The sequence below is a fragment of the Rhinoraja longicauda genome, chromosome 5 (assembly GCF_053455715.1).
Source record: "Rhinoraja longicauda isolate Sanriku21f chromosome 5, sRhiLon1.1, whole genome shotgun sequence".
NCBI classification, from domain to species: Eukaryota; Metazoa; Chordata; class Chondrichthyes; order Rajiformes; family Arhynchobatidae; genus Rhinoraja; species Rhinoraja longicauda.
In genome coordinates, this window is record NC_135957.1 from 13,661,016 (window position 1) to 13,771,599 (window position 110,584).

General features: G+C 41.9%; 1 protein-coding gene across 1 annotated transcript; it reads right to left on the reverse strand.

The window, feature by feature from the left end:
• Positions 1 to 15,844: 15,844 nt before the first annotated feature.
• Positions 15,845 to 72,008, reverse strand: gclc (glutamate-cysteine ligase, catalytic subunit). Its single transcript, XM_078398919.1, has 17 exons — positions 71,850 to 72,008; positions 71,000 to 71,158; positions 51,864 to 51,976; positions 49,845 to 50,027; positions 45,636 to 45,749; positions 44,740 to 44,798; positions 40,706 to 40,842; positions 40,547 to 40,621; positions 39,068 to 39,184; positions 38,842 to 38,980; positions 36,899 to 37,011; positions 33,555 to 33,647; positions 29,023 to 29,127; positions 25,707 to 25,788; positions 22,036 to 22,139; positions 18,765 to 18,885; positions 15,845 to 16,410 (listed from the first exon to the last, which is right to left on the reverse strand). Exons 2-17 carry the CDS (start codon positions 71,147 to 71,149, stop codon positions 16,202 to 16,204), a joined length of 1,914 nt encoding a protein of 637 aa, XP_078255045.1. The 5' UTR covers positions 71,150 to 71,158; positions 71,850 to 72,008; the 3' UTR covers positions 15,845 to 16,201.
• Positions 72,009 to 110,584: the final 38,576 nt, after the last annotated feature.

The window sequence follows — 110,584 nt, forward strand, 5'->3', positions numbered from 1 at the left end:
GGGGAAAGATATAATAGGAACCTAAGGGGTAACATTTTCACTCAAAAGGTTGTGGGTGAATGGAATGAGGTGCGGAGGAGGTAGTTGAGGCAGGTACTATCGCAACGTTTAAGAAACATTTGGACAGGTACATGGATAAGACAGGTTTAGAGAGATATGGGCCAAACGCAGGCAGGTGGGACTGGTGTAGATGTGACATGTTGGCCAGTGTGGGCAAGTTGGGCTGTGCGGCAGCAAGCAGTAGATAGGACTGTTCGGTGAACTTTTGTAACTTTGACAGTGCCAAAACATGGCGACACTTATGCACTGCCTAGGTGAGGTCTGCTATATGATTTTATTGGGTTGTATGCAAAACAAAGCAGTTCACTGTGCCTAGGTACATGTGACAATAAAGAATCATTGAATCGTTGAATCTGGGCAAAACATTCAATTATTTCAATAGTGCTGTATTGTCATGTGTGCATTGCACAATGAAATTCTTTTTGCATAACTCACACATGCACAAGTTGCCATATTTTGCATTTGAGTTTAGTTTACTGTACCGAGGTGCAGTGAAAAGCTTTTCTTCCGTGCAAGTCAGCAGAAAGACAATACATGATTACAATTGAGCCGTCCACAGTCCAGATACATGGTTAAGGGAGTAACGTGAATAATGTTTAGTACAAGATAAAGTCCAGTAAAGTCCGATGAAAGATAGTCCAAGGGTCTCAAATGAGGTAGATAGTAGTTCAGGACTGCTCTCTCGTCGTTGGTAGGATGGTTCAGTTGCCATCTGGAAGCTGGGACAAAGCTTGGCAAGTGATAGGTGGATACAGGTAAGGGGGGGGGGGGGGGGGGTTAGTTGGCAGATGGGTGAACTAAGACCAAAGATGACAAGAAAACAAAAGGGTGACAAAAGAAGACAAAAAGGGGAGAAAAAGATAAAAGGGTGTTTGATTAAGGAGAGAAGATAGGTGAAATGTGAAGTCAGAAGGAGGGATTTCGGTGGAAGGAGAGGGTGGAGGGGAAAGTGGGGCGGATGGTGGGGAAAGTGGGCATACACTGGGATGGAGGTGAGGGCAGGGGCACCAGAAAGAGAGGGGCAAAAAAGTAGGGTTGTTATCTAAATTTGGAGAATTCAATGTTCACACTGAAGATAGACACAAAATACTGGAGTAACTCAGCGGGTCAGGCAACATCTATGGAGAAAACGAACAGGTGACGTTTTAGGTCGAGACCCTTCTTCAGACTGTGAGGGGAGAGGGACATATAGAGATATGAAAAGGTTCAGAACAAATTACGGACCGGCACTGATGAGCTAAGAAAGGTGGAGCCCACAATGGTCCATTGCTGGCTGTGGATAATGAAGGGATATGAAGAGTGAAACTAGCAGGATGACTACAGTGGGGGAGGGACAGAGAGAGAGGGAATGCAAGGGTTACTTGAAATTAGAGAAATCAATATTCATGCCGCTGGGTTGTAAGCTGCCCAAGCGAAATATGACGTGCCCTTCCTCCAGTTTGGTGCGGTTCACTCTGGCAATGGAGGAGGCACACCTCAGTCAGAAAGGCCTGGATAGAGTAGATGTGGAGAGGATGTTTCCACAAGTGTGAGAGTCTAGGACCAGAGGGCACAGCCTCAGAATAAAAGGATGCAACTTTAGAGAGATGAGAAGGAATTTCTTTATTCAGAGGGTGGTGAATCTGTGGAATTAATTTGCACAAAATGGCCAAGTCAATGGATATTTTTAAGGCAGAGATAGACAGATTCTTGATTAGCACGGGTGTCAGAGGTTATGGGGAAAAGGCAGGAGAATGGGGTTGAGAGGGAAAGATAGATCAGCCATGATTGACAATAGACAATAGACAATAGGTGCAGGAGGAAGCCATTCGGCCCTTCGAGCCAGCACCGCCATTCAATGTGATCATGGCTGATCATTCTCAATCAGTACCCCATTCCTGCCTTCTCCCCATACCCCCTGACTCCGCTATCCTTAAGAGCTCTATCCAGCTCTCTCTTGAATGCATTCAGAGAATTGGCCTCCACTGCCTTCTGAGGCAGAGAATTCCACAGATTCACAACTCTCTGACTGAAAAAGTTTTTCCTCATCTCAGTTCTAAATGGCCTACCCCTTATTCTTAAACTGTGGCCCCTTGTTCTGGAATGGCAGAGTAGACTCAATGGGCCAAATGGCCTAATTCTGCTTCTAGAATTTATGAACATATATTTTTACTACCAGTATCGTTCTCCTGCAGAGCCAGACAGATTGCATGTGGTGTCTTGCAAGGGGTGCTGGCTGACGGTGCGGGTTTAAGATGTGCCTACTGCCCCTCAGCTCAGTGCCCAACCAGTGAATGTCACAGCTCCCGCTGCGCGGACATGCACGCTCATCATCAGTGGGCAGCTCCAGTGTTACGTGCCATGTGCCCACACAACCTGGGGCACCGTCATTGTGCAGCCAGGCTGCAGCTATTGACAGACAGGTATTGGATGCAAATCAAAAGCCGGTTTTACATCAACCAGCCACAGGTATACAGCAAGCAACTGCCACAGCCTGGGACAATTCCCTGTGGGAAGCAGTGGGCCTTCCGACAACAGTGAGCAACGTGCAGCCAGTTTCCTCCAGCCTTTTAACGAACATGCCAGGTGAATTGTTAGCAACTGGTGCGTACGTGAGGTGACACAAAGTACACATGGAGTGTGTGAGGTTGCAGCCTCTGTTCCAATATCTAAAGGGGCTACTCCTTGCCTTCTGTCTGCACTTCACTCCCACCATCCTCATCTTTGGGCACCCTGTGCGTAAGGGAGAGGGTAGAGTAGAGGATGTCCTGGTTGGGTTGCTCCTGGGCCTGACCAAGCTGTCCATTTGTGGGTCTCTGTGCCAGGCGGAAGAGGGCTCAGCCTGAGCCGGCTGCCTGCCCCTTTCCGGGTGTCATTAAAGAACACGCGGTGTCCACGGGCACCATGGGGGATTTCTGGGACCGCTGGGCACCGCGGGCGGGGTTGACTGTATTCTGGATCGGGATTGTAACATAGTCATTTGATATTTAGTAATAAGAATATTTGTTGATATTTGTATTCTGGGGGTGGGTATGTGGTTATTGTTTGTTTTGTAAATATTGTAATTAATTGAATGAATTTAGTATTGGTTTAAGAAAACATGAGACGTTGAGCACAAGGGACGGGAATGCTGTGCATTCTGTTCCTGCTGAGATTACTGGATAGCTTTGTCTGCTCTAATGTGTTAACCTTGCTCCAGAGGTGATGACAATGAATGTTGTGGTTTTGAGTAATAGCAGTGCAATTCACACGTCGCATTCAGTAAAAGATCAGGATTGGTACAATATTGTGTTACCCGGCTGGTGCATGGTGACGTGGGCTCGGGGACACGCGTAAGGGGACCCGTGATCACAGTCGAGTACGATCGGGACACGCATAATCCTCCAACATTTCCGCCACCTCCAACAGGATCCCATCACTAGCCACATCTTCCCATCTCCACCCCTTTCCGCTTTCTGCAGAGACCGTTCCCTCCGCAACCCCCTGGTTAATTGGTCCCTTCCCACCCAAACCACCTCCTCCCCTGGTACTTTCCCCTGCAACCGTAGGAGATGCAACACCTGTCATTGTACCTCCTCCCTCGACTCCATCCAGGGACCCCGGCAGTCTTTTCGGGTGAGGCAGAGGTTCACCTGCACCTCCCCCGACTTCATCTGCTGTTTCCGCTGTTCCAGGTGTGAACTCCTGTATATCGGCGAGACCAAGCGCAGACTTGGAGATCGTTTTGCTGAACACCTTCGCTCAGTCCGCATAAACTTACTTGATCTTCCAGTTGCTAAACACTCTAAGTCCCCCTCCCATTCCCGCACTGACTTTTCTGTTATGGGCCTAACATTGAGTTACTCCAGCATTTGGGGCCTAGCCTCACCATATCTGAGGATATCTGAAGACGGGTCTCAACCTGAAACAGCACCTATTAATTTTCTCCAGAGATGCTGCCTGACCCACTGAGTTATTGCAGTATTTGTGTCTATCTTGGGTACTGTGTATACGATATGAATGGGATGGCAGCGCTGATGGTCAGGACACCGAGGGCCACAGCACAGACTTTCCTGCAGCAACAATGGTGCAGAGATATCAGTTCTAAAAACAGGTCAGGCAGTAAATGGGCAAGGTGGCTTAGCGGTGGAGTTGCTGCCTCAAAGCTCCAGAGACCTGGGTTCGATCCTGACTGTACGGAGTTTGTACGTTCTCACAGTGACTCTGTGCATTTCTTCCGAGTGCTCTGGTTTCCTCCCACACTCCAAAGCCGTGCAGGTTTGTAGTCTGTAAATTGTCCCCAGTGTGTAGGATAGTGTTAGTGTAAGGGGTGATCGCTGGTCGGCGTGGACTCGGTGGGCCAACGGGCTGTATCTCTAAAGATCGCTGTGTTAAATTAAAGTTCGGCATATTACTAACTTGCTTGTAACAACAGAATCAAGTTTAAGGCAGCTGATTCTAATTTACTTGCAGTTGGAACTCCATCTAATGCACAAATGTATTGTGAACTAATACTAATTTTCAATTTAGTTTGCAATTCCAAAGACATTTTTTTTACATGATGATCAAAATTCCCGACAGCTTTATGGCTGTTACCGTTTATTTTGGATACTTTGCAAATACAAAGCAAGACATTATATGGGAGGTGAGAAAACAAGAAAACTAAAACCGTAATCATTATCACAAGAAAATTCACAAAGGGAACCTTCAGAAGGCATTGAAGTTGTGTTCATAGATTCATAGTCATAGAGTGATACAGCTTGAAACAGGCCCTTTGGCACAACTTTCCCACACCGGCCAACATGTCCCAGCTACACTAGTCCCATCTGCCTGTGTTTGGCCCATATCCCTCCAAATCTGTCCTATCTATGTATCTGTCTAAATGTTTCTTAAAGATTGCGATAGTCCCTGCCTCAACTACCTCCTTGTTCCATACACCGACCACCCTTTGTGTGAAAAAGCTACCCCTCAGATTCGTATTATATCTTTTCCCCTTCACCTTTAGTGATCTTTATCTTATCTCGGCTGCCTCTTCACTTTATTCCAAACTTTCCCCAAAGGCATATTTCAGCCGAACCACTGCCATAAGGACTGCTGGGAACAACATACGTTAAAGATGCATCAAATGGGCTAAATTCAACTCCCCTGGGTTTTAAATCACAAGGGAAAGTGTGGGAGCCAAGGTTCAGATTCAGATGGGAATATTTGAGTCAGGTTACTATGAACAATAGAATAGAAGAGGATAGAATAGCCTTTATTGTCATCCCAAAACATGTTTTTGGACGAAGTTACGTTACCCACAGTCAACAATGAGAAGCAATAAAAAGAAAGCAATAAAACACACAATCACAAAACCAACATAAAACAAAAAACATCCAACATTGAACGACTTCCAAAACATTCAAACCCACCGTTGCTCTATTTCTTTTTCATTCGATCCCAACAGAGGTCTTTGAGTTAGGCTGGTGGATAGAGCTGTCCAGCCCTTTGAGCCACCTTGTTCACACTGAATGTATGCCCATCTATGCTAATCACATTTGCCTGCATTAGTTCCATTTACCGACACTACTTTCCTATCCAAGTCCTTGTCCATGCCTTTTACGTATTGTAGCTGCCTCCGCTAGTTCACTTCCTTAGAAGGCTTAGGAAGTCTGACATGTCCCCACAAACTTCTACAGATGCAGCATATAAAGCATTTTATTGGGCCATATCACAGCGTGATTTGGGAACAGCTCCATCCAAGAGCTGCGGACGCAGCCCAGACCATCACACAAACCACCCTCCCTTCCATTGACTCAATTTACACTTCATACTGCCTCAGCCAGGCCACTAGCAAAATCAAGGATGAGTCTTACCCGGTCACTCCCTCTTCTCCCCTCTCCCATCAGGTAAAAGTTACAGAAGTGTGAAAATACACACCTCCCGATTCGGACACTAAAGCGGTCCTGAGCTACTATCTATCATTGGAGACCCACGCATTATCATTAACCGGACTTCACTGAACTTTATCTTGCACTGGACGTTATTCCCTTTATCATGTATCTGTACACTGTGGACGGCTCGATTGTAATCATGTATTGTCTTTCCTCTGACTGGTTAGCATGCAACAAACGTTTTTCACTGCACCTCGGTACACTTGTCAATATGGTGAGGCCATGCGAGGCATTAGCTGGTGAACCAAATGCCAAACTACCGGGATGTCTAAATGATCGGATACCGGATATTGAATATGCTATCTCAACGTCTCCTTCAGACAATGTAGTCAGGGGTCCTGTAGTGTGGCTTCAGGAAAACTTTGGCACAATGGCGCAGCAGTAGAGTTACTGCCTTTAGTGGACTAGCGAACCATGCAAAGGCATAGGTGCATAAACCTATTACCTTGTAGTTGACTGAGAGTACACCAACACCTCTCACTCTCTCAACACCTCTGGCTGGGGTTGATATCATTGATTGCCCTGACATCTGATCTACATCCTGAAGTTAATTTTTTATTTCTTTATTTTTTTAAGGTGAAGGTATGATTTAGTACGCAAAGCTTTTCACATGGATGGAATTAAAGCTCACCAAGGCACAATGCATGGCGGCATGGTGGCGCAGCGGTAGAGCCACAGCCTCACAGCGCCAGAGACCCGGGTTCGATCCTGACCTCAGGTGCTGTCTGCATGGAGTTTGTACATTCTCCCTGTGACCATGTGGGTTTTCTCCTGGTGCTCTGGTTCCTCCCACATTCCAAAGACATGCAGGTTTACAGGTTCATTGGCTTTGGTAAAAAATGTAAATTGTACCTCATGTGTCGGACAGCGCTAGTATGCAGGGATCGCTGGTCGGCGCGGACTCGGTGGGCCGAAGGGCCTGTTTCCACACTATATCCCTAAACTAAATGTTAGCTCTGCTTCTCTTCCCACAGATGCAGGCTGGCCAGCATTTTCTGAAGAAGGGTCTCAACCCGAAACGTCACCCATTTCTTCGCTCCAGAGATGCTGCCTGTCCCGCTGAGTTACTCCAGCATATTGTGTCTACCAGCATTTTCCGTTTCCGTTTTCGATTTCCAGCATCTGCAGCTTCCTTGATTTTAAATAGATCACATTTTAATGAGCACTGGTAAACAATAAGAACTTCATAAAAATATGCAGAAAATATTGAGTTTAAAAGTATGGCAATGACTCACAGCTTCATATTATTACTATATTCATAATAGTGGAAGCTATTACGGCATCATTACTTTTACAGCATTTTCTGGGTAGGAGGCTACTACGAAGGGAAAAGTTAGTGATACAGGCGAAGGATCTTTGTGCTATCTCATTTGCCACAGGAGCTGCCTAACCTGCGACTGTTTCCAGCATCTTCATCCACTAAGAGGTGATTGGGTCCTGTGGAGGACACACAGTGCTGGAGTAACTCAGAGGGTCAGGTAGCATCACTGGAGAACATGGATAGGCGACGCTCCGGGTCAACACCCTTCCATCTTAACATGCCCCACACCCAATGGTCAACAGTTACATTCACCCTTTTCATAGCAAAACATTCTCAAGGATTAAAAAAGTAAATCAGATTTATACTGAATATTTAGATTTAGAGATACAGCGCAGAAACAGGCCCTTCGGCCCACCGGGTCCACGCCGCCCAGCGATCCCCGCACACTAACACAATCCTACACCCACTAGGGACAATTTTTACATTTTTGCCCAGCCAATTAACCTACATACCTGTACGTCTTTGGAGTGTGGGGGAAACCGAAGATCTCGGAGAAAGTCCACACAGGTCACGGGGAGAACGTACAAACTCCGTACAGACGGCGCCCGTAGTCAGGATCGAACCTGAGTCTCCGGCGCTGCATTCGCTGTAAGGCAGCAACTCTACCGCTGCGCCACCGTATCTAGCTTCCTTAATAACAAGATTATTGTGGATTATTTCATAGTTCATATGTTTTAGGAGCAAAATTAGGTCATTTGGCCCATCGAGACAACACCGCCATTCAATCATGGCTAATCTATCCTTCCCGCTCAACCCCATTCTCCTGCCTTCCCCGCATAACCCCTGACACCCGCACTAATCAACAATCTGTCAATCTCCGCTTTAAAAATATCCATTGACTTGGCCTCCACAGCCGTCAGCGGCAATGAATTCCACAAATTCACCACCCTCTGAGTAAATAAATTCCTCCTCATCTTTCTAAGGATACGCCCTTTTACTCTGAGGCTGTGGCCTCTGGCCCTAGACTCTCCCACGAGTGGAAACATCCTCTCAACATTCACTCTATCCAGGCCTTTCACTATTCAGTAAGTTTCAATGAGGTTCCCCCGTCATTCTTCTAAACATCCAGTGAGTACAGGCCCAGTGCCATCAAATGCTTATCATATGTTAACCCAATCATTCTTGTAAACCTCCACTGGACCATCCCCAATGCCAGATATGGGGCCCAAAACTACTCACAATACTAATGTGGTCTGATTTAGCCTCAGCATTAGAGAAATGCTGTTTCTACAAGCAAGCTGCATTCCTGTATATCCAACTTCTTGTAAATATATTTCTTCTTTCCTTGTTTTACGAGAATAGATATGAAACATCATACCAAGGGCAGCCTGCAATATAAGCAATTGATATAAACTCTATTGTTAAACAATATTGATTATATTTTCCACAAGAGTACTGAGAATTCACAAGGACAACAAGTTGCCATATGAAAGCACCCAGAAAACCGTGATAGTATAATTTAAATAGTAGCTTTTATACAAAAAGCATCAGATTATGTATTATAAATAAACCTGGGCACCTCTTTATCACTCTTGTACTCTGTATAATAAAAAGCTGCAATGTAAAATTCAGTCAGAAATCTAAGAACAATGAGACAGCAATATTATGCAGATGGTACACATGGAGGTATATATTTGAAAAATTGTCATGGGGTTTTATGCCGCAGTGCGATGTAATAAACTTCCACTCTGCATCTGAAGCAACAGCATCTACTTTTAAATTTGTTATCTACCTTGTACATGTCAATGCTTTCTGATCCAAAGAACCAAGTTAAAAGTTTAAAAAAGGAACTTCAAATGCTAAAGAAGGGTCCCAACCTGAAATGTCACCTATCCATGTTCTCCAGAGATGCTGTCTGACCCGCTAAGTTACTCCAGCACTTTATGTCTTTTTGAACTAAATTAGAAGTCATGTTCATAAGTTCTAGGAGCAGAATTAGGCCATTGGGCCCATCAAGTCTACTCCGCCATTCAATCATGGCTGATCTATCTTTCCCGCTCAATCCCATTCTACTGTCATCTCCCCATAACCCCTGACATACTTACTCATAAAGAATCTGTACCTTAAAAATACCCAATGACTTGGCCTCTGCAGCCGTTTGTGGCAATAAATTCCACAGATTCACCACCCTCCGACTAAATAAATTCCTCCTCATTTCCTTTCTAAAGGTATGATCTTTTATTCTGAGGCAATGGCCTCTGGTCCTCAACTCTCCAACTAGTGCAAACATCCTCTCCAGTTCAGTTTAGTTTATTGTTACGTGTAAATTTTTCACATGTTAAAGAAAGTACAAAAACACTTTCGGGGGTGCCTTGCTTTCCCTATTTCCATCTCTCCCCCTTCCCAGTTCTGGTTGTAGTAGGGTGATTCAGTTGCCCGATAACAGCTGGGAAGAAACTATCCCTGAATCTGGATGTGTGCGTTGTCACACTTCTATACCTTTTGCCTGATGGGAGGGGAGAAGAGGGAATGGCTAGGATGCGACTCATCCTTGATTATGCTGCTGGCCTTGCCGATACAGCGTGAGGTATAATTGGAGTGAACAGAAGGGAGATTGGTTGTGTTCTGGGCTGCATCCACATCTTGCTGTAATTTCTTGTGGTCTTGGGTGGAGCTGTTCCCAAACCAAGCTGTGATGCATCCTGATAAACCAGATCCACATCCAGTCCATCCAGGCTTTTCACAATTCATTGAAAGGAAATATTCTTCTCTCGCAGCAGAATAAAAACTCAAAGTTGTGGGCAAGAAATTAAAGATTAGAAGCATGTTAACCAAAACATTGTTCAGAGAATACTCTGATGTCTTAAATGTCGTAAAAATACAAAATAAAGTACCTGATAAGGTATTGAATGTAGAACGAGTGAGAATCGGCATACATCTAGTATCTGCAACTGTTAAATGTGGATGAGCAAGAGGCAGAATTCTAAAGGGTTTTGTGAACATGACCCATAAGCAATGGAGTTGCATTATTGATGATGAAGCATCCATGGAAAGGATAACTACATTGAAATGCTGAAAAGTTATTGACTTTAAAGTTATTGATGTTGAGAAAAAACCCCACAAGAACCTTGAGAAACTCAGCAAGTCAGGCAGCATCTGTGGAGGGAATGGATTGATGATCGTTTGGGTCAGGACCCTTCTTCAGACTGGAGTAGGGGAAGAAAGCAGGAGGGAAATGAGGTGAAGGTGAATACAGGTGAGGGGGAGGGGGTGGAAAGGATTGGCAGATGGGTGGAGTAAGTGGCAAAGCTGGAGTTGAAAAGGAGATAAAAGGTTGCCAGATAAGTAAAGGAGGAATGAAATATAAAGCCGAATGGAGGGATATGGGTGGAAGGTTAGATTGAGCCTTGAAGGTTGAAGGTTTGAGCCTTTTATTAGAACTGAAACATTAGGAAAGTCTACATGATTGGAGTTTAAACCGTGAAACACCAATTGCATTACATAATGTTTCATGGTTCAGCAGGTCAGGAAGTTTGCAGCAAATGTTATGGGCTATTAACCTTCACGATAAAGATTAATAGTATTTGGGCAGGCAAGTCACCTTAGTGTTCTAGTTTGGTACATTCTGCAGTTCTTAAAATGAGTTGATGGATATTTGTGGATGAGTGTGCAAACTTTGATTTAAATTAAATCCTTAAAGTAATTTCAAAGACAAAACCAGCTCATGGCCTGGAAAGGAACTGCAAACAGCCAACATCTCAAGAGAGAACATGGATAGTTGACATTTTGACTTTAGGCTTTAGAGATACAATGTGAAAACAGAGCCTAGCGAGTTCACACCGACCAGCAATTACCCTCATACTAACACTATCCTACACCATTAAGGATAATTTATAATTTTACTAAAGCCAATTAACCTAGTCTGATTCAGATTAACCAACAGTCTTCATCATACTGATTGTAGGGGGTGGGGAGGCAGAGGGGAAGAAAGATGGAGGGGCAGGACAAAGCCTGACAGGTCTTTGGTGAACACAGGTGAGGGGGGTGGAGGAGGGGGGTTGGGGGGATGATATGCAGATGGTTAGACAGAGGCCAGAGATGAACAAACTGAAAGTGCGAGACAAAAAGATTGAAGAGTAGTGAATTACGAAGCCTGAGAAAGGAATGTAGGTGGAAGGAGAGAGATAAGTGAATGTCCAGGAGGGGCAAAGGGAAGGGTGAAGGGGGTAGTGAAGTAAAAAACAGGGGTGTTGGGGGAGGAAGAGGTGTGGTTTGTTGGAGATGACCTAAACTTAAATTAATTCAGTGTTCACTTTGGACTCACATAAACATAAAAACTCTGTGGCCTCAGCAAGATGGATTTGCAACTGTCAAAGAGTGGAAAACACCATCGATGGAAATAAATTGAGGGAGAAATGAAATGACTTGTTAACTCAGTAACAACCATTTTATTCCATAGCGCACGATCAAACTGATCCAAGGAGCTAAAACAACAGCTTTGACAGAAATGGAACATTAACTTGTAAAGGAGACTGGACTAATCATCAAATTTCAATCCCACCAGTACTGCTGGGGAATTCAACTAAATAAATCTGAAAATTAACACCAGCATTATTCTAACAACAATGAAACTAATAAATCATTGTAAAAAAAGTTCAGTGAATTCATTAAAGACCTTCAGGGAAGGAAATCTGGCGTCCTTTGTAATTTGATGTATCAGTAACTAACATTGCAAGTGACTAACTCATAACTGCCCTCTCATGGCCTGGCAGAGTTGTTGTTTAGTTTAGAGATAAAGCACGGAAACAGGTCCTTTGTCCTACCGAGTCTGCGCCGACCAGCAATTCCCCATACACTAGCACTATCCTACACACTAGGATCAATTTATAATTTTACTGAAGCCAATTAACCTACAATCCTGTACGTCTTTGGAGTGTGAGAGGAAACCGGAGCACCCGGAGAAAACCCACGCAGTCTCAGGAACGTACAAACTCCGTACAGACAGTACCTGTAGTCAGGATGGAACCCGGGTCTCTGGCGCTGTAAGGCAGCAACTCTACCACTGCACCACCATGCCTCCAAGCTGCCAGATTGCATCTAATTGTGTAAAACAAACAACTAGATGAGGGGGATCAGATATTGACCTAATTATCAGACACCTGGGAAACAAGAGAACGGTCAACCTTGCTACCTTTTCCTCAGTTGGGAACTTCTGGGGCGGCACAGTGGTGCAGCGGTAGAGTTGCTACCTCACAGCGCCAGAGACCCGGGTTCGATCCTGACTACGGGGGATGTCTATATAGAGTTTTACGTTCTCCGTGACTGAATGGATTTTCTCTGGGTGCTCCGGTTTCCTCCCACACTCCAAACATGTACAAATTTGTAGGTTATTTGGCTTTGGTAAAAATGTTCCTACTGTGTAGGATAGTTTTAGTATATGGGGTGATCGCTGGTCAGTGCAAACTCAATGGGCCGGAGGGCATGTTTCCATGCTGTTTCTCCCAAAGTCTAAAGACAAAATAACGACATATCATGCTTTGGTCAGGCCTCAGAGTCACATCTTGAGGCCACCAATTCAAACTTTGTCAGCAACTATGGGTACATCCCAGACAGCAATCAACATTACCGAAGATAAAGGCAAAGTGCTGGGGTAACTCAGCAGGTCAGGCAGCATCTCTGGAGAAAAAGAATAAGTGACATTTCTGGTCAAGACCTTTCTTCAGTCAGAGTAAGGGGAGAGGGAAACCAGATACGAAAAGGTACAGAACAGATAAGAGCCGGCTCCTATGACCAAAGCACCCACAATAGTCTATTGACGGCTGTGGAGGAGCCGATGTTAGCTTTTAATTTCAGATATAATTAATATTTTTTCACTTCCCCATCTACTGAGATGGAATTTGAATTTTTCTGTTCTCATTACTAATTCTGTCATAACTTTGACAAGTTAATAGCTTCACAATTATGACGCAATGTGATCTTACGACTTTAAATACCATTGAATTACTTTTGCACGTGTAAGTAAACTTCCTGTTGATAACCTCTTTCCACCCTTTTCAAGCTGGAAGATTGTTACTTCTCCATGTTGTACGTCTCATGGAAGATGCTTTAGGGATAGCAATGGCACAGAGGAAAGTGGATGAGTGAACTTTGACTTTGCGTAATCACTGACCAAATCGAACGGATAGTGCAAGGAGGAACTGCAGATGCTATTTTACACCGAAGATAGACACAAAATGCTGGAGTAACTCAGCGGGACAGGCAGCATCTCTGGAATAGTCGAGACCCTTCTTAAGTCTCCTGCCTTCTCCACGTAACCCTTGACACCCGCACTAATCAAGAAACTGTCAATCTCCGTCTAAAAATATCAATTGTCTTGGTCTCCACAGCCGTCGGTGATAACGAATTCCGCAGATTCACCACCCTGACTAAAGAAATTCCTCCTCATCTCCTTTCTAAAGGTACGTGCTTTTATTCTGAGGCTATGGCCTCGCGTCCTAGACTCTCCCACTAATGGAAACATCCTCTCCACATCCACTCTATCCAAGTCTCTCGTGCTTCAAGAGCACATCAGGTATCCTGCAGCCAATGAATCAACTCCCTAAAGCCTTTCTGACATCAAAGTCCAAACGCCAGATTTTTAGTGAAATCATCGAGCGAAAGAGCTGCACAAAATAGAAATAGGCACTTTGGCCCACCAAGTCCACATGAACTATCCAAGCTAGACACAAAATGCTGGAGTAACTCAGCGGGTCAGGCAGCATCTCAGGAGAGAAGGAACGGGTGACTTTTCGGGTCGAGACCCTTCTTCAGACTGATGTCAGGGGAGGGGGCGGGATAGGATGTAGTAGGAGACAGGAAGATAGTGGGAGAACTGGGAAGGGGGAAGAGAGGGACAGGAACTATCTGAAGTTATCCAGTATCCATTCTGAATCCTATCCAAACCCATTTATTTTTCCCACATTCCCATTAACTTTAATCCCCCTCCCTCTCCTAGATTCTGACACTCGCCTTCACATTTGAGGCAACTTACAGCGGACCAACATGCTCGTCTGTGGGATACAGGAAGAAATTGGAGATCCCGGAGAAAACCTATGTTGTTTGTCATCAGAGTTTGCATTGGTAGCATGTGCAAAGTACAACAGCACCAGAGGTCAGGGGTCAAACCCAGGTCCCTGGAGTTGTAAGGCTGCAGCTTGATCAGCCGCCCTTGGCCTGAATTAATGTAGCTCCCAAAGCTTGCTTCATAAAACTAAGCGGCACACTTGATTGGCATTTTCTATACCAACCTAAACCTTCCCTCATTTCACTTATGGTGTTCTGGGGCTGCGTTGTGCGCCATGTACAAGATGCTCTGCAGCAACATGATCTTTGATAGTTCCTTGCAATCTCTTAAACCAGGCTACAACCATGTGTATTAGTACCAGCGATCAAGGGGATGAGCAAGTTGGATACAGCGTTGTACAAGCAAAGCAAAAGCATGGGAACTGCATCAACTGCTTCAAAATCACATGATGCCAAATTGTAAGTTCACTTGATGGAAAATCACTTCTACAAGTAGCACTGTAAACACAATAAGAGCATAGTGTGTTAAACGAGCACCGGCTGCTGGTGATACATTACCCCGAGCACCATGCCCAGTTTAACAGCAATTTTTATGCATGTATTTCATGTTTTAATATTGGGGGCCATTGTAGGACCTAGTCGCATCATTGAGCATGCGTGGTCTGCCATTTTTGTGGCCGTGTGTTTTCAGAAAAGCAGCAATGTGCTCTTCTGCTGTGTTGTCCATTTAATCTCAAAGCAACAATGTATCTCGATGTGCAGGTACTTGTGTTTATTGTCTACAATACTCTGCTTTTGTGCTTGCTAGTACATAGCTCCTCAGGAAAAATTCAATCGAGCATGTATTTTTTAAAACATGATCAGACCAGGAAAATGGACACCAAATCCACTCAGGAATTGGATGCTCAATTGTGGATAACATGTAACTAGTCGTAGTTTGATCGTACTTTGGTCTCAAAAGGTGTTAAGGTGATACAGGGTTGAGAAAATTGGGGTGCGGGGGATTTAATGTAACTCAAAAACCATTCCAAGTAGTATCCTGTGGAGGAAGGAACAGCACTTGCTGGTTTAAACTGAAGATAGACACAAAATGCTGGAGTAACTCATAGGAACAGGCAGCATCTCTGGAGAAGGAATGGGTGATGTTTCGGGTTGAGACCCTTCTTCCTCCAGGAGAGCAAAATATGGAAGTGTAGGTTATATCCATGGAAAAAACACTGAGGAACATTGGCATGACTTGTTCTAAGGAAATCTAATGTATGTAGGTACAGCAGTTATTCCAACTTCCATTCCCACAGTAAATTTATTAAGAATAAACTTACAATTTCATCTCCTTGATTGGCTTTTTCTCTCTTCAGCAAATATTTACTGCAAGTCTGCCCTTAAAGCAATGCGATCAAACACAATTTATTTAAACTATCCTTTGTCAAAGCCCATCCATTAAACTACTGTGTAAACCACTGTGTACTTTCAGTGAATATTTCACACAATATGGACACGTGAACATCAAGTTAGTAGATTTCTTTTAGTCAAAACAAAACATTCAATATAAACATCTTACAAGGTTCATTATTTGTTCATACATGATCAAAACTGCTTAATTCAGTATATTTACAATCAAACAAAAAGCAATGGAATTTGTGATAAGAAAATTATATACAAAGTACATTTCTCAATTTGTATCTACAGCAGAATCTGTGCATCAACCCATGTTAGAGTGTTATTAAAATACACTGTTAGTCTAAAAAAAACTATTTACACATTGCTTCTATATTACCCACCAAATGTAATGCAGAAACCTGCATTGATTTAAACATCAATCAAGATTTAATTTACATGGTTGGCCCGGCTCATTAGTTTACACACATTCTTGGTCTCTGCACCCTGCAAAATTTGTACGATTAACAAAGTATACAAAGCCATGATATTACACAGTGCTGCGCTTGCCATCTGAGTGTTTTGGTTTACTGACTACTTCTCCAATTAGTTTCGGACAGTCATGCAAACCCTTTGCAATTTGGTCACATTTCATAATTAGGTCATAGTTGATTTTGTCAGTTACAACACAGTCTTGCTTGTATTCGGGATGGTGGGAAACAAAGTTCCGCAGCCAACACGCAGCGGTCATCAGCTCTCCTGCAACACATTGAGAAACAATTACATACACAAACAAAATGGTTCAGCTTTTAAACCCACATAAAAGTATTTAGTTTACTCCAATTAACTCATATGCTGCAAAATGACCTGTGGCAAATTTATATAAACACTGTTAAAAAGCAGAGAAGCAATTAGGTTATATTCCAGCAACACTTGCGCTCAGTCCACTTGCGATCAGACTACTGGATCTCCCAGTTGCTAACCATTTTAACTCCCCTTCCTATTTCCTTAAATACTTTTCTGTCCTGGCCTCTTCCATTGCCAGAGCAAGGCCACATGCAAACTGGAGAAACAGGACCTCGTATTCCGCTTGGGCAGCTGACAACCCAGCGGTACGAACATGGAATTCTCCAATTTTAGGAAACCTCTAAGCCCCCTCCCGCCCCATGCCCCACCTGGGCTCCCACCTATTTCTCCCCTTCACCCCCTTCCCGAGCTACTTTCCTCCCTCCTGCTTCACAATCTGCAACTCTTCAATCCTGTCTCACATCTGCTTTCATCTCTGGCCTTTGTTCCAACCATCTGCCTATCAACCCCCCCTCACCTGTGTTGATCTATTACCTGCCACCTGCCCTTCCCCTTTCCAGCCTTCTTCTCCCCCCCCCCCCCCCCACAATCAGTCTGAAGAAGGGTCCCAACCCAAAACGTCACCTGTTCATGTTCTCCAGAGACGCTGCTTGACCGGTTGAGTTATTCCAGCACTCTGTACCACTGTGTCTTAACCAGCATCTGTAGCTCCTCCTTTCTATTTTGGTGCGTGGTCCTTCTGATTTATACACTTCACCCATTTCTTTCTCCCTTTGCTCTCAATACCTTGGAACATTCTGCCACACAAGCTTGGTGACACACAACGTGCAGTAAGATCTGAAACTGCACAGCCAAACAATTTTGTCGTACTGCCAGGGATCATAAAAGAGCCCTTCAGCCAAGCTGATAAATGGCTTTTATGGAAACCAGTGCAATTCTGGATGCACCTTTACTGCAATGAACTTGTGAAAAACAGATGAATCACCTTTAGGTGTAGGGAACCCAGCAGCCTCTGTAATTCATACTAAACTGTCTGATATGCCTCCGTATGCTGGAGTAACTTAGCAGAACAGGCAGCATCTCTGGAGAAAAGGAATAGGTGTCGTTGCAGGTCAAGACCCTTCATCAGACTGAGAGTCAGGTGAGAGGGAGACCCAGTCTGAAGAAGGGTCTCGACCCAAAACGTCACCCATTTCTTCTCTCCTGAGATGCTGCCTGACCTGCTGAGTTACTCCAGCATTTTGTGAATAAATACCTTCGATTTGTACCAGCATCTGCAGTTATTTTCTTACACTAGAGATATGGAAGGGTAAGGTGTGAAAACGAGAGATCAAAGGGGACGAATATTAAAGAAAAATGTAGAATGGATCATTGTTAGCTGAGGGGAAGGTGACAACGAAAGCATATAATCAATAACATTTAATCAGGAGGATGGTAAAATTAGTAGGAGAACTAGGATGGGGGTGGGATGGAGAGGGAGGGAAAGTAAGGGTTACTTGGAGTTAGAGAAGTCAATATTCATACCGCTGGGTTGTAAGCTTCCCAAGCAAAATATGAGGTGCTGTTCCTCCAATTTGCATTGGGCCTCACCCTGACAGTGGAGGAGGCTCAGGATCCAGCATTTTATGTCTATCTTCAGTGTAAACCAGCACCTGCAGTTCCTTTCTACACAAAGGGCGGCACGGTAGCGCAGCGGTAGAGTTGCTGCTTTACAGCGAATGCAGCGCCGGAGACTCAGGTTCGATCCTGACTACGGGTGCTGCACTGTAAGGAGTTTGTACGTTCTCCCCGTGACCTGCGTGGGTTTTCTCCGAGATCTTCGGTTTCCTCCCACACTCCAAAGACGTACAGGTATGTAGGTTAATTGGCTGGGTATATGTAAAAATTGTCCCTATTGGGTGTAGGATAGTGTTAATTTGCGGGGATCGCTGGGCGGCGCGGACTTGGTGGGCCGAAAAGGCCTGTTTCCGGCTGTATATATATGATATGATATGATATGATATTGTGGTCTGCCTTCAGCTGTACCTATCCAAGGTTGCTTTAACATTTGCAAAATTATGATGGTAATTAATGCAGTTATAACTTTTTATTCACACACCTTATGGCATCAAGTCTAATTATAGAACTTCCAAAGAAGAAAAAGTTGTCAATTTTATTATCAGGCAAGCAAAAACCTCCAGGTTAAAGTAAGGGCCGAATGGCCTACTCCTGCACCTATTGTCTATTGTCTAAATGGACCTTTTGGTAGATGCCTCAATTCCAAGTTGATACATCAATTCAAAAGAAATGTGAAGTTGGAACTTTACCTGAAGCTCTCTTTCTGATCAGCTTGAGGTAGTTTAAAATGCTGCATCGCGTATCAACATCTACTTCCATGTTTTCAAGGTAACTGTTTATGATTGGGATTAAACCCGGAAAAACTCCCTCCTGCAACATAATATATAACAAAATCAACAGATCACGACAAGAGACTGTATAATTCTGGAGTAGTTTATAATCTTCATTTACATATGGCCCATCTTTACTTGACAGGCAATTAATTTTTTTACACTGCAATACTGTGGAGATTTTCCATAATGTTGTTCACTACACCAGCCTATTCTGAATGCATCTGTATAGCACAACGAACATTGGACCAATGTTCATACCAACAGAATCAGTTATTTTTTTCAAAGACTGGAATTACCTATTTAAATTCAAACTCTTCTGCACAAAACAATGCTCCAATAGTCCTACAGCACAGAAATAGACCCTTTGGCTCATCCACCCCGACCAGCATGCACCATCTACACCAGTCCCTCTTCCCACGTTTGACCCGTCGCCCTCTAAAGCTTACCATTCCATGTACCTGCCAATTGTCTTTTAAATCCTGTCATAATACCCTCTTCCACTACCTCCTCTGGCAGCTTGTTCCATATACCCATTATCCTCTGTGTGAAAAAGTTGCCCCTCTTACCTGAAACACATGTCCATGGTTCTTGATTCCCCAACCCTGGTAAAAGACTGCATTCACCCTACCGATTCCCCTCATGATTTTAAACACTTCTATAAGATCACCCCTCAGCCTCCTGCACTCCAATGAATAAAATTCTCGTCTGCCCAACCTTTCCCTATAGCTGAGGTCCTCAATTCCTGGCAATATCCTCAAATTTCTCTGCATCCTTTCCAGCTTAATGACATCCTCCTATAACAGGGTGACCAAAACTGAACACAGTACTTCAAATGTGGCCTCAACACCTTGTATAACTGTAACGTAACATCTTAACTTCTATACCCAATACTCTTGAATGATGATGGGCAATGTAATAAACGCCTTCTTGACTACCTTCTGTTTGGCAATACCCAGGGGCCCTATCATTCACTGTGAAGATCCAGTTCTGGCTGACTTCCCAAAATGCAACACCGCTCACTTATCTGCATTAAGCTCAAACTATCTTCACTGTCTATAATACTACCTACTTTAGTGTCATCTGCAAACTTACTAATAATGCTTTGAACATTCTCATCCAAATCGTTGATATAAACCCAGCAGAAACTATCCAAAAGATAGACAAAAAGTGCTGGAGTAACTCAGCGGGTCAGGCAGCATCTCTGGAGAACATGGATAGGTGACGTTTCGGGTCAGGACTAAAGAATAGTCTAAATGCATAATAAAAACAGCGACCACATCATACTCCGAGAATCACTGCTGCAAAGTATTTTGAGAATACTTAGCTGGTGAGCTTCCTGAAACTATGAAACAGCTGTAACAGCAATCCAATTTAGTCAATTGGTTCCAGAAAAATGTCTCAATTTCAAACCGACCTGAAACATCACCTATTCATGTTCTCCAGAGATGTTGCCTGACCCACTGAGTTACTCCAGAATTTTGTGGCTCTATGGTATAAACCAAAATCTGCAGTTCCTTGTTAAAATAGAAATGATCCTGTTAGCTGTAACAGGCCACGATGAGCTAGGAAACAAGAATATTCATTTAGTCACTTACACTTTCCAGCCTGCTCCAACTATCAATCAAATCATGGCTCTTCTACAAATCTCCATTTTCTGCCTTTATAAAAATTCCTATCAAATGGTCTAAAAAGCTTAAATTTTCTACCATTGAGTCTTCTGCTGACGGATTATATTTCCATTACTATTGTGAAAGCACACCACTTCACTGATAATCTAGCTCTAATGTGCATACGATATTTCTTCTCAATCTTTCTACCAGGATCCATCCAAAGGTACACTGCCAAGAATTGAATGTTTTAGTCTGGATGGCATCTGAACAATACTCTATATCACCAATGCCTCCGCTTGTACTCCAAGCCCTTTTGTGATAAGCGTCAACATTCCAGCAGCTGATCGTATGTATTAGGATTCCCAAATTACTTCACCCGTATAACTCTTCCGTGCATTTAAGAAACACACTCAACATATATTTTGTCAAAGTATATTACATTTCACCAAAATGAACTCCATTGTCCATGGCATATCCCACTCCCAACTTGTTGCTCCAATTTGCAATACTTATTGTTTTGTCATTTCCAAATTTATTAATTCAACTATCCCAAGTGTAGTGAAAAATTATGATTGATAAATCTCAGGATACTTGCTGTACTGATACTTGCTATACTCCTATACTGAGAAAACCTAGCTGCTATCCAGTATCAGAACAACAAACCATTATTCTTTAGTTTTTTTAGCTTAGAGATACAGCGCGGAAACAGGCCCTTCGGCCCACCGAGTGAGTCCGCGCCGATCAGCGATCCGCACACATTAACACTACCCTACACACACCAGGGACAATTTACATTTATATCAAGTCAATAACCCACAAACCTGTACGTCTTTCGAGTGTGCGAGGAAACCCGAAGAGCTTGGAGAAAACCCACGCAGGTCACGGGGAGAACGTACAAACTCCGTACAGACAGTACCCGTAGTCTGGATCGAACCTGGGTCTCCGGTGCTGCAAGCGATGCAAGGCAGAAACTCTACTACTGCGCCACCGTACCTCTCATTCAATTCTAAACTCAGAGCTTGGGCTGAGCAGTTTTTTTTCTCATATCAGATTTATAAAATTTCAAACAAGATCCTTCATTCCCTGAAGGACAGGACCGTACAAAATGGGATATTATAAATAGAAACATTATGATCAAGAATTTTATTTGGCTGCACAATAAAAGAAAATTATTGTAATGGTTAAAAAAAATCTTAAAGTCAACAATTTCAAGCAATAGGCTGATTAACAAGGGAAACTTTGAACAAGGGTAACAAGTCCACTTTGAACAAGGGAAACAAGGTCAATTTGCCATTTGATACATCCTGTTTCAGTATGTTTGATAAATGTGATTCAACCTCCACATACTAAGAGCAAAAATCAGTCTTGGCTGAATTCATTTCTTACCTGAAAACTAAAGATTATTGTGCACATGGGAAGAGGGAGCTCGGGCAATTACCAAATTGAGGCAGGTTACCAGAACAAAACTAAACTTGTATAGTTTTGATCAGGTATTTAAAGTTGTATCTATATTACCTTCTGGATGAGAGCACGGCTGCAAATCATGGACAAGTAATCCAACCAGTGTTTTCCCATACCTTGCCGTTAATGATGGTGTCTACGCTCATTAATGCAAACTCCTCAGAATCCGTATCAATGCCATTTTGTGCACAAGCACAGCCATCGACAACTGGGTTTCCAGCTGGAAGAGAGAAACCGGAACTTAAAATTAGGTTTTACCAATTTTACATAGGCTAATACATAGTATTCAAACCCAACTGTGTTGTGGATGAAATTTTGAAGTAAGCACGCAAACACTGCAAGTAAAGAGTATTCCACCACTCAATTGACTCGCAGCTTGTCGATGACAGAAAGGCTCTGAGTGCTAGGAAGTGAGTTACTTGCACGATACCCAGCCTCTGACCAGTTCTTGTAGCTGCCATCCACACAAGTTCCTGGAGGATGGTAACACGATGATGTGATTGCAATGCCACTGAATGTCAAGCAAAGCTTTGACTCTGGTCAATGATGATCAACAGCCCATGCCCGAACACTGACAACTTTAACACATGCAGGAATGGTGAGTAATGGTATTAGACTTGCTGAGAAATAAGGAACGAATTGAATATTAATAGATAATCAGTGATCATCCTACTTCTAAGCATATGATGGAAAGATCATTGACGAAGCAGCTAAAGATGGTTGTTTCTGCATGACGTGACAAACTCCTTCAATGATATTCTGTGATAGTATGATTTGTCAATGACCACAACCATTTTCCTTTATGCAAGATACAACAGTGTTTTACCCCAGCTAATTATTCTTATCAGGCAACCGAATCATCCTATCAACAAGTAGAGAGCAGTACTGACCTACCATCTATTTCATTGGAGACCCTCAGACGATCTTCAATCAGACTTTACCTTGCACTAAATGTTATTCCCTTTATCCTGTATCTATACACTGTGGACGGCTTGATTGTAATCATGTATAGTCTTTTCACTGACTGAATAGTCTTTTCACTGACTGGATAGCATGCAACAAAAAAGCTTTACACACTGCCTTGGCACACGTGACAATAATAACTAAACTTTAGTTTTACCAAAGGTCTGATGTCAGATGTGGTGAAATGCTACCTTGATATCAAAAGCAGCCACTCACCACGTCTGGAATTCAGCTTGAGTCCATGTATGGATCACGGCTTGAAGTCTGAATTCAAGTTGCCCAGATAACATCCAACCCGGGAATCAGTAAGTAGTGATTAAGTGCTGCTTGATAACATTGTTGCAACACTTTCCATTACCTCACAGATGACCAAAGATAATTAGTTAAAAAGCTTTGCCTTGTAAACAGGAAACACCCAGGCAATTTTCAATTTCTGGGAAGATACCAGTGTTGTAACTAATCAGAAACTGTATTGCTAGAGACAAAAACAATGTCCCCATGTCTCTGTAGTTCAGAGCTTATATGGAGGTTGTAGTGTTTAATAGCCTGATGGTTGCAGGGAAGAAGCTGCAAATATTTCAGCCCGAAGGCTTTAGCATGAAGACTTAGCTTGCCAATCCTCGCAGAAAGATTCTTTCAAGAATCACTAGAGTCAGGGGTTCCAGATTATTGGAAAATTGCTAATATTACTGTTGTTCAAGAAGGAAACGAGACAGAAGAGTGGAAACTATAGGCCGATTAGCTTCACATCAGTGATTGGTAAGATTTTAAAGCCCATTACAAAAGGTGAGGTTTCTGAGTATTTAGAAGCACACGATAAATTAGGCCGTAGTCAACATGGTTTTTTGAAAGAGAGATCTTGCACGACAAATCTGTTGGAATTCTTTTGAGGGAGTAAATAGCAGGATAGACAAAGGGGAGTCAGTGGATGTTGTTTACTTGGATTTACAGAAGGCCTTTGGTAAGGTGCCACAGGTGAGGCTACTAAAAAAGATGAGCCTATGATATCATAGGGAAGATACTCACATGTATAGCAGGTTAGCTGGATGGCAGAAGGCAGAGTGGCAATAAAGGAGGCTTTTTCTGGTTAGCTGCCAGTGATTAGTGGAGTTCCGCAGGGGTCAGTGCTGGGACCACTACTCTTCAGTATAGAAATGATTTGGATGAGGGAATTGAAGGCTTTGTGGCCAGGTTTGCAGATGATACGAAGATAGGTGGCGGGGCAGGTGGTGTAGAGAAAGCAGGGATTCCGCAGAAGGACTTGGACAGGTTGGGAGAGTGGGCTGAGAAGTGGCAGATGGAATACAATATAGCAAAGTGTGGAGTCATGCATTTTGGTAGTAGGAATAAAGGCATATACTATTTTCTAAATGGGATGAGAATTCAGAAATTGAAGGTCCAAAGGGACTTGAGAGTGCTGGTGCAAGATTCCCAAAAGGTTAATTTGTACGTTGAATTGGTAGTAAGGAAGGCAAATGCAATGCTTCGAGCATTTATTTAGAGAGGGCTACAATACAAAAACAGGGATGAAATGCTGAGGCTTTTCAGGCACTGGTCAGACCGCACTTGGAGTATTGGGCCCCAAATCTGAGGAAGGATGTGTTAGCATTGGTGAGGGGCCAGAGGAGGTTCATGAGAATGATCCCAGGAATGATCGGGTAAACATACAGTGAGTGTTTGAAAGCACTGGGCCTGGACTCACTGGAGGATGAGGGGGGACCTCATTGAAACTTACAGAATAGTGAAAGGCCTTGATAGAGCGGATGTGGAGAGGATAGTGGAAGAGTCTTCGACCAGAGTCCATAGCCTCAGAATTAAAGGACATTCCTTTCGGAAGATGAGAAGGAATTTCTTTAGTCAGAGGGTGGCGAATCTGTGGAATTTATTGGCAGATGGCTGTGAAGGCCATGTCAATGGATATATTTAAGGCGGAGATTGACATATTTTTGATTAGTAAGGGTTTCAGGGGATGTGGTTTAGGGCGGGAGAATGGAGTGGAGAAGGAAAGACAGATTCATGATTAAATGGGGTTGAGAAGGAAAGAGAGATTGGCCATGATTGAATGGCGGAGTAGACTTGATGGGCTGAATGGCCTTATTCTGCTCCGAGAACTTATGAACACGAAAGCTGATGGTTGTTCAACGAGCAGGAGTACAGTTCTCTGCTGAGACGTTGATAGGTGGTAATTCATTGATTGATCCCTTGCTCACATTTGAAGCAATGTCATGAGGTTTTATGGGTCAGGAGTCAATTAAGGCTTTCAGGGACTGTCCTGCCATTGGGACATGATGCACCTGTGGGCTGTGATGGAGGAGAACAACATGTTGCTTGTAAGATATGATTCTGCAAGTATGACTCCATCAGGGTGTAAATTCTGCGAGCCAGTTTAATGCCCATGTTTGCAAACTCTAGTAATATCATGATCACCTCCACAAAGGAATAGCTATGCAGAAGAATCGGATTATTGAGTTAAACATATTTAAATTCAACAAATGGAGGGATTTGAAGATGACTCTTGGGTAGTTTCTCTCGATTACTAGTCTGCAAACTTAACTGCTGTTCAACACAAGTATGTTTTGCTGTTATGGTATTAAAAGTGCTATGTTATCTAATCATACGAATGGAACAAAAAAAAAAGACAAATCCGTTTTTTAGTTAATTTCTTGTGTCCCCCCACCCCCAAAAGCTGCGTAAAACATAAACTAACCTGACTATTGCAGTGCAAGAAAAACATTTTTAGATATTTATTAAAATCTTGGTACTTAGTGATTTCTAGAGGAAAAACTATCTTGAAATGACAGTTGGAAGTAGCTTAAATTTTTACCTTTGTAGATGTCTTTCTTGAAGTAGAACATTCCTTGACGAACAGCGTCACGCTTTTGAGCTACAATCAAGTTCTCATCCACCTAATCAAGTAAAAGCACGCCCATTAGATTTTAAAACTTCAGTTCTACATACGACATTATGATTTTATTAGATTTTGCTAATGAACATTGACATATTTATAGCCGATGCCTTCACACCGTTGATGTTTCCAACCTGCTAAATCCACTCCAGATTGCACCATTGTTTCAGAAATTTAAAATATGTGCAAAGTCATGTATACTGGACAATGGGCAGAAAAGCCTGCTCTTAAATTTATAAACTATTAAGGCTAAATAAGCATTTGAAAAATATTATGAAGGCAAGCTACATACTTTAGAAATACTGGAGGTTTGGCTTAACGGCAACACTTCGGGTACATTAGGCAAAAACAGACAGTCAGATTATAAATAATAAATGGAAACAACATATAATTTGGTTCACCATTTCAAAATACTGGCCACATATTTCTACCATCCCGGTACCATAATGTTTTTTCTACCATTTCTACCATAATGTTTTTTTCCCTGAATTGGCCAAAAATAAAATTTAGCAGATCTTTGCTTAAACATTATGCCAGTGAAAAAGTCATGTTTACACCAGGCTAAAAATATTGCAATTAATGCTGGCTCTGCCTCTCACTTAATTAATCATCACTGCAAGTTTTCACACAGGCTCAAATATTAAGTTCTTAAGTGCAAGAATACCGTACCTTGGAATTTTTTTTTTTAATAACAATCAATTCAAGCTTTTTATATAATTGAGGCAATGCTTCTACTTTCACTATTTTCGGACAATGAACAGCTTCATAAGCAAAGATGAAATGTTAGCCATTGCCAGTGCGATTAAAGAAATGCAGAATATCACAAAGAACAACGTAAATTTATCTTCGAAAAATGCAATTACGACGTTGCTATAATTTACCTCTATTAACCTTGGTTTGGAGAGGGAAATGAAACAAAGCTGTCCATTCCTGTTCACATTTGGCACTCTAAGAATATGGAATGCTTGAATATCAAATAAGCACTGAAGCACATGTTACTGACCAGACGTTTGCTTAATTTCTGTTTGCTTGTACATATGGTATTTATCACTACTTAAGTAGCAAATATCTTATGCACATGCAAAGGGTTAAAAAAAATTACTGTACAATTCAATTGTAAAGGTATATTATGATCCATTCAAATTAATCAAACTGGGAGCACTTTTGAAAAAGAAAATCTTAAGTAATGGTGTAAAGAAACATTTGTGCAAAATGCGGCATGATGGCGCAGCATGATGGAGCTGCTGCCTTACAGTGCCAGAGACCCGGGTTTGATCTTGACTTTGATGCTGTCTATACAGAGTTTGCGCGTTCTCCCCGTGATCTGTGTGGGATTTGCCCGGGTGCTCCGGGTTTCCTCCCACACTCCAAAGACGTACAGGTTTGTAGGTTAATTAGCTTCGGTAAAGATTGTAAATTGTTCCTGGTGTGTAGGATAGTGTTAGTGTACAGGGTGAGCTCTGGACCAGTTATGCTGTTTTGCTGACAGCATAACATAGACCTGTTATGCTGTTTGTTGCAAGTACAAATTTAATTGTTCTGTTTTGGTATATATGACTATTAAACATTTAAGGGTGTTGACAATATTATAAATAGAAGGGAAGTGCAGGAATCAGGGACCAGCGAGTAGGAAGGGCACGGTGAGCCAGATGCTAAACCATCAGCATTTCCAAATTTTTGGATAGCGGACTATCAGTTTTACTGCATCAAATGGAGCCAATGCCCTGTTTTAAACAGTAAAACGTCTTGTTTAAGCAATAAACTGGCTTAAATGTCCCATGAATCAGCTGATAGAACATCAAAAGTGTATTCTAATAAATTATACAGCAATGAATAGATATGAAAGACCACGGAGTTCACTCTCGGTTTTCAGCTTCTGAAAAAATGTATATTATTCTTTCGAGATGAAAAGAAAATTTAAATGTACTCAAGTCAATTTAGTTCTATTTGCATGAACCACCAAGACCCTAATGGAATTTGATCGGGAGTGTTTAGTGTGGATCATACCTTAACCAGAAACAAATCAGATAATTACCTAGCCCTTATTCTCAAATAGGTGATAATTAACTGAGGAATGACGCACACATCCAGAATTTATGATTCCTTAATTATATACACAAGTTCAATTTGAAAAATTACTTTCAAGCAACTTGTAAAGTAATTCATCTCAACAAAACAGTTCGGATAATTACATGCCTCAGGTTCTCTCCAAAGACCAGCCTGAAATGGACAGCAGCCAAATTTCAAGAAAGGCAAAACATTTTTAGTATGTACTTTATACTTCAAGGTTAGATATTAGTGAATGTAGAAAATGAGCAGTTACAATTCCCAGCAAGAAAAAGCAAACAGGATATTCCCAATTTTTAATCCTTTAAAATGTGTTTGCCGTATTCAACTTCACCACTACCAAAATCCAGAAAGCATATTTTGTTTAAATATGTTCAATTAAATTTGGCAGAAGAGGTGAGTGACTGGAGCTCCATTCCTCATTGATATCGGCAATAGCCATCTTTAGTTTAAAAATATTCAGCAGTTCTGGATAAAGATAAAATATCGTGTAATATTCTCCAGAAAGAAAGTGAAAAAGGAAACAGAAAGAGATAACCACAACATTTTCCAATAGTGACAGTGAAAGACAATACTCAATCATGGCTATATTACAACAAGGTTTAAAAAATCAATGGAGTTTTCTGAATCTAAAGAATCTGATTTTCATGATGGTTAATTTTAATCAGCTTTGATTTCCAAATTACATGCAATTAAAATGCATTCACATCACCCTTAGGATTCTTAAAGGAAATTCAATTATTCAGAGAAAAACAAAAAATCAAGTGTATGATGCCGAAGAGAATCCACACTTGTGAAATGTTATGATATAGAAACATAGAAAATAGGTGCAGGAGTAGGACATTCGGCACTTTGAGCCAGCACCGCCATTCAATATGATCATGGCTGATCATCCCAAATCAGTTCCCCGTTCCTGCTATCTCCCCATATCCCCTGATTCCGTTAGCCCAAAGAGTTATATCTAACCCTCTCTTGAATACATATGTAATTTAGCTGTTAATAAAGCACTCCTATTCTTTTTGGAATATTTCATTTTCCAAAACACCATTTTTATTACAGGAATCACATTTGGCCAGCCTTAATGCAGCAGGTCCAAACAATTAAAAAAAAAACCAAATACAGGACCAGTATTTGTTAAAGATCGACATTTTCTGTCTCTAGTACTTACTATGGAGAGTGGGACAAGAAAATCCAGTTTGTAGGAAAGGATCACTCGAGTTAGCAGCACCACAAAGACCACGTAAGCAGAATTCTCAAAATCAGTCAATTGAACCTGTGAACAATTCAATTTGAGTTAGCGAATATAGAGGTTTAAACAGCCATGTTGAGGTTACGGTATCAGTTTATCAATATAAATACTGTTTTCATTCTTTAAAGAAATTGTGGCTCTACAAAAGCTTACGTAAATTCATAAAAGCAGAATGCACATATTTTCAAGTTTCAGATATCATGTCTTTCCATCTCCAGGAATGTTAAATGCAGTCTGTTGTGTGCCAGTGTGCACAGGGTCGTGATTCACATGAAAAGATCCTGATCTACTGTTTGCTTAAGGTAGATTGCAATATTCATCCATTACGCAGCGATGGGAAAACTACAGAATGCAGACATTGTGACTATTTCAACTCGTGCAGAATAGACCAAGGCAGAGCTGCATTGATTCTGAAAAACCATGAAATGTTAGTGAAGGAAAAGACTAATTCTGCCATTTGGAGGATGGGCATCAAGTGGTCAATTTGAAAATAAGAGTTCTATTAGGGTAAGGTTTAAGGAAAACCTTGCTGAGGATGACGGGAACATGTTACAGCATTGCAACTCAAAAGAAACACATGTCAGAAGGAAACAAAGGGAACAAAAACAGCTCAAGGGGAGTAGTTTTAGAATACTTTACAAAAGGTTAGGAAAACAACAGAATTTCCTGACCTTCTGAAAGGGGTAAATGGGATCTCTTCGGCACAAGCTGTTTCAAGGTGTAAAGCCTGATTACAGGAGTCAGTCAACGTTGCAGAGACAGATTCAGCCATCAGTTCCCACTAAATAAAGACAGAGGCTAGCTAATCAGTGGAGCATTGGATTTTTCACCCTTCAGTTTCACACTAGGGAAAGTTGTTATCTTTAGGCCAGTTCTCAATAGAGAAAAAGCACTTGCTTGCTTCCTGCTAGAGACTTGGTTAGTTGTACATATTTGTAGCTTCAAATATGCATATATTTGGGTCTACTATACCAGGAACTCAATTTGATTGACGACTCAGTTGTCCATGTGCACACAACTGGCACATAGAGTGATATAGTGTGGAAACGGGCCCTTCGGCCAAACCTTCCTACATCGGCCAACATGTCCCAGCTACACTAGTCCCACTTGCCTGCGTTTGGCACATGTTCCTCTAAACCTATCTTATCCATGTACCTGTCGAACTGTTTCTTGAACATTGCGATAGTCCCTGCCTCAGCTACCTTCCCTGGCAGCTCGTTCCATACACCAACCAACCTGTGTGAAAGTTACCCCTCAAATTCCTATTAAATCTTTTCCCCTTCACCTTGTACCTATGTCCTCTGGTCTTCGATTCCCCTATTCTGGGCAAGAGAGTCTGTGCTTCTACCTGATCTATTCCTCTCATGATTTTATACACCTCCATAAGATCATCCCTCATCCTCCTACGCTCCAAGGAATAAAGTTCCAGCCTACCCAACCTCTCCCTATAGCTCAGACCCTCGAGTCCTGGCAACATCCTTGTAAATCTCCTCTGTACCCTTTCTAGCTTGACAACATCTTTCCTATAACATGGTACCCAGAACTGAACACAATACTCTAAATGTGGCCTCACCAATGTCTTATATAACTGCAACACGACCTCCCAATGTCTATACTCAATACTCTTTTCACTGATTAAGGCCAATGTGTCAAAAGCCTTTTTGGCCACCCTATCTACCTGCAAGGGACTATGTACCTGCACTCCTAGATCCCTCTGCTCTACAACACTCCCCATTCATTGTGTGGGTCCTGCCCATGTTCGACTTCCCATAATGCAAAACCTCACATTTCTCTATATTATATTCCATCCTCAGCCTACCTGGCAAACCAATTAAGATCCAGCTGCAATTTGTCACAACCATCTTCACTATCTGCAATACCACCCACTTTTGTATCATCTGCAAACTTGGCACATGTTTAACAGCTTGATTTGAACCTGCATAATAAAGTAAACTTTCCATGGTCACATGGCCAATGACCCTGCAAGATTATACCATTGTTTGGCTGCATCAATCAAGATTTGCCACGCAGTGTCCAACAACCCAAGAAACAAGTGTAAAAAAGACCAGCTGATATTAATCCAATAGTCAAGATGGACAAGCAGTAGAGATGAGCCCCACTGAGATCAGGAACTTATTTATGTCAATACTGATGCTTCATATCTAATCTAAGTGCCCAAATTGTTCAATACCCAATCCTATTATTGCGGAAAATCCCATACAGGAACAAGCACACTGGTCTCTCGACATAACATTTTGGGGTTCCTATATCTCCGTTTGATCTTACGGGCCTTTTCTCATTAAAAAAAAAACCTGCCATCCCAGAAATCAATCTGCGGTAATCCTCACTGTATTGCTTTTTTTTTTCAACCAGAAGGCCTTCAATTAAGTGCCGTACAAGAAAATTAGACCCAAAGTATTATGGAAATGGGGTATAGTAAAGATATAGCGGCATGGATTGGTTTATAGGCAGAATATAGTAGTTAAAACAGGTCATTTATGGATAGGGACGTGTGGTGAATAGGATGCCAACTGATCACTACTTTATATCAAAGATCTGGTTGAAGGTACAAAAGTATTATGTATCCATGTTTGCTGATGGTACAAAGCTAGGTGATTATTTAGGCCTGCTGGAGGATGCAGAGGGGCTTTGGGGAGAAAGACAGGCCAAATGAAAGGGCAATGGATGGAATATTATATGGAAAATATGAGGCCAACAGTATTTCCCAAATGGCAATAGATCGTTGGTATCCTGTGGAATTTGTGTGCCGTAACAGTTAACACTGCTGTGGCCAAACTCCAGGAACCCAGGGTTGTAGGTCGTCCTGTGACTACATAGCCCAGGGCTCCAGTTTACCTCTACATCCCAGAACTATTTCGGTAGGTTATCTTGCTACTGTAAATCACACCTTGGTGTAGTTAAATGGCAACAGTCAAAGGGGGATTGTTGGATGTGCAAGAAGTCTCAGAGCTAAAAGGGAGATCCGAAGAGTGGGAATGATCTAGTCGGAAGTGGCGTGACTGGGCTGAATAGTCTTTCAACGTGATAAGTCTGTATGCAAATCAAAATTAACCTGCAAGTGCTGTAGACAACTAGGAAGGCAAATGGTAGACACATGGTTTACAACAAAAAGACACAAAGTGCTGGAGTAACTCAGCAGATCAGCCAGCATTTCTGGAGGACATGGATAATGTGATATTTTGGGCCTGGACCCTTCTTCAGATGGTACGTTGGCCTGTATTGGGTTAAGTGAGAGTTTGGAGACTCCATGCTCCAATTATAAGGAGCACTGGTGATATGTCTTGTGGAATATGTACATATCTAGCCGTCTACCTAATGGTCATTAAACTTGCAACAGGATCTCCAGATTTATTCCTGGTATGGCAAGCCTTAAGCACGAGAAGAGATTATAGAGATAAATAAACTGGGCATATACTCGAGTCTGAAAGCATAACAGGAGATCTCATTGAAGCACAAAATTCTAAGGGCTTGCCTGGTTATATTGATGTTGAAGTTTCTCCTGGTTGGGGTATTAAGATCCAGGGGGCCATGGTTTCAAAATAAGGGCAAATAAATTCAAGACACAGATGAGAAAAAAGTTCTTTACCCAGACGGTAGTGAATCTTTGGAATTCTCCAAGCAAGTGGACCGTGGGGGATCAGAAGCAGAGTATATTCAAGATAGAGATCAATAGATTATTAAATATTAAGGGAATCAAAGGATATGGGGTTTGTGCATGAAGCTGGCATTACGGTCAGCCATGATCTTATTGATTGGCTAGCAAGCATGAAGGAGGCTGAACAACAGACTCCTGCTATTCCTTTGAGCATTTGTGGATTTTACCTCCAATAAAATCAAATTACCACCTTAAAGAAGTAATAAGCTGGAGCTCTGATCATCACTTAAATTATTTCAGATTAATTTAATAGATATCAGCAGAACAGATGCAAGAAATCATTTTATTTTAAATCTATTTAAAGTAGACACTGCACAGAAATTTCATTTTTTGCACGTGTTTTAAATACTCCAAGGTGGAAGAGACCACGTGTGCAACATTAGTTATGTCCAAAGATTGGGTACATGGCATTTTTGCTCACTTGCAGATTTTTGAAAGGTAGTACAAAATTAAACGATGGATTTTTGTTTGGGTGCAAGGATACCAAAGTTTGAAATTTCTAAAACTTTTGGGAACTGACTGCAGTAGTCCAAACTATACACTAGCTTCTATCTTTAAAATGTTTTAAAACCAGGGCATAAAATGGTGGTCTGATACCAAATCAAATCAAACTCCTTTCTTCGCTTATTTTACCACTCAAATATGTCAAGCAACATCATTCAAAATTGCATTTTGTCATCAAAGCAAACACTTAAGTATTTGGTATTATAACTTAATTAAATGTATTATAGTATTACAACTAATGCAGTTACATCAATACAAGTGTGATATTTACCTCCATTGGTCGAAATTCAACTCTCCATCCAATTTCCGAATTTGGGGGAGGTGGTTTAAACCTCATGGTTTGCCAGTTGGTGGATTGTATGTTCTATCAATAGTCAAATGTACAAGTGTTATTTTAATGAAAATTGTTTTCCATAATCTAAGCCCTATTATATGTCGCAAACACACATTTTAGTTTGCATGCATTTGAGTTGAAAGAGTTTCTTCTAATATGATGACAGAATCAATACAAGAGAAATAGGTCTTTAGTTAGACAGGGAGCTTTCTATATTACAATTTTCAAAAAGGTTTAAAAGCACTGCAAATGTTAACCTTTAACAAACAAATTGGAAATAAACCTTATGTTAAGTAGTGTCTTGGAAGGAAAATACCTGTCAATACTGAGTGGAGTAGTAGTTTCCTTGCCTCAAGAAGAAAAAGAAAACTTGCTTTGGAGACCAGTGAACCTTTCTTGCTCTGAACCAAATTTTGGAATTTGGACACGAGACATAGAACAGTACGATGAGGAGAGATAGGGACTCTCCCATTGCTTCAAATACCAGACATTCACATTGAAATTTCTTCAGGGGCATCAGTAGATCGATACCGACACACTATTTCCTTTGGCTAAGGAATCTAAGAGCAGGAGTTGCAGCCTCGGGATGTGGAGTGGTCACAAGAATGAAGGAGGAACTGCATTCAGAAGACTTGGGGGAAAAAAAGGGAATTTCTTACACCAGCAGACGGAATGCTCAGTAGATTTTTTAGAGATCAGTGAAATCAGAGTCATCTTTGGTCGGAAGATGGAGTTGATGTAGATTAACCAGTTTTGCATTGAATAAGGGAGATGATTTGAGGGATTGTACTCGTTCCGATTTCCCTAATACACAAGAGTATATTTTCTTTTTGTCCATTTTCTTTTTGTTTTTTACATTCAGAAACATCAGTATTTGTTCAACAAATCACAGAGGTGGGCATTTGAAACAGTGCTTTGAACTGTTGGGTTGGGCCAGGGAAGGGCAAGTCACAGATAAGAAATTGGAGGTGTTTTCTCCTCATATTGTACCTGCCATATTCAGAGTGAAGTACAGCTGGCTGTAAGCTCGACACGGTGTTTAACAGTACATATAATCATTATGTATACCAAATATTGTTTACCTTAACGTGCTTTAGTACCAGCATCCTAGACAAGCCAGCTGGTGATATGAGTATAATCAGATAAAATACTGAAGATAAACATACTTTGTAGATTTGAATCGATTAAGTAAATATTAGATAATAATTAATATGGTCAGACCAGGAAATATACATTTGCACAGATGGAAGAAACATATTTGGATTTTAAAAAATACAACTGTTAAAAGTAGACGTGAAACACAGGTTAAACACCGATTTTCTGGCAATTCTGAGGTTCCTGAGCAATTGTGGATTATCCGTTTTTCCAGACCAGCAGAGGTCACGTGATAATAAAACACCGAAACATCCCTGGCCCGCTAATGACACACCTCCCGTGCCTCGAAAGCACCACGGAGTACCAGAAGCATAAAAAACACACAAAATTTAAACTGAATGTGAAGGGAATGACCTGCCGACTCATCCACAGCTCCACCGTCTCTCTGGCCATTTAAAGCCTCGGCTACTGAACCCACTCTTGACTGGCAAAGTCAAGTCAAGTCAAGTCAAGTCAAATTTATTTGTCACATACACATACTGGATGTGCAGTGAAATGAAGTGCACCAGCGAGCCCTTTTTCACCTACCGCACGGTCAGTGTGACACAGCTGTTGTTGCAGCTTATGTTGTAGCCCCTGGGGACCGCGCTTTCTTCGGGCCGCTACCACCAACAGAATGCGCTCGGTCACTGTAGAGCTCACTCCCCCCTCCCCCCCCTCCGCTGTTGTTACTTGCTGTCGGCAGTGGCCTTGTCCGCTGCCCGCTCAACCACCACTGCCTGACTGGGGGGGTCTGCAAAACCGCCCGAACACTTGTCGGACGGTGCAACTGGAGGGAGCTGGACACGTTGGCCGCTAGGAGTGAACTGATAGGAAGGTGAACACCTATAGGAAGTTCCCCCAGGACACAAAGGCAGCCAGGTGAGGAGAGGAGACGTCGGTTCGATGAACTGCTCCAGTACAACGAGTGCGCCGACTTTGGATAATGGCACCAAAAATGGTGGCGCCTGCACGTGTAATATGCAAAAAGAATTTCAGTGTGCAGTTGCATTTGTGACAAATAACGCACCATTGAACCATGGAACATTGTTTACAATGCCATCCATGGCCGCCTTTGGGAATTTCAACCGAGCTCTCGTAATTCTGTCCGGATTATAGGGGGCGGGCCGGACCAGACCATCAGTTGCCAGAAAGCCGGTGTTCAACCTATAGTTAAAATCTTTAACTTTGACCAATAATTTACAGAATATCAATTCCATTTAAATTTTTACGTTGAGACTCCTTAAATGGTTGGTTCCATATCAAATATAGGAATAGTCTATCACTTCCAAAAAAGGCAGTGATTTGTTCTGCAATACATGGCGGGTTTTGGTTTCATCTTAAGAATTCTCACCTGAACACCATTTCAAAAATGAAAGTTTAAAAAAAAGCAGACTTTCAAGAATAATTTTCAAAGGAACTTGTACCACAACTGAAAACCAGACAAATATATTGAAAACATTTTCTTCAGCGACTATTAAAGATAGGGGGGAAACAAAGGTGTTTGCTCTGGCCTCCATTAAAACCACCGTTCCTGTCAGCCATTGTAACTTCTCCCTTGGTTATGGCCTTAGGCAGAAATATGCTGCTTGCAGCCATGCACCCACCTCTCCCTCAGCAATTAGTAACATTCTGTGACCAAGAATGCCGACTTCCAAATTGTTAGAACACCTTTCACAGCCATCTACCAAGGAATCTTCATTGACCAATACCCACGGATGCAACTATTACAATGGCCTCCTGGTTAGCCTCTACCTTCGTAACTTCAAAAATATAAGTTTCATCCAAGACCACCAGTATCTCAGCCCCCACCTGCGGCAAATCAGCCGTCCTACCACGAGGTCTACTGAAAGCTCAATCTCAAAATTCTCACCTTTTGTTTAAATTCGATGGACTCATTCCTAAATATCATGGTAATCTCCTTTATCGTTCCAACTCTGAGAACTTGTTAGTTTTAGCTTCTTCAATTCTTTCCCCGAAATAGTGTAATTATCTTTCTTCAAAAACTTTCTATCTCTCTGCAATTTTTGGTCACCAGTCTTTTGGCTCACTGCAAATTTCTGGATGATTGCAACCCTGTGAAAGCACCTTAGCATGTTTTTCTTTAGAAGCAGCATTTAATGCAAATTGAGTAAGCTTTATATTACCTCAAAGTGATCAGACTCATTGGCATCATCCATGTGTATCCTTTCAGCATAAAGCGTCAAAGGATCCCGAATAAAAAGATGAGCAATATGTTGTGCCAGTAGATGATCAATACCTAAAAAGACATTTTCACTTTGTCAGGAATAAACATTTTTTCATTACAAAGGGATATAATAAAATGCTCCTGCATGTGATTTGCATTTGCATTTGCATTTGCCCATGACAAATTTCTTTCCCTCATGAAAATATTTAGTAATCCAACAAAACCTCCTCAGTTTCTTCTGCATTTGGCTACATTTAATGAATGAAAGAATGAATAAGTTTATTGGCCAAGTATGCAGATACAAGGAATGTGCCTTGGTGCTCCGCTCACAAATGACAACACAAACATCCATTTAACAATTAAGAATAAAGCATAAACACATCAAAACAACAAGGATACACCATTACGGTCTAAACATGTGGGTGAAAATAAACCAGAGCAAAAAAGAAACTACAGACTTTGGTTATTGAGTAATCTTGTCTCTACTCATTGGCAAATTACTATACTCTGGGAAATAATTCAGTAATTCAGTAATTTTAACGGTCTTCTTTTTGTTGTTATTTCAACATAATACTTCGCAATGTACACTTCTAATTCTGAAAGAAAATGCAAAATTTCCACCCACTAAGTACTCAACCTGGAGTAACTGAAACAAAATGAAGTTATTACACAAGGGTACTTGTATGTGGCACTTAGCAACAACGTACTTGTAGGAAAATAATCAGGTAGAGAATAATGCTAAGCCACAGAAGAAATTTTAGAATTTGTCAAAATAACGTCAGAAAATATGGGGAAAATTAGATTTTGCTTGTGATCCAGGCAGCTAATGGCGCAGTTGGAAGAGGATGGGCAAACATTTTAAAGATGAATTTGGTGTGTGTGTTTGAGATGGGGGAGGCAGAGTTTGGGAGAGAGGGGTCAGGAGGGGGAGATCCTATTACAAAAGAGAAAGACCTGCCAAAAGAAGTATCAACCCGCAGATTGGGAACATTTCACCATTCTCCAAGAAATTGATATGGGAGAATAGAATGTGATGAAATTAAAAAAAGACAACTTCCATATAAAAGCAATGTGAAAGATTAGCTAAAGTTTAATGTATAATCTTACAGACTGGGTTTGCAAAAATACAAGGGGAAAACAAGGAAAATAAAATAAATAATTGTTTAAATCTGTGAGCAAGAGCATTGGTCAGGTGCTGACAAGAAATTTTAGTTGACACAATAACTAGATCCTTTCTATCTATGCCAAAGTCCAAAAGGAAATAAATGTCATGCATGAAACCATGGCACCAAACTTTGAACAAATGTTGCAATGGTTCAGGTCTCATTATGAAGAACTCATAACTTAGAAACAAGGTCTTAAAATTAGCAATCGAGCAATCATTACAAAATTAGTCAATCCATAATTAAGCAATTTCGATGTTATTAATTGGATTTTTTTTTTTGAATGGCTGGAAAAGCTGCACAGATTTAAACTATGCATGACCGCCAAACCAAATCTTTTAAAATAATGTATTTCTTTACTATTCTCTCTCCTATTGTTTAGGTTTAGGATTTAAGCTCTCCTTTTTTCATTGTCACATTTTCCTTTTGTTTTGAAACAAACTTGTGGCAGCTCGTCTGGTGAAGAATCTCTGGCCCAAAGCAGCAATTGTTTCCCTTTGGAAAAATACTGCCACACCCGGGTGTTTCCAGCATTTTCTGGTTTAATTTCCCTTGTTTATCACCTCTCTATTCCCCAGTCTCTCCAAATCTTCCCAGTTCTGATGAATAATCCGCAACTTGAAATATTAATCTTTTTGTTCCCACACATTTCTGACCAACCCCATTTCCAGCAAGTACGATAATTTATTGTAGAATTAAAAAAGGACTACGGGTTTTTGTTTAAATGAATTCATTTTACCTCCTTCTCGAAGCTGCTTGTAGATTTCATCATCGACTGTCAGTTCCAGATCATTGTACTTTTCCCCGCACTTGGAGAGGTAACTATCAATAGAATCGTACCTGGATTTACTAATCCTGTACTTGCTATGTTTGCGAGGCTGCAAAAAAACAAATCAGGCTTCAGATTCACACTGTGCAAATTTAAATAATGACAAGCAAGCACAACTCTGAATTCACTTGGTTACCTCCAAACCTCTTTCTTCTCTGGTTCGATCATCCACAGAAGCAGAAATTACACCCCAGCGACAATCTATGTCCGATACGTAACCTCTATAAATTGGTGAAGCAGCACTCAAAGCCATCTGAAAGGAAAATTGTACTTAAATGCAGCAGTCCAGAATTTTCAATTCATTTCAGTTTAATTTTATTAATTTCACCTTTTATGCACAGAATATATTAAATGGCATCAGGGCACTTTCATGCTATTGAATAGTTTAGTTTATATATTTTCATCAGAAAAACTTTTACCCATCTATAAAGTTTAAAAACCCATTCAAACCATCAATATGAATGAGCTATATGATCCCAAATTCACAACATCTTTAGGCCAATGTTTTCCTCAGCAAGACTCAACTCTGATTTAGTCAAAAGTATTTAATTGCCAATGTGCACCGGGATCGGAAGAAATGAATTATTACTTGCTGCAGCTTTACAAGCACATTAAATGTAACAACACGACAAATAAATATACGATACAGACGTACAGGTATGTAGGTTAATTGGCTGGGTAAATGTAAAAATTGTCCCTAGTGGGTGTAGGATAGTGTTAATGTGCGGGGATCGCTGGGCGGCACGGACTTGGAGGGCCGAAAAGGCCTGTTTCCGGCTGTATATATATGATATATGATATGATACACAATAAATTAGTTACCAGAACATAATAGCACAATTTATTCATCATAATATTTTATTTGCAGTTGCACTTTTCTTTCTGACATCAAGATCAAATATTTTGACTGTGGTCATTAGAAGTATTTAATAGGTTCATTATCACCTCAAGAATAAAATTCTATAAATCAGCGTTACTTTTAAATCATGTACGTTTGAAGTGCACGAGTAAAATATCTATACTATATTAATTAGCCTGAAAACCTGCTTCATATCAACTCTCATACAAATCCTTCAAGGTTGGCCCATTGAATAACTTTAGGTTGTCACTCAAAAAAAAAAAATTGGCACATTCTGACATTCCTTCAGTAATCACTCCAGAAACATTCCTCCAGCGATTGATGACTCCTTGCTCTCTACACTAACCCTTTCCACACTAACAATAGATATTGCCCTTCAAGTTTACATCCTCGGAACATAGAAATCTTCAGTCCTCAGATTTACACAATATTCCATTATCCCTTAAAACTTTGCCAATATCCACCCTCCACATCTTGTTACAACCCGAGTGTTCACCAGCCAACACTAGTGGTTCCCCAAACTAACTGAATCAAGGAATATGGAGAGAAAGCAGGAACAGGGTACTGATTTTGGATGATCTGCCATAATCATATTGAATGGCAGTGCTGGCTCGAAGGGCGGCATAGCCCACTCCTGCACTTCTTTTCTATGTTTCTATGTAAACACACGCAGGTCTCTTTCCTTTCCTTGCCAAGCTCCCATGAAAAGAAAAACTCCCAAACCACGAGTATTCACAAATCAAAGACCACACTTACCACGATAGGGCAAATTGTGGCAAGCTGGTCATAAAGGTATCTGGCTTCTGAGATGCTACAAGCTTGGAACGTCACCTTTCACAAACAAAAAAGGCACTGGTAAGAATGTAGCTAAAAATTAAATAAACATTATTCACAAATCTTTTAATTAAAACTTACCTGAAGGCAACAATTGCCCATTCCAAACCCCATAGCATCCATATAAATGTGGTCAGGTTTTGTAGCTCTTGCTGCTTCGCCATCATCATTAAGAAAATTCTCAACAAAAGGAGAGGACACATTTTTGTCTTTATAAACTGAAAGAGAGAATAAGTTATAAACATGACAATCAATACCTGGTAGTATTTTGGTTCTAATAAAAAACGTTGAAAGGATCTATTTCCCCAAGCTAGAGGGATTAACAACTGCGAGACATAGGTTTAAAGAAATTGGTAGGAAATTAGAGAGGAATTATGTTTAAAGCACAGGATGGTGAGGGGTTAAAGTCAAAGGATTGGTGGTGGTAGAGATAAAAACTCATCAGTTGAAGCAAGTATCAAAAGGAGCACAGAGTGCTGCAGATATCTAGGACGTTAGACACAAATAGCTGGAGTAACTCAGCGGGTCAGGAAGCATCTCTGGAGAAATGGAATAGGTGATCTTTCGCATCGTGACCCTTCTTCAGAAGTTAGGATGACATTACTGAAGGTTTGTCCAGTGAGGCTACATGGGTAGAGCGGAGAAATCAAAAAGAGCGGGATGATCATCTTATTGGTATCGTACTATAGGTCCCCCAATAGTTAACAGGAAATAAAGGAACAAATATGCCAGGAGATTACAGGTTGCTGCAAATCTGTACACCAATCACAGTCGGGAATTTTAACTTTCTCAACATAGACTGTGACTTCCATAGCATGAAGAACTTAATTGGGATGGAATTTGTCAAGTGTGATCAAGAAACATAGACAATAGGTGCAGGAGTAGGCCATTCAGCCCTTCGAGCCAGCACCGCTATTCAATATCACGACTGATCATCTAAACTCAGTACCCCGTTCCTGCTTTTTCCCCATATCCTTTGATTCCTTTAGCCCCAAGAGCTAAATCTGACTCTCTCTTGAAAAAGCCAATGAGCTGAATTGGCCTCCACTGCCCTATGTGGCAGTGGAGGCCAATTCAAGAAACTTTCCAAGAAAGTTTCTTTAGGCAATATGTAGAGTGCCTTTCAGGGGAGAGGACAAAGCTTGACCCACTATTAGGAAATTGGGAGGGCCAAGTGACTAAATTGTCAGTGAATGAGCTTTTTTGGGACCAGCGACCACAATCCGATTCGCTTTAAAATAGATATGATTAACTGGGTAGGACAGGAGCGCAAGTTAACGTTCTCAATTGATGGTATTAGACACAAAGTTGCACAAGTTGATTGGAGTAGTTTGCTTGTGGGCAAAGAGACATCTGGGAAGTAGAATGCTTTTATAAGGGTCATAGTGAGTGTTCAAGATATGCATGTTCCTGTTAGAGTGAAGGGCAGGGCAGGAATGAGTAAGGAATGGATGACAAGAGAAATTGAGGAAAAACTAGGCATGGGTCAGGTATAGGCAACTGGGACCAGTAATCCCTGGAGGCATCTAGGGGGATTGAGAAACATTCTTTACGAAGTCATGTAGTATAATTCAGGAAAGTTGGAGGAGTTGCATTTTGGAAAGTCAAACCAGAGCAAGGGGACCTGGGAGAAATAATACAATGTTCCCTGAAAGTTGCATCACAGCTTCATGGGGTAGTGAAGGCGCTTTTAGCATGTCGGCCTTCATCAATCAGGTAATTGAGTAAATAATTTGGGACATGATACAGTGGTACAAGATCAGTTTAGTTTAGAGAAACAGTGTGGAAACAGGCCCTTCGGCCCACCGAGGCTGTGCGGACCAGCACCATAACGCTATCCTAAATACACTAAGGATAATTTGCAATAATACCAAGCCAATTAGCCTACAAAGCTATACTTCTTTGGAGTGTGGGAGGAAACCAGAGCACCCAGAGAAAACTCACGCGGTCACAGGGAGAACGTAGAAACTTCATACAGACAAGCACCCATAGTTAGGAACGAACCCGGGTTTCTGGCTCCATAAGGCAGCAACTCTACCGCTGCGCCACTGTGCCAATGTTGGTGAGGCCACACTTGGAGAGCTGTGTTCAGTTTAAGTCAGTTGAGACAGGTACAATAACAACTTTTAAAAAGACATTTGGACATATACATTTATAGGAAAGGTTTCGAGAGATGTTGGCCAAATGGAACCAGCTTAGATGGGGCATCTTAGTTGGCATGGACGAGTGTGGCCAAATGGCCTGTTTCCATGCTGAATGACCTGTATCCATGCTGAATGACCCCATGACTCTAACCTCGGACTCTTAGTGAGATTATGATTTTGAAATTGATTATAATTTTTCAGTTTTACAAACTGCAGCATGAAAATCAATTTACCACCTGGATGACTTTGTTCTAAATGTAATTAGGTTTTATTTAAAAGGCGTCATCAGTCATCCGTTTAACCGTGGATTTGGTTTGGTCGTATTTGGGTCAGATCTTCACTTCCTACCCGAGTAGACCTCTAATATTGAGCATTTTACTAAACAGTTGTTCATACATTACAAGGCAATGAGTTTAAAACATACAGCATACTCCAAGTTCAGACCCCAGCCCCCTCAGTTGCTATCAAGTAATTTGCATCCACCGGTCAGGTGGGAACGGTGCAACCAAGTAAAAAATTGAGACATATCTCTTATTAACTAGTTTCCCATCAATGCCCTGCCAGTATGATTTTGAACGAAATGGAAAACAGTCAAAGAGCTTTGCTGCCCAACAGAGCCAAGATCCCGAGGATTCTAAGGAAATTGGTAGTAGATACTATCATTCAATCTGTCAGAGCGGCCAAAAACAAAGGAGAAATGTAACAGCACACATATTTATGAAAGGCCACCGTCGATACATATGTAAAAGGTTAGGAAAGCTTTTAAGAGATGGCTTCTATAGCCAATTTACACAATACAGCAGATCTTTGGTAGCACTGCGCTACAGGGGAGACAGGGGTTTAATCCATGGATACACATGCATATTTTCATGTCAAAGTAATATTTTCATCTATTCATTTTAACAGATGGAAAACTGCGTACTGATTGCCATTATACCCATAATTAAATGGAAGAATGGGAAGTGTCAACTTTGACTCACCATATTAGATCACTAAACTTGATCCAGGTAGCACCCAGCACTACTGTAAGTAAAAACAGGCACTCTACAGCACTGCCAAGTTTCACATGGATGGGAAACATTTACAAAGATTTTGAATTTCAAGTGTAAATTTAGTGCCTTATGCTTAGCCTTATTAAAATGTAGCCTTCCTTTCAGTACATACCTGGGTGCTTCGACTCAATTTTTCCTGTTCTAGAGAATCCTCAATATCTTACATGGGCAATATACGGTACCTCTAGCTATCAGTTGAATACGTATTGCAGGAAGTTAACTGCTTAACTGAAGTTCTCCCAACTCCCTCTAAAAACATCAGCCATTATAGATCTATTTCACATTATCAATCCGTTCTCCCTACCAGAGTGTAGGAGACTTGCGTTCAGCAAAGGTGAGAATGCAAATAAATATCAATCTACAACGGAGGCCACTGCTACTACGGGTACACTGCCAGAAGACTCGCTCTGTAGTTCAGGAATAATGACTGGGTGAGATGATCACATCGCCAATATGCATTTCCTTCTCTTCATAATGACAACAAACATTTAGAGATTGGCATTTCATTCAAAAGAGAATGTGCCATGCTCATTTTGAATATTTTTGAAAACATATCCACATATTTATAAAAAATATCAATTCTGCTTCCTCAGCTTTTTTCTTTTAAGTTTACCTTCAGTCTTGACAGTTCTCTGCATATAAAGGTTTATTTCCATGTTGCGTCTGTTTGGTTGTTTTAATTATTCCAGTTGTTAATTCATCAACCAGTCCCAACCTATTTTATCAACACCTATTTTATCAACCTGCGATTTTTAACCCATTTTTCAGGTCTACCGACGGCTACTGGCACCCCTAAAATCAACAGCATACATTTTGAGTAATAACTTCCAGATGGGGGTTGAGCTCAGTCGAGGAAGACAAAGCTATGGGAGAAACGAAAGAACTTAATGATTTGTAAATGTGTTCTTTTTTCACTTACTTGGTACATTAATGGCTATTTTTTCTCCCCTCCTGTGACGAATGTTCCTAGTCAAAGTGCTGAAGAAAAATTGAATACAAGAACAGACAACATTATAAAATATATATACTAGTTTATAGTATATATCAGGCTACTGGGATATTACAGTTTATAGAACTTATTAGTACAGCTATTGTCATATTCATTAAGTCATAAAGTTAGAAGTTCAAAGCATGGATGTTCGGTTTAAAAGGACCAATGTCATGTGCCTGTTGAGATATCCTATTAAATAAACATGAATCTTATTGATCCAGCAAAAGCCATTAAATATATTGAAAATAGGCAGATTCCTAGCCCAGTGCGGCTGGCAACTGGATTGCTCACAGCTAGATTTATTCACAAAATGCTGGAGTAACTCAGCAGGTCAGGCAGCATCTCGGGAGAGAAGGAATGGGTGACGTTTCGGGTCGAGACCCTTCTTCAGACTGATGTCAGGGGGGCGGGACAAAGGAAGGATATAGGTGGAGACAGGAAGATAGAGGGAGATCTGGGAAGGAGGAGGGGAAGGGAGGGACAGAGGAGCTATCTGAAGTTGGAGAAGTCGACGTTCATACCACCGGGCTGCAAACTGCCCAGGCGAAATATGAGGTGCTGCTCCTCCAATTGCTCACAGCTAGCACATGCTAAATGAACTTAATACCCTCTATCTCTAGAGTAATATTTCAATGTGCACAAGCCTATTAACAGTTTAAATTCCAAATAAAAAGACCAACACAATTTGAGAACTACAAGACATTCTAGTTAGAGAGTAACAAGTAATCTTGTTGATATAACGTTAGAGTAGTCGGGCTTTACTAAAACCCCACAAATTTGCATTTAGCATTTTCTGGGATAAAGTGAGATTCACATTAACTCACCTAAATCTTGGATGTTTGTTAATTGCTTCATCTGGGAAAAAGAGTGATTTAGATGCTCCACTTTCAATTGGTTTTGGCTCATAAACAGGTTGTGTAAACTGATGACACCCAAGCCTGAAAAATATTTTTTCTCCAATTAAATTTTAAGATCATTTACACAAAATGTTCAGAAGATTAGTTTGTTATACTTTCTCATCCATTTCATTCACCCGTCAACACCTGATTACTATATTGTTTCCATTTTCGGTATGCACTGGATGCAAAACTTTCTAATTGAATAATACCTCAGCAAAAAAACAAAATCTTAAGCATTTAAACTGTACATGGCATGACAGCATGATCCAGTGACTGGAACTTCCATAAGCAGAGCAGCAGGAACATTTCAGAAACATGCTCCTTATCACCACCTACTGGCTAAGTTTGCAGCAGCAGCTCATAACCAGAAGCTCAATTGACAGTATTCAATGACAGTATACAATCAAACATTGTGAAGCAAGGTAATTATACTCCCAGCCCACAGAGTAAACATCTAAAAACTACCTTTAAGATATAATAGCTGCACATGCACGACAGACTTGTACGATGGATAAAAGACCCAAGTTTGACACAAAAGGTTGGAGTAACTCAGCGGGGATCGCTGGTCTCGGTGGGCCGAAGGGCCCGTTTCCACGCTGTATCCGTAAACTAAAAACTTAACTAAACATTTCCGCTCCATTTCCTGAGGAGTATTTTGGGAAGCGTTTGGAAATACTAAATTCTTATATTTTCTCAGCGGTCTCAGTCACCACCATCTCTAAATGATTCGCTGAAAAGATCTCGGTTCACTGTTGTACTGAGACAAATACTACAAGAGGACACTCTCCTTCAGGGTGTAGAGAAGTACTTGGTTCCTGCTCAATGCTTACTGCAAGGACTTCATACTCAGTGAAGATCCCAATGACCAGAGGGCAAATGGCGGTTAAAAGCTCTGCGGACCATTTGTGCAGCAAATTAGAATGACTGTTACAGTACAATTTAGTGTTATTTGGCAATATATGGAGCACACAACTGATGGTTAACTATACCAGTATTATTGGTGCAGAAAAATCCAGGGTGAACATTTTATTTATTAAAATGGCCCAATGGGGATTAAATGACGTTCTAAATTTAAAAGAACAAAAGACGTTCGGGTCAAGTTCGTTGTCGAAATGAATGGGACAAAAAGCCATTATGAAGTTATTAATCAGACTACATCTTCTGGTGACTGCACATTTAGACAGAAACTAGGAAATTGCCAGCTGATGGCCCTGTCCACCATAATGAGAACTGCAGTGGCATTAATAATGAAAATGCTGCATTGAAATGATGCATGCACATTGAATTGATTACCTGTTCCAATGGCATCTTATCCACCTATCAGACGTCAAATTAACTTCTGCAAGTGTGGAATTCCAGTACCAGATTATATTTATTACTTTCATTTTGAATTTCATTTTAAATAATTAGCCATGTTTTCTTCTTTTATTTCTGCATTTCTATTCTCAACCATCACGTTTTCTGCATGATTCTAACATAGGCAGTAAATCAGTAACAACTCTTCAAAAAGGTATCACTGTAAACATCGTAAACCAAATAGGCTGCAGGAAGGGCCATGAGGGCCTGAGCTCCAGGGTGAGGTTTGGCAGGCTATGACTTTAATCTCTGGAACACAGGAGGTTATGGGGTGATATCACAGAGGTGTATAAAATCATAAAAGGAATAGATAGGGTGAATGCACAGAGAATGGTTTCCCATTTTTAGGAAAGCATTTGGACATACCGCTTTCTGTTATCTATATTCTGAAAACAATTTATTTTAAATGAGTTTCAATTCCTGAGAAGTTTTAGGAGATGGGCTAATCTGCAACTGATTTTTCCTTGGTTGGGGAATCAAGAACTGATTGAGAGAGGGGGAAGATTTAATAGGAACCTGAATTGTAACGTTTACCACACAAAGGGTGGTAGGTATTTAGAATGAGTTGCAAGAAATAATATAGGCAGGTACAAGAACGGGATTTAAAAGACATTTAAATGTAAAGGTGATCCAATCCAATTGTAGCACAGCATTTTATATGGAATAAAAACAACACTCACGTAATTAGTGATCATAAAAGCACTGCACCCTCTACAGGGTACTTAAAGTAATACAGTGTAGGAAGCAACTGCAGATGCTGGTTTAATTCCTTCTCTTCAGAGAAGCTGCCTGTCTCACTGAGTTACTCCAGCAGTTTGTATCTATCTAGAGTCATAAAGCACAAGAACAGGCCCTGGTATATAGGGAGGAAACGACTGAAGCAAATATGGCCCAAATGCAGGCAAATAGGACGAGCTGATATGGGCTTCTTGGGCAACTTTGATGCAGCATGGACTTGGGCCGAAGGGCGTGTTCCCGTGCAGTATGACTATTACTATTTCACTATTTACATTAGTTTTTTTTTATTCCATACAAAATGTTGAGCAACAATTGGATTGGAAGACCGTTGCATTACTTTGACACAATCAACACCATTGGGCTTTTGACCATTGATCCAAGATCAGATACTCCTGAGGTTTCATCCAAGATTGTAGGCAGCACATCCTCAGTTCTGCACCACAGTCAACTAAAATGTTTCAATTCGTCTGGATATTGGTCAGCTACACAGCATCAAATTTGAATCACAATCATTGAACTATGCATGTGTTGGTGGTTTCAAGGTTCAATAAAAAAGGTGCTAAGTGGCTCTTGGTAAAGCCGACATAACTAACCAGTTAATGTTTAAAAAAATCCCCCTCTCATAACTAGGCACTGGAGATCAATTGGTGAAAGTAATTACAAAAACAGGTGCATGTGCAAGAAAGAGAAAGTAGTGGGAGAGCAAATCAGGGAATTAAAACTCGTCTTTTCCAACATGACAGACAATATATGTAGGAAAGAATTGCAAATGCTGATTTACACCGAAAATATTCCCAAACTGCTGCAATAACTCAACGGGTCACACAGCATCTCTGGAGAAATGGAATAGGTGGTGTTTTGGGTCAAGATCCTTCTTCAGGCTGAGAGTCAGGGGAGAAGGAAACTCGAGGTATGAAAAGGTACAGAACAAATCAGAGCCTATGGCCAAGGAGCCCACAATTGTCCATTGTTGGCTGTGGAGGTGATAACAAAGGGATACGACAGTGGAACTGGCAGGACAACTGGGGTGAGGGAGGGTGAAGATGGAGGGAATGCAAGAGTTACTTGAAATTAGAGAAATCAATGTTCATACCGTTGGGTTGTAAGCTGCCCAAGCGAAATATGAGGTGCTGATCCTCCAATTTGGATGTGGCCTCACTCTAACACTGGAGGAGACCCAGGACAGAAAGGTCAGTATGGGAACTGGAAGGGGAGTTAAAATCTTTGGCAATCGGGAGATCATGTAGGCCAAGGCGGACTGATCGTAGGTGTTCAGTGACACGATCGCCCAGTCCGTGCTTGGTCTCCCTTATATATAGGAGTCAACAGCGAGTAGATGAGGTTGGAGGAGATGCAGGTGAACCTCTACCTCACCTGAAAGCTTTTCCAATACATAAGCAATCAAATTGAATTTATCTACAGCTTAATCCTTTGAATAGAGCACAAAAATAGACTGTCCCCAGAATTTAGTGGCTAATCAATCATTTATTGCCATGCAAGTAAATCAATATATCATTGGATGGACTATAAAAGGAGAAAAAAATTCCGTAAAACAAAAAACTGATTGGCACATTAGTTTAAAGACCTGTAGATTACCACACCTAAAGCTTCTCAGGAATTGAAAACTACTTTAAATCAATTGTTTTCAGAATACAGATAACAGACAATTGACTGTAAAGAACTGCTTTGGAAAAACCTCAGCCTTCTCGAACAGCCACTTAAAAACAGAACAAGCCTGGAGATAAGCATTAGTATTAATAATTTATGACTCATTCCTTTAAAATGCTGATCCTAATATGGCTAATGTCATCAGACATTAATAAAATTTCACCTAAGTAAAGCATTAAGAATTGAATCGCTGATATGGGGTTCCATTTTTTTGCAAGTGAAAACCCACACTTCCCTTCCATTAAAACCTAACTCTGACAATATAGAGGCAGGGGAGAAACAGCACAACGTAACCTTCAAGAATTCAGAGATAGATTAAAAGCAAAACATTCAGAGCTTATATAATGTGGCTTTGCGAAGTCATTTACAAACCTAGGGAAAGCAGTGATGGTGCAAATGGTCTCATTTGGCTTCAACAAGGCAGACACCTCCTGTCGCCGCAACTTCATGTTTGCTTCCACGGTGTTAAAGTCGGCCATCGTCCCTCCATATGGTTGCCCGGGTGTTCCTTCAATCATATAGCTTGCATACTCAGGTCTCCAAAGAGTCGGGTGGCTTTGGGCAAAATATCATAACAATGGACTGTTATTTTATACAGCAGATCTACTCAGGGATTTGGCTGCATCTATGGTTTTTAAGTCAATTAATTTGAAACTTATTTGCAAATTTCATATAAGATGTTAGTTTATACAAATTTCTCTACCTCGACTCCACAGTAGCAAGTTACTAAGTGATAATATAGTGCAAGGATTCTTTCTCCCAATTTAAATGACCTGCAATATTTAACAAAAATAGAAAATGCTGGAAACACTCTATCCAGGTCAGCGAATAGAGAGAAACAAGATTAAATGTCTCATATCAAAAGACCCTTCCTGGTTTGCTCGGTTTTGCTCCCCAAAGATGCTACCTTCATGTTTATTATTTCCACCATGTTTACTTTTATTTCAGATCTCCAGAATCTGCAGTTTTGTGATGTTTATTTACTGCATTATGTAAAACCTATATCCATATATGAATAACACTGGGTTAACACCTAATAAAAAGAGAATGATTTGAGGATGTATTATTGCCCTTGAGATAAAATTCTGCAGGAGTAGCACTTTGCCCAAGTGGTAACTTGCATTATGGTATATTTTTAAGGCATTAAATTTCAACTGAAGACATAACATGTGTCAGAAGAGTGCTCCTGACCAATTAAACAAAACACTGTGGTTCTTATAATTGATCCAGCAGGTTTGTGATAAGACTTGATCGATCCGTTTGGTCTAAATGTGCAGCTGCTGTAATGTTCTCAGATACAAACAGGCCTGTCTCCCAATGGTTAATCTCGGCAGGAATGCAAGGAAGTGTAATAGCTTTATCTTAGTTAGAGATACAGCAGGAAAACAGGCTCCTTGGCCCACCAAGTCTGTGTTCGCCACACCCTACACATTAGGGGCAATTTTACAAGATCAATTAACCTACAAATTAGCACATCATTAAGATGTGGGAGGAAACCAGAACACCCAGAAGAAACCCATCTAGGCCACAGGAAGAACATACAAACTCCACACAGGATCTAATCCGGGTCCCCGGCACTGAGGCAGCAGCTCTACCACTGTGAACATGAACACTCGATGGACGGCACAGTGGTGCAGCGGCAGTCACAGCCTTACAGCGCCAGAGACCCAGGTTCAATCCTGACTTTGCGTGCTGTCTGTACAGTTTGTATGTTCTCCCTGTGACCTTGAGAGTTTTCTCCAGGAACTCTGGTTACCTCCAATATTCCAAAGACATTCTGGTTTGTAGGTAAATTGGCTTCTGTAAATTGCCCCAAGTGGGTAGGATGCAAAACTGGGATAACATACAACTTGTATACGGGTAATTGTTGGCCGGCGTGGACTTGTCAAGTACAAATTACCTCTGGAGGGACACAATATTGATTGGTTGAATCAAGGATATTTCATGATTAGATATCGCCCAAAACCAAGGGTTCCACTTCAGATTGGTCAATAAAATGCTCATCTATGATGCTCAATCTTAGAATTGGACCATACAGGTCATAAGAATTATGCTATAGCATTATTAATGAGTGTGATGTGATTTTTTCCAATTACCCTGCTCCAGGTTGACTGCCTTGCTTATAGTCGATAAACCAGCAACATAGGAATTTGAGTCTCTTCTAATTAGTGCTGGGGTGTAGAGGGTGACCATTATAACACCACTGTTCTAAGGAGCCATGCAATTAACAGCAAAATGCATTACAACCCATCTTCTAGGGAAAACAGAGCTATCCTGCAAAAAGAACGTTGTTCTTTCTTCCCCCTTCCCTATAATTATCTGCAACACATCTAATGTACTGCCAGAGAAAATTCAGTAATGCAAAAATAAATTTATGAAATATTTACTTACTTCGGATTGGCCTTTTCTCCTCGATTTTGCAGTTCATGGAGAATTTCTTCTCCCTGTAGCAACACCTGAACTTTCTGACACTCGTGATTAAATGATAACAGCATATATTCAACCTAGCGGACAAAATAGATTTGCGTAAAATGTCAATATCAGGTAAGTGCTAGAGTCAAACCTTCGTTCACATTTATGGCAAATCCAATGAAGGGAGAAAGAAGCATCTACTCAGAATGTGCATTAAATATTTACTTTTTTTTTTTTTTTTTTTTTTTTTTTTTATTAAAAGTACGGTAAATTACAATAATACAACAGGTATATCTTAATACATTTTTTATACCGCTTCCTTTTTTTGAGCTTTAAGAAAAAGATAGAAGTAAAGAAGTAAAGAAAGAAAGTGCGCAAGAGTCGTGAAGTGCAAGAGAGTGTTGGGAAAAGAAAGCCCCTTGGAAAAGAAGTTAGAGAAGGAAGTAAAGTAAGAAAGTAGACCCTAGAAAAGAAAGAAAAAAAAAAAAAAAAAAAAAGTAGAAACAATCGCTCTATTATAACATTAAACTCCGCAGGAAGGGGACTACCAACCAAGTCTGTTTTGTTGTTTTACCTCCCGTTACCAGGTCCTGATACCATTTATTTATTTATTTCTTTGTAAAATTACTATTGCACCTCATGCTTGTAATAGGTCCAGAAACGTAGACCACGTCTTTTGGAATTGGTCTGCTTTACCTGCTAAGAGGAATCTCATCTCTTCCAAATGTAGTGTTTCAAACATATTTGATATCCACATTTTTATTGTTGGTGTGGGCGCATTTTTCCAGAATTTCAGTATGAGCTTTTTTCCCATTATTAGCCCGTAATTAAATAAATTCTTCTGAAACACGTTTAATTCAGGGTTACCTTCCGATATTCCAAAAATGATCCATTCTGGTTTTGGTACCAGTTTTATTTTGATTAATTTTGAAAAAATATCAAATATTTCATACCAGAATTTTTGGATTTTTGTACAAAAAACAAAAGAATGCGCTATAGTAGCTTCTTGACACAGACATTTATCACAAATTGGTGAAACATTCGGGAAGATTTTATTTAATTTAGTTTTTGAATAATATAATCTATGTAATGTTTTGAATTGGATGAGCGTATGTCGTACGTTGATCGAACATTTATGCACCTGTAGTAAATGATTATCCCAACTCTCTTTTGAAATTTTTATAGCTAATTCTTGTTCCCAGTCTCTTCTAATTCCATCTGTTGTGGGTATTGCTATGTTTAAAATGATATTATATAAATACGATATTAGATTAGCTGATTCCGCCTTTGTCTTCATTGCTTCATCCAGTAAGTCGGAAGGCATATTATAATAATCTTTTGTATATTTTTTCAGATAATCACGAATTTGAAGATATTTAAAATATTGGTTATTTTTCAAATTATATTTCAGTTGTATTTGTTGAAATGATAGTAATTTTCCCAATTCATACAAATCTTCGAGCGATTTGATTCCCATTCTTTCCCATTGTATAAATGATTTGTCTATAATTGATGGTTTAAACGATGGATTATTGACTATTGGTATTAAAAGAGATAAGTTTCTTAATTTTAGATTCTGTTTTATTTGTTTCCATGTTCTAATTGTGCTATGTATAATTGGATTTTTATTATAATTTTTATTATTCAGATTTATTGGTGAGAGGATAGTCGCTCCTATATTACTCGGGGAGCAGTCCCCTTTTTCCATTAAGATCCAGGCCGCCTGATGGGCAGAATTGTCCAGCAGGTGAATCATATTTTTAATATTTACTGCCCAATTATAATACATAAAGTTAGGGAGCGCTAGACCCCCCAACTCTTTTCGTTTATTAAGGTGTGCTATTTGTATTCTATGGGATTTATAATCCCATATAAAATTTGTAATATCTGAGTCCAATTTTTTGAAAAACCTTTTAGGAAGATATATAGGTATTGATTGAAATAGGTATAGGATTTGTGGTAAGAAAATCATTTTTATAGCATTTATTCTGCCTATTAAGGACATCGGAAGTGTTTTCCAGAATTTAATCAAATTATTTAATTTCTTAAGTAGGGGATTATAATTGGCTTTAAACATATCCTGGTAATTTCTAGTAATTTCAATTCCCAAATATTTGAATTTTTCTGTAGCTATTTTAAAAGGGAATTTCCGGAGGTGTGTTGAGTCTTTTGGATTTATCGACATAATTTCACTTTTGTTCCAATTTATTCTATATCCTGAAAAGGATCCAAAGTCCTCAATTAAATTTAATATGTTTGGTATACTCATTTGTGGTTTTGTGATGTACAGTAGTACATCATCGGCATATAGGGATATTTTGTTATTCGAATATTTTGTGTTATAACCATAAATATCCGGGTGTGTTCTTATTTTTTCAGCAAGGGGTTCAATTACCAAAGCGAATAACAACGGTGATAATGAACATCCTTGTCTATTGCCCCTTGATAGTTCAAATTTCGAGGATAATATATTGTTAGTTAATATTCTAGCCGTAGGTTTGTTATATAATAATTTTATCCATGCGATAAAGTTCTCTCCCATTTGAAATTTTTGCAATACTTTAATCATATAATCCCATTCTACTTGATTAAATATTTACATTATCAATAATAATCAAGTACTCAAACCATGAACACAGAATTTTTCGTCTGTCTCAAAGCATTCCGTGGGAAAAGCCGTGTCTTTTTAAGCGTTTATGCTAATTTTGATGGTATTATGAATTTTAAATCATCCCCAAGACTAGTTTGAATCCATGTTCTTCCCACCAGCCATATAGAGGTAGTTCCTCAAAGATTTAAATGTTGGCCACATTGCTGTAAAAGATTACAGACCACAAAAAGCTAGGTTCCTGGTAATAAAAAGGGAAATTAGATTATCACCTACCATTTTGGTTCAACCAACATCAACCGTGCAAATAGTAGGAACTAACTGCATAAAATCGTCACTGATTTGTCACAAGATTTTTGCTCACAACAGTAATAGGAGAGACCATCATAGTTCTCATTTCTTATGTAGGATATTCATTGTTCTGTAAACATGACACCACCACCATCCTAAGGACTTATCCAGAAGCCAAAAATTATCTATCTAGAAAATGCAACGGGCCAATGTTGGTAATCATTTATCACTAGAATCCATGACTTATAGCCCAGCACATTCCTTTTTCACTATGCTATGCCACATAATTCTAAGAAAGGTCCTTCTGCACATTCTTAACCCAAATGCATAGATGATATTGTTTCCCTGCAGCTGTTACTAGTCGTCCCACAGGATGTGAATGCACATGGCCATTTATAATAATAATAATAATATTCATTTATTGTCATTGCAACGAGTACAACGAAATTAAAAAATAGCCAATCCTGACGGTGCGTAAAAACATATATGCAATAAATGCAAAAACAAATAAATACAATTATATTAAGTACAAAAGTTTTAACAGTGTTGCCTAGTGCAGAAGGTAGTGTTCAGTTCTCGTATGGCCCTGGGGTAAAAACTGTTCTTAAGTCTGTTTGTTCGGGATTTGATCGACCTGAAACGTCGACCAGAGGGCAGATGAACAAACAGACGGTCGCCGGGGTGGGATGGATCTTTTATTATTTTGCCTGCTCTACTGAGGCAGCGTAGGCTGAACAGGTGCTCCAGGGAGGGCAGTGAGCAGCCGATGATCTTCTGGGCCGTCGTGATGACCCTCTGAAGGGCCTTCCTGTCCTTTTCTGAGCAGCTGGCATACCATGTGGTTATACAGTATGCCAGCACACTCTCGATGGAGCAGCGATAGAAGGACATCATGAGCTTCTCCTGCAGGTTGGTCTTCCTGAGGATCCTCAGGAAGTGGAGTCTCTGCTGTGCCTTCTTCACTGTGATGATGGTGTTGGTAGACCAGGTAAGATCCTCTGCGATGTGCGTACCCAGGAACCTGAAAGCGGGCACCCTTTCCACACAGACCCCATTGATGTAGAGTGGGTCGTATTCTGCACTGGTTTTCCTGAAGTCTATTATAAGTTCCTTTGTTTTGGAGGAGTTCAGGACAAGATTGTTCACTGAACACCATGCTGCCAGCCTTTGGATTTCATCCCTGTAGGCTGTCTCATCTCCTCCTGAGATGAGTCCAACCACCGTCGTGTCATCCGCGAACTTGATGATGGTGTTGGTGGGATGGGTGGGGGCGCAGTCGTGAGTGTAGAGGGAGTAAAGGATGGGGCTCAACACACAGCCCTGTGGTGAGCCGGTGCTCAGTGTAATGGTGGAGGAGAGGTGAGGGCCTATTTTGACGGTCTGGGGGCGGTTGGTCAGGAAGTCCTTGATCCATTGGCAGATGGTTTGGGAAAATCCAAGGTCAGAAAGTTTGGTGACCAGTCTGCTCGGGATGACCGTGTTAAAGGCAGAGCTGAAGTCGAGGAAGAGCATCCTCACATAGCTCCCCTGGTGTTCAAGGTGGGTCAGTGCAGTGTGAAGAGCAGTGTCGATGGCATCCCCTGTAGACCTATTTGCTCTGTAGGCAAACTGGTATGGGTCGAAGGTGGGTGGGAAGCTGGCTTTGATGTGCTGCAGGACCAGTCTCTCGAAGCACTTTGTGATGACCGGTGTGAGTGCTACCGGACGGTAGTCGTTAAGGCCGCTGATGACAGACTTTTTCGGCAGTGGGATGATTGTGGCGGACTTCAGGCAGGGAGGGATGGTGGATTTTAAAAGGGACAGGTTGAAGATTTTTGTGAAGACCTCAGATAATTGGTCTGCACATTCCCTCAGCACTCTGCCCGTCACACCATCGGGGCCTGCAGCTTTCCTGGGATTCACTGCTCTGAGCACGCGCTTAACATCATACTCCTGCACAGTGAAGGGGTTGCTGTCAGGTGCTGGAGAGGGTGTTATGTCTGCCACTGCAGCTTTCACCTCGAAACGAGCAAAGAAACAGTTAAGTTCCTCTGCCAGCGAGGCGTCGCCGTCGGCAGTCATGCGGTTGCTGGTCTTGTAGTTGGTGATGTGCTGGATGCCTTGCCATACCCGCCGTGGGTCATTGTTGGTAAAGTGGTCCTCAATCTTCCTCTTGTAGGACGCTTTGGCATCCTTGATGCCTCTCTTCAGGTTGGTTCTAGCAGCACTGTATAGAGCTCTATCACTAGACCTGAAGGCGGTGTTACGGTCCTTGAGGAGAGACCTGACATCCTTTGTCATCCAGGGCTTCTGATTGGGATACAACCGGATACGTTTGTCGACGGTGACATTGTCAACACAGTTTTGGATGTAGCAGAGTACAGTCGATGTATACTCCTCCAAGTCCTGATCCTCAAAAATATCCCAGTTGGTCCTTTCGAAGCAATCCTGCAGCTGCGAGGAAGCTCCTTCAGGCCATGCCTTAACAGTCTTTATGTTGACATCATACTCCAACCAGAGAAACAACTGCATTGGATTCCCTTCCCGCATCATTACCCAAATCCTCAAGGATCCATCAACATACACTGCCCTTTTGGCACTTCACCTGAAAATACAGCATATTTGCACATCTACATAGGTGACACCGAGCTAGCTCTACCTCAGTACCTCTCTTGGCCTTTCCATTGTCTCCAAGGTATTAGACTGTTCCCAGTCCTAAACAGACATTTACTGAACATTGGCACATCTGAAATTATCTTCTTTGGACTTAATTACAAGCTTTGGTTCTAGGTCACAGGCAATCAGATTATTCATGATTCTGGTGTAACCTAAAACCACACATTTCAAAGCAACTCACAGACTACAATTTCATCTCAGTAGCTTACCCAACGCTTAGATCTGCTGTTGTAACACACAATATAACTTGAGACTAGATGATTCAACTGCATTATTCATCCTCGAAACAAGAGCAATGCTTCCAAAGTTCTTGATTCACAGCCCATTCACCCAACACCTTTGCATCTGTGACCATGGCTTGTTCTTGGTTAAGCAACAATCTGACTCTTTAAACAAGCTTTATCCTTATTGTTAAATCCCTCTGGTGGTCACATCAGATATTTACACACAAAGTCACAGGTTGCCAAAGTTGTGATACAGACTTCCAGCTGATTTTAATGACAAAAATGGTTAAATGTCATTGCTTACGCCAACTATTCAATAAAACATTAGATTCTATTAAACCTCAACGCCATTCTAATTCTCTCTCCATGATTGGTACGCATCTTGAAATATGCTTCTAACCAAGACTGGTCATCTTCCCCAACACCTTTCTATGTAAATCCAATTTTATACATAACGACATGGTATATTTTGAAAAGGTTAAATATTACAAGGCCTTACCACCTAAGGAAGAACAAATGAAGTACTTTACACCATGAGATAAACAAATTATAAATGATGGTTAGAAATATAAAGTTTTAACCAGAAAATAAAATATACTAAAATTTCTCTAGATAAAGAAATAATATTTTTATTCTTGAGCTGAGGAGTTTGAATATACATGTTAACTCAAATATTTTCCTTTAATATTATGGGTTGAAAAATTAATCTTTCAAAAATGGAAGATGAAACATCAGTGACAAGAAAAATCATGTTGCCTTATTTATATTCCGAATTTTGTGTTAAACTCTTCAGTTCAGTGTCACGCATACCGAGTTACAGTGAAAAGCTTTTGATGCGTGCTAACCAGTCAGCAGATAGCCAAAACATGATTAAAATCGTTCACTTGCACTTCCTCCAACCTCATCTACTGTATCTGCTGTTCCAGGTGTCAACTTCTGTACATCGGCGAGACCAAGCGCAGGCTCGGCGATCGTTTCGCTGAACACCTCTGCTCAGTCCTCCTGATCTCCCGGTTGTTCAGCACTTTAACTCCCCTTCCCATCCCTTTCTGTCCTGGGCCTCCTCCATTGTCAGAGTGAGGCCCAGCGCAAATTGGAGGAACAGCACCTCATATTTCACTTGGGCAGCTAACCTGAAATACCCCTTGCTTTCCCCCTCTATCTCTATCCCCTCCCCCTTCCCAGTTCTCCCAACAGTCTTACTGTCCCCGACTACATTATTCTATCTCTGCCCCACCCACTCCCCTGACATCAGTCTGAAGAAGGGTCTCGACCCGAAACGTCACCTGTTCCTTCTCTCCAGAAATGCTGCCTGTTCCGCTGAGTTACTCCAGTATTTTGTGTCTACCTTTGATTTAAACCAGCATCTGCAGTTCTTTCCTTGACACCTCACTTGCCTTACCATGACAACTGATCACATCTTTGCAGTTGAGTTTTGCAGCACGATTCCAAGAACATGAGGAATCGAGGAGCTGGAAAAGGCTATTAGTGCAAATTCTTGTTTAAATGTTTACTTCATCACGTTTCTTGGTTTCCATGTCACACTTGCAAAACAGTGACATGATCAGAGCATGTCCAAATTAGCCACGTGAACAACCCCACATTCCAATGAATGTTGAGCACCACAGGACCAGTCTGCTGATCTCAGGACTGGAATTCAGATCATCTTGAATTGGAAGAGCACTACATTGGTGGCAGCCAGTAGCACTTCTCTACGTTAATGTTAATACAATAACGTTCCACTGATGTCCATGTCGAACAGAAAATCTTTACCTCAAAACCAAACATGCTCAATAAGGCATATGGTGTTTCAATTGCAGATTATACTAGAAGCTAGATTTGACAGTTTATAACACTGTGAGAATATTTCTTTGATTAACAATGTTGCTCTGATGAACAACAAAGACCATTTGCAGAAAAACAAACTTGGACAACTTGGGCCAAAGTGCCCATTTCCATGCTGTAAATCCCATGAATGAAAAATATTATAGGATAACTAATTTAGCACAAATATGATGTGGTATTAACCACAATATTACAGCCAGTTCACTCACAAAATGAAATTACTAAAGCTGTTGAAATCTTATCGAGTCCACATCACAAGATTAGAAATTGTTCAGCCAGGGCATCCGCATACAATGGCATCTTGCGCTTCTTGTGCGCAATGGTGAAAAGATTAGTGGAAACAGGGCCGCGACGTGAACGCTTTCCTTGGCCCTAGCTGTTGAAATGAGTAAAAGCAATGCTCAAAGCATACTAGCTCGTGGTGCACGATAACCTCAGTTCCACATTGCCCAGATCAGCAATTTAATCAGCTTGAAGGAAGGGGATTAGTTAGTAGGAAACGGCCAAATAAATTTATCATATCCCATTTTAAAGACTGTACAAAACTGCAAAATAATCCTGAAATACATCAAGCTGATGCAACAGTAGCAGTTATATTGATTTTAATGTAATGGATGCTGACCCAGAGCTGTGAAAGAGCTGACTTTGTTACAGATGTACAAGAGTAAAGGAATGATCTTACAATGTGCATGTGATATTAAAATGTTGGTTTTCATAAAATTGATGTACAATTTAAGATTTGTGTATTGTGTACAGTATTTGGCTCCCAGTGTTGGGAAGATGAGGTATTTTCAGAGGATGCTATGTAAAGTAACTGATAAAGACAACCTGGACTGAAAAACCCCCCAAATACTGTACATATTTTAGCCAGGTAAAACAGCCAAGGCATTTCGCAGGAATGTACTACCAATCAGATAACATGTGGACTGGAGAACACAAAGGGAGGGGCAAGACCACAAAATAATTTTTAAACTAAAGAAAAAATGGACCGGCGGTCAATTAAAGAGTGAGCATAACAAATGGTAAATCGAAGAAAGTGGTATGAAATAAAATGCAAGTAGGAAAGATTGATCTGAAGATTTTGGTTCAAATAAACATGGGAGACAAACAACTAAAATAATCCCAAAATAGAAGTATGGATGTGATCACAGCGGATGGGCTGAGGCAAGAACAGATCGAATGATAAAGGAAGTAGTAGTTAATCTGAATGTCAGTGCATTCAGTTGAAATATCTCAGTTGAATGTGGCATTAAGATTGTCTGGTTCCATCGTTTAAAAGGAAGGATGGACGCAACTGGAGAATGGAGTAGCTCGGACCAAAAGCAAAGGCTTCGATATTTCCAACATATTAACCCCACCCTCTTTCCCCCCCCCTCCCCCATTACTTGGCAGTAAGCAGTATGTCAAATCAGACTGAAGGAGGTTCTGACCATTGAAAGGCCAAGCAAATTGGTAGCTGGAAGGGGCCAAAAGATAAATTCTTGGGTAAATCCATTCCAGGTGTTGATTGAATTCCCAATTCCATTAAGTAATGCTTTTAAATCAATTTCCACTACCTGTAACTGGATAGATAAATGAGGACCCAAGAGAGCATACTTCCATTCTTTCTGGTCAGTGAAAGAGACGGTATATCAATTAATGAACAATATTCAACTCCATTTCTAATTCTTCTTAATAGGAAGCATCCTCAATAACATTTAGGCATGTGCTGGTATATGACGAAGAAGAGGCATGAGCTGGCTAAAGTTGATTGGAAAGGAACCCTAGCAGGACTGACGGTGGGACAGCAATGGCAGGAGTTTCTGGGAATAATTCAGAAACTTTTCATTCCAAAGAGGAAGAAAGATTCTAAGGGGAGAATGATGCAACAAGGGAAATCAAAGACAACATAACACTTAAAGAGAAGGCATATAATATTGCAGATTAGTGGGAAGCTAGAAGATTTGGAAGCATTTACAAGCCAACAGAAGGTAAAGAGGTTAGTCAATAGAGGATAGCAAAAGTCTCTTCAGGTATATAAAAAGAAAGGCAAGAGTGGACATTGGACCACTGGAAAATGATGCTGGAGAAGTGATAATGGGGAATAAAGAAACGGCAGATGAATTGAATACATTTTTTGTGTCAGTCTTCACAGTGGAAGGCACCAGCAATGTGTCTGAAATTCAAGAGAATCAGGAGGCAGAAGTTAGTGTAGTTGATATTACTAATGAGAAGGTGTTAATTCATAAAATGCTAGAGTAACTCAGCAGGTCAGGCAGCATCTCAGGAGAGAAGGAATGGGTGACGTTTCGGGTCGACACCCTTCTTCAGACTGATGTCAGGGGGGCGGGACAAAGGAAGGATATAGGTGGAGACAGGAAGATAGAGAGAGATCTGGGAAGGGGGAGGAGAAGAGAGGGACAGAGGAACTGCCCAGGCGAAATATGAGGTGCTGTTCCTCCAATTTCCGGTGGGCCTCACTATGGCACTGGAGGAGGCCCATGACAGAAAGGTCAGACTGGGAGTGGGAGGGGGAGTTGAAGTGCTCGGCCACCGGGAGATCAGATTGGTTAACACGGACCGAGCGCAGGTGTTGAGCAAAGCGATCGCCGAGCCTGCGTTTGCTAATGAGAAGGTGCTTGGGAAGCTGAAAGGTGGATAAGTCACCTGGACCTGTTGGACTACACCCCATGATTCTGAAAGAGGTAGCTTTCGAGATTGTGGACTCATAAGTGGTGATCTTTCAAGAATCACTGGTCAGGGGAAATTTTAAAAATGCTGGAAAAACTCTTCAACCTTGGACATAAACCGTTTTGGAAGGAAAGCTAATCTCGTAAAATCAGTGAACAAAACTAGATTACATCCGTTTATTTGCATGTTCGTGCTTGTGAAAGCAAATAGCTCACCAAAGTGTAAACATCCTTATCTCACTCATTTGTTAAGAATTCACCTCCCTGATGATAAAATAATTGCAATTATAATGATTTCACCTTGACACATTCCAAGGATTTCATGGCCAATTACGTACTTCCTTAAATCCCAGTTTTATTTTATTACTCATTGATGCCCAATTGCAACCAACTTTCTCTTGAGGGGACAATTACTCTTTGTAAATATAGACCCTCCCCGGGTCAGGCAGAACTGACTGTAACCCAAAAATTTCCAATGTTAGAAATGCTGTTGGATGAGATTGCAAAAGTCACACTAGTAAATTAATTAGCTACAGATTAGCACAATTCTTAGTTAAAATGAGTTGGTTAATACAGATCTGTACTGCAGATTCAAGACATGCTGAACCAAACAATGCCGGACTAGAGTTTCAGCCTGAATGCTCAGAGTATCATTTGATCTACAATCATTGTGCCACTTTGGCCCCCATCTGAACTCAGGGCGGCACAGTGGGGCAGCGGTAGAGTTGCTGCCTGACAGCGAATGCAGCGCCGGATACCCGGGTTCGATGCAGACTATGGGTGCTGTCTGTACGGAGTTTGTACGTTCTCCCAGTGTCCTGCGTGGGTTTTCTCCGAGATCTTCGATTTCCTCCCACACTCCAAAGACGTACAGGTATGTGGGTTATTGGCTTGGTAAATGTAAAAATTGTCCCTAGTGGGTTAATGTGCGGGGATCGCTGGTCTGCGAGGCCTGTTTCCGCGCTGTATCTCTAAACTAAACCAAACCATTATTGTAGACCAATAACTGGCCCTTTGACCCACAAAGAATATGCTGAACACCATACTGAGTTAAATTAATCTCCTCTGCCTGCATGTGATCCACATCCCTCTATTCTCTGGGTATCTGTGTCTATCTAAAAGCGTCTTGAGTGCCCCTATATCTGCCTGGACCACCAAACCTGGTAACATGTGAGAACTTGCCCTGCACATCTCCTTTCAACTTTGCCCCTCTCACCGTAGCTATGGTCTCTAGTCTTTGACATTTCCATCCTGAGAAAAAGGTTGTGTCTACTAAACTATATCTCTCCTAATTCTAAGAACATCAGGTGGCGCCACCAGCAGTGGCTGCCTCGCCAACAGTCTGTCTGTCCTTTCTTCTTTTTTATAATTTTTACTATGTGTTAAAAGTATGTTTTGTTGGTTTGTTTTATGTGGGTGGTGGGGTTGGGGGAAACTTTTTTCCCCCAATCTTTTACCTCGACAGATACGATTTTTTCCCATAACGTATCTCCGTCCCTACGGCCTAACATCGTGGAGTTGGCGGCCTTTCCTGGAGACCGACAGGCGCTCGAAGCCGCAGGAGTCTGCGGGACTTTTAACATTGCAGCGCTTGCGATCCCTTTGCCGGGGATCGAAGCTCCAACCGAGGGGCCTGTGGACTTTAACATCGTGAAGTCCACGGTCTCTGGTAAGAAGAAGCTGATTCGGGAGCTCCATGCTACGCGAGAGAATTTCAACCGCCTCAACGCGGGAGTTTCGATCACCCCGACGGGGGCTTCAATCGTCGGCTGCGGGGGCTTTGATCACTCCAACTGCAGATGGTTTGACTGCCCCGACCGCGGGAGAACAAAGAGGAAGAAGGTTGAACTTTATTGCCTTCCATCACAGTGAGGAATGTGGAATCCACTGTGATGGATGTTGATGTTAACTTTTATGTGGTTGTGTCTTGTTGCTTTTCACTTAGTATGGCTGTATGGTAACTCAAATTTCACTGTTCCTTAATTGGTACATTTGACAATAAACTGACCTTGAAACTTTGATCTATCAGGTCTCCCCTCAACCTCTGGTGTACTAAAGAAAACAATCCAAGTCTTCCCAAGCTCTCCATGTAGCTAATACCATCTAATCCAGGCAGCATTCTGGTAAACTCTTCCTTACCTTCTCCAAACCTTCCACATTACACCTTTCCTGTAATAGGGTAACCCTTAGCCGCACACGGTATTCCAAATACAGCCTAATCAGAGTAACATAAAGCTGCAACATAACTTCTTGACTCTTATACTCAATGCCCCAACCAGTCGTCAAGGAAAACATGCCTTCTTTACCAACCTGTCTACTTGCGTTACTATTTTCAGGAAACTATTGACGGATCCCAAGATGCTCTGTAGAACAACACTATTAACAATCATGCCATTAATAGAATATTTTTCCCCCTTGCATTCGAGCTCCCAAAGTACAACCAAGCCTAACGGCTGCGGCTCGCTAGCAGTCTGTTCATCTTTTTTCCTTTTTCTTTTTGTTGTGTGTCGGTGTTGGGATGGTTTTTGTTTTTTTTTGGTTGTGTATGTGTGGGGGGTGGCGGTGTGGGTAGGGGGGGTGGTGGTGTGGGTGGGGGGACGGGGGAAACCTTTCTCTTTTAGGTCTCTTCCTCACGGCGCGGGGTGCGGCTCGGCCGCGGGGCCTTCCATCGCCCAGCGCGGCTCGGCCGCGGGACCTAACATCGCCCGGTGCGGCTCGGCCGCTGGACTTAACAGTGCCCGGTGCGGCTTGGCCGCGGGGCCTTCCATCGCCCGGTGCGGCTCGGCCGCAGGACCTAACATCGCCCGGTGCGGCTCGGCCGCTGGACTTAACAGTGCCCGGTGCGGCTTGGCCGCGGGCCTAACATCGCCCGGCGCGGCCGCGGGACTTTTCATCGCTGGGGCGGCTCGGCCGCTGGACTTAACATCGCCCGGCGCGGCTCGGCCGCTGGACTTAACAGTGCCCGGAGCAGCTTGGCCGCGGGGCCTTCCATCGCCCGGGAGACGTTTCAGCGCCCGGTGCGACTCGGCCGCGGGCCATCCCCTTGCGGGGACTGTGCGGGTCGGTCGGGGACGAGCTGTCTGTCCGTGGGCGTGGGGAAGAGAGTGGAAGTTTTGTTGCCTCCATCACAGTGAGGGGGTGTTTGGAGTCACTGTGATGGATGTTTGTGTTGGGGTCATGTGTCTTGTGTTCTTTTTCTTTTTTGTGTGACTGCTATGTAGTTTCGTTCGGTACCTTGGTACCGAATGACAAATAAAGCTCTGTTGAACTGTTGAACCCTAACAAGAGATTAATGTGCAAAATTAGGGCACATGGTATTGGGGATAGGGTTTTGACATGGATAGAGAACTATTGGCGACACAAAATGCTGGAGTCATTGTTAACCTATGGCTAGAGAACTGGTTGGCAGACAGGAAGCAAAGAGTAGGAATTAACGGGTCTTTTCAGAATGGCAGGCAGTGACTAATGGGGTGCCGCAAGAGGAGGAGAGAAGGAACTGCCCAAGATCTAAAGCATACCACCTCATCTGTGAATTACGGTGGTGGGGGTGTTTTGGCCTGGGCATGCATGGCTACTGAAGGTACTGGCTTACTTATCTTCATTGATGATACAACTGCTGATGGTAGTAGCATAATGAATTCTGAAATGTACAGACACATCCTATCTGCTCGTTCAAAGAAATGTCTCAAAACACATTGGCCGGCGGTTCATTCAACAGCAAGACAATGACCCCAAACATACTGCCAAAGCAACAAAGCTAAAAAATGGTCAATTTTTGAGTGGCTAAGTCAATTACCCGATCTGAACCCAATTGAGCATGCCGTTTTTTTTGCTGAAGAGAAAACTGAAGGTGACTAGCCCTCAAAACAAACACAAGTTGAAGATGGCTGCAATACAGAGTATCACTAGAGAAGACACCCAGCAACTGGTGATGTCCATGAATCGCAGACTTCAAGCAGTCATTGCATGCAAAGGATATGCAACAAAATACTAAACACGACTATTTTCATTTACATGACATTGCTGTGTCCCAAGCATCATGGTGTCCTGAAATGGGGGGACTATGTATAAACACTGCTCTAATTTCTGCATGATGAAACCAAAATGTATAAAATTGGCTTTTATTAAAATCTGACAATGTGCACTTTAACCACATGTGATTTTTTCTATTACAAATCTCAAATTGTGGAGTACAGAGGCAAATAAATAAATGATGGGACTTTGTCCCAAACATGGAAGGCACTGTAATTTCTCACTTCCACCCTCATCTACAATGTTAGACTATGCAAAACAAACCACACCTCAAAATAAGGTATGCATGCCGACAAGAGTTCAAAGTGCTAAACAATCTCTAAGAACGGCATGTCACAATACTTAGATTCAAATTACTCACGATAAAAAAATGCAAATTAAGCCTTTCAATGTTTAAGGCTGCAAACAAACAGTTTCCCTCACGACGGATTATTTTATCAATTACTAATTGTTTTGCGTCGATGTGTGATTGGAAACTGTTCATTTCAAACATCACAATTCCTCAGCTTTATTTTGATTTCAGCAAACAATCCTAGTTTTCCAGTCGAACCATGAAACAAAACTACCAGTCCTAGAAATAGTCTAGTAAATCTTTTCTACACCAATCAAAGCCTTCAAATGCAAATATTATGAATTAGATAATATTCCTTGCCACGTTATTCAGTAAGAAAATTATTTGAGATAAATCCACCATTCACCCTAGTTATTATGCCCCAAAGCACTGGAATGTTAAGTAACTTTAAATCATTAAGCAGAAATCTCACATAACTCTTGTCGGAGAGAGCCTGTTCAAAGTAGACATACCTTGAGAAGATTTTGCAGTGGAGCAGACAAAATATAGAAACAACGAACTGCAGATGCTGGTTAATACACAAAAGGACACAACATGTTGGAGTAACTCAGCAGATCAGGCAGCATCTCTGGAGAGAAGGAATGGATAATGTTTCGGGTCGAGACCCTTCTTCAGTCCGAAGAAGGGTCTCGATCCGAAACGTCACCCAGGCCTGCCCGCTGAGTTACTCCAGCATTTTGTGTCTACATTTGATTTAAACCAGCATCTGCAGTTCTCTCCTCCACAAAGAAACTGCAGATGCTGGTTGAAATCAAAGATATACACAAAATGTTAGAGTAACTCGGTAACTGAAGTAACAGGCAGCATCTCTGGAGAGAAGGAATAGGTGACATTTAGGGTCGAGACCCTTCTTCAGTCAACTATCTTGTTACATTTGCCAGAACCATTTCCAAGTGAAAGCATACAGAACAGACAGCAAGGTAAATTATCTACAGTTACTACCTCATTGATCAGTCACTGTAATCGAGAATAAATTCAGAGCTCACCACATACATAATACAAAGCTGTCACATATAACAACCCATATTGGGTTTACTAAACAAATGCTTTCATTTTGTAGCCCTGGAAACTATCAATAGACGAGACTTGGTGGTTGCAATCAACGTACTGTATGTCTGTCAGTATTAAACCAATAAAGAGCTCTCCAATTGGAGATACTGCATTTCAAATGCAACGATAAACCAAGGTGGTTTTATATTTGGTTGATACAAAACATCAGCTTAGAATTCCAGTGATCAGAGCAGTTTTTCCCCACAGGCAATTACCTATTCCAATCTAACTGTGTGCAAATTTGCTGACGCATGCCTGCTTCAATAATGGTTACTATCTGGCACATTCAATTGTCACCTTAAATATTTATGTAACATTGAAGTGAGGCTCATAATGAGTTGTACACAAATAACTGATTTTAAATAACATAAAGCAATAAATAACAGAGCACCAGCATTTGACAGATATCGGCAAAACAGGCAAACCATTTGCAAAGTTCATTAACCCTGTTATGGAGAAGCACCCAGGCAAAAATGATTAAAAAAAGATAAGAGAGTGAGGATACAAGGAACTGCAGGTGTTAGTTTAATACCAAAAAGAACAAATCTTCAACTATTTCAAGCATATACTAAACAGTAATCAGTTCTGAAATTATGAGAAAAGGCACAAAGTTGTGGAGTAACCCAGTGGGTAAGGCAGCATCTCTGGAGAACATGGTTGGGTGGTTTCCTGGCCTGAAACGTCACCCATGCATGTTATCCAGCAATTTGTGTCATTTTTTGTCAACCAGCATCTGCAGTTGCTTGTGTCTAGATTTAAATTACTAGTGCTGTGTAAACAAATGGCACTGAAGATAGTGGTCAGTGACGTGTCAGGTCGGAACCCCTCTTCAGACTCTGAAAAAGGGACCCAACCCAAAATGTCACCTATTCATGTTCTCCAGAGATGCTGCTTGATGTGCTGAGTTACTCCAGCAGTTTGTCTCCCATGATTTCATATTTTTCATATTTTCATATTTCAGATACAGCGCGGAAACAGGCCTTTTCGGCCCACCGAGTCCGCATCGCCCAGCGATCCCCGCACATTAACACTATCCTACACACACTAGGGACAATTTTTTTAAACATTTTTACCCAGTCAATCAACCTACATACCTGTACGTCTTTGGAGTGTGGGAGGAAACCGAAGATCTCAGAGAAAACCCACGCAGGTCACGGGAGAACGTACAAACTCCTTACAGTACAGCACCCGTAGTCAGGATCGAACCTGAGTCTCCGGCGCTGCATTCGCTGTAAGGCAGCAACTCTACCGCTGCGCCACCGTGCCGCCTGATTGAATGGAGGGGTAGACCCGATGGACCAAATGGTTTAATTCTGCTCCGAAGACATGAACATGTGTCTACAGGCATCAGACGTCGTCAGGTAATATATTTTGCATCATTTTGAGATCAAGAAAGGTTTCGACTGGTTGTATAGGAACTGCAGATGCTAGTATACACTGAAGATAGACACAAAATGCTGGAGTAACTCAGCTGGACAGGCAGTATCTCTGAAGAGGAATGGGTGACGTTTCGGATCGAGATCCATCTTCAGACTGAGAGTCGAGGGAGAGGAAAACTGGAGACGTGGAAGGGTAAAAAAAGAATTTAAGGTGTGAAAACAGAAGATCAAAGCAGACGATGCTCAAGGAAATGTAGAATGGTTCATTGTTGGCTGATGGAAAGGTGACAACGGGGCATAAAAGTAGTAAAATTCACAGGAGAACAGTGAAACTAGTCGGAGAACTAGGGTGGAGGAGTGACGGAGAGAGAGGGAAAGCAGGTTTTACTTGAAGTTAATTAAATATTCATACTGCTGGGTTGTCAGCTGCCCAAGTGAAATATGAGGTGCTGTTCCTCCAATTTGCATTTGGCCTCAATCTTGACAGTGGAGGAGGCCCAGGTCAGAAAGGTTGGTATGGGAATGGGAGGGGGAGTTAAAGTATTTATCAACCGGTAGTTTCCGACTAGTTTCACTGTCCTCCTAGTAAATTTTACTATTTGTTTACCTAGTTGTTACCTTTCCCCTCAACCAACAATAAACCATTCTACAGTTCCTTGATCTTTGTCTGCTTTGATCTGTCATTTTCACACCTTACATCCTCTTTGTACCCTTCCATATCTCCAATTTCCCTCTCCCGACTCAGTCTGAAGAAGGGTCGCGACTCAACGTCACCCACTTCTTCTCGTCAGAAATGCTGCCCATCTCGCTGAGTTTTCTAGACAGTTTATTTTACTACTTGGCACATCAAATGTGGGCACTGGCATATTTCTTCTGCCAATCAATAATTTGGAAGTTTTAGTACCCATATAGTCAGCCCTCACAACACTAATTTTGAGTAAGAAGGAACTGCAGATGCTGGTTTAAACCAAAGATAGACACAAAAATAATTTTGAGTATCTGGGGTTTTCATTCATAGAATCTGTTGATTTGAACTTTAACTCAAAAGGTTTTGGATAGTCTGGTCAGTTCAGATGGACTCCTATTATAGATGCAATTCTGCAGAACCATTTCTCTACACCCATAAAAGCAATGCAGCCATATCTATAGAAACTCTATTTAATCACATGTTGTTATCTTTGTTCTTAAAAGGTTTTATACTTGAAACACAATAAAAGGTCAATATAATTTTAATTCCCTGCTAACAACTTAGACAGCTGGAGGAGAAGGTAACCAACCTTCAAATAAAAGACACAAATGTAGATTTTTCTCTTATTGACTGTTTACAGTGGGCACTAAATGTATTACTCCCCTGGCAAAAAAACTCAAGGCTAACTAAATACATTCTACTATCTGCGCATCGCATTCCTAGAGAACTGTTAATTGTGGCTTTGATAAATATAACATTTACTTTGGCCAACCACCATCATTCTTCAACCATTACACGAGAAATCCACTAGATTAGTCAGAATCAAAACAAAGGAGCGGAACACATTCATCCAAATTTGCGCCCAGCTTCAGGGCAGCAGATGTGAACTGTCACAATGTCTTGCCCCCAAACGGGACTGTGCATCTGGAATTTATCTCATCAGTTGCCATTTCATCTATCAACACGCTGAGACTTTTCAAGACAGGGAGAGGAAACCACACAATTTCTGACACTAACCCTTCTGATGAAAGGTCCAAGCGACTATCAAAAGCAAAAAAACGTTACAAACTGTAAAAAAAACCCACAAGAAACACGTGGACGCCACTCGGGTTAGGTAAACAGTGGCAGCGGGGGGAGCGTCAAAGGTTTAAGATGGGGTTCAGTCGGAACCCCTCCCCAAGTATAATTGCGATTTCAAATCATGTCCTTCCTTTTGTTTCGGGTGTCTCGCTGGCGAGCAGAGGTCCCTGTGTGTTTGCAAGCCATTCTACCCCCCCCCCCCCCCCCCCCATCCCGATTGGAGGCAGCCTCAGCTCACTCACCTCGTCTCCCCATTTCAGCACGTCCTTCTGCCGGTCCTTCACCTTGTGGTAGATGTTGAGGAACTGGATGATGCCGTGCTTGCGGACGTGATCCGCGTACCTCTTGGTCTCTTCCCAGTTCAGCGGCGATCCCTCCGCTAGGAAACCCATGGCCCCCGACTGCGGCGCCGAGTGAAGGGAGGGAGAAGGTGAAATTGAAGCTGAGCCTCATGCGTGCGGAAAGCCCCGTTACCGCGGATCCTCACGCCGTTAACCCACATCGGCCGCCGCGTCCCCATCCCCAACACAACGCGGATCCTCTCGCCGTTAACCCACATCGGCCGCCGCGTCCCCATCCCCAACACAACGCGGATCCTCTCGCCGTTAACCCACATCGGCCGCCGCGTCCCCATCCCCAACACAACGCGGATCCTCTCGCCGTTAACCCACATCGGCCGCCGCGTCCCCATCCCCAACACAACGCGGATCCTCTCGCCGTTAACCCACATCGGCCGCCCGGTCGCCGTTAACGCGGATCAAGCCCATTCCTCCTCACCGGTCGCCGTTAATGGGCACCGGCCGACACCCGCCCGCCCGGTGGTCGTTACCGCGGGTCTCTACGCTACGCCGTTAAGGCGCATCTTAACCTCCCGGTCGCCGTTAACGCGGACCACCCTTCCCCTCCTCGATGGACGTTAACGCCCCTCGCCCCCCCCCCCCCCCCGGGCCGGCAGGTAAACCATCCCTCGGGGGCCGCCGATAACCGGCATCGTGCCGTGAGCGCGGATGGATCGCTGCACCGTTAACTTGCATCTCGCCCTCCCCTCCCCTCCCCATCGCCTGATCGCCGGTAACACGCATCATTCATTACACCGTTAATGCGCGTCGAGCCCGCCTTGGAGAGACAGAGAGACAGACAGAGAGAGAGCTTGATTCGGTGTCTCCCTCAGTCAGTCGCCGGTCGGGGTAGAGAGCGCGGGTGGAGAGGCTTCAGCCGCCCGGCGACGACGAGCACACAGTGAGGGAGGAGCGGTGACGATGAGCACACAGTAAGTGAGGGAGGGGGGGGAGCGGCGGTGACGATGAGCACACAGTGAGTTGAGGAGAAGGGAGGAGCGGTGACGACGAGCACACAGTCAGTCAGTGAGTGAGTGGGGAGTGGCGATGACGATGAGCACAGTGAGTAAGTGAGTAAGTGAGGGGGGAGAGAACCGGCGGCGGCTGGGCGCGCACGCATGCTGAGGGAGGAGATGGGTAGCGTCCCGCCCTCCTCCCCGCCCAGCTAGAGCACTCCGCGACCGCCCCCTCCCACCACCGCCCCCACGTGACCTACCCTCCTCACCGCCCGCTCAGCACTACCACGTGATGTGCCCTCCCACTGCCCGCACCGCCTCGCTCCACGTGACCGCCTCGCCCCACGTGATCTCCCCTCCTCTCACCGCCCGCCCGCTCGGCACCGCCTCTCCCTCCACGTGATCTCCCACTCGGCCCGGGGGGGGTAATGACTCAGCACTTTGTGTGCCGGCTGCAGTCCAAGATGGCGCTGCTGCCCCCCCCCAACCCCGGGGGAGGAGAGAGCAGGAGGACATAGGATGCCGCATTCCTAGCCGTCTGTAAACAAAAGCTCCCTTTCCATACCATTTTAAGCATGTTTTAGTGTTTATGCTAATAACATTCTGAGGTGAAATTGAGATTGCGGTCCCCTGAGCAGCTGTAGTTAAAAAAAATAAACAAGGTCTCGACCCCGAAACGTCGCCAGTCCCATGTCCTCGACTCTTCAGATGCTGCCTGACTCGCTTAGTTCCTCCAGCACTGTGTTTTGCTGAGCTGCTGTAGTGGGGAGGTCACAGTGTGGGGAAGAGGTGCTGGTGATATAAAGGATCCATCTTGTGTACATACCACCAGACTCAAAAATAGCTTCCTCCCTACAATTATCAGACTTCAATGGACCTCTCAAACTCAGGATGGAGTCTTGCTCTCCCAACCTACCTCATTGCAGACCTTGTACTTTTTAAACTGCACTTTCTCTGTCACTATAATGCTGTTGCATGCAGGCATATTTTTTGTGTGTTTCCAGTTGTACTTGTGTAATGTCTTGATTACACTCGTCGAAAGAATGATTTGACTCCTTTAGTGCCCTCATCCTTTCCCACCCAACCAATCCTCCCCAGATACTTTCCCCTGCACCCGCAGGAGATGCAACACCTTTCCCTATACCTCCTCCCTCGCATTTATCCAGGGACCCTGTCAATAATTCCAGGTGAGACAGAGGTTCACCTGCACCTCTAACCGTATCTACTGCATCCGGTGTTCCTGATGTGGCCACCTAAACATCAGTGAGACAAAGTGTAGACTGAGTGACTTTTGCTGAATACTTGGTCACTAAGGCCTGCTGGATATGCCAGTTGCTAACCATTTAACTTGCCTCCCACTCCCATGTTGACCATAGGAAAATAACTGCAGATGCTGGTTTTAATCAAAGGTAGACACAAAATGCTGGAGTAACTCAGCGGGTCAGGCAGCATCTCAGGAGAGACGAAATGGGTGACGTTTCGGGTTTAGACCCTTCTTCAGACTGAAGAAGGGCCTCGACCCAAAACGTCACCCATTCCTTGGGTTACTCCAGCATTTTGTGTCTACCCATATTGACCATTCTGTCCTGGGCCATCTCCATTGCCAGAGTGAGGCAAAATACAAACTGGAGGAACAGCACCTCATATACAGCTTGGGTAGCTTACAACCTAATGATATGAACATTAAATTCTCTAGTTTTAGATAACTAACCTTCTGTTCCCCACCCCCATTTCTCTGTGCCCTGCCTGGATTTGTATCCATTTCTCCCCTTCCAACTACATTCCATCCTCTGGCTTCACAATTTGTTGCACTTCTACCCTTATCTCACATCTTTTGTTTTATCTCTGGCCTTTGTCCAAACATCTGCCCATCAAATAAAACCCTCACCTGTATCCATCTATCTTGCCCCATCCCCCCCCCCCCCCCCATCAATATGAGGAAGGGTTCTGACCTAAAACATCACCTATCCTTGTTCTCCAGAGATGCTGCCTGTCACTCCAGCACTTTTTTAAAACATTAAACAGCATCTGCAGTTCCTTGCTTCTATAGTATGATTTGACAATAATAAATGAATAACATTTGTAAAGGAGTAGGACAGTACTCCGCTGGGCAGATTTCGTGAAAGGGCCTTGTTTTTCTGTCAGCTGTGTTATAAAGTCCACACACTGCCCACGAGATTTGCTAATTGTCACAAATGAAAAACTACAGCTGAATGATTAAACCTGATGGATTTTAAAAGAGGAGTTAGAATGAAAAAGCAACCTTTTCATTAAAGATTTACAAATTGAAGGATTGTGATTTTTCAGAGTAGACTACTATTTACAACAATGTATTACTTATTTTAATTTAGTTTAGAGATACTGGATGGAAACAGGCTCCGAGGCCCACTAAGCCAACTGATCATCAATCACCTGTTCACAATAGCTCAATGTTTTCCCATTTTTTCATCAATTTTTTCAAACTGGGTCTGTGGTGTTGTGAGGCTGGGCTCTACCCTTTGTCAGTGAGACAAAGGAGATAGTGATTTACTTCAGAAAGTGTAGTACACACATCCCAGTCTACACTGATGGAGCTGAAGTAGAGATGGTCGAAAGCTTCAAGTTCCTGGGAATAAATATCACCAGCAATTTTTTCCTGGATCTGCCTCATCAAAACTATGGCTAAGATAGCAAATCAACTTCCTTAAAAGGTTTGGGAGGTTTGGCATGTCCCCAACAACTCTCACCAACCTCTACAGATGCGTTGTAAAAAGCATCTTATCGGGCTGCATCATGTTTGGCAGCTCTATTTAAGACTGCAAGAAAGTGCACAGAGTTGTGGACGTAGTCCAGATCATCACACAAACCAGCCTCCCTTCCATTGACTCCATCTATACTTGGAGATCATACTGCTGGGCAAGGCCCAGTCTCACCCCGGTCGCTCCCTCTTCTCCCCTCTCGTCAGGCAGGAGGTACAGAAGTTTGAAAACGCTTATCTCTAGATTCAGAAACAGTTTTTTTCCCAGCTGTTATTAGCTAACTGAATGATCCTCTCATTGGCTAAAGGGCAGTTCTGACTTCCCATCTACCACATTGGAGACCTTTGGCTTGATTGTATTCATGCACTGCACCTCGGTACATATGAATAATAAACTAAACTAAACCAACTGCCCTAATAAATGTTCAGCTGGATAAATGGCATCTATGGACAGTGAAGCAGAGTTCATATTCTTGGTTGATAACCTTTCATCAGATGTGTGTAAATTGTGTATGTGAGGTTGATAATGTAACATGCAGACTAGTAATTTTATTGATTGTGTTATCTGGCAGTTTCAAAGCACAGTGACCAATAATGCTTACTCTACCGCCACTAAGCTACAGTTAACAAGGTTCTCTGACCATGTTCTTTCGTATTTTACAGAATGCTAATAATAACTTGTCATAATAATAAGAGTCATACAGCACGGAAAAAGGACCCTTTGGCCCAACTTGCTCATGTCGACCAAGCTGCCCCATCTACGCTAGTGCCAGCTGCTAACGTTTGGCCCATATCCATCTAAATCTTTACTATCCATGTACCTGTCCAACTGTCTTTTAAATGTCGTTGGTACCTGGCTCGGCCCCCTCCACTGGCAGCTCGTTCCAAATACCCACCACCCTCTGTGCCCCGAAGGTTCCTATCAAATCTTTCCCCTCTCACTGTAAAACTATTTTCTGAGATACTGAAATCTTGGGCAAAACTTAACATGATGGGTCAGGCATCACCTGTGTAGGCAAATGGACAAAATCAGTCCAAAGAAGGGTCTCAAACTGAAATGTCATCTGACATTTCCTCTACAGATGCTGCCTGGCCCACTGAGTTCCTTCTAAGTTCTTAACATTTTTTCCCCAGTTCTAATACCTTGTAAGTACCCTTTTTTAGTAAAACTCACATCCTGGCACTAATGTGACTATTGAAGGTTACATGTTATTGTCTCCAGCACCACCTCGGACAGCTAGTTCCAGATAACCACAACCCTATGTGTGAAAAAAAACATACCCTCACATCTTTAAATTTTTCCTGGTGCCCTTTAGTTCTAGACGATTCTGCCCTGGGAACACGATTCTGACTATCTGCCCTAGCTACGCCTCTTATAATTTTATAAACCTGTATAGGTTCACTCCTTAGCCACTCTATCTTTGGTTTAAACCAGCTTCTGCAGTTCCTTCTTATACATTCTTATAACTCGTTCTATATTCTGGGCACCATTCCTATGAATGTTCTCTATACTCCCTTCAGCATAATCACACCTTTCCAATAGCATCGCAACCAGAACTGCACAAAACACTCCGAGTCCAGCCTAACCATCGATCTGTACAACTGTACAACTGTTACATGATGTCAAAAGTGATAGCAGTAGAATTAGGCCATTCGGACCATCAAGTTACTCCGTCAATCAATCATGGCTGATCTATCTCACCTTCCTAACCCCATTCTCCTACCTTCTCCCCATAACCTCTGACACCTGTACTAAGCAATCTCTGCCTTAAAAATATCCACCGACTTGGCCTCCACAGCCTTCTATGGCAAAGAATTGCACAGATTCACCACCCTCTGACTAAAGAAATTCCACCTCATCTCCTTCCTAAAAGAATGTCCTTTAAATCTGTGGCTATGACCTCTAGTCCTAGACTCGCCCACGAGAGCAAACATCCTCTCCACATCCACTCTCTCCAAGCCTTTCACTATTCTGTACATTTCAATGAGGTCCCCCCTCATTCTTCTAAACTCCAGCAAGTACAGGTCCAATGCCGACAAACGCTCATCATAGGTTAACCTACTCATTCCTGGGATCATTCTTATAAACCTCCTCTGGACTCACTCTAGAGCCAGCAATCCTTCCTCAGGTATGGTGTCCAAAATTGCTCACAATATTCCAAATGCGGCCTTACCAGCATCTTATAGAGCCTCAGCATTACATCCCTGTTTTTGTATATAAGCCCTCTTGAAATAAATGGGAGCATTGTGTCTGCTTTATGTTGTCCCAACACTTACACTCATTGCCTCGACTGATGAAGCAAATATAGCATATATCTTCACCACTCTGACTGCTTGTGCCACTTTAAGGAAACTATGGATTTGTTCCCCAAGATTTTGCTGTTTTAAACGCTCTTCAGGGACCTATCATTCACTGTATATGTCCTGGCCTGGTTTAACTTCTAAAAAATTATCACTTTGCACTGAGTTAAATTCAATCAGCCGTCCTTATCCACTTTCCTAATTGATCCATTTTCTGTACTATCAATGGGCAATTTTTTTTCTCTGACCACTCTACCATTAATTATGCTGTCATTTGCAATTTACTAATTATGTTACCTACATTCTCATCCAAAGCACTGATGGAAATGACAAACAATAAAGAAGCTAGTTCCATTCTCTGTGGCATACTGTTGGTTACAGGCTCTGAGAGGTAACCCTCCACTACCATCTTCTGTTCCCACCATCAAGTCAGTTTTATATTCAATTTGCTATCTCGCCCAAAGATACTAGAGGAGCAAGATGGACCACTCCGTCGAAATCGCGTATACTGAAGTGTAGTACACAAAGGATCAGAAGCAACTTTGATTTAAAGCAACGCTCTATTTCTCTCTTCATCTTATTTTTCACATGATATACATAAACCATAAAGGTCGAATCGCCTTTATGGTTTATGTATATCATGTGAAAAATAAGATGAAGAGAGAAATAGAGCGTTGCTTTAAATCAAAGTTGCTTCTGATCCTTTGTGTACTACACTTCGGTATACGCGATTTCGACGGAGTGGTCCATCTTGCTCCTCTAGTATCTTTGGGCGAGATAGCAAATTGATATACACACATATATACACACACATATATATATCTTTAGTTTCCTTCTTGTGATTTCCTCTAATTATTTGTTTAGCAACCTTTTTCTTTCAATCTCTCTATCTCTCTCTCTCTCTCTCTCTCTCTCTCTCGTTCTCCCTATCATGATCACTGTTCTCTCACAGACATTTGATTAGGGCCTACCCATAAACATTCACAATCAGTGACATCAAACTTATTTCCAGAAATCCTAATATTGTAAATAAAATAACTATGAACACATATCAAGGTATTTTTTCATTCTATATTAGTGTAATAAAATGTAATGCATACATATCTACACTGATACAGAAGTGCTAGCTTTAGACATGAATAATGTACATTGCTACCATAGTTTAGTTTTGAATTTAACATATAATTGAGGGGGTCGGTGCAATATAGTGCTAACCCTCACTTTTGTGAAAAATGACTTGCATGCATTAACACGATCCTTACCCACTGCCCTACAACCTGTAAAAATTTCATATTTAAATTCAACCGATAAGTTGGTCAAATAACATAGGCACCTTGTTTTCTTTTGTGATTTATGGATTTTTCAAATGTGAATATCTCATAACGACACATTTGTGGGTTAGCAGTATATTGCACCAACCCCCTTCAATTTTAAATCATTCAAAAATGAACTTCATAAACAAGGATAACACTTTTTATTTCTGTCATTCATGGTAAGATTTACATCATTTTGTGTGCGAGATATACAGGGTTGCACTGTTTCGCATATCAGCTAACCCCAATGAAAAGATCAGGTCCTGATTTATACCAGCTCTTCACCTTACCCCCCTTGTCTGAAGAAGGGTCCCAACCTGAAACATCACCCATCCTTTTTCTCCAGAGATGCTGCCTGATCCGGTGATTTACTCCACCACTGTGTCTATTTGAATTGGATTCATGCTTCCGTACCACGTCAGGCAGCATTGGTCATTGTAGTGGCTATCAAGAGTTTTTAACTAATCAATTCACCAATTCAAATTTTCTTGGCTCTGAGTATTAAGTTAACTGTCTTTTCAATTATATTGTGGATACAGTAGAGTTCTATTGTTTGCAAATGCCTAATCTCTGCTTCCATGACTTTTTTAAATAAAACAAAAAGAGATATAGCTCGTGGAGGTGAAATTAAAATTAACAGAGAAAGCAAAGAACAGTTCATTAAATATGATCAATTGGCCTGATACAGACAGAGTGGATCTCTAGTGCAAATATTCAATCAGTAACATCCAAAGTTTAAAGATCACGAAGCAGCAACTAAATAATTATAAATGTCAACTATCAACTTATCCAAGAAGTAGAACAAAAATAATTGTTTGCAAACATTTTATATATGAAGAAATCTCAGAGAGTTGTGAACACTGCCCAGTCTAGCACACAGAATCTGTTTATTAAAATGGCGCTGAAATTTACCCATGACCTACTACGATTTTTAGATAAAATTTATCTTCTTATAGAAATATAATAGGGGATCTTATAGAAACTTACAAAATTCTTAAGGGGTTGGACAGGCTAGATGCAGGAAGATTGTTCCCGATGTTGGGGAAGTCCAGAACAAGGGGTCACAGTTTAAGGATAAGGGGGAAATCTTTTAGGACTGAGATGAGAAAGTTTTTTTTCACACAGAGTGGTGAATCTGTGGAATTCTCTGCCACAGAAGGCAGTTGATGCCAGTTCATTGGCTATATTTAAGAGGGAGCTATATGTAGCCCTTGTGGCTAAAGGGATCAGGGGGTATGGAGAGAAGGCAGGTACAGGATACTGAGTTGGATGATCAGCCATGATCATATTGAATGGCGGTGCAGACTCGAAGGGCCGAATGGTCTACTCCTGCACCTGTTTTCTATGTTTTCTATGTTTCTGTTTTTAGATAATATTTATCTTCTGTTTTTACCGAGGAAAAAGATATGAGGACGAGAGAACTTGGGATAGTCAATGGAGATAACTTGAGATAGACACAAAAAAGCTGGAGTAACTCAGCAGGACAGGCAGCATCTCTGGAGAGAAGGAATGGGTGACGTTTCGGACCAAGCCCCTTCTTCAGACTTGAGTCTGTATTACAGCCGAGGAGGTGCTGAACGTCCTAGGATATACGAAGGTAGATCAATCTTGATCAGATACATCCAAGACACAGTGGAAAACTAGAGAAGACATTGCAAGAGTCCTGTCCAAGACATGAAAGGTCATTAGAATACCGGCAAAAGATGCCAGAAAACCTGAGGGCGGCTCGTGTTGTGCACCCCTTCCTAAATAGAGCAAAGAAAAATCTGAAAATTATAGACCAGTTGGCCTAACATATGTGACAGGAGAGGATTCGGAGTGATGAGATATACATGCATTTGGAAAGATGGGTTGATTAGGGATAGTCATTATAGTTTTGTAAATGAGAGGTTGTGTCTCAGCAATTTGATTGAGTTTTTTTGAAGAAGTAACCAAGAAGGTTGATGAGGGCAGTGCCATAGACAGTCTACATGGACTTCAGCAAGCCCTTTTATAAGATTGTGCATTGTCGGCTGCTCTAGAGGATTAGATCACATGGGATCCAAGGAGAGCTAGTGAACTGAATACAGAATTAGCTTTATGGTAGGAAGTAGAAGGTGGTGGGGGAAGGTTGTTTATCGGACTAGAGTCTTGTGACTAGTGGTGTACTGCAGGGATTGGTGCGGGGCCCATTACTTTTTGTCACCTATACAAACAATCTGGATGAGAATATACAAGAGAACCTAGAGAAGAAATTGCCCTGACTGAGGTATATCATTAAACACAGTTGAAGTGCCAGAAGACTGGAGGGTGGCTAATATTGTGCCTTTATTTAAGAAAGGTTACAAGGAAAAGTCTGTGAACTATAGACCAGTGAGCTTAACATCTATGGTAGGTATGTTACTGGAGAGGATTGTGAGGGATTAAACATTTGGATAAACAAGGGCTGATTAGAGATAGCATGGTTTTGCATGTGGGAGATCATGTTTCACAAATCTGATAGTTTTTTTGAATACCTAAAAAGTTTGATGAGAACAAAGTTGTGGAAGTCTATATAGACTTCAGCAAGCCCTTTGATAAAGTTCCATGTGATAGGCTGCTCTGGAAGGTTAGATTGCACGGGATCCAGGGAGAGCTAGCAGATTGGATAGAGAATTGGCTTCATGGAAGAAAGCAGATGGTGATAGTGGACCGTTGTTTTTTGGAATAGAGGCCTGTGGCCAGTGGTGTGCCACAGGGATGGCTGCTGGGCCCATTGCTATTTCTGGTTTATGTCAACAATTTGGATGAGAATGTAGAAGGTATGTTTAGTAAGTTTACAGATGATTCATGGGTGGTATAGTGAAAATGCTTATCATTTTTTTTATAGCAGGATCTTGATCAGCTGGGCAACTGGGCTGAGGAATGTCTAATGAAGTTTAATGCAGATAAATGCGAGGTGTTTCTTTTTGGGAAGTCAAACCAAGGCAGGACCTTCACAGTGAATGGTGGGGCCATTGGGAGTGTTGTAGAACAGATTGATCTAGGAATTAGAGGTACATAGTTCCCTGAAAGTGGCATCACAGGTAGATAGGGTGGTCAAGAAGGCGGACAAGGCAGGAGTCCAAGTAACATTAGGAGAAAAAAATATTTAGATTTGGAGATTACGAGAATTAGGAGAAAAAATATAGATCAGCCATGATTGAATAGTAGAATAGACTCATTGGGCTGAATAGCCTAATTCTGCACCTATGTCTTATGGTCTTATGTTACAGTGTGCAACATACTGGGGAGGCCACATTTGGAGTAGTGTGCTGAATTTTAGTTACCCTGCCATAGGAATAATATCATTAAGCTAGAAAGTGCAGAGAAGATTGTCGAGTATTGAGGTTAGGCAGGCTTTGACTTTAATCCTTGCAGCTCAGGGGACTGAGAGATGATCTTATAGAGGTGTATAAAATCATGACTTGACAGGGTAGATGCGCAGTCTTTTATGCAGAGTCGGGGAATCAAGAACAGAGGACATAGCTTTACGGTAGGGGGGGAAAGTTTTAATAGGAAACTGAGGGGCAACTTTTTTGCATAGAGGGTGGTGGGTATATGGAATGAGTTGCCAGTGGAAGTAGTTGAGGCAGTTACTATAACAACATTTAAAAGATATTTGGACAGATACATGCGTAGGAAAGGTTTAGAGGGATATGGATCAAATGAGGACAGGTGTATATGTGGCATATTGGGTGGGGTGGACAAGTTGTATGACTGGACGTTAATTGTGGATTTTGAATCTTACCACCAGAGTTAAATAATAGTGTGCTTTGACACCAAACCTTGGACTATCAGATCTATACAGAGAGCTTCCAAACCAGCAACACCCAGGTTTGGACTGATTTTACCTTGAACTAATTATTTTTCTGTTAATATTTCTTGGTTGTGGCAAAGCATACTGTATGTTGTTCATTGCCTAGATTTTACACAGCTCAGTAGTCAAGATTGGACAAGGGTCCTTCGGAAATGTCAATACAAATTCATTATCAAATTAAAACTATTTGTTATTCAGCACCATATTATTAAGTCAAAACCATTTCTCCAAAGGCTTCCACTGAAATAATCAGTAGTTCCGTACTCTGTCAGATCTAACACCTTGGATGTGTATTATACAATGCCAGCATCATCCCGTATCAATTGGACTAGTCACTGGAGCACATTCAACTTAACTTTCCAGAAAAAATTGACACGGATTCACCACCAAAAGATAATAAAACACAATAATCCAGTTTGAGGTTTTCATTGAAGATAGACACAAACTCAGTTGGTCAGTCAGCATCTCTGCAAAAAAAAGGATGGGTGACGTTTCAGGTCGGAACCCTTCTTCAGTCTGAAAGTAGAGGGGAGGGAACTGAAGGTAGGAAAAGGCCAGAACAAATCAGAGCCGGCAACAAATGACCAAGAAAGGGTAGAGCCCACCACCAGAATGGGCCCAATATCAAATAATGATGAGACGGAGTACAGGAAGGAGATTGAAAACCTCGTATCAAGACAACAACCTCTCCCTCAATGTCAGCAGGACCCAAGGAGATTGTGATCAACTTCAGGAAATGAAGCAGTACACATACGTTAATGGTGCTAAAGTAGAGATGGTTGAAAGCTTCAAGTTCTTAGGGATAAATATCACCAGGAATGTGTGTTGGACCAGCCACATCAAAGTAATGTCCAAGAAAGTATACCGATGCCTCTACTTCCTTTGAAGGCTTAGGAAGTTTGGCATGTCCCCAACAGCCCTAACCAACTTCTACAGATTCGCCAGAGAAAACATTTTATCAGGATGCATCACAGCATGGTTTGGGATCAGACCCGGGTCTCTGGCACAGTGAGGCAACAACTCTACTGCTGTGCCACCATGCTGCCCTGCGAATGTGTGTACCTTTTTTATAAAATCATACTCCTTCGATCTTCAACTCTCACTTCATAATTCATGCCTTGTCCCAATGTGTCCTTGTATGTTTCTGTTCATTTAATGGGAATTTAACTTTCTGCTCCAACACAAATCCAGGGTCCCACTGCATAAACCCATGACTTCTCTCCACCAAAGACACATAATTTGGATAATTGACATTGCAAATGCTGAGGTTAGCCTGGTTCACACACCACATTGTTATATGACGTTCATGTCACATAACCAAATCTTAATTGAACAGGAAGTGTGGCAGGTAGACACAAAATGCTGGAGTAAGTCAACGGGACAGGCAGCATCTCTGGAGAGGAATGTGTGACCTTTCGGGTCGAGACCCTTCTTCAGTCTGATGAAGGGTCTTGACCCGAAACGTCACTCATTCCTTCTCTCCAGAGATGCTGTCTGGCCCGTTGACTTACTCCAGCATTTTGTGTCTACCTCCAATTTAAACCAGCATCTGCAGTTCTTTCCTGCACAGGGAGTGTGACAGAATGGTTTCACTGGGTTAGGTTGGGAAAAAATGCAAAGTCACTCACTTAAACGCTGCAGGCTAGATGCAGGTTATACAGTACATCCAAGACTGCAAGAAATTGCAGCGAATTGTGGATGCAGCACAGACCATCACTCAAACCAACCTCCCTTCTATTGACTCCATTTATACCGCACACTACCTCGGTAAGGCCAGCAGCATAATCAAGGATGAGTTGCACTCTGGCCACTCCCTCTTCTCCCCTCTCGCATCAGGCGAAAGGTATAGAAGTGTAAAAACACATACCTCCAGATTCAGGGATAGTTTCTTCCCAGCTGTTATCAGGCAACTTAATCATCCTACCACAACCAGAGAACAGTGCTGAACTACTATCTGCCTCTTTGGTGACCCTCGGACTATCCTTGATCGGATTTTGCTGGCTATACCTTGCACTAAATGTCATTCCCTTCTTACATAGAAACATAGAAAATAGGTGCAGGAGAAGGCCATCCGGCCCTTCGAGCCAGCACCGCCATTCATTGTGATCATGGCTGATCGTCCACAATCAATAACCCGTGTCTGCCTTCTCCCCATATCCCTTGATTCCACTAGCCCCTAGAGCACTATCTCACTATCTTACGTACAGTATCTATACGCTGTAAATGGCTCGATTGTAATCATGTATTGTCTTTCTGCTGACTGGATAGCACACAATAAAAGCTTTTCACTGCACCTCGGTACACGTGACAATAAACAAAGCTAACTAACTACTTGAGTTGTTTAGAAATACTCTGTGCTTTAAACAAAGTTCTGCAACATGCTGATCAAAAATGAAATAGTTTAAAAGGTGCAACTACCCATGCTGGTCTGTCTAAATAACTTACAAATGGAACCCTGAAGAAGGGTTTTGACCCAGAACGTCACCCATTCCTTCTCTCCAGAGATGCTGCCTGACCCGCTGAGTTACTCCATCCTTTTGTGTTTATCTTCAGTTTAAAGCAGCATCTGCAGTTCCTTCCTACACAACTTACAAATGGATATATGTTTAACAAGAATCAGGTTGATTTGAATACTTCCTCCTATCAACCATGTCTAGAGATGACACCATCATCAGTAATTTGATTGATTTAATTTGCATAATTTATGTAACTATATCCATGGTGCAGCGGATCGGGCAGCTGCCTCACAGCACCAGACACTTGGGTTCGATTCTGACCCCAGATGCTGTCTGTGCGGAGTTGGCATCACCAGAATTCCCTCACAGTGATCGCGTGGGTTTCGGCCGGGTGCTCCAGTTTCCTCCTGCGTCCCACAGTGCAGGTTTGTTGGTTAATTGGCATCTATAAATTGCCCCTAGTATGTGGGCAGTGGATGAGAAAGTGGGATATCATAGAACTTGTATGAACGGGTGATCGATGGTCGGTGAGGCCGAAGGTCCGGTTTCCTTGCTGTATTCTAAACTAAAAAGCTAAAACAAAAATAACCTTTATATTTTGTGAGAAATAAAAACCTGCTTTTATCAGAAGACTTTTGTTATGGTGTCTGCTTACTGTAATTTCCAAAGACCACTTAAATGGACTATAAATCATGTGCCATCACCATCATTGATTTCCTCAGTATTTCAAAATACTTAATTGGTTTGAATTGTTAATGTCGTGCAAGGGAAATCCGAATAGGAGTAGAAGGAGCCCTAGATCCTGACGTGGCATTGAATGAGTTCACCTGAGCTGATCTGTTACCTGACTCCACCCACTCGTCTGTCCACCCCATATCATATAGTGCCTTTGAATAATAGAAAACCATTAGTCTTTCACCCCATGTTAACAATGGATCCAGCATCAAATACTATTTGCAGGACACACTGCAAAACTTACACCACCATTTCTGAGTAATGTGTCCCCTCTCTCCTAAAAATGTTACCTCTAATTTTTGCACGTATTGTTGTCCTAAATTTTCCATAGCATGGAAATATGTCTCTATCGTTATTATATCAATTCTACTTAAGAACTTGAAAATGTTGCTTATGTCACCCTGGACCTTCAAAACTCTAATGATGTAACCCATAGTTCTTAATCCTAACATTTTATTTATAACTAATTGTTTAATTTTCTTCATAAATCATGAACAATACAGAAGGGTTACTTGTGAATTAGAATTTAAATGAGTGTAGCTGCTTCATTAAGCAGCTACCGTCAAAGTTTTTCAATGAAGGAACAGCTGGCAGGTTTTAGATATCAACAGGTAGTATAAGAAAATAACTGCAGATGCTGGTACAAATCGAAGGTATTTATTCACAAAATGCTGGAGTAACTCAGCAGGTCAGGCAGCATCTCGGGAGAGAAGGAATGGGCGACGTTTCGGGTCGAGACCCTTCTTCTTTAGAAGGGTCTCAACCCGAAACGTCCCCCATTCCTTCTCTCCCGAGATGCTGCCTGACCTGCTGAGTTACTTCAGCATTTTGTGAATAAATACCTTAGATATCAACATGTTGGCTGAAAGATTTGTCCAATTGGGATCAACAACTAAAGGAAAAGTTCAAACGTGTTGAGGTAGGAAAGAAGGGTTAGAATTTGTAAATAAAAAGGCCAAGAAATTCAAACTTATGGCAGAATAAGTTGCATGATTGCTGAGTCACCAGAATTATTTGTAAAGCACACACTGAAACAATGTGTTTAGTATAAATTCCAATAAACCTGTTAAAGGTCTTTTTCCTTTAACTGTTTTCCTTTTGTCTCTTCGCTGATGAAATATTTTATTCCCGCTGGGATGTAGGTCCATGGCAACCAGATGCCTTCAGGTATCCTCCCAATTCATGTGTGAGTATCAATTGATCTATTTGTTAATCAAAACTAAACTTGATATTCTCCCTACTCAATGGATATTAATGCTTTTCAGTGGAACACTAACGAGCAGTGAACAGAAAATCCATCTGAACTTTTTTCTCCTTCACAGGAACTGAGGGCAATTGTTGCCCCAATCTGTTCTGATTAGTTAGTGCAGCTAATTTTCTTGGCTGTAACTTCTGAACCAGTTGCACAAAATGTCAGTTAGGCTACATGGAATATTGTGTGTCGCTCTGATCACAACACTACAGGAAAGATGTGATTAAACTAGAGAACAGGAGAGATTCACAAGGATCTTGCTTGGATTAGAGGGCTTGAGATGCCTGTAGCATCTGTACCATGGAGCATTGAGTTGCCCGTTCTACACTCTGCCAGCCATATTTCCACATCAGGCAGCATGGTGCCGCAGCGGTAGAGTTTCTCCCTTACAACGTCGGAGACTCGGGTTCAATCCTGACTAGGGGTGCTGTTTGTACGGAGTTTGTACGTTCTCCCTGTGACAGTATGGGTTTTTTGTCCAGGTGCTCTGGTTTCCAAAGATATGCAGGTTTGTAGGTTAATTGGCTTAGTGTAATTGTAAATTGTCCCTGGTGTGTAGGATAGTGTTAGTGTACAGGGTGATCGCTGATCGGCGCGGACTCGGTGGGCTGAAGGGCCTGTCACCACTCTGTATCTCTAAACTAAACCAAGCTATATGCCAATCCCATATTCCAGTCTGGGCATTGACTTCACCTGCCTTAATGGTCAGGCATCTTGTATTGCAATAAATGCAATTTAGTCTATTAGACCTTCCTTGCATCCTGACTTGCTCCCTGCCAATCCTCTGCACTGAATGTGGTCGCATTAACATCTACATCAAGTTCTACATCCCCATCTGCTTTGGGTCCCACCGATCTGCCAGACTAGTTTAAACCCTCCCAAGTTGCACTGGCAAATCTCCCTGCCGCTATATTGGTGCAGCCCCAGTTCAGTTTCAACCTGCCCCTCTTGTACAGGTTCCACCCTCTCTGGAAGAAAGCCCATCAGACAAGTACCTGAAGCACTCTCCAGTGCACCAGCTCCTCAGCCATGCAAGAGCTTCAAGGATTTGGATGATGGGCTCTCTTCCAGAGAAGGCGGGACCTCTACAGAGTGACACCACATGCTGCTTGGTATGCTCAGTTCCATCAGCAGTTTGGTTTTTAATTATCTGAAGTTACTATGCAAAAGACTGGAATGCTGGAAAGATGAAATGCAAATGTTATTAGAGTAATCGAGTCATACAGCATGGAAACAGGCCCTTCGGCCCAACTTGTCAATGCCAACTAACATGCCCCACCACACTAGTCCCACCTACCTGTGTTTGGCCCATATCCCTCTAAACCAGTGTTTCTCAACCTTTTTGCCCTTGCGGAACCCTTGAAATAATTTTCATGCCTCAGGGAACCCCTACATAAAAATTCGTCATGTACACCTCCTGTCCACTGACCACGAAAGGCCATTTCACACTGGCGCCGTATAGACGTCGCTAAATATATTCCCTATGATTATTATACTTTTAAATGACATAACAGGTTGATGACTTTATTATATTACCAAAGAATTTTCCAAGAATATGCCGTACTTGTATAATAGAATTACGAATATGAAATTAAACACAAAAGTGACTCAAAAATGCATTTACATATGATTAGCAAGGATGTGCATTTCTGCTCTACATTGGTTCTAGTCCTGAGGAAAACAAACCCACATATGACCACTAATTGTAGTCATTTAGAGTATAATGTCATCTTGCTTATTGAAGTACATATTGAAGTACTTGTTGAAGTAAATTCGCACATAAATTGATAATCAGCCCAAAAAGGTGGCAATTGGCTTTTCTGCTGTGTTTTATATTTTAAACACGTCTTAATTAATTAACATAGTTATATAATCTTGCACTTAAATTTAATATTTATTCATTACAGTTCCACCACTGATTTTCTGGCAGTCTTGGTTCAGAAAATCAGATAATGGTTTATCCATTTTACCCGACCAAAGGAGGTCATGGCCTCCGATCGGGGTACAACGGTACCGGAACATTCCACCTAGAGGGAGGGAGGGCATGAGATACCGGCCTGCAAAGCCGCCCAAGGAAGTCCGCTGTGGGGATACATGTGCTTGCTCCAGCTGGGCTAGAGTTCCAGAGCCCCGGCCGCAGGTTGCAAATTCAACCCATCAATCGGCCATGGAAGTCCCGATAAGGTCGAGATTGGCTGCCTTGCCCAGCCTAGGTGCTATATTTTGGGGAGACTTCCAGGGCGGGGGATTTCTCGTGGAACCCCAAGTAACCTCCAGCAGCCGAATTGACAAATTGGCCATGGAAATCCCGATGAGTTCGAGATTGGCTGCCTTGCCCAGCCCAGGTGCCACATTTCCGGGGAGACTTCCAGGGTGCAGGGGATTTCTCGCGGAACCCCTAGCAACTTCTAGCGGAGCCCTAGTGTTCCGGGGAACCCCGGTTGAGAAACGCTGCTCTAAACTTTTCCTGTCCATGTATCTGCCTAAATGTCTTTTAATGGAAAATGGCTGGGAGAGGCAGAACGGGCTACTCAATGTTCCATGGTACAGATGCTACAGGCATTTGGACAGTTAAAGTAGTTTGTTATGGAAAATGGGTGAGAATAATTTCAATTAAGCGATGAATTGCCAGCTGGTCTGCATTAAAATTAAGACCAAAGGCAGTGATTAAGGAATGCAGAAAGTTCTGAAGACATGAATAAACTACCAATACCAATAATGTAAGCCAAATATGACCCAAGTTTTAAAAGGGGAAATGAACAAATTTAAACGGCTAATAACAAGTAGTGGATGGGCCCAGTACCACTGCTTTTAATGTGAGTTTCTGTGATTGTAACTGCTTGGTAAATTGTTAGTGGGCGTATTAATGATGTATAAAAATAAGCGATTAACATTCATGGCATGGTTGTAATTGGCTTTCAATAAAAAAAACCTGTATGAACAGAATAATGCGAGCCCGCATGTATACGTGAAGAGTACTCCATGTACAATGAACCTAGTTCAAATTATTAAAGAAACAACCAAACTTGGCAATGGTGTTACGCATATAGAATTCAAAAGAAAGTTTCCTGTAAAATCCTCCGGACACAAGGAGGAGTTAATGTACTGGATTGAGGCAATAAATTGTTTCAGAAACAGGAGGCAGAAAGTTCGGAGGCAATGCACAAATGGACAGGATGTTAGTTGTGGTGTGCCCCTGGGAACTTCTCTGTTCTACATGGAAGAAGGAATGAAGAGCTGTATAATTAGCTGCTGACTCTGATTAGTTGGCATAGCAATGGTCTGGATTTTTCTGAAGGTAATCAGCTATTAACATTCTTCATTCTCCAGGAATTGCCTTTTTCAGGATACTGGAAGCCCAGTCCTGCCATTTAAGGTAAACCTGGAACTGAATAGTGAGTCCTTAAACAGTGAGTCCTGAAACAATTACAAGACCTCACATTAATGTCAAGGAAAGATACAAAGTTACGGAGTAACTCAGCAGGTTCTGGAGAAGGGTCTTGGCCCGAAACGTCACCTATGCATGTTCTCCAGGGATGCTGCCTGACCCACTGAGTTACTCTAGCAGTTTGTGTCATTCCTTGGTAAACCAGCGTCTGCAGTTCACTTGTTTCCTTAAATGTCATGCTGTCCCAGTATTACTGTCAATGTACTTTCAATGGAAGGCACCAACGTAATCAAAGCTTCTGAATGTTTGATATTCAGGTATTAAAAAAATATGCCTTTAAAAAGGGCATATTTTAAAAATATATTGAAAATAAAATAAGCAATTGAATAGATAAATATGAAATATTTTAAATGTAGATGAGAAAAGAGATTTTGTGATGGTACGGAAACTACTTTGTTCAATTCATTCAGGTACATATGGAAAGGCGATTACAATCATGAGTTAATCGCATATTTTTTATTCGTCACCAATATGCCCACTCACAATCTGCCAATTTATGAAAAATAATTTACTAGTAGGTGGGAATTCAACAGATTAAAAGGGTCAATGTTATCTTATTGTCCTATCTCAATAAGATTTGAATACAAGAATGTGTATGTCCTGCGGTATCATAAAACGTTCTGGTTTGGTTTCCACGCTGTTACCTTTATTTCTGAAAACTGCACCTGAGAGAAAATAAAGATGTTGAAGAATGGATCTATTAGAGTGAAACTGGGGCTAAAAGGCATAAATTAGCCGATTGCAAAGTCTGAGTCTGTACAATTCTAAGGATAAGGGGTGAAGTAATTGAGGTGTTTAATTCGATTTAAAGATTTATTTTTTTATTTATATACATTTATTTATTTGGTTTTCCGGTCAATACAATACAACAGTTATGCTTATTTGAAGTAAAGATAAACAACAAATTATTGTGGTCACCAAATTTTACTGACGACCCTATTTTAACCATATTGAGTCATGCTAACATTTATGAAAAGGGAAATAGTTTTTGCATATGACGTTACATAAATTCTCACCACATATTTATGCCTATATATGAGGAACCAGAAATGAATCAGCACTTACCATTTCATGGATCAATTATTACCACGTGTCAGTGTCTTTAAGTGCATAGGTAGTTTCAGGACCAGTCCCATATTAAAAACTCAGGTTTGGAGTTGTTATTGAAACCTTCAGTAAAGTTTGTGCTGCAGGCACAAAATGTAATGATTCCAAAAGATGCAAACCACAAAACATGTTTTTGCAATGATGTCACTTTTTTAAGTTGTCATGGATTTTGATTCATTATGGAATGCATTAAGAGGCCATATTTGCCTTGAGTGGTGCCCTATTAGGCTTCTTTGTGGACATTTAAAAAAATACTCTGTTTGTTGTTGGTTGAAAATAGTAAGAGTATCTGACAGCTACATAATTAACCGGCAATGGTATCTCTACCTTCCTTTGAAATTTCAGCATTGAGAAATAAATGGAGGAATTATAAGAAGGTGTCAGGGGTTACGGGGAGAAGGCAGGAGAATGGGGTTGAGAGGGAAAGATAGATCAGCGGCGATTGAATGGCGGTGTAGATTTGATGGGCCGAATGGCCTAATTCTGCTCCTATCGCTTTTGAACTCATGAAGGTAGATGAAGTAGAGTTGCTGAACCTGGTGTCAAATAAAGTACAAAAATACATAACTAAAGGTAAAAGGAAGGCTGGATTAAGGGAGGGAATGACATACAGATCAGACAAAAGAGAATAACATTTTGTGAGATTTTTCTTTATTTTTAAATCTTGTAAAACTTTTCTCATCCCAAAGGAATTAGCCACTGCACTCAGAGAGAATCCACTTGTTAAATGAGGGAGTTAATTGGATTGTGGAAGAGTGCATGCTAGATATATCTCTGTGTTGAGGATTATGCATTAATGTGCTATGCAGCAACTTTATAAAAATCAAAGACAGGCTATGCACAGAATATTGTTTAGTTGTAAATCAACAGCTACACAGCACAAGCAGACTAATAACTTGTGCTGGGTCACAATTCACACAAACTCTTTTTTCAGTTAATTATGTTATTGTACCTTTCTATGGTAGTTTGTTCCACATAGCCACCACCCTCTGTGTGAAAAAAGTTGCCTTTCAGGTTCCAATTAAATCTTACACTTTAAACCTATGCTCTCTAGTTCTTGATTCCCCCACCCCGGGGAAAAGATTCCGCATTCACCCTCATGATTTTATGCACCTCTAAAAGATCACCCCTTAGCCTCCTGTACTCCAAGGTATAAATTCCCAGCTGTCCCAACCTCTCCCTATAATTCATGCCCTCGGGTCCTGACAATATCCTCGTAAATCTTCTCTGCACTCTTTCCAGTTCAATGGCAATTTTCCTCTGGTACGGTCTCCAAAACTGAACACAACACTTCAAGTGCAGCTTCAACAACTTCTTGTACAACTCTAACATAACGTCCCAACTTCTACACTCACTTCCCTGACTGATGAAGGCCATTCTGCCAAAAGCTTTCTTGAATGAATGAATGAATGAATAAATGAATGAATGAATGAATGAATGAATGAATGAATGAATGAATGAATGAATGAATGAATGAATGAATGAATAAGTTTATTGGCCAAGTATGCATATATAAGGAATGTGCCTTGGTGCTCTGCTCACAAAAGACAACACAAACATACAGTTAACAATTAAGGATAAAGCATAAACATATCAAAACAATAATAATAATAATAATTCTTCACTATTTCATCTATTTTCAGGTAACTATATACTAGTATTCCTAGATCCTTATGCTCTATCACAATCCCCAGGGGACTACTGTTCACTGACAAGGGACTGCCCTGGTTTGAATTCCCAAAATACAACACTGTAGGGTGGCACAGTGAAGCAGCAGTAGGTTTGCTGCTTTACAGCAAGGGCCTGTTTCTCTAAACTAAACTAAATAGGTGTGTATTAAAAATGTTATGCCTTAGTTACCAGGGTAAAATATTCCGCAGACTGGATATAACAGCATGTTTTTAAAATGTTTTCAAAAAGTCTAGATATATTTTGAATTGTTTTATTCACATAGAAGCAAATACGACAGCTGACTTTTACAAACAGAAGTAATTATCACGTTGCCACCATCCTTGTCAGCAACTCTGGAATAATCTTGAAAGCTTGTTCTGCAAATAGGGCTTTAGTCATGTCTTCAGATGGAATGCTGCTTCACACATTCCTTGGCTCGATGCCACATCAATGTTCTTTGCTTTTCTTCATTTTGAACACAGATCCTAAAGAGTATGAAGGTAGATAAATCTCATGCGCCTGATCAGATTTATCCAAGGACACTGTGGGAAACTAGAGAAAAAATTGCAGGAGTCCTGGCTGAGATATAGGAATCATCATTAGATACAAGTGAGGTGCCGGAAGACTGGAGGATGGCAAATGTTGTGCTTCTATTTAAGGGCTGCAAAGCAAAACCTGGGAACTATCGACCAGTAAGCCTAACATCTGTGGTAGAAAACGTACTTGAAAGGATCTTGTAATGGCAGTTTCTATACCTTCTCAAAGTCTAACTTCGATAGCCATTACTGCTCGGGGATGGAATGGAGGTATAGTTTTCGCACACACCGCACTCTGAGATAACAAAAACGAATCTTCCAAATGCAGTTTCTTGATTAATTGGTCTTTGTTAAAGTAGCACAAATCAAAAGAGTAATTCATAAATTTCCATTCTTATCAACTGTTTCTTCTTCAAACAATACAGTAAAGATCGTGTAGTCGTTACCGTGTGGTCGTAGTTGGCGTGGTTGTGGTTGTCGCTGGCGTGAGTATGATCCTTGTGGTAAAAAATTGTATTCTCTCCATCCTCCGAGACTAAACTGATGCCCAATCTCTGTGGCTACGCTAGCCTCCTCAGATGTAGACACTCCCCATTACGTTTCAAATCACACCCACAAGCATGCAAAAAAGACAGAAACTAGAACTATTAAACATAGCCATAATACAATGACAGTAGCTAATTTAAGCGTAAATGGCTCCTACAGATCTTGAGGAATAAGATATACATGCATTTGAAAGAACAGAGGTAGATTTGGAATAATCAGCATGATTTTGTGGGTGGGAGATCAATGGGCGAGCTGGGTAGCTGGATACAGAATTTGCTTCATGGTGGGAAGCAGAGAGTGATAGATAGTACACGGTTGTTTTTCAGACTGGAGGCCTGTGATTAGTGGGGTACCTCAGGGATTGGTGCTGGGCCCATTGTTATATGTGCTGATCTATGTCAACAATGTAGATGAGAACGTATAAGGCATGATAAGTAAGATTGCACATGACACCAAAATAGGTGCCATCCCCTCCTCTCAACTTCTCCATCTCTGCCTAGAAAGAGGCCTCCCATTCTAGGACATCTGAGATGTCCTTTTCTAGATGTGGTTTCCCTTCTGCTGTTATAGATGAATCCCTCACTCATGTCTTCTCTGAGTCCTTGAATGGTCTTACACAAAGTTAACCACAGTCCTACCTCTGCACCGAACTGCTACGGACTTTGCAGGAATATATTAGAAGCTCGACATACTTCGGTTTTTCCTTCCTCATAGTCTTGTTAACTAAGAATACCTGACAATTTATCGGTTTTTTTTGTTTGTTTTGGGGTCAAATGTGCCAGTAAAATTGCCAGTAAAAGTAGGAATTTCATAGTTCTGGTTCATATTGTACATATAACATAGTACGGGTGTCAGGGGTTATGGGGAGAAGGCAGGAGAATGGGGTTAGGAGGGAGAGATAGATCTGCCATGATTGAATGGCGGAGTAGATTTGATGGACCTAAATCTGCTCCTATCACCTTATAGGACCTTATGCACTGTCCGTAGCTAAGCAGGCTAATTTTTACTGCCAAACTCTGCTGGCCATTAACTGCTCGCTAGTTTAGTTCAGTTCAGTTTAGTTTATTGTCACGTACACCGAGGTGCAGTGAAAATCTTTTGTTGTGAACTATTCAGTCAGCAGAAAGACAATACATGATTATAATCGAGTCATTTACAGTGTATAGATACATGATAAGGAAATAATGTTTAGTGCAAGGTAAAGCCAGCAAAAGCCAAAAGAACAGTAAAGCCAATAAAAACATGTCCTGGTTTTTTTGTTCTCCACTTTATTTACGTGACTTTGCAGCTGTAATTCATACTTTATCCACAGACTACGAATCTTGGCCCGGTTGCAGATCACCTGCCCTTGCAAGAACATGTAAGAATTCACTTTGCGATGTTCTTTATGCGACCGTCCCGTTTGTCAGTACAATTTTATTCGAGCACAGATCTACAATTAACTTACATTTCATGGTAAAATTCTGCATGACTCGACAAGTGCTTTTGCGTAAAGTCACTTTTATTCGATTTGCTTGTTGGAAATCCATAAATTGGTCAATTTAGTGAATCAGTCCATTATCATTAAAGATAAGTAATTCTATTTGGCATTTGAGCATTATTACCACAAAAAATCTTGATCATCATAATGAAAGATTGGTGAATGTGTTTTATGATTCTCATGTTTAACACTTTCATATGCTAATTGGGATTTAGCCAAACTTGGCAGATCCATAATTGTTATACATGTAAATAGACACGAAAAGCAGGAGTAGCTCAACAGGTCAAACAGCGTCACTGGACATGCTTTCCATTTGGTATGTCAGAGAGGTAGGTCTCTCTTGAACTTCTACAGGTGTACAGCAGAGACCATATTGACTGGTTGCATCGTTGCCTGGTTCAGCAACTTAAACGCCCAGGGGCGAAGAAGACTGCAAAAAGTGGTGAACACTGCCCAGCCCATCATGAGTTCTGACCTCCCCACCATCAATGGGATTTACAGAAGTCGCTGCCTCAAAAGGGCAGCCAGCATCATCAGAGACCCACAGCACCCTGGCCACACATTAATTTCACCCATGCCATTGGGAAGGAGGTAGAGGAGCCTGAAAACTGTAACGTTCAGGAACAGCTTCTTCCCCTTAAAGCCATTAGCCTCTTAAACACTACAACCTCTAAATAAGCTCTGAACTACATAGACTTGGGGGCATTGGTTTTGTCTCTTTGCATTATTATTGATTTTTTTATGTGTATGCATGTATGCGTGTATGTATATTGTAAGGGGTTTCTGCGCCGAGCTTTCGCCCGACCTAAGGTCCCTGTGCCTTGCTCTGATCCCTTGACCAGGTCGCGCACACTGGTTCCCCGTGAGTGGTTCGACCCACTCACCCCCTACGGTTCTAGACACTGGACTTAGATGCAGGAGCGTTTATAGTGCAGAAAAATTCAACCAGACCAGATTTGAAGACCAGGGTTTAAATGGAAAAGGCTTTTATTGAGCGCTTGAGACTATTGTCCATGAATACTTATACAGTTCTATAAGACATATCTATAAGACACATACCGAATTACATGAATACTTTTGACTATGAATCATAAAACGCACAGTTCTACAAGACATATACATGAATACCTTTTACTCTGAATTCTAAAACGTACAGTTCTACAAGACATATACACGACTGTAAGATGGGGAACGTACGACACATCGCAAAATTGACCAACACATATTCATTTACACACCCACGTTTATTCAAACCACCCTCCCCTCTACACTAAACTATGTCCAGGATGTGTAAGATCGGGGTACATGCTCACCATGGGGCTATTACTGGGGTTACTGGCTGTTCGTTTTGCAGTATTTCTTCTCGAGTTGCGTGCCTGTTCCTCTCTCTTGCATCCGTTCTTCTTGCCTGTCTTTTCTTCCTCCTGCATCCGTTTGACTTCCTTCTTGCGTGAGTTGCAGGTTTCTTCTTGCATGAGTTTAAAACCCAAAGGTCGTGGCCAGTTATACTATTCTGACCCGTCCTATCTCCCGCCAGATCTTGGGATCTCTTTGTTCAAAAAGATATGTATGAGTTCTCTCTCTGATCTGCGCATATGTCCAGGGGTACCGGGGATGGCCAGATGGTGTTAATTGGTATTTCGTTGCGAGGTGATTGGTTTAACTGGTTTCCCATCACCTACCAGGTAGTTTTCTATGGGCTATTGTGCCCCCTTAACGAGATTAACTGTGTAGGTCGGCTTGGGGCATTGTGAGTATGCTGATGTCAGCGCCCCAGTGTCTGGACTTCGACCTGGTTTCGCAGGTTTCTGCATGGCCAATACCCATCCATTGTTCTGGCCGTGGCTTTGCAGAAACCTAGAGACTGGGCTGTAAGGTTTTTACTTTTGTGGCTGGTCACGAGGTCCTGCAGCCATCTTAGGACCCACAGATTGTGACATCCCTTGGTAAACTGACCGCAGCCTTTCTCCGCTATCAGCCCCAGTCTCTCGTTTAAAATGTCCAAACTGCAGCTCTTTGGTTTGATGTTGCTTTCAGAATGAGGGAAAACTTCTCAAATCTTACAATATATACATATGCATATACACACACACACACACACACATATATATGTGTGTGTGTGTGTGTAGACACAAAATGCTGGAGTAACTCAACGGGACAGGCAGCATCTCTGGAAAGAAGGAATGGGGGATGTTTTGGGTCGAGACCCTTATGTGTGTGTGTGTGTGTGTGTGTACGTATGTATGTATACATACACACACTGAATTTTCTTCTGGTTTATTATATTGTTTACATATTCTGTTGTGCTGCTGCAAGTATGAATTTCATTGATCTATCTGGGACATTCGACAATAAAACGCTCTTGACTCTTGAGAATAGGAATAGGTGCGCTTAGGGTCAAGACCCTTCTTCAGATCCGTTTCTTCTGACCTGGCATGCTGCCCGACCCGCTGAGTTGTAATATTGCACTATTCTACTGTTTTGCACTTGTTTTTGTATTTATTGTTATATTTATCATTACTATACACACACACACACACACACACACACACACACACACACACACATATATATATATATATAATATACACATACATACACACACACATGTACATACATATAGACATACACACATAGATATACCACACACATATCTATATATATATACATATATATATACACACACACCGATGAGCCAAAACATTATGACCACTGACAGGTGAAGTGAATAACATTGATTATCGTGTTAACGGGTGGGATATATTAGGCACCTGTCAAGGGGTGGGATATATTAGGCAGCAAGTGAACAGTCAGTTCTTGATGTTGATGTGTTGGATGCAGGAGAAATGAGCAGGAGTAAAGACCTGAGCGACTTTGACAAGGGCCAAATTGGTATGGCCAGACGACTGGGTCAGAGCATCTCTGAAACGGTTTGTGGGGTGCTCCCGGTCAGCAATAGTAAGTACCTACCGACAGTGGTCCGAGGAGGGACAAACCACAAATTGGCGCCGTTTACCTGGGGAAGTGATGGCACCAGGATGCACTGTGGGAAGACGACAAACCGGTGGAGGGAGTGTGATGCTCTGGGCAATGTTCTGCTGGGAAACCCTGGGTCTGACCATTCATGTGGACGTCAATTTGACACGTGTCGCCTACCTAAACATCGTTGCAGACCAGGTACACCCCTTCATGGCAATGGTATTCCCTGATGGCAGTGGCCTCTTTCAGCAGGATAATGCGCCCTGCCCCACTGCACACTTTATTCGGGAAGTGTTGACGGTGTTGCCCTGGCCTCCAAATTCTCCAGATCTCAATCCGATTGAGCATCTGTGGGATGTGCTGGATCGACAAGTCCGATCCACGGCGGCTCCATCTCATAAGGTACAGGACTTGAAGGATGTGCTGCTAATGTTTTGGGTTGCCAGATACCACAGGACACCTTCAGGGGTCTTGTAGAGTCCATGCCTCGGCGGGTCGGCGCTGTTTTGGCGGCACACGGAGGACCAACAGCAGATTAGGCCGGTGGTCATAATGTTTTGGCTCATCAGTGTATATATATATTCTGATTTCATTGTAATCTGATATCATTGTAATATTGTATTTATCATTATACACATACATACATACATGCATACATACATACATGCACACGCATGTATATATAATTTTGTTGCACCCTGCTGTATATGACAATAAACTAATCTAATCTAAGACCTGCAGCAACTGGATCACTTTAGTATTGGTACAATTAAGTGCACACTTGCCATTAGTTTGGCAAGTGTGAGGTGATGCATTTAGGAATTCAAATTGTGATAGGACCTATTTAGTAAATGAAAGGGCATTAAGGAGCGTAAATAAACAGAGAAGCCATAGATTCCTGAATGTGGCAGCGCAGGTGGGCAGGGTGCCGAAGAAGGCATATGGCAGGTTCACCTACATAGGTTGGGCATATACAACAAGAGCAATGTTGAGGCTTTCTAAGCGCGGGTCAGGCAAGGCTTGGAGGAGTGGGTGCAGTTCTGATTGCCGCACCACAGGAAAGGCATGATCTCACCTCTGGGCATGCAGAGGAGATTCACCAGGACGGTGCTTGGATTGGAGGACTTCAATCATGGGGGGAGGTTAGATAGGCAGGGCTCAATTTCCCTGGAATGAAGGAAGCTAAGGGGTGACCTGATAGAAGTATATCAGATTCTTAGAGGCATGGATAGGATAGTCACATTTTTTTCCCATTGTCAAAATATCAAAAGCAAGAGTACATAGGTTTAAGTTGAGAGGATGGAGTTTTAAAGGGGTTATGAGGAGTATGTTCTTGCACATAGAGATTGTTGATGACTGCAATACACAGACAAAGGAGGCATATTCCGATACAGTCACTGCGTATAAGATGGATTTAGACAGACACTTATAAACACAGGTCCTTCCCGATGTGGGCAAATAGCATTATTGTACGCAGGCAAAGCGCTCAGTATGGACGTGAAGGGCCGAAGGACCTGTTCCTGTGCTGCATGAGAACAAAGAACAAGGCCAGAGTGAGATTACAAGAGGGTCACTACATTCCAACTGGTGGGATGAAGTGGCAACAGAGGCAGCAGAGAATAGATAGCCGTGACATGGAGAGGAGGGACGGAGCAGACCGAGTGGAGAGGAGGAAGAAAGTGAATGGACACAAATGAGTATGATGGAACGGATAGGTTGGGTGAAGAGGGTAGGGAATGGAGATGGGACAGTAACGAAACTATCCAAGAGAAGGAAAATAATTCTCTCAATGGGCAGTGGGGGTGGGAGAGGCAACTTTGGTGCTTCGAAAGAACGGAGTTTAGGGCTGATAGTTTAGAGATACAGTGTGGAAACAGGCCCTTCGGCCCACTGAATCCTCGCTGACCAGCAATCACCCATACACTCGTTCTATCCTACACACTTGGGACAGTTTACAGAGGGCCAATTAACCTACAAACCTGCAGTTCGTTAGAATGTGGGAGGAAACCAGAGCACCCGGAGAAAACCCAAGTAGTCACAGGGCGAACGTGGAAACTCCACATGGACAGTACCCATAGTCAGGATCGAACCCGGGTCTCTGGCGCTGTAAGGCAGCAACTCTACTGCTGCGCCACCCCTTAGCATTGAATATACGAGAATGGGGTTGATGTGTCGGTTCACTATTTTTGCAACATTACTGGGAAATAATGTCAAGTCTGCAAGCTTGGACAACGGAAAGCGGCTGCAACTGTGCAGATTGACAGCAGATCCTTGAGCCTCATTTTCAGGGATCCCAGCTCGTTAAGCATATCTCAGTTAGAGTATGTTTGCGTAGTTATAACCAGTATGTTTGAACAAAATTGAGCAGTGTAACCATTTTTATTGATATAATTCTGCTTCTGTAAATTGTTTGATTTGAATGCAGAGTCCAACTATATAAGGTTGCTCCTTTTTACTGCTATTATTGTGCCAATGTATGGCGAGACCTCAGTTGATGTGTTGAACCCGTTTCCATGGCACTTCTAGCAGCGTGCAATCCAAGGAACGTCCTAGACTTCGCGGTGTTGTAAACAACTTTCAGGACAGAAAAAGCTGCAGTCCTTGCCTCTTGTTGAATGACAATTCAAGCTGGATGCAGGAGAAAAGGTGGTGCCAAAATATGGTGACGGGTGCAAGAATTTCACTGCGCAGTGCATATGTCACAATAACCATTGAAACAGAAAGCAAGTTGAGTAACAATCAAGATGCCACACAGTGGCTCCTCACTTCTGCAAAGGCACAGCTGAAATGTAGTTACTGTTATAATATAGAAGATATTGCAGCTCATTTGGGCATAATAAGGTGTGGCAAACAAACCTTTCCATCCCTCCCCCAGCCGAGTCGTTGTACTACTTTCACTGTCGTCCTGTTGAGTTTCACTGTCTGTATAACACTATCACCTACCCCAGAGCCAACAATGGACCATTGCGTGCTCTACCCTTCCTTGATCATCGTTGCTTTTTGCATATCTTTCATTAATTTGCTCTATGTACCGTCTATATCTCTCGTTCCCCTTTCCCCTGACTTTCAGTCTGAAGAAGGGTCTCGACCCGAAACGTCACCTATTCTTTTTCTCCAGAGATGCTGCCTGACCCGCTGAGTTACTCCAATTTTTGGTGTCTGTCGGCAGTATAGTAAAAGTTATGTAATGTGTTTCAAGAATGCCGATTGAGGAATAAGTAGTAAGCAGGAGCTGGGGATGACTTGACTGCTACTCTTCAAAATATCTCTTTAGATATTTAACATCCCATTGAGGGAGCAAACAAGGCTTCAATTTAACAACACATCTGGACAATAACGTCCCTGACAGTGAGAAGCATCTCAGTGCAAATTTAAGTTAAGTGGCTGGAACAGAAGTTGAACTCACAATAATTTGTTCATAAGTGATAGGAGCAGAGTTAGGCCATTAGGCCCATCAAGTCTACTCTGCCATTCAATCATGGCTGATCTATCTTTTCCTCGTAACCCTATTCTCCTGCCTTCTCCCCATAACCCCTGGCACCCGCACTAATCATGAATCTTTCTATCTCTGCCTTAAAAATTGACTCGGCCTCCACAGCCTTCTGTGGCAATGAATTCCACAGATTCACCACCCTCTGACTAAAGAAATTCCTCCTCATCTCCTTCCTAAAAGGAACGTCCTTTAATTCTGAGATTGTGGCCTCTGGTCCTAGACTTTCCCACTAGTGGAAACATCCTCTCCACATCCACTCTTTGCAAGCCTTTCACTAATCTCTATGTTTTAAAGAGGTTCCCCCTCATCCGTCTAAACTCCGGTGAGTACAGGCCCAGTGCTGACAAACACACATCGTGTACGATAGAACTTTATTTATCCCAGGAGAGAAATTGGTCTGCTATGTTAACCTAATCATTCCTGGGATCATTCTCGTAAACCTCATCTGGACCCTCTCCAGTGCCAGCACATCCTTCCTCAGATATGGGGCCCATATTTGCTCACAATGCTCCGAATGCGGCCTGACCAGCGCCTAATAGAGCCTCAGCATGATATCCCTGACTCAGTAACAAGAATGAAATCCTCTGTTTTTAAGGGATGGAACAAGGGGGAGCATTATTAGACAATCATAGACAAGTTAAAATGTAAGTCTTTGCACAAACGCCAAGGACCCATGAGTAGTGATGAATGAATAATTTATTTATTTCCTAATTTAACACGAACCAATCAAGCAGCAACATCAAATAAAGGGTTGAGGTCAGAAGGTTTTCAGTAGATCTAGTTGTCCAAATACAGTTACAAAAAGCCTGTGGGGACATGAGAACTATTTTGTTTTTACAGAGTAGTAGAATTAATTGAAGAATGTAGTGTTATTTATCTCTCTCTCTCTCTCTCGTTCTCTCTCGTTCTCTCTCTCGCTATCTCTCGTCCTTTGGGAACAAGGATGTCTTGCTTCCACACCCGTTCAGAGGAATAGAAAATGCCTGTGGGTGAATGCGCATTCCAGACCACAATTTACTGAATGTGAACAAATCCCACACCTCCCCACTGCAGTTGGCAGATAATTGTAACTCTATTGATAGACACAAAATGCTGGAATAACTTAGCGGGACAGGCAACTTCGCTGGATAGACTGATTCTATCCAGAGATGCCGCCTGTCCCACTGAGTTATACCAGCATTTTGTGTTGAACTTCGGTGTAAACCAGCATCTGCAGTTCCTTCCTGCGCAATTGCATCTCTGTCCCAGGCTCACTGCCACTCCTGCTCATTGAGCATATTATGACACAATCTCAAAATGATTACAGTGGAGAGAGGCCGTTGCATTGTTGAATCTACAACAGCCAATGAGTCTACAAGAGTTGCTGCTTCACAGCACCAGAGACCCGGGTTCGATCCTAACCATGGGTGCAGTCTGTACGGAATTTGGATGTTCTCCCTGTGACTGCATGGGTTTTCTCTGGGTGCTCTGGTTTCCTCCCACACCCCAAAGATATACAGGTTTGTAGGTTGATTGGCTTGAAAGTTGTAAATTGTCCGTAGTGCATAGTGTCCGTGCCGATCGCTGGTCAGTACGGACAGGGTGGGCCGAAGGGCCTGTTTCCGGGGCATCTTTAAAGTTTAAACAGCCCTTCGCAACACAGGTCCAGTTCGTCTCATTTCCCTGTCCTCAATAATTAAATCTGAATCCAACTGGCACTATATGTTCCACTCCTCAGAAATGTTATGCAAGTAAGTCATCAGTCCTGAGAATTGACCGAAAGGGAAAGAAGAGTTTTGCAAACAGATAATCAGGAACTATCATATCGGAATAGGAGTGAGAACAATTGGATAATCCTCATAAAGATGTTTTTTTTGTATCAGTTTTAGTTCTTTTGCCAATCACCTTCATTCCTGTCCCCGAGTTCTTAACACTTCTACCAATCGAAACAGTCTTTCCCTCCCAGAATCATTATGATAAATCTCGACTACGCAATTTCCTAAGTATTTGCTTCTTCTCTGAAGTATGACTTCCTGAACTGTGCATAATATTCAGGTTGAGGTTGAACCAGTCTTTTATAAAGGTTCATCATTGCCACCTTATACTTTCTGCCTCTATTTATAAATAAAGGCCCAGGATCCCAATACCTTTATTAAAAAAAACAGATTCCCAATTCCTTTATCTTTGGCATTGTTCAAGGAAATCTCTGAACATTTTATCCAGAGGTGGAACAATGAGATCATCTGGACCTAAGAGCCCGCTCCACTATTTGATCTGGTCTTAGCTTTAGTTCAGCTTTAGTTCTGCTCTTGTCTTTGTTTCTCTTTATTGCTAGTTTAGTTTAAAGATACAGGGCGGAAACAGGCCCTGCGGCCCACCGGGTCCGTACTGACCAGTGATCCCCACATTCTAACACGATCCTATACACACTTGGGACAATTTACAATTTTACCAAGCCAATTAACCTAAAAACCTGCATGTCTTTGGAGTGTTGGAGGAAATCGGAGATGACAGAGAAAACCTAAGCAGATCACAGGGAGAACGTACAAACTCCATACAGACAGCACCCGTAATCAGGATTGAACTCGGGTCTCCGGCGCGGTAAGGCAGCACTCTACCGCTGCTCCACCGTTATAGGTTTCTCAGTAGCAGCAGCTGGCACCAGGGCTGAAACATAAACTTACATCCATTGGAGGCAAAGAATGACAAGCACAGTGCTCACAGTCTAGGTGATCTTATGGAGACATGTCAGGGACTAGAGAGACATACACAGGGCCAACAATCCTGGGTGATTCTAACCTTTAGGCTGGTGGGCACGAGTCTGGTGGTGCCATGCCAATTTTGGATAGTGTTAGTGTGCGGGGATCACTGATCGGCACGGACTCGGTGGGCCAAAGGGCCTGTTTCCACGCTCTATCTCTCAACTAAACTAGCAATAAAGAGAAACAAAGACAGGGTAGTAGAACTGAAGCTAAGATCAGATCATTGAAATAGATAGATTGGAGTAAATCAATCCTCAGACCATAGTAGTATATAATCCAAAGTTCACTTATTTATGAATTGACCACTAAAACAGGAGGAAAACAGAGCTGGCACATTCAGAAGCTGCAACATGGTGGTTGCATCGGCCATTTTCTATGGAGTGGTCTGCTGGAGCAGCAGCATCTCAGCGGCGGAAGGGAAGAGACTCGACAAGCTGGTCAGGAAGGTCCTGGGTTGCCCCCTCGACTCAGTGCAGGTGGTGGGAAAGAGGAGGATGATGGAAAAGCTAACATTGCTGCTGGACAACGACTCCCACCCCATGCAGGACACTGTCACTGCACTGAGTAGCCCCTTCAGTGACAGACTCCTTCACCCCAAGTGCGTGAAGGAGAGATATAGGAGGTCCTTCCTTCCTGCTGCTGTGAGACTTCGCAACCAACACTGCTCCCAGCAGACGAGTCAACAATAACAGCTAAGAACATACAGAATACTGATGACAATTTATGTATCTTTTATTTATAATGAATGATCTCTTGCTCTCTTGCTATCCACTTTGCTGCTGTAACACTGTAAATTTCCCCGGTGTGGGACGATTAAAGGAATATGTATTATATTAAGGAATACATATTATATATATTATATTAATGCTGATCTATGATAAATCACTATACTACACCACATTCTGGTCCTAAAAGTTTAGTTTTATGGACGTGGAGCATAGAACGGTATGGCCCACAACTTCAGTGTTGAATATGATTCCAAGTTAAATTAATCTCCTCTTTTGCATAAGATCCACATCCCTCCATGAGAGAACATAGGCCATGTGGAGCATCATTCTTCCAAAATGTAATCCATGCTGACAATTTAAATTTTCTTTATTTATTCTCCCTCCTCTTTTTAAACACTGTGGTTCTTTTCCAACTTTAAATTTCACATAAGATACTGTAGACACAAAATGCTGGAGTAACTCAGCGGGCCAGGCAGCATCGGCGGAGAAAAGGAATAGGTGATGTTTCAGGTCGGTACTCTTCATCAGACCCAAAATGTCACCTGTTTCTTCTCTCCAGAGATGCTGCCCGACCCGCTGAGTAACTCCAGTATTTTGTGTCTACCCTCGGTGTAAACTAGCATCTGCAGTTTCATCTCACGCTTTAATTTTCACTTTCTGCGCGCAGTTTAAATTTAGTTCATACTTGTTGGTTTGAAATCTGTGGCTACTTTTGAAGATAGGGACAGATTGTGGCACGGGAGCACTTTCGGATGCTGTCAAAATTCAAACTCAACATTGTGCATCTTTTATCTCACTCTTGTTCCCGAGCTGAACTTTGTTCTGATTGATATGTTTGGCTGTACATTAGATGGCCTAAAAATGTTCTTTGAGGAGATGTTTGTAGGCATAGACGATTAAAAAAACAGAACTGGACCTGAAGGGATTCAGACACAGGGAGGTTCAAAGATTTAGAGTTTTGACCACACCTCTGGATTTAACGATGTTGAATTGACAACCTGTCAACAGAAAGTGTAAAGCATTTTAAAAACTACTAGACCAAGTGGTCCCAAACCTCTCCTGCATTGGTGCAACACCTTCTCCTCCCCCCTCCCCCACTCCCTCGGACAGAGATTTAAACTTTAAAATGTGAATAACTTAAAAAATATAACACCGATTTCAATGAAACATCTTCCATCAGCACCAAAGGGAAGGCAGTGAGTAAGGTGGGCCTAAAATTGTCGTGTGATCGTGTACCGTTTTGGCTGTAGTTCACGAACAAACAAACAAACAAACGAGAGTTTTAGTATATAGATTACATGGCTGGGAACCTCACTGTAACCTATATTACAACTTTTAAAAAAAATATCCTGTTGGGCGCGATTTACTTATCCTGATGCGTGTTCAAACAAAGGTGGTTAATGTCTGGGATCTCCAAAGACGTACAGGTTTGTAGGTTAATTAGCTTGGTGTGAATGTAAAATTGTCCCTAAGATGTATGTAAGATAGTGTTAGTGTGCGGGGATCGCTGGTCGGTGCGGACTCGGTGGGGGAAGGCCTTGTTTCCTCACTGTATCTCTAAACTAAAAAATAAATAAACTAAACCTCTACTACTGGAATATGCTGTAACGTAAACTTTGCTTTGTCACCCGAGCTGCAGTTTCCCCAAGGTTTAAAAAACATGCTGCGCAGAGTTAAACTTGTAATACAGGTTACAGTGAGGTTCCCAGCCAGGTAATTGTTTTTAAAATGTTCCTGTTGAAAGGTTATCAATTCATCCATAATAACAATATCATTAAATCCAGATGTGGGTTAATTAGGGTTCAAATTCTAAATATTTAAACCTCCTTCGTTTTTGAGAGTGCTGGATCTAGGTTTAAGCTTTGATCTCATTATGCATCAAATGAAGAATGATCATAATTACTGCAATATTTGGCCCGTAACTACAATCAAAGCTAGAAAAAGTGATAAATAAGCAAAAGGACACTAAGTGTCGATGTTACTGAGTGGGTAAGGCAGCATCTCTGGAGAACATGGACAGGTGATGTTTCAGGTCAAGACTGTCACATGGCTGAAATGTACGTGGCTGAAAAACGTTCTCCACTCAAAACGGCACCTATCCATGTTCTCTAGAGGTGCTGCCTGACCTGCTGAGCTACTCTAGGATCACAAAATGCTGGAGGAACTCAGCGGGACAGACAGCATCTCTGGGTCGAGACTAACCTGAAGAAGGGTCTTGACCCAAAACGTCGCCCATTCCTTCTCTCCAAAGATGCTGCCTGTCCTGTTGAGTTCCTCCAGCATTTTGTGTCTATCTTCGGTTAAAACCAGCATCTGCAGTTCCTTCCTACATATTTTGTGAACTGCTTCAGGACTGAGTGTCTTTTTGTGTATTAATCAGCACCTGCAGTTCTTTGCTTCAACAATTAAATAACTTGTTTGATTGAATGGGATAAAATGCGATGTTACAATAATGCACCAGCCTTTCGTGCCCTAATTTAGAAAGCAAAATAAATGTTGAACAGAAGTGCATAAATGTAAATCTAATGTTCCTCAGCAAGACATAAACAGGTTAGCCTTGTTTAATGTTGTTTAGTGCTAATATCTGGTACAATAATAAAGGGGTTGAATGAAAAAGGGGTCTGGAGTTTGAAGACAGAATTTAAATAGTGGCACGATAGGTTAACAAATCATGAATGTGAGCTTTAAGTTAATAAACATAATAAATTGCAGGAAGTTACACTGAATATACATACTGTGATCACCTGCCCCCCTGGAATATCAAAGCCAGTTCTGGGACTTTTAATCTCGAAAGGATGTGAAAGTTTTGGACCATGTAGAATAGTGAAAAGTCTGGATTGAGTGGATGCAGAGAGGATTTTTCCTCTAGTGGGAGAGTCTAGGACCAGAGGCCACAGCCTCAGAATAAAAGGACGGACCTTTAGGAAGATGAGGCAATTTCTTTAGCCAGAGGGTGGTGAATCTGTGGAATTCATTGCCACAGACGGCTGTGGAGGCAAAGACAATGGATATTTTTAAGGCGGTGATTGGCAGATTCTTGATTTGTACGGGTGTCAGGGGTTATGGGGAGAAGGCAGGATAATGGGGTTGAGAGGGAAAGATGGATCAGCCATGTTTAAATGGCAGAGTAGACTTGATGGGCCAAATGGCCTAATTCTGCTCCTAGAACATATGAAACGGGTAAATAGAGAGGACAGGTTTTGAGGGATATGGGCTAAACGCAGCAAATGGGACTAGAACGGTTCCAGGGTTCAGAGAATATGATTACGAACTGATTTCAGAAGCCGAGCAGAGAATTCTACAGGAAGATCTGACAGACATGCTACAAATCATGAAGGTTTTTACACAAGATAACAGGAAGCGTCATCAATGTCTGAAAGGCAAATAACAACTGATTTAAGGAGAACGCAAAAAGAGGTATCATGAACGAAAACATTTATCAAACATTTGGTAGGGATTTAGAATGGATTGCCTAAGATGATGGTGGATCTAGATACAAAAGCAGTGTATAAAAGGGAAATTGCGACTCAGTTTATTCTCGTGCCAGAGTCCCCTGCCATCAACATTCTGAAAGTCAACATTGACCAGAAACCTAACTGGACCACACTGTAACTACAAGAACAGCTCAGAGGTTTGGTAATCTGTATTAAGAGACACATCTCCTGAATCTCGAAACCATTACCACCATCTAAAAAACAGAAATAATGAGTGTGATGAGGAACACTCTGATGTCGTACTTGTGTAGCTCTAACTTCACTTCAGAAACTCAGCACCATCCAGGACAAAGCCACCCTACAAGTACAACGACCCACTGCATTCACTCCCTCCAAAACCAAAGCGTGGACCCGGCCTGGGGGGGACTAGTAATTCTAGGCAACTAGAACAGGTGTATGGATCAGATACACTATCGAAATATCATGCAATAATGTTCAAATCATATTCCATTATCTTATGGGCAGCACGGTGGCACTGTGATAGAGTTACCAGAGACCCAGGTTCGATCCTGACTATGGGTGTTTACGGAGTTTGTAAGTTCTCCCCGTGACCTGCGTGGTTTTTCTCGGGGTTCTCCGGTTTCCTACCACACTCCAAAGTTGTACAGGTTTGCAGGTTAATCAGCTTGGTAAAATTGTAAATTGTCCCGAGTGTGTGCAGGATTGTGCTAGTGTATACACTGGAATTTAGAAGGATAAGGGGGGATCTTATCGAAACATATAAGATTATTAAGGGGTCGGACACGTTAGAGGCAGGATACATGTTCCCACTGTTGGGGGAGTCCAGAACCAGGGGCCACAGTTTAGGAATAAGGGGTAGGCCATTTAGAACGGAGATGAGGAAAAACTTTTTCAGTCAGAGAGTTGTAAATCTGTGGAATTCACTGCCTCAGAAGGCAGTGGAGGCCAATTCTCTGAATGCATTCAAGAGAGAGCTAGATAGAGCTCTTAAGGATAGCGGAGTCAGGGGGTATGGGGAGAAGGTAGGAACGGGGTACCGATTGAGAATGATCAGCCATGATCACATTGAATGGTGGTGCTGGCTCGAAGGGCCAAATGTCCTATTCCTATTGTCTATTGTCCATTGTATGGGGATCGCTGGTCAGCGCAGACTCGGTGGAACGAAGGGCCTCCAAAATGTATCTCTAAATTAATCCAAATTAAAAGTCAAATTCACAATTGATTTCCTTAAAGAACAACAATGGCCTAATTCACTCTTCGTCTGAAGAAGTGTCCCGACCCGAAATGCGCCTATCCATGTCCTCCAGAGATGCTGCCTGACCTGCCGAGGTACTGCAGTGCTGTGTGTTCTAACTCGACAAAATAACTTGATAATTCTGATGCAGTGTGATGTTCATATCTACATGTTCGTCGCCTCACAGATCATCGGTTTTAAAGCTTATATAGTTTATAATTTTGTCCATTTTTTTTGCATGAATGTTTGACTATATAATTTTCAGTTCTTCATATTATCCTGGTAAAAATTTGAAACAGCACTTTATTCTACTCTAGAACAAAAAAGGGGGCAATGTGGCGCTAAGGTAGAGTTGCTAGGTCTAGAAGGTAACCACAGGCCTGAACAAATATAGAAAATATCTCCGTGTTTGAGAACTATTTACCAGTGGAGCTCTGTGAGAGTGTGCCATTAGGATGGACCATAAAGGATAGTAACGGAGAGAAATTATTTGTTTGAGATGTC

Bases quoted from the DNA above. Each gene is read 5' to 3' on its own strand.
- gclc (XM_078398919.1), bottom strand. From the start codon at position 71,149: ATGGGTTTCCTAGCGGAGGGATCGCCGCTGAACTGGGAAGAGACCAAG. The intron at 37,012-38,841 runs GTAAAATGAATT...ATGTCTTTTTAG, and splicing joins CAAGCAGCTTCGAGAAGGAG to GTATTGATCATCTACTGGCA. The intron at 33,648-36,898 runs GTAATATAAAGC...GACTATTGATAG, and splicing joins ATGAGTCTGATCACTTTGAG to AACATACAATCCACCAACTG.